This window comes from Adiantum capillus-veneris, chromosome 7 (genome assembly GCF_014529385.1).
Source record: "Adiantum capillus-veneris isolate H3 chromosome 7, ASM1452938v2, whole genome shotgun sequence".
Classification (NCBI taxonomy): domain Eukaryota; kingdom Viridiplantae; phylum Streptophyta; class Polypodiopsida; order Polypodiales; family Pteridaceae; genus Adiantum; species Adiantum capillus-veneris.
This window is the reverse complement of record NC_140937.1, coordinates 91,213,853-91,358,031: the sequence shown is the minus strand read 5'-3', so window position 1 is coordinate 91,358,031 and position 144,179 is coordinate 91,213,853. Positions and strand designations below refer to the sequence as shown.

The 144,179-nt window shown below is 43.9% G+C and overlaps 3 protein-coding genes across 12 annotated transcripts; 1 reads left to right on the top strand and 2 right to left on the bottom strand.

Annotated features, from left to right (window-relative positions):
• Positions 1 to 31,467: 31,467 nt before the first annotated feature.
• LOC147454214 (uncharacterized) lies at positions 31,468 to 122,778 on the bottom strand. Of its 10 annotated transcripts, none has more exons than XM_086516210.1 (6): positions 120,799 to 122,560; positions 120,461 to 120,719; positions 120,132 to 120,254; positions 90,551 to 90,613; positions 90,249 to 90,373; positions 31,468 to 31,876 (listed from the first exon to the last, which is right to left on the bottom strand). In XM_086516210.1, the coding sequence occupies exons 2-6, from the start codon at positions 120,500 to 120,502 to the stop codon at positions 31,708 to 31,710; spliced, it is 522 nt and encodes a 173-aa protein (XP_086372336.1). In that variant the 5' UTR covers positions 120,503 to 120,719; positions 120,799 to 122,560; the 3' UTR covers positions 31,468 to 31,707. The 10 variants fall into 10 exon arrangements, 7 of the variants coding, with proteins under 7 accessions (XP_086372336.1, XP_086372337.1, XP_086372340.1 ...); XM_086516211.1 differs by having other exon boundaries at positions 120,610 to 120,719; XR_015188605.1 differs by adding an exon at positions 32,033 to 32,196 and having other exon boundaries at positions 31,739 to 31,876; positions 120,461 to 122,583.
• Positions 46,627 to 47,706, bottom strand: LOC147454215 (uncharacterized). The gene has a single exon (XM_086516208.1). It carries the CDS (start codon positions 47,522 to 47,524, stop codon positions 46,931 to 46,933), a length of 594 nt encoding a protein of 197 aa, XP_086372334.1. The 5' UTR covers positions 47,525 to 47,706; the 3' UTR covers positions 46,627 to 46,930.
• LOC147454213 (uncharacterized) lies at positions 122,606 to 142,740 on the top strand. The gene is made up of 4 exons (XM_086516216.1): positions 122,606 to 122,706; positions 125,694 to 125,847; positions 133,444 to 133,513; positions 142,517 to 142,740. Exons 2-4 carry the CDS (start codon positions 125,710 to 125,712, stop codon positions 142,642 to 142,644), a joined length of 336 nt encoding a protein of 111 aa, XP_086372342.1. The 5' UTR covers positions 122,606 to 122,706; positions 125,694 to 125,709; the 3' UTR covers positions 142,645 to 142,740.
• Positions 142,741 to 144,179: the final 1,439 nt, after the last annotated feature.

Sequence of the window (144,179 nt, the reverse complement as noted above, 5' to 3'; positions counted from 1 at the left end):
AATCCCCTTTTTCAATGTCATCCCTTTTACCAAGGATACGACAAACCATTCTAAAATCAGCAAGAAAATCATCAACATCTTCTTCTAGATTTCCAAAGAAGATTGGGATATCATCAAAGGTATAGCGTGTCATAGTCTCTCAATGCTAGAACCACACAAAGATTAGTTCCAAACAATAATTTTCTCTCATGCCATCAACTAACTACACAAAGTTTTGAAAGGTCTTTCAACATGAATTCTAGATTCTTATGTGAAAATGTTTTTTTCCTTTTTTATGTTATGCTAATCCAAACCATATTCTAGATCAATTTTTGTTGCATTGAAATTAAACTCAGTCATACAAGTTTTCATGATTCATATAATCTTCTTGATTATGCTAAAATTCAAGCATTCATGCAATACAACAACAATAAGCACAAAGTCAGTCCTCCGTGGGGGCACCAATTTGAGGCGGTCCGGGGCAGCAACAAGAAGAGCGGCCTCTAAACACCCTTCGAGGCTCCCGTGCTGCTCAATTGGAGCTGGGGCAAGCATAATCAGAGACAACAACAACCCACAGCCAGAAACCAAACAAGAAAAGGGGCACCACCTAGTTGTAGATGCGAACTAGGACGCACGTGATATCTCCTTGTACTCAAACGCACAAAGAGAGGGGAATGCAAGATAGCCACACACACCAAACACAAACATTCACCACATCAGAGAGAGGTAAAGAGCACAAATCAACTTGAGCAACTCAGTATTAGACTTAAAGACTAGATGCACACAAAGCTTGATGAGAAATAGGGAGACAACACAAAACTTGACCTTGTTGCCAATACACAAATTGTCTTAGGGTCACGGGAGCCCTCTCACCGAGCACCCTCTTACAATTGACCTTTTAGGCAAACAATTCAACAAGCCCTCAAACCACCAAGCATGAAATGGCACAACAAACTTCAAGGACAAAATACCTTCAACCACCTCATGAGCCAACTTATCAAGTCAATTTGGAGAGAAGAGTCGTAGTTGCAGCATACAATTGCACCCAAAACTATAAATCTTATTTATGCACGAGAGTAGGCTACAAGTGTGGTGAAGAGTATGGCATACACTCCACTCCTCTAGATGGCATAAATAACTTCAAGCTTCTCCATGCACCTATGTGTAATGATGGAATAGAGCACTCACGATGCACACACTCTACACAACTAGGCTTGAAGAGTGGTGTGTTTATGTGTTGAGAATGGTGTGGTGTAGTGTGATCATGTGATAATTTACAAGGGAGAGAAGGGCTCTATTTAGAGGTTTTAGAAGCCCCGATTAGGATTAGGCCTAATCAAGTTTATTTGAAGAAATAAAAGATTATGTATATTTTTTTATTTTTTTTTAATGAGGGTGGCTCTTCTCTTGTCCTTTGAGTCACATGGATGTGGGCTCAAGGGAAGAGAATTATTGAGGATGAAAGGAGAGAGGATTGAGTGAATAATTTGGGAGTGCCTACTCTAGTAGAGGGTGCATTTTACAATAAGGTTAGTGGTTAGTAGTTAGTAATTATCATTACAAAATATTTACAAAATCATTCACCAAATGGTGAGATATATGATGAGAAAAGTTAGAGAAGGGATGAGCTTGTAAAGAGAGGTTGAAGCTTTGGAGAAGTTGACATTCACCTCTTTACAGCACCGGAAGAAGAAGCAATCAGCATGGCGAAGTAGCGCGTGTCGATGCAGCTATGTTATCTTCAAACCTTGAAAAATTCATGATAAAAGCCTTAATTTGCAGAGGTTATCCTTGGATTTTTAGTGATTTTTTGAAGTTCTTTACAAAGCTGAAGAGAATATGGTAATATGGACATATATGTAGAGAGAAAGGGGGACACATAGGGTGTAGAAATGGAGGATGAAGGCTATGGAGATGTGAGAGATGTGGCAATGGTGAAGAGGGTGAATTAGGACATGGGAGTTGTAGGTTTGGGAGTGGGAGGGAGAGGGAGGAGTGTGTGTGAAAGGGAAAAATGATAAAGTGGAAGAGGGAGTGTGGCTGCATAGCATGGGCAAACTGGGGTCCACAAATAAAATCCTAGCTCACAGCTCGTAGCTCAAAAAAATATGAAAAAATTTGAGGTAAAATTTCAGTTCACGAGCTACAACTTTTGTTTGTATCACCTTTTCAAATTCGGGGAGCATGTGATCTTTAAAAATTCAGCAAAACCGACTATTTTTTCCACTGCACAAGGTCCTTGTGAGGTCCTTCTTTGGATGATTCTTTTGAATACCTCCAAGAGTGAGCTCCCCATGGTGCATGCATGCATTCCACATACCCTTGACCTTATTTGGTAGGTCTATAATTGAAGATATTGTTGAGATCATGATATAAGTGAATAGTACAACTAAGAAAATCAAATATTGAGGGGTCTAAAAAATATATATACATGTCAAATATAGATAATATAGGTGGAAAAAATATAAAGGGGTCAAAATAAATATCTCTCATTATAAGTCTACCATAAAAAGATGAATATTTTTGGTGGTCTAATTTATGAGAGTAATAGAGAATAGATGTAGGAAGGAAAAAATCACAATAGTGAAAAAATATACACATAAATAAAACTAGTTTTTTTGGATTTTTATTGGGATGGAGTTACAGCAAAAATAAGAGAAGCTTGCATGAAATTATTTTTATATGGAATAAAGAGTATGCAAAATGGTAAGAAAAAATATGGTAATGGTGAGTCAATGTACATAGCATAAATAATACACCATAGGTAGAAATATTTAAATAAATACCAAAATAATGATAAAAAATCCTTTTATTTAGGCCCTATATACAATGAAATAGTTACACACAAATGGGCCATAATATATTTTATTTTATTTAGTTTTTTGGCTCAACTTGTTGGAATTAGGGTTGCAGAGAAACACACACAGCTTGGAGAAGACGAAGGAAGCTCAAGGCACACAATAGAGAGTGTATTACTTAGTGTGGAATGAAAAGATAGATAGCCCTAGAGTGATGGGCGTATATACAATGCACGGGTGAAAAAACCTCCTAAAGAGGGAAAAAATGCCCCGGCAGTCCTAGTGTGTTCACACACATCACTACCACATGTATATGGTAACAAATCCCCCCTGGAGTGATGCGGTGAACGAGAGCTGGCACATGAGTAAAGGGAAGTGCCATGCCCAGAGGACAGGATCAGTCCACAAAGGGGAGTAAGCCCAAAGATTTGTGGAAAGCTTCAAGCTTCTCACGAGACAATGCCTTTGTGAAAAGATCTGCAAGGTTGTCCTGTGTTGGCACATAAACCAAGCTGATCTCTCCTGCTGAGAGCCTCTCCCTGACATAGTGGTAATGCACCTCAATGTGCTTTGTGCGAGCATGAAAAACTGGGTTCCTCGCAACTGCCAATGCGCTCTGACTGTCAGTGTAGATAGTGTTGGCAGTGTCCTGTCCAACACCCAAATCAGCCATAAGGCGTCTGAGCCATACACACTCAACCGTAGCTGTGAAGATTGCCCTGTAGTCAGCCTCACAACTCGAAGTGGCCACAGTAGGTTGCTTCTTGCTCAACCATGATATACATGAACTGCCAAGCATGAAACAAAAACCACTTGTGGATACTCGCGTGTCAAAACAACCAGCCCAATCTGAGTCCGAAAAAGCATGTAAGTCTGGCGGCAATGATCCCCCCTTGGGATAAAACAAGCCAAGATGTAAAGTGCCACTAAGGTAGCGGAAAATCCTCTTGAAAGCCTGCCAATGCTTAGACCCTGGGCTATGCATAAATCTTCTGACCTGTGAGACTGCAAACTGAATATCTGGCCTCGTGTTGTATACATAAATGAGGCAGTCAACAGCAGTTTGGTAAAGAGTGACATCAGCAGGATCACCAGCATCATGTAGACTCAACTTCAAACCTGTTTCCATGGGAGTGGCAATAGGTTTGCAATCCTCAAGTCCAAACTTACATAGCAATGTCTCTATGTAACTTTTCTGACACAGGGCAATACCACCATCACACTGCTTAAACTGTATACCCAAATAATGATGCAACAGCCCCAAATATTTCATCTTGAAAGTAGCATTCAAATCAGCCTTAAATTCAGCAATATGTCTCTCATTTGGTCCAGTGATCAGCAAATCATCAACATAAAGAACCACGATGAGAAATACATCACCCTCACGCTTTACATACAATGTGCTTTGTGTTGGACTGTTACAAAAGCCTTGTTTGACCAAATGAGTGTCAGCTTTCTCATACCAAGCACGAGGAGATTGCTTCAACCCATACAAAGCCTTGTTACATTTGCACACTTTGTCCTCTTGTCCTTTTATGACAAAACCGCGAGGCTGCGTTACATAAACTTCCTCAAATATGTCACCATTCAAGAAAGCAGTAACAATGTCTGATTGATGTACATCCCAACCAAAATGAGCTGCCAATGCACATAGAAAACGCACAGTAGTCATACGACAAGTGGGAGCAAAAGTCTCTTCATAATCTATGCCTTTTTGCTGTACATAACCCTTTGCAACAAGTCGAGCCTTATGGTGATCGATCTCACCATCCGGCTTGTGTTTTAACTTGTAAACCCACTTTGTACCAATGGCCTTTTTGCCAGGAGGCAAATCACATAAAGTCCATGTGTCATTTTCTATAAGTGCATCATATTCTGATTGCATGGCAGCCATCCAATTTTCTGAATTCTGTGCTTCATCAAAAGACAGAGGCTCCTCAACATCATGTAAACTAGACACAGCCAAAGCATAACAATCTGATGCATAAGATGCATGGCGAGAGCCTGAACGAGTACGACTAGACAAAGGTGCATCCAATTTACTGTCATGGAAAGTGTGCACCAGCCATTTTGGCATACCTCTAGCCTGCTCATTTTCAGCCCTTTCCTCATCAAGTACATCATGTACATCTGCATCAGTAATAGACTGATCTAAAACATTTTCAGAAACCCCCATAGGCTGTACATTTGCCTCATTGGAACTTACATTCGTATTTCCACCACTGAAAAGAGGCAACAAAGTGTCATAAATGTCCTGTGAGCTTACATTACTGTCTCTAGTACATGACAGGAAGGGCTGAACAGAATCTTCCAAAAACACTACATCCCGAGAAACCAGAATACGTTTTGTTTGCAGATGATACAACGTGTAACCTTGGCTTTCGGCACTATAACCAACAAAAATACATTTGACAGCCTTATCATCCAATTTTCTGCGCTGCACTTGTGGCACCAAAGCATATGCCAAACAGCCAAAAACACGCATGTGCTCAATAGAAGGCTTTCTATCATGCCATGCTTCATATGGAGCAATAGATTGCAAAGCTTTCATAGGACACCTGTTAAGTCCATAAGTGGCACACATGATGGCCTCAAGCCAAAAAGAATGCGGTAAAGCTTGACTTTTGACCATACATCGTGCCATTTCCGTCAGTGACCTGTTTTTCCTCTCAGCAACACCATTTTGCTAAGGCGTATAAGGCACTGTACATTGGTGTTTTATCCCACGACTAGCCAGAAATGCATCAAATTCATGAGACATATACTCTCCCCCTCGATCGGAACGGAGGGTGCCCATAGTACATTTCGAGACATTTTCAGCCATAGCCAGAAATTGTTTGAAGCACATAAAAACTTCGGACTTCGCTTTAAGCGGAAATACCCATGCACGCCTGGAGTAATCATCAATGAAAGTCACGAAGTACAGGTAATTGCCCAAGGACGGAGTTTGCATGGGCCCACAAACATCACTATGCACAAGCTGCAACCTGCATGTGGCCCGAACTGAACCATCCTTTGGAAATTTAGAACGCTGCATCTTACCCAAAATATAGCCTTCACAAACATGTTTGATAGGTGCTTCAAGAGGTGGCAAAGAAGCAACCATATCAGATTTCTGCAAACGCAGCAAACTGGCAAAATTCAGATGACCAAAACGTGCATGCCAAAGTTTTGCATCTGAAATAGCCCTTGAATCTGCAACAACATTTGCAAAATTTTGTCCACACTTGTCATACAAAGTGAGCTTATACAGCCCACGGCACAAAAGCCCAGATGCAACAATTTCATCACCAAAACTGAGATCATGAACTGTACATCTGTCATCCACAAATTTGACTACAAGTCCAAGTCTAGCAAGTGCGGATACAGACAAGAGATTCTTCTTGATCCCAGGTACATAAAGTGCATCAACAAGTGTGAAGGAACTGCCATTAGCAGCAGTGAGCACAATCTTTCCAACTCCCTGAACTGGATAAGAGGCGTTGTTGGCACAAGTGACTGAATTCCCATGAGGGACAGACTCGAGAGAGGTAAACAATTCACGATGTGAGGTAATGTGCTTTGTAGCACCACTGTCAAAATACCACACATGTGAATCTGCAGCAACTGACAAGCATGCATCATGGACAGCAGGATTGTAAGTGCACTCTGTGCTAAAAGCCCATTCTGCATCAACATCAGCAACACAGTCTCCTTTCACAGAAGACTCAACAATGGCTGCATTTGTAGTGGAACCAGCATTTGCAGTGGAACCACCCTCTTTCTTCTTAGCCTCTTTGGCCTTCAACTTAGGACACGACTTGATCAAGTGATCATTGGCTTTACAATAGTGGCAACGCATCTTCTTTTTGCCCTTATCACCAGAATTGCCAGACGAAGTATTGCTAGCAGAAGTATTAGGAACATAATTTTTGCCACTCGCAGCAGAACCATAAGAAGTGGCTGCATTACTGTTACCACCCTTTCTTTGAGAAGCAATAATGGCCTGTTCAACTGCACGCTGCCTAGTCCTGTTTTTTCTAGAAAGTGACTCTTGCAACAGCAATGTGCATAATGCATCAAACTTGACAACTTCAGGATTTCCTTGGGTCATCAGTCTCCATGTACTAGCAAATGTCTGGTAGGAATCTGGTAAGGCATCAAGAACCGTCTGCACAAGGGAACTGTCTAAAATGACTTCACCTGCAGAAATAAGCTGCTCATTGATATCCTTGACACTAGCAAGGAAAGTGTCCATATCATCTTCCTCCTGCATAATCTTCGACTCCAGCTCTTTACGCAGCAAAGCAATTTTAGCCTCATTGCGGCTTGCATAAAGACCTGCTAGAATATCCCAAGCCTGTTTTGTAGATTTTGCAGAACGGATGTGAGGAACAATGGTGCGCTTCACAGACAACGCAATCAATGCATGAGCCTGCGCATCCTTAACATCCCAACGAGCTTGTTCTACCGTAGGCAAAACAACTCTAACAGATGCAATCCTTGCAGCAAGACCTGCAACATCCTCAACATCGCCTACATCCTCAGAACCAGGACGTACATCAATGCCCTGCACAATGTTCCAGACACCCTTTGACACAAGAACATGTTGCATCATATAAGCCCACATAGGGTAGTTGTCCCCATCCAACCTATCCTCAGCAGCAAACATCTTGAACACATCTGTGTTGTTGTTGTCAGCCATGGTAAATGCTACACCTGATGTGAAAACTGCCCGAAAGTAGGAGAAACGGAGCGGGAACAACCTGTGCTATATAGCACAAACCGTAGAAGACTGTAAGGCACCTGTTATGCAGAAAATGGCACTGACAGAAATTCTGCACAAAATGACGAAATAGCGTGTGCAGTACTGCTTGTAGTGGAAACGGAGGCCGAAATGAGCCCAAATCAAAATTCTGAGCAGACTAAGCTCTTTGAGCTCACCCAAAATATTTGTCGACTTGCGAACACTCGCCAAAGCTCACTGAAATCGGAGAAAGTGAGCAGGCGTGTGCTGGAGCAGCTGGCGACTAACCACGGGAGGACGTGACCTGCTCTGATACCAATTGTTGGAATTAGGGTTGCAGAGAAACACACATAGCTTGGAGAAGACGAAGGAAGCTCAAGGCACACAATAGAGAGTGTATTACTTAGTGTGCAATGGAAAGATAGATAGCCCTAGAGTGATGGGCGTATATACAATGCACGGGGGAAAAAACCTCCTAAAGAGGGAAAAAATGCCCCGGCGGTCGTAGTGTGTTCACACACATCACTACCACATGTATATGGTTACACAACTAGCCCATTGACTAGCTAATTGAGGGTTTTTAAGAAAATATGGAGAAAGTCCCTTAACTCACACACGCCTATGTACAGTGAAATGGTAGGGATAACCAAAATGTTTGAGTGATTTGATAGGGTGAGGTAGCTTACTATGGCAATTATGGAAAGCCGAAAAACGGCTATCAGTAGTAAATCTAATTAAAGATCTACCAATGACTCTACGTTTTCACTTGGGAGTATTGCTATCACTTGGAGAAGTAAGAACCTTACCCATAGTCGCTTCATTGAGGACAAAGACACAATATATTGGTGTTGCAATGGCAACATGTGAGGTAACATGGCTGCAATTACTTCTTGGAGACTTTGGAGTACAGGTACAAAGACTGGTTGTCATCAACCTTAGAAACATATAATTGTCACAAAATCCAATGTTGCGTGCGAGGACAAAGTACATTGAGTTGTGCACTACCACTTCATCAGGGAGGGTCGATAGGGTCTTGGCAAGCGACATAGACCTTGTGTATGTGAGGATGGATGAGCAGGTTGTAGATATCTTCATGAAGGTCCTTGAGTAGAGAAGCCGTGACAGTTTCAAGCAATGCTTGGAGTATGAGAGATGGCGTTGAGCTTGAGGGGGAGTTTTGAGATCTCAAGCTCAGCACATACTTCTCTTGGATGATTGTCACTGAAATTGATCATCACTGGCATGTGGTAGCGAATATGAGGATCTTTGTGAGTGATACGATAGCTGGGTTTACCTACTAGAGTGTTGGATACTTATCCTACTAGCTCACTCACTCACACTTCCACACTAGACCCTTGTGTACTTTAGTTTGTATTTCCCTTATGTTTTTTATACCTTTCTTCTCTTGTTGAGAGAAGAAGAAGAAGAATCACGTTTCAGCCTCCATCTTTGTGTAAGCTCGCATGGTGTGTGTGTGTGTGTGTGTGTGTGTGTGTGTGTGCGCGCGCGCGCGCACGCACACGCACTTACAAGAGCTCAAGTTGTTTCCTTCTCTATCTCTTTACGTTGACATCATGATGGATCTCTTTGGGAACATCCTATAATCTCTCAAATCTGCAATTGTATTGGGATCTAGCGCGGTTTCCATGTAGTCCTTCCCGCTAACCAACATGCCTTGTCTTTCCATTTTATTTCTTTTGTTTCCTCATCTCTATTGTTGGTTCAACTTCCCTTGCCATTTTTGTCTCTTTGCTAGTAGGATGCTTTTCATGCACTGAGATTAGTGAGAATCTTACCATAATATCCTCTAGGATCAGCTTCAGCTTTACCTTGTCGTGTCCACTGGATTGCACTAACTCTCCAAGAGGGTTAAGTTGGGGGTTAACTTGGTCTCTAGATTTTTCATCTTTTTCATCTTCACCAAGTTTGTTGGAGGATTTTCTTTCTATACGTTCTATCTTAGCCTTCTTACTCTCTCTCCCTTTGTTAGTAGCTTGTCCAGCTCTCCGTTTCATTCTTATTTCTCTTCATGCTTTGTACTATTCATATTGTTGGGCTTCTTTCTAATTTTTCTTTCTCTCATCCCCTGTTGAAAAAACTTGATGAGTCTTTTTATTACTTTCCCCCTTGTGCCTCTAGCTTTAGTTATCACTGTAAAAGCTCTTTCTAAGATGTTCACATGCAAGGGCATGGGTGAGTAGTCCTTGTCTTCTTCATTGTCTCTCCTTTGGATTCTATCTTTGTTTTCTCTTTTCTATGTGAGGTGGTTATAGGTGGTTCATCTTCATCCGTTTTGGTAGCCTCTGAATATTTTTCCTCTATCATCTTTTGGCACGCTTGCCCAAGAATCCTAAGGCATGGTATACTAGTCTTGTGAGCACCTCTCCACCACCAGTGTATGGACTCTTCTTCCACCTTTTGTCTGATGTTGCACTTGTGAGTAGATGGTGTACGTACTTCACAAACTCATCGTTATCTCTAAAGCCTTGCTTGAATGTTGTTGTGAATGTAGATGTTAGTTCTATAGTGTTACTACCCTGATACATCAATGTCAGTCTATTTACTTTTGTTTGTAACTAAGGATGGAACCTTTGAACCTTAAGGGTGTTTTTACACCAATGGTTGATGTTTTAACTGGGTTAGTTTTAGGTGAACAGTTTACTTCTTGCCGATATCTTGCAGTTGGGCAATGAGTCTTTTCTGTTATGCAGTCGTACTGTTCTTGGTATTGCTTGTAAGTGGTTGTGTGGATGATGATTATGCAGTAATACAGTACCTTCTCTTTGTTTCCATGATGTTATTCAATACTCTAGTATGCAATAGATTGATGTAGTTATGCAGTATTATTGTGTACCTGTATTGAAATACTGTTAGGGATGTAGCCCTTAACACTTTGGCGATCCTGTTGGCTTTGGCCATGGTGCTGAAGAGGAACGAACTGGGCAAAGGAGAGACTTTGGGGTCGTTTGCAAGTTCTTGATTGTTGAACTTACTGTTTAGATTCCTACTCGTTTTTTGTTGTGGTGCAAAAAAGACAGAACCTAGAAGAAAAATGTGTTCAGGGTTCTGTTCATTTTCAAGTTTTTGTTAATTTTCAGATCCCTGACACCATGCAGATAGCAGTTTGAAATCTACAATTTGCTGTTTACAGTCTGCAATTTTAGGCAATGTGCAATCTGCAGTTTCCATTTTGCAGTTTGCAGTTCAACAGTTTACATATTGCAGATTATAGCATTCCAGTTTGTTGAATACAATTTCAGTCTTTCAGTTTACAGAATGTAGTTTTAGGTATTTCAGTTTGTAATGCAGTTTAAGCAGTTTCAGGGTTTAAAGACTTGTGCTCTTCCTACTCCTTGATGTTCTTGTAAAGGTCTAGGAACCGATCTCAAGGGTGATCCATACCTTTGTTGTGGTTGTGGGGGCACTTATGGAGCAAATTTTGTTGCTCTTGTGTCATATTATAGAAGCAATCAATGGTGTCTTGATTGCTCTTATTCTCTATTGCACACCATTTTATAGTTGAGGACGTTATCCTAACTCAAGTTGGGATTGCTTTACTCCTAGATTTACATGTTCAAATTCAGATGGTGTGTATATAGGAGTGTGTTGTAGTGGTTTGAAAAGATTTATCCTTCTTGCTACTACATCAACAAGAGCATCTGCATCTAGCTGATTCACACTAGAAGTACTAGCGTCACTATGAGAGCTTCTTAGCCTCATTAAAGCATCTTTCTTTACATCACATTCATACATCTTGCAATATCCTCAACTTCTATGGGTTTTTAATACATTGTTCCAGGGTTCTAGAATGCTTTATATAGATGCCCTTCTTTAGGTTTTTGGTTGTCAATCCCTGTAAAAGAATGGACATTGACCTCTTTTGCTTAGTTAGCTCATCATCCGGACATCTATCAATATATAATGTACTGTAACATCTCAAATGTTCTCACTCACTTGTTGTTTTAGGTCATTTATTATAGAAACAATGTTGTGCTCAATCGATGCCTCTCTTTGTGAATTCTTCAAATGAATTCTGTCAGAAGGTCATCAATGTCCTTGAAGTGAACCATCATAAGTGGTTGAAACCACAAAAGAGATGTATCTTCCATGGTTAAGCCAAATCCCTCAAACTGAGTATGGAAATATGTCACTTCCTCAACTTGTAAGACATTTCTAACGTTATTGACATGCTTGTATGGATCTTTTGAACATGACCCAAAGAAAGGCTTTTTCACCCATTTTTGTATTTGAGAGGGTCTTACCTTTCTAGCCAATTTAGATACATATCTCTCTATTAAAGGAGGTACATCATGCGTGATTTCATACCAGGATAGTATGGGTCTTTTGGTCCTGTAGGGACCCCATAAGCAACTCTTATCATTTTTGTTCTAGATACGTCTCACCTACACAAGTTGTATGCTGTCGTGCTGTGACACGTACATAGTGGGAACGCATGCTACAAGAGTTATCTTGTAACTTTTAGATACATAGTTATATTTTCTATAATGTACATATGCATATTTAAGTATAATAATATGCTTTCTATCTCATCCTATTATTTATCTCAAGGGTAACCTATTCTTACTTTACCATCAAAAAATACTATGGAAAAAGCGTCAATAGCTCCGCCTCTTTAACTTGGGGCAAAAAGCATTGATTCTTTATTTCTACTATCTCATTATCATCTCATACCCTAGCTAGATCCTATATCTAGGGTAAACTCCAATATATATATATATATATATATATATATATATATTCTATGTATTTTTCTTATATTTCTTTTTAAATAGCTACTAGGAGGGAATCAAATCCTAGTGGGACACTAGGTGGCATGATTTCAAAGATACACTTATTTTAATGCATTATTGCAAGCATGATTACAAAACTTTGTCAATGAGCAATGTCATGCTTTCATATGGCATGAGATGTCCTTTGGAATCAAATGAAAATCTAGGCTAAGGGGACCAAAGGAAGACTTTTGCTGTAAAAAATGGACCCTATTTTGATAAATTTTTTACACAAGGTTCCAATCCGAATTGGAAAATGATTTTAAAATGAAAATCGTAGCTAATGAGCTGACGTTTCTGCCCATATTTTTACTTTTTTATTTGGAGCCATGGTTGAGGAGATATGATCAAAATACTCGACCCCAATCTGCCCACATCATGCAGGGACAGCTCATTTCCAACTTTTCCAGTTTCTATTCACACTGACTCCTCTCTTCTTGTGTAAACCCTTGGGGGTTCCCTTCACCTATAAAAGGAGACCTCTTCTTCCTTGAAAATAAACTCAAGCATTCAAGCCATTGATGAGAGGAATTCATGAGGGAGTGAGTAGTAATGCCAAATTGTACTCAGTCATTAACATAATCCTAAGCCTACACTTTCTCCTAGAAGAAGACTAGCCATCCTTGCAACAAGCTAACCTTGGAAGATCAACTCTAATCAAATAAGGTCTTGCACTTGGTGTCTCAATCAAAGTGGAATTCTCCACTCTTCTTCTCTCTCCATCAATAATGGTGCCGAAGGGTTGTCAAGTAAGATGTGTTCTACATTGATGTTTTCTTGATTTCTTGTTGTTTTCTTTTTCATCTCTAATCCAACATATATATATATCTAATCTCATCTCCTTAACCAAACCTATCTCTCTCACTTTTAGTAATTCATCCTCTCTACAAATTCTAGGTTCTCTTTGCTACAGGTACATCTCTCCCCGCAGTATCCTTATTGCCTACGGGCAAGAATAGGGCTTGGGAGGGAAACTTCTCATCTCTTCACTTCTCTCATATCTACTTTTCTCACATACTATCCTAGATGAATAACCCACATGATGATAATTTCTATCGCTTTCACTCTGTACGATCTATTAGAATTAACTTATGGATTAGCCGTAAAATACACTTTCAACAACGTATAGTGTTTATCTTTGTCCCAGAAAGGCTCAATGAAATACTTCTATCACCGGATCCCATCATACTACCTATTATTGACTATAACTTCTCTTTTGATGTGAGTGTGGTTATTTTATTATGAACCAAGAGGATTTGTACTCACAACTAATCCCCATCGCTAGACAAAACATATACATTATAGTAAGCACAAAGCTACAGTTCCAAAGAGCAATCCGTAGCTTATTTGGACAACAAAGATTAAATATCATTAACTCATCCATTAACCCTTTTATCCTACCCATGATACGACATGATCGTAATCTCGATGTTTTCATTTTTGTTTTGTTCTGACTATCTTTCATGAGTTCTCTCCATCACGTGTGTGTTTGTAAGGAAAAGTGAGCGGCTTCTTTGGCTACATTTCTTCTTTAGCTCTAGAAGCTATGTTATCTAAATCTTAGCTCTTTCTCATAACCCTCGAGCTTCCTCACAAACTCTCACAACAAGAGGCCCGGTGCCTTCCTGGCAAGACCGCCTACTTCTTGACAACACATTGAAGGATGAATCATCATGAGGTTTCTACTGATCTCAAAGCATTAGGATACTCTTAACATTCTAAAGTGTGATACTATTGGTCTTGGATTTAAAGCAACATATCTAGAGTAATAAAAGGGTCTCTCTCAAAACCTATCTAGCTAAACAGCTTTCCATGTCTCCTTGTGAGAGAAGACATTAGATGTATTGTTTTTTTTTTTAAGGACAACCCGAACTTCTTTGTGTGCTTTGAACCTACATTTAAACTTGTAGGAAATTGCTACTCTGAGTTTGGCAAGACATGCAAATTTAGCACTCATACTTTACTAATTCTAGCATAGTTGAACGGAGTAGAAATCTTGTGATAATTGAAGCTCCTCATTTTTACACTAGTGTTTCTTGTCATTGTGTACATAAAGCATTTATATTAGGAGACATATCATGCCACATATTTTGATTAAAGCTACCACTTATGATAACAAAATGAATCAAGCCTTGATCCAAAATCACCCCTTTTTTTGGATAACTAGCACGTGTGTGTGTGTGTGTGTGTGTGTGTGTGTGTGTGTGTGTGTGTGTGTGTGTGTGTGTGTGTGTGTGTGTGTGTGTGTGTGTGTGTGTGTGTGTGTGTGTGTGTGTGTGTGTGTGAGAGAGAGAGAGAGAGAGAGAGCTACCACATATTTTGATTGAAGTTACCACTTGTGAGAAAAAAATGAAGCAAGCCTTGAGCCACAAGCACCCCTTTCTTTGGGTAAGCGGACTTTGTTTGTTTGTTTGTGTGTGTGTGTGTGTGTGTGTGTGTGTGTGTGTGTGTGTGTGTGTGTGTGTGTGAGAGAGAGAGAGAGAGAGAGAGAGAGAGAGAGAGAGAGAGAGAGTGATTTAACATATATAAGACATATCTTCCGTGTAGAAGAAAAAAAAAATTCCCTTCTTCCTTTCTCTGTGGAAAAACACAAAACAGTTAGAGCGCATGCACGAGATTAAAGAAGGAATGCTTTATGTTGCTAGAACCGCAACTCATAACCCCCTCCCCCCACCTCTCTCTCTCTCGCCCCCGTGGAGTCCACAGAGAGAGAGAGAGAGAGAGAGAGAGAGAGAGAGAGAGAGAGAGAGAGAGAGAGAGAGAGAGAGATAGAGAGAGAGAGTTACCGGTTCCCTCTCTCTCTCTCTCTCTCACACACACACACACACTTTTTGGGATTGTTCCTACGTTGTTAAACCTTTCTCTCTTTCTTTGTCTCTCTGCCCACAGAGAGAGAGAGAGAGAGAGAGAGAGAGAGAGAGCTCTCTCTCTCTCTGGGCAGAGAGACAAAGAAAGAGAGAAAGTTGTAGGAACAATCCCAAAAGGCGTGTGTGTGTGTGTGTGTGTGTGTGTGTGTGTGTGTGTGTGTGTGTGTGTGTGTGTGTGTGAGAGAGAGAGAGACAGAGAGACAGAGACAGAGAGAGGGAGAGAGAAGAAGACGAAGAAGAGTATTTTAGCATCGTAGGAAACTATCCCAAGAGACCTTAAAAAGCATATGTGTGTGTGTGTGTGTGTGTGTGTGTGTGTGTGTGTGTGTGTGTGTGTGTGTAGCTTTTTTAATTTTAATAAATAAACACCAAGGAACAAGACGTTCAAAAGACGACTGGCTATAGATGTCTAGGCAAAGATTAATACAGAAACAACTCAGTCTTTGATTATACAAATGAGTTTATACAAAGGTATTAAAACTATCTTAGTTGAATCATCAAGTGTTTTCAAAGTCGGAATGCAGCAAGCTAAACCTTTGTAAGTCAAGATAGAACTCTCACCTGCATCCATATAGTCAAGACAACAGATATGTTAGACTTGGCTACATATGGCAGGCTTCAAAGAACCTATCAGTTGTTATCCATGTCAAACTTAAAAATTATTAGACTAGCTATTGTCCTATACATTAAGGTAGATTATATCTCAAGGTTTTTCTGCATACAAAGTAATCCTACCATAATTGTTTCACATGTTACTAATAGTTCTTCTTTATAACAACCATTTACTGTGAGACACAATCGTCTATACCATATCATTCTAAGTATTTCTTTAGCTAAACATTGTACGAAAATAGCAAAAGCTTTTGTGATAGTTTTTTCCAAGCTCAGTGAGCAGCCTCGAAGTACAATTATCCAGTTTTAAGCCATATATGGCCCGAAGAAATCCAACCTATTTTGTGCTTGAAGCAAAATTTCAATATTTTATTTCTCTTAAACCATAGAGACCAAGTGAGCAGATCTGCCTAGATCATAATATATATATACTCTCAGAATTTTCAAGTAAAACTTCAACTACTCAGTGCAGCAAAACCAGGTAGTAAAGTATCACCAAAAAAACCCGAGTAAGCTAGTTGTAAAACAGTTTCGGGACTAAGCCAGACATCCAAAAAGGCCAACCAGTGATCAGCAGTCAAGGTGTAGGTAAATCAAAGTAAACAAGTACCCCCACCTTAGTATTGTACTTTTCTCAGTACTGTATTTCCCCACTCTTAAAATATGCCTCAAGGTTGCCCTTCAAGGCCAGAATCAACTAGGGTTATCATTCGATCAATTTTTAGGCCAGATATCAAGAACCTGAACTCACTGAGTCATCCAATAATTTTGCAACAGGTTATGCATATTTACCAATACTATACTACATTCCATACAGAGTTCCCTTGAAACTAAAGAAAAAGCTGAACCATCTGCTCAGAGAAGTATCGGATAAAGCCAAATAAGTATCAGCCACAGCCATAGTAACACTATACCCATCTCGGTTAGAATCTTAGTTTATGCCAAATCTCAAGTAGTAAAGCATAAAGAACCAGAATATGTATGTATATAAAAGGTTTTTGTGACAGTACCATCACCAAGAACTAGATGTAGTGTATATATGAGCCAGGCATCCACGCAACAAGCAAAAGGTCAGTTTTATTGTAAGTCAAAGAAAACAGTAAAGTATCAAAACCAGAATATATTTTATGGTAGCATAATCACTTGATGTAGTGGAATAAGTATGTAAAAAACCAGATCTAAGCCAGATATACAAGCAACAGGTGAAGGTTAGATGTTTTGTAATCATCATTACTCCAGATACCATAAAGGATCCCCTTTCTAAGACGTAACAGCCAATGTTAGAGAAGTATTTAGCCAGACCTAGAGCCAAAGCCATCCATAAAGCAGGCTACTTCTAGCTATTCCTAGATACAACCATTGTATGTGTATGAATATGTTTATCAAAACTAGATCAAATTCAGACATCCAAGCAACAAGGTCAGATTCTTTGTAAGTTAAGAAAAGCCTCCCCTATACCATAATAGCATACCACATTTAGGTAGTAAAAGTATCAAAAAAACCAGATCATTGTCGATCAGAATTTCCCTTGGAATCAAAGTAACAGTTGAACTATCAGCCCAGAACCAAAAACTGATAAGTAACATCCCTATTCAGAATACTATCCATTCCTTACCCTAATGATTAGCACCCCCACAATCATCACGTGATTTGGCACTCAACCATGTTTATAAGACTAGTATTTGGCCAATTTTTAAAAAGTTAAACCTGTAAAGAGTCAAAGGAATATGCCATGGAAACCTTATGAGATACATCACATCATCCTTTATATAGTCAAAGTTATTTTAGAAGCATCATCAAATATTAGATCCATTTTTTAAGACAGTTTTTCTAGTACACCTCTTAGACAAAGGTAGTGAGCATGATTCCTCCTTAATTTTTAATAAAAATTACACCCCAAGTACAGCAACAGTTTATCAATGCCAACAAAAGTCAATGTCAATACAGCAAAATCCCGTTTAGTTCTGCATCCAAAAGGGTCACAAAAAACCTTTGTACAAAAACCAGAATGTTTACATATATTCCATGGCAGCATCACCACCAAGCTTTCAACCTTATACTCACCATTAGTATAAAAAACCAGAACAGTATCCATATGTATGCCAGATTTGATGCCATTTTTTAGTACAGTAGCAAAAAACTAAGTGTGTATGCAGTCAGTACCAGGCAAGAAGCAAAAACCAAATTCTTTTGCTAACGAAAAATCCAAATGAACAATTCTTTCAATAATCTTAATGTCAAGAAAAAAACATGTTATAATCACCCAACAGAGCAAGGGTTTAATTTAAGCATTGAGATCAAAAATATATATAAAACCTGTGAGCAGACGCAGTCCTAAGGTTTTCTCCAAAGTGCCAGGGGAGACCAAGTCTAAGTGAAGGGAAGATCCCCTCCCCTTATATAGTGGAAGAGGTAGGGAAAATCTCCAAAAGTACTCAGTTGTGGAGGTGCTAAGCAGCCCAGCATCGATCTTTCGGCAAATTGGAGGAGGATACATTCTTGGTTGGTGAAGTTTTCATACTATTATGCCAACCATTGCAGGAAGAATATTGTTGTATATTGATCTTCCTTTGACGAAGCCATGTTGGTGGGGGGTGATCACCATATCCAAGATCGGAGACACCCTTAGGAAATAACTTTAGTAATGATCTTATAAGCCATTGACAACATTGCTATTGGCTTGGGAACAATATACTTGCTTAGATCTAGGCTTGACAAAACCTCTTTTAACGCTAGGGTCTAGCACTCCCTCTAATAGGGCTTTCTTTGGCAAGTGAGTAATGGGTTTTTTCAGGTCATCCCAAAACTCTTTGAAGACCTCTCGTGTCATTCCATCCCATCCTGGCAACTTCTCGTTGCCTAAGGATTGTAAGGCAAGTGAACATTTGTCTTGCATGATGATTTTTTCCAAGAGGTTCGCTTATGTGGCTACTATATCTTGATTAACATTGCTAAGGAGTGAGGCTCTCACTTCTTTGATCTCTTTTGGGTGAACTTTCAATTTTCCTATCATGTGACGTAAATGACCCAACATCAATAATGCCATTTCATCTCGGCCGTGCACTTCATTCCTTGCATTGTTTGTGATTTTTGTGATGATACCCCATCTCTTTTTGGTTCTAAGGGCCCTAAAGAAGTGACATTGATTGGAAGACTCGGGCTTATTAAGGTAGATCTCCCTAAACAATAATCTTGCCTTTTTGCTTAGAGCTATTGTACAACAAGATTTTATTTTTACTTTGAGCCACCTCTTGTGTTCTACCTCTGTGGTTGTGCCTTCTTGTTTTTTGATACTTAGCACCTCCACTTCTTTTTTATATTTTGGGAACTTGACATCACGAGCCTTGTTCATCCTTGGCCTTGTTGAATTTATCAGTGCCTGAAGACTTTGAGCCAGAGTGTCCCTTGGATTATCCACATCCATGTCTTTTTTGAGCTTGGTAGTTGCTACTTTGACCAAGCTTATAAATAGTGGAAAGTTGATATGCAAGCTTTCCTTAAATTGAACTAAAGGAATGCTTCTCATTTCCCATCCATGGGTAATCATACATGATGAATTAGCTATACAACCAAGAGGTAGTTCATTTAGTATCCATGTACCTTTAGAGATAAGAGAATCATACTTCGCTTCCGTTGCCTCTTGCCATTGATGAAGAGATAGCTTCACTGTAAGTAATGGAATCTTCAGAAGCATAGAAAACATTATCAATGTCTATGTCCTTAAGGATCAAACTATGAGATAACTTACATAACAACATCACATTAATGTTGTTTGCTATGATGCCTGTGCCAAAGCTCAACCATATTTGTTTTCACCCAAATGAATGAAACCACTAAGAGAGGGAGAGTTTTGATTTAGGCATACTATATGTATATAGTGCTTATCCGCATTTCACATTGTAGACGACGGGACAACCGCCAATTAAGGGAATAGACGGGTGGTTGGGCTGGTAATTCCCAAGGTCAGTTATTGCAGTTACTGACATAATGGACAGTCGATCAAGAGGCCCAGTCCAACAGCTATAAATAGGGCTCACTATTCATTTTGTGGGATCTCTTCTTGACTAGTCATTTTGGCAGACTCTTCACTACCACTGTTTAGTGTCTTGGAACTCTTCATACTCTTGTACTTTGTAATTCTAATCATTAATCCCAGAGCAGGCTTAGCTCACATGGTTGTACTTTGTCTATACTAATCTGAATATATTCCAGTTCTAGTGTTTAGTCTCAATTTCTAGTTAAGTCTATATTTCAATTCCAATCTTTGCATTTCATTCCAGTCTTGTCTGATTTAATGTCTGAAGTCATAACTTAATCTAAACTAACTCTAACTGACCAAGCTAGAATAGCTATCATAAGGTTGTACTTTGTCTATACTAATCTGAATATATTCCAGTTCAAGTGTTTAGTCTCAATTTCCAGTTAAGTCTATATTTCAATTCCAATCTTTGCATTTCATTCCAGTCTTGTCTAATCTGATGTCTGAAGTCATAACTTAATCTAAACTAACTCTAAGTGACCAACCTAGAATAGCTATCATAAGTGTTCAACTCATTCCACACATATTTCATTTACTTACACTTATCATATTTTATTTAAGCTAGGTCTTTGCTGTGTACAAAGTGAACAACCCATTTCATGTATGTTACACTACCACATTTTATTGCGACATTGTTTTGCAAGCATGCAACTGCATTATCTTTATAGCTATGCCACCCAAAAGTATCCAATTTAGAACTTTATTACCAAAAAACACTCCTCAAATCTCCTTAAGAAACCACAACACCACAATTGCCAAAGAACCATAGCTAGAAGAGGGAAAACCTATAAAGCACGAATTTATAGCACCTACCAATGCATCTCACAACAACGTTGTCCCCTTCAACAACTAAACATAAGAAAGCTGCAAAGTCATCATGGCTCGATCAACTCCTGCCTACAGCATTACCAAATCTTCTTGCATAAAATATGTCACCACAAGGTGTCGTAGAGACCATAGGATAGAGAATAGTCGGACTTTGATGAGAAAAAATACTATTGGGACACTAATAGACTTGATAATTTCCTTGAAATAGAACTAATGACAATGTTGATGGTGATTCCAATTGACTCCACACAAATGTACTTGCAAATTTGGCGCCAACAAAAAAGCAACCCTAACAAAACTAGCCAAAGTGAGTGTAAGACAAGATCACAAACTGACACGAAGGGGAGAAAGGGAGACCCACCGACTTTAAACAACACATATATGGGGGCACATTTGTAACTCGCTAGCTTATGGTTTACAATCCACGAAGCTTGCCAACACCAAAATTTGAACCATGTCAAAGAAAATACAATAGAAGTAAAGTTTATGGAAATGACTTTTTTGTGTGCATTTCATACCTCAAATAATTCACCATAAATATGAAACCATTCTGCATATTTGGCATATTTGAATCTTAGTCCTTGTGTTCTTGAAAATCAAGTACATAGACACAAATATTTGACAAAAGCAGAGATGCTCCAAAGTAAAAAGCTTATGATCCCTTGTTTTTGTTTTGGGCAATTATCAAAGGGATAGATTATATTAAGCCAACAACAATTGTACATACCACCTCATGCAATCAACTACCATGAGGGACATAAGCGAACACTACGAATTTGAGTTCAATAGAGTGATAAACCCTAACCCAATACATTCAAAATAAAAAAATTGACCAACCCATGCATGAAGGGCAGACATGACCAAAAAGGGAAACAGATCCAACTAGAGGAGTAAACGAGAGAACGTGCCAAGGAACCAGGTCCTACAATGAGCAAGACTGCCCGAGGCAGCGCCTCTCGGCAAAAGCGGCGCCAAGACCTACACGGATGAAGCAAGTTGAGTGAGGACCCGGAGCCAATCCACCGAAGCCGTGGGAGCCGATCAACTTGCCACCGGGGATGATCACCTCCCAGAAGACACAAGCTTTCGAATCTGGACCACCAAGATCTTTTTTTTGGGGGGGGGGGGGGGGGGGGGGGGGGGGGCGCGGGGCCCACTTCCGTAAGAGGAATGGGTTATGCCGCCAGTAGGGGTGCCCCCCTCCCCGGACACCTTGGACAAAAATCGGCTATGCCCTCCGCCTACCCGTTGGGCATGCACTCTGTTGCGACAACATCCCGGAGCCTCCCTACCTTAAGGTAAGCGTGCCAATACTATGGCACCAAACTTGATGTGCAACGCGTTTTCACCTCAGAAGGACTTTTGGGATTTTGCCTGTATTGCTTGCTTCGCTTTGTTGGAGTCATTGCTAGGAAAAACATGTGTGTCATATGCTGGCCTTTCCTAGCGCGAAATTAGCAAAAAAAAAGTGATGGTGCACATGAGTGCCAATGATAGAGTGGTTTTGGTCCCATTTCACAGGTGATGAAAATTTTCTTGTATGCCAATAGGCGGACTCAGCACTTGCTCGCATGTCATAGTATTGAGATATACATTGCGTAGAATTGGGAGTTGCTATCCTTGCTTAATAAGGTTATATGAGGGGGCAATTTGTGTGTGTGTGTTGGGGGGGGGGGGGGGGGAGATGGATTAATCGTCCGCGGAGGTCAGATATGAGCTATGGGACCAAAACAGAACAGTACAACAATTTCTTCTAGGTGAGAGCATGGAATACATACCAGTTAAGGTTTGAGGGACCATTGGTAGGGAAAAACCAAAAGGAAAATAGAAAAACCTAAGGGGGCTCAAGTGATGGGGAAGCCAATCTGGGAGTCCGAAACTCTTGGATGATCGCTTTACCACTTCAATAGACAACCCATTTACCATGTTTATGTGCTTCATGCATCTTCTTGAGCTCGCTTGCTTTATTCTTGAGTTGATTTGTGGTTAGTTCCTCAGCGATCCAGAGATTTTTTCCCTTGAGAAGTCGAGATTGTTGAAGCAGCTTCATCCGCTCTTCTTTGTCCTTGAAAGTGAGGATGCAATGCTCAAGTGGCACACGCCTATGTGTGTCGTTGATCCAAGAGACTGCTTCGGACTTGATGTGGATAGGTTGGAGAAGGTCATTGAGCTTGGTTATTGTTTCCTCGAGGGTGTCCTCATCGGTGCACCACGGGGAGTGAAGCCCCCCAAGAGATTCTTGTAGCCAACATTCTTGTAAAACCGCATATAACTTGGTATCAATCTTCTTGTGTGTTGCGTCACGGGATTCCTTTTGAGCCGCCATGACATTTTTGGTGATGTTGGCTTCGACTTCATGAGCCTTTGCAAGCAAAACTTGGCTCTCTTCCTGCGCGTCTTCAAGCTTGAGTAAATGTTGTTTGAACCGCTCATTTTCCCCGATGCGTTCCTAGATCTAAGCTTCAAGGGTTGTGATCCTTGCTTCTTGGCGGGCAATGGGGTCCTTCCTTGGCGCCGCTACCACCGCAAGAAAACTCTTACGCGAGAAGGGGGTGCTAAAGGAAGCCATCGATGCTGCAAATCCGGCTTGCAGAGGCTGCTCCTAGTGGACCAAAGCGGTGCACATTTGATAGAGTGGTTTTGGTCCCATTTCACAGGCAACGAAAATTTTCTTGTATGGCAATAGGCCGACTCAGCACTTGCTCGCATGTCATAGTATTGAGATATACATTGCGTAGAATTGGGAGCTGCTATCCTTGCTTAATAAGGTTATATGAGGGGACAACTTGTGTGTGTGTGTGTGTGTGTGACGGGGGAGGAGATAGATAGATTGAGTCTGCGGAGGTCAAATATGACCTATGAGACGAAAACAGAACAGTACAACAATTTAATGTGGATGAGAGCATGGAATACATATCAATTAAGGTCTGAGGGACCATCGGTAGGGAAAAACCAAAAGGAAAATAGAAAAACCTAAGGGGGGGTAAGGTGATGGGGAAGCCAATCTGGGAGTCTGAAACTCTTGGATGGCCGCTTTACCACCTCGATAGACTGTCCATTTACCTTGTTTACATGCTTCATGCATCTTCTTGAGCTCGCTTGCTTTATTCTTGAGTTGATTTGTGGTTAGTTCCTCAACGATCCAGAGCTTTTTTCCCTTGAGAAGTCAAAATTGTTGAAGCAGTTTCATTCGCTCTTCTTTGTCCTTGAAAGTGAGATGCAATGCTCAGGTGCCACACGCCTATGTGTGTCGTTGATTCAATAGACTGCTTCGGGCTTGATGTGGATAGGTTGGAGAATGTCATTGAGCTTGGTTATTGTTTCCTCGAGGGTGTCCTCGTCGGTGCACCATGGTGCAGTGAAGCCCCCCAATTCTGACCTTGAGGCCAAGAGATTCTTGTAGCCGGCATTCTTGTAAAACCGCATATATCTTGGTATCAATCTTCTTGTGTGTTGCATCACGGGATTCCTTTTGAGCCGCCATGACATTTTTGGTGATGGAGGCTTCGACTTCGTGAGCCTTTGCAAACAAAACTTAGCTCTCTTCCTGCGCGTCTTCAAGCTTGAGTAAACGTTGTTTGAGCTGCTCATTTTCCCCGATGAGTTCCTGGATCTGAGCTTCAAGGGCTGCGATCCTTGCTTCTTGGCGGGCAATGGGATCGTTCCTAGGCACCGCTGCCACTGCAAGAAAACTCTTACACAAGACGGGGGTGCTAAAGGAAGCCATCGATGCTGCAAATCCAGCTTGAAGAGGCTGCTCCTATTGGACCAAAGCGGTGCTTGAGTTGAATGTTTCTGCTCGAAACTCTGTCCAACAGAGTGGTGAGATCGAGGGCTTGTGTTAAGCCCTATAAATGCTTATTAATTAGCAAACATGCTCTCTGTTGAGGCGGCCAAACTGTTCTGTAAAGCTCTATAGTCAAAGTGTTTGACGTGCTTTGTACAAGCTCCACAGTTGCTCCACAGTCGAAGTGCTCTGTAGAGCTGTGCGGCCAGTGTGTGTTGAACTGAGGCGAGGTGTGTCGCAGGCTGTTGAACCGAGGCGAGGTGTGTGTGTTGCAAGCTGTCGGCTTGAGGCAAAGTGTGTGTGCCGCAGGCTGTCGAACTGAGGCAAGGGGGGTAGGGCTAAGGTCCTAACGCCCTCCCAAGGGGTGCCCTCGCCCACACACACACACACACACACACACACACACAGAGGAGGGCAAAAGGTTGGAGAGGGGTTTAATAATAAATTTAGAGAGGTTAAGGTTACACATGAAGGGAAGAAAGGGAGGGTATGTTTAGAAGGGGTTTCTTTGAGGAGGGTGGTGGTCGATCCGAGTAAGAGATGTAGTTACAATAGGCTTGAAGGAGGGGGTGGGGTATCCTTGTACTCTATGTCTGTGAAAGAATTTAGAGCGAAGGGCTAAGGAGCCCATAAGATCCCTCTTGTTTTGCTCATGGGACATTGGCAACTTCAAGAGGCACTTACAAGTATGGCACATGGAGAAAACATCCATGGATTTAGTCCCCAGAGAGGGGGGGTTTGTAGATATAATCTCGGGGACAGCCCATGCAAAATCTTTCTCGCACTAATTTCTGGTTACTATCTACAATTCGAAGAGAAGCGGGACGTAGACTGTAGTTTTTGTCTTCGTGCATGACCCCCAATCCACAATGCCGACGTAGACGCCCTTCTAGCCAAAATAGAGCATCATATTGCGAAAGTGGAGATCATTGTGGGGACAATCATGCGCATGCACAAACTTTAGGGTTTGGAGCAGAGCATTGATAATCTACAAAGTGTTATTTTGGAACAACTCTATTGTCCCCGTCGGTGCCTACGTAATCGCGAATGGTAGGTTGGCTGACATTTCTGTTGTAGTCTTTTATCCATTGCTCTACATGGTCGTCGTTCCAATATCGTAAAATGAGCATCGGACGCTCCATGTTACAAACCATGGCAAGTAGATAGATAATTCGGCAATGGGCGATATCCAAAATTGTTGCTTCATCTTTAATTTGCTTATCCACAGTGGGTCTATGCAAGTGCACTTTGAAAATTTTCGCAGCGTATAGTGGATCTTTGAAGGCAGGATGGGTAACACCCACATGCTTCATGTGTGCCCATCTTCCCTCTCCCAATTGCCGAGCATATATATTGAAGATGGCGGTATCTGATGGAAGGTGTAAAACAAGGGGGGAGCCGACAGAGATCTAAAGCGATAGCGGTTGAAACAGCAGGCTCTGTCCTAGCGATGACTCCTAAATCCTCAACAACATTGGAAGAGTTGGCTTTCACTCTTGCACGCTTTGCTGATATTTCAAGCTTCTTTGCTCTTAAACTCTGAATACAACTGTTGCACAAGTTGTATGCAAGTATCTATACTCAGCAAGAAAGTACTATTAGGATTTTTTAGCTCTTGAAAGGTCTTCGCGATTTGCTCAATAGTCTGCTTGATTGTGTTCGATAATGAACCTGATATCATGAGTGATATGTCAAAAGCAGCAGGTGCAAACACGATGGACAATCCTCAACATTAGAGACCGTATGACCTCTCTTCTAACAATGATCACACCTTTGTCATGGTTGAATATTCTGGATCAGAGTTTTCTACCACCATTCCTTCACATCTTCTAATTTTGCCTAAAGATCTTTATATGAACAAGCATAATGTCTTTGAAATGATCGCCACTTAGTGTATTTTACTTAACAAGGGTACTTTGAATGACATATGGAGTGACAATACTTGCATTTCCAAAATGGTTTAGTTAAAAAATTAACCCATCTCTAAAGAAAATCTTCATTTTGCACTATACTCTGAGTTGTTCTCAAAGAGCTAGTTGACTCACAACTCTTGTCAGCTACTATGGTTTGATGTCTTTTGGATTGACTCATATCATACCCATAATATGTGTCGGTATTAGAGACTTGATTGTGAATTGTAGCAAGTCTCCTGGAAGTCCTCCCATGTTGCCCTATGAGACTCGTTATGATTGACTCAAACTCTAGAGACCAACTCATTCTATAATACTCACTCAAATGAGTGGGAGGAGATATATATATAAAACCAAAAAGAATGGCCAACTCTCCATGCTCCAATCGAGCCATGGACAACACATTAGACAAATGAAACATAAGCTTGAGCCAGGACAACACAAGACAAATGAAACATAAGTTTGCAATATGAGTCCATAGATACGGGCTTTTTATAGGGAAGCTCAAAACCCATACAAAGCATACCTTAAGGTAACCATAGCCATCCCATCTATAGTAGCTGACATTACATCAATCAACCATTACAAGGACCATGAGTGCTACCACCCTGGGTGGACAGCCAGCCCAACCGAAAGTGTTCAATACACCACCAATAGAAGAAACATCTACAAACAGAGAAACTAGAACCAACGAGCACATGTACCTTCCCAGATCCAAGCCAAGGACTTTCATGGACCCCATCAAAACACATTCGAAACAAGAGAAGGAATGCGGTGCCAGTGCCACCATAGACTCCCTGTCACTACAACATGTGCCCCCAACCTCCACATTCCCAAGCTCGAACAGTGAAGTAAAACAACAGCCAGGTCGTGGCGAGCAGGAAGCTCTTCAAAGAGAAGAGGGGGCCACCACCCAACACCGCAACAAGAAATAAAGAGGAAGTCGAACCCTGCACGAACAGGCCCAAATTGGCAGGTGCCTGCCTCCTGGAGCAACCTCTAGATCTTCTAAACAACAAATCCTCGCCTTGAAGGACTCGATGCACCACCATCAACATCACCCCAGACAATCCTTGTGCTCCCATCCCCTAAACGACCCGCTCGTAACACTCGTCAACCTGGGAGTAGAGAGATGCATACTTCATGCCCTCTTCATCTTAGTGTGACACACCCATTACCTTTGTGCTTCGTATTTCATACATACACCATTGTCAGTAGATGACTTGTGGCCTGCTTGTGGTTGTGCTATGAGTTTCACACACTTCATTAGGGACTAGATTGATCAAAACTATCAATCAACATTAGAACATCGTCCACGACTTGTGATGAGAGTACCTCACACAAGCTAGGTTGTTCACATGTACACTCTTCTGGCCCTTTAGGTGTAGTTTCTATCACTCTACATTCCTCCCTGCCCACATAACAAGGCCAATTCTTGCGTTGAGAGTATCTCACACCCCTGGCATGTTCACCTCTCTCTCTCTCTCTCTCTCTCTCTCTCTCTCTCTCTCTCTCTCTCTCAATTGAGGTTATGGGCATGGAAAGGGTTGTGGAGTACATGATAAAGATGCGTCAAAACCCCTCACATCGACTTCCTACAATTGCATGGGAAGCAAGCAAAAAAGTTCAAAAGACGCATAAAAGCAAGATCTTGAGCACGGGATGGATGCAAGACATAAAGAAGTGGTTTGGGAGATGGGATGCATTACACTTGCTACATGATGCTTCAATTGACTCTCAAGTGAATGAAGCTTTTCTACAACGCCAATGTGTTACGGCTTGGGAGAAATCTGGTGGGTCACGCTTCATACATTACACCACCTATATTGCCCCCAACTACAAAACCATGTTTTTCGCTGAGAGGAAACCGTACTCACACTTACATGCTTGAGCCTATTCTCTTGTCCGCGATACGCACTATCGCAGCAATTCGGCTTAGCTCCCATTTCCTTCGATGCGAGATAGGGCGTTGGGGCAATGGAGAAGAGTCAAATCGATTGTGCACATTATGCTCACTGCAAGTTCGAGAGTGTGAGTACCACACACTACTAGAGTGCTCAGCTTTTGATCACATCCGAACTTGCTTCTCTCACATTTTCAGCCATAACTTAGACCTACACACTTTCCTCTCCCAGCCAAAGTGTGGGCTCTCCATTGCGACTCTCATCACTACAATTTTGGAGCATCGAGAGTCACTCATCAGCCATACACATACTACATCACATGTAACTTTGGTCCCATAGGTCATATTTGACCTCCGAGGACGATAATAAAATCTATCTCTATCTCTCTCTCTCTCTCTCTCTCTCTCTCCCCCCTTTTGTCCGTCTTTAGACTTTTAGTCATCATTTGCATAGTGTCTATGATTTGCAGTCACGTCATAGTGTTTGCGGTTTGCAATAATTCATAGTGTTTATGGTTTGCACTCATGGTATAGTGTTTGTAGTTTGCATTCATATCATAATGTTTATGGTTTGCAATTATATCTACAGATATGGAAGACACTAAGCTAGTGAAACATCAACAAAAGTTCGTCTCTAAGGTCATAGTAAGACACTTTCATTATATGTCTGATACTGAGCTTCGCCGCCCGCTGTCTAAACCCTGTCACTCCATAGCATTTTCACCAGTTTATAGAGACTATAACCAAGCCTGTATTTGAGCAGTTCCATATATATAATTCCAAATCGTCATGTGAGTCATTGATCGATTCTCATTTTGAGCAGCACGGTCAGCATGATCCAAAGAATTTTCATCAACAGTTGTGAATGGTGAAGATGAATATTCCACAACTAGATGAGGCTTGCCTACCTTTGTCTGTTATCATGGCTGGTCTTACCTTGGGAAGGAATACATTACCAGTAAGGGATTGGACTGGTCTCTAATTCAGTTTCAACCCAGTAAATCTGACATCAACCTGGAATTTACGATCCAAGGAAGTATGATGTATCTGAAGGAATTATCTGAAGGTGCACCAGTTCCATGGGTGAGGGTAATTCTTGAAAAGATGGAGACACTCATTACAGAGAAGGTGATTATGTTCCATAAGGAAGGGGATGTACTCGCCACGAAGGAAGTGAAAAGGTACAATACCAATGCAACAAGGAAGACTATTGTGATCAGGGGCTACTGGAAGAGACTCAACTATCTGAGGATAGATGCCTGGATATAGAAACTTTAAAGGTCCAACACGTGGACCAATATCGGGATCTGGTAAAATACTACCAAGTTCAAATGTATTCGATCACAGATCAGCAGGGAGCAGTAATAGAAGGACAGTTAAGGTGTGTAAGGGAATTGATCTAGACGTTATTAGGACAAATGAATCCAAACATCAAAGAGCTCCACAAGACCATGACTGGAATATGAACCACTAGACTCCTGATAAGCAGAATCTTTCAGTTTCAAATTGGGTAAACTTAGACAATGGTATGAACTAGTTTTACGACATGGATTTAGATTCAAGCAAGGCGTCATATGGCAGACAAGTGGAACTAATGGTCGTGGAGTTCCAACAACAAAAACCAATAGACTATTTGGGTAGGATTTCAGTTCAAACAATAGTGGGGTTTGAAACACGTAATGATCACTGGCAAGATATAAATGACCAAATCATTAAAAGAATCTCGTTAGTAATGATTATAAGGACCGACCACTGCATGAACGACACGTCAAGAGGTGGTGTGCATAAACTCGAGGTAGGAAAGGAGTAGAGCAAGTGCATATAATTATGAGAAGAGTGCACGATCCTTTACCCTCACAGACTTGCGTGACTCGCTCCCTGGCCTGGAAGCTGCTGTGCCTTCATCTGTGGCAACAACCTCAACACATCAACCTTCATCTTTGCTCACACCTCCATCAAATGTGGTGGTTGTTTTACCAGAAACCCCGAGGTGATATTGCTTCGATTCTCCAACATCAACAAGTGAGTACTCTCTTTTCACACAAGATTGTTCGCAAGACTCGTGTATGGACATACGGAAACAAAAAAATTCACAAAAGATACAAGAAGCCATATATGAGCTAAATGCAACACAAGCACTTTTGAGCACAGTGGCAGAAACTTCATGCTCGGTGCTACATCATAAGATTCATAAGTACGTTTGCCAATAGAATGAACAACACCTTATCAAACTCTGGAATTTAGAAGTGGTGGTGGAAGCCACAAAGATACCCTTTGATGCAGAAATCATCCAACAAGTGGTGGATACCTTCAATTCAGACAAGGGGACTACTGAAATTCATGGCAAGATAATAGAAGTGACAGCATGAGAGTTATCCCATGTGTTACATTTGCGATTCGCTTCTCAATGCACGCCGGAGCTGATGACAGCTACAACACGCTAGGGTTCGGCATTAGAAGACTCTTTTCCCTTATTCTCATCCTTGGAGTTTCCTTCAGTGTTTATATATGAATTTACTTTTTTTAAGTCATTAGAAAATATATTTTCTTTTGAAGCCATAATTTCTACCATCAATACGATAAAGTAAGCCCATGCCAATAGAAATTAGCTATTTACATTCAAAAATTGACAAAGGACTTCCATTCCCACTTTAGTAGCCATACCATACCAATACCAAGATATTTGTCTAATCTGATTAATAGCACTTGAATGCATTACCTAGCAAAAGTACATCTAAATCTCCCACTTCTTGTCATTTGTTGGTGAAGAAGATTGTAAGACTTGCCCACAGGATCAATCAAAAAATATCCTCTCAAAACTTATGGAGCATCTTCGTGCTTGAAAACCAACCACCAGGTCAAATATGTGAACATACACTAATTCAATATCCCTCTGCAGGATCTCTTGTATGTGAATAGTGTACCCCATTGTGCTTTGGTTCTTGCATTAAATCCCAAGGGATCCATTAGTACAAATAAGGGGACGTCACCTACGTGCACCAAGGAACCCTAAATTATGGGATCATGCTTTGTAAAATGCACCTTCCTTCCCTCATATGACCCTCATCCCTTACACTCACATGTTACCGTATGACAACCCTTAGTGAGTCCCATGGACATTAAACACGTGGTTTCTTTAAACTATATGTTGTTTGTTTCAATATAATGTGATAAGCTTCCAAGACAAACCCCATCCCCCCTTCTGCCCAGGCCTTGAAATTTGAAGGTAATCAATTGGGCATTTACTTAAAAATTCCGGTAAGTACCTTAGATTGTGGCATAATTCCTGCTTATCTCATTAGTTTGACCTTGAAAATCAAGGCCAGAAAAATGAATTATTGTTTATAAAAGAAGTAAAGAAGAGGAAAAAAGTTGCTCAAGGCCCTCTTCAAAGGCAACTAAATTAATTGGCAAATGATTGCCCAATTAATGATTGTTGAATCACATTTGAACAGATTGCAACAATCACGAGAGCCTACGTAGCTCTCCCGTTTCTAAAGCATAGCGTCCATGTTGTGATAAGACCAGGGCATCATACTGGATATCCTCTTGTGAATAATCAAAATGTGGTGCTTTAACTATTGTTTGCAATATCTGTAAAGGATCACCATGACTCACCAACAGCACTGCTAATCTGTGAGGCAATCAAAAGCAAGCTCTCGCTCTCTCTCTCTCTCTCTCTCTCTCTCTCTCTCTCTCTCTCTCTCTCTCTCACACACACACACACACACACGAACAATACCATGTGTTCACAACATCAAACAATAACACTAACAAATGAAACCCTCACCAGCTTAATCTTTCTCGTGTCACTTATCGAGACCTTCTCGCTATCGTTCACGGCTGGATTGAGAGACGTGATTTATTCATCTAAACCAATATTTTGACATGGTTGTGCACCCCTTCTGTGTGATATGAGGCCTATGAGCATTGTAATATGGGCTACAAAAGCACCTGCATTAGAAGCCTTTAACACAAATTTAACCACCCAAAAATCAGCCACCCAAGCATATGTAAGGGAGTTTTTCACCACAAAGCACCCAGAGTTTTGCAATTGCAATCGCTGACTTTTGAAAACTGATTTTTTTTTAGCTACCATTTACTGCTTTTTGAGCATGCACTATGTTGGGCTGCTTCTGCTGTTTTTCAGCTGCCCTGATACCTTGTGGCCATGCCAGGTCCAGACCTATCGCCGATGACATTCTTAGAGAATACTAACATCAAGCTTCAGTAAAAGATGGGAATCTTTTACTCCTACCTCCTCCCTCAAGCTTACAATGCAGATTCAGATCCTTCACATATTGCAAGTGCAAGGAAGCTTCTCCATTCCTTTCTACGGGAAGAGTCAACAGGAGTGGTCGATGGATAGCATTACAAGTTGCATTAAGACTCACTCTTGAAGTTCTCCCATTATCTGAGTGACGTGGGGGTGGCCTTTCGCAAGATTCTGTCGGTCAGTCCTTGATGGCTCTGGTTTGAATATTTGAGAATTTGCATGATTGTAAACGGCACTGCACTTCCTTTAATGTATTCAAAAATTCCATTTATGATAATTCTGGCCAAAAGACGGAGGCAATGCGAGTTGCTAGAGGATCTTGGCTATGGTTAGACAGCTCGACTGTCACTAAATTATTGCGGTCTCGAGGTCGATCAGATACAGTTTACTCCCCATGCATGCCACCGACAAAGACCACATAGTTTGCAGCTGCAAAAGCCTCCATCTTCTCTGGTTCCCATGAGAAATGCCTCGAGGGGTCAAGGCATGCAATGATCCTACCACTTTTCGCACTTTTTGGTGGTACCACTTGGAGGGAAAAATGCAAGGAAGAGCCGCAGATTTTGAAATCATTGTGAAGGTATATATTGTGTGCCAATCTTTGAGAGATGTAGGTTATAATCAGAAGGAGACGGGTAGTGGGCCTCGCATGAGAAGCCGCCGTCTCGTCACTCAAGTAATGCGACAGCATGCTTTTCCTCCTCAAACACTTTTGAATCGGCACCTACTCCCCTTTATCCTATCACTGTCCTCCTCTCTGCATGCATGCTTCTCAGAACAAACTGTCCCGAGGGCTCTCTTATGAGATATAGTGAGTTTTTTTGAGGTTTTCTTCTCATGGAAGCTTTGCGTTACGAGGGTTTTGAGCAACGTAACCACGAAACGTGTTTCAGCAGGCCTGAAACGTGAAACAGGTGAAACGGCCGAAACGTTTCACCTGCAAGGTAAAACGCCCGGAGTGAAACGCCTAAAAAGAAAAATTCCCTATAGAGAATTTGGCCATTATTTATTTATTATGTATATGCTATTTCAAGGTTAACATAGCATGTGTCTCTACTCCCTACACTGTGAACACCTATTTTGTCTATACATAACTCTATATATACACAAAATTGGCATTTCGGTCACATGTTTCAGTGAGGCTTTAGCCTAGGGTGAAACGTTTTGGGTCTGATTCGTTTCGCAGTTACCCTGGTTTTGAGTGATTTTGTTCCAAGAACTTATATATGAAGGCGTGTTTAAACTTTTGGTTGTACATAGGTGAGAGACTTTGTTTGGGCTTTTGAGTGGAAGGAGCATAATATCACATCCCTTTTTGACCGTACACCTTCTTTTCATTGAGGTGGTTGGAGGTGTTGTAGAGGCCAGCCCCCCAATCCCTCACATCAATTGGTGCCCCCACAAGGAGGGGAAATTCTAGGATTTGATCAACAGGTTGGCAACTACTTGAAGAGACCTATGGCTGGAGAAGGATATGAAGCTTTCAATGGAGAAAAAGGTGAAGATGTTGACAAGCTTATATGTAGGATCAACTTGAAAGCACTCAAAAGCAATAGGAATGACGATGCTTTCAAGGTAAGACTCGGGAGCTTATTTCTAGACGGAGAAGCACATGTATGGTTTGAAGACACTTCAAGAAGATCAAAAACCCATCAAAAACCCAATTGGATTTTTTTATGTCAGGTTTTGAGGGAGAATTTTGAGCAAGAAGACAATCTTGAAGATCTATGGAAGGAACTGAGAAGGCTACATCAAAGAGAAGATGAGGGTGTCAATGTACACATAAGCAGATTTGAGGCATGTTGACAAAGGATTTTGAGAATTTTGGAAGGAAGTCAAGTTTTACTGAACATTTTGAAGGAGGGATTCAGTTTATTCTACACAAACATAAGGGATAAAGTGGAGCTTAAGGATCCATGTACCTACGAAGAAGCTGTGAGATTTGCAAGAGCAATGAAGGAAGAAAGTGAGGAAGCAAGAGATTGTAACCATGTAGAAAGAGATCATCATGCGGAAGTTGCAAGGCTGGCAAGATCTAGATAGACGACAAGAGACTCTTCATCAAGAGATACAAACATTGACAGAGTAAAATGGTAACCTTGATTTGGCTATGCAAGCTATCTAAAACGATGTTGTAAGGGGATGTCAATAACGATCCTGAACTATGTCACAATTGTGGGGAGAGAGCGCATATATAATCTCATTGTCCTCAACCAAGGAGAAAGCCAGGAGGCTGTATCCTACATAGCCATAGGGAACACAAGGAATAGGGGCCCACAACAGAAGAACACGCGCTCCCAAATGAGGAACCCGTTTCCCATGTTTCCTTTTTTAGAGAACGATCCATGTTTTTGCTGTCACAAGGGAACCCATTTGGGAACGCGTTCCGTACCTACCAAGACATCTTCTCTTGTGAAAGCAGAAATAAGGAACTAGTTCTCATTGTTATTTTTGTTTGGATTTAGTGGGGCAATACTCTTTTTTCATTCACACACACCCACCATCACCTACTCTCTCTAGATACACACAAGTTCCTTGCAAAGAGTGTTATTCCTTGTTTAGATATTTATATAATGGAAATCATAAGGCTCTATACTGGTTAGCAAGCTCAACCAAGCCCATCCCTTTAGTTTTTGCTCCCGTTCCTAGTTCCCTATTCTTGCCCATTCCTCGTTTCCCCACCCTTATGCCTCGTTCCCCATTCCATGCGGCTATGGTATCCTACCATACAAAGGCAACTAAGTAATGAGGGTAACGTCAATGCAAATGTGCCACCACTCCAAGGCAGTGCAAGCACAACAATAGGGATAGAATCAAGCTCAAGCACCACCATAGTTTGTTGTAGGGATTTTGGACACTATTTATGAGGATGATTGATATGATGACGGTCATGTCTGAACTACAGCTCAAAGATCAGCAATGAAGATGCTTTAAAGGAGGTAAACTCAAAGACAAAGTTAAGAAAAGAGATGAATAAAGGTAAAGCACCCATGGAAGAAGCTAAGACCAGTAATCACGCAAAGCGAAGGCCAGGCGGGGGGGGGGGGGGGGGGGGGGGGGGGAGGGTGGGAGAGATTCAATTATTGTCCATGGAGGTGAAAATATGACCTATGGGACCAAAAGCAAAACATTACAACAGTTGCTTTGAGTTGAGAGTGTGGGATATATATCACTTAAGGACTAAGTCCATAGGGGAATAAAGAAGAGGAAAAGTGTTAGGTGCAGCCGAATGAATGTTTGCGCTTTGCTCAAAATGAGTGCTCCGAATTGTGCTCAAGGTTCCTTTTGTTCTTATGGAAGGTAGAGCCTTCCGTTCTTAATGAGAGAATGCTATGATCACAAACAAAGTGAATGGACAATGTGCGTGCAAGTGTATGAGACTGAGAGATAGAGAGGGAAGAGAGATAGACACCAGAGACGTTGTAAAACGCTCCTCCGAAGGCCCCACTCTCGTCGGCGAGAGTGGTCTACTTATGATTGCACAATTTGGTACAATGGTGATGCATGAGACTGATGCAAGTCTAGACTATGTTGATGACGACGACGAGGATGACGAGGCCGACACTAGGGCTGAAATCTACAATCTTTCTATTGCTATCCAAAAACGCTATGGGCTGAACTCTGCGACTAGTCCAAAAACGCTGATTTTGGGGGTTGTTTAAGTGGGTCTTTGTCGCTGAAAATCTGCAAGTTTAGGGCTGAAAACTGAGGTTCTTAAAGGCTGAATCTGATGGTCTATCTGGGCTGAATCTGCTACTCTTTCTACTGCTGAAAATCTGCAAACTCTGGGATCTTTTCAAAACGCTAGGGCTACATATCTGCTACATACCAAAAACGCTAGCTGTTGGTGCTCTTCAAAAACGCTAGGCATGGGGAAAAACGCCAGGCATGAGAGGATCTTGCGGTGAAGATCTGATGCAAAAACGCCAAGGGACTGGGGCTTGCTGGCGATGGTGCAGCTGTTGAATACGCTAGGGCAAGGGCTGATGAAGGAAACGTTAGGGGAAAAGTTCTTCTTGCTTGGAGGAAATCCACCAAGAGGTCTTGTTGGAGAAGTTGCCTGCTGAGCTTGGCTCCTGTTGCCTCTTCTGCCAAAAAGTGCTAGCTTTGGTTTGCTTATATACAAACTTAGCAAAATTGCCCTACCTACTTTCGAACAAAAGTCACTTAAAAATAATAAGTGAAAAATGCCAAAAATAGGTAAAATAGGCTAAATGCACTGGAAAATTCCCCTGACTGATTCTGATGGGAATGCTTATGATCATGTTGTGTGCAACCAGAGGATATGCATCTACACTAAGTGACTGGGCATGCACGGTCTGCGAACAGACTCACAAAAGTGCCAGATCACTTCTAATCTAGACTGAATGGACTGACTGAACCCTGATCATGTTGTAGCTTTTTTTTTTTCAACAAAGATCCTTTCATTAGTTATGAGAAAAAACTGCCCAAAGGGCTACAATGGACATCCTCCTATGTGTAGGAGTCTACAAATAGAGATAGCAGCAAGGGAGACTCTCCCTTGGTGCAAATGTGAAGCTGAGCGGATACAAGAAGGGCTACATCATACAATAGAGGGGGGGAAAAAGCCATACAGGTGGCCTATAGTGCCAATGGGGGTGTCCAGCACGCAAAGTGTAGAAAGGGCCCCTACTCCAGGTAGAATGAAAGGCCTGCCGGCGCAGAATCGCGCGCTCAAAATCGCCCTGTATGCGATCATACTGACCGCATAGGGTATGGATAATCTCCTGCCAAATAGCTCGAACTGTCTCTGCTGGGGGCTCCTGACGTCCCTCGAAAGCTCTGAAGCACCTAGCTCTCCAGATGAACCATAAGGTAAGACTGCTCAGCAGCTCCCAGCATAAATCTCTCTCCTGTGTCCATGCGGCTGTCGTGAAGTCAGGTGGAGGGAACCTGCGAGGCTGTCCCCGCGTGAAATGGATGGCCTGGCTAGTGGGCTCAGGACAGGCCCCGTGGTGGTGGACCAAGCTGCTGCTCCCCAGGTGTATACCCCCTCCGGTGAGAGAGAGGACATGATGCGAAGAATCCTCAGCTAGATCTGTTGTGCTTGTGGACAGTCCCACAAGCAATGTCGCTGTGTCTCTAGCTGATATCCGCAGCCGCTGCAAGCCTGTGGCAAACCACTGTAGATCAGCCAACTGCCCACTGCAGAGCCCCTGTGTGCAACTAGCCACTGAAATGTAGATATCCTGTGAGCCTGACGACTAGCCCAAAGGCGGGTCCAAAAATCTGCTAGGAACTCATGCATCAACCCCTGCAATCGCCAGTGCTCAGCAGCTGCTGGGATAGCTAAACGCCTCGCTGTCAAGATGTGCCGGCCTAATTTGACCGTGTACTGGAAAAAAGAGTGTCCAGGGGTATCCGTCTCATAAGGATCATGCCATATCCACTCCCCCGGGTCCCACTGAAGACGCGCTAAGGGCCGAGCTCCATAACCGAGATGCGCCAGTCTGTGTCAATCTCTGCAGGGTCCGGTTCAATGTGCCACTTCCGCGAAGCAGCTGCCACGATCCGAACGCGCTGGAAAATACAATCAGCAACCAGAGGGGACTCCTCCATCACCCTATATAGTCTGCCCTCTGTCTGGACCTCAAAGTAGAGGCATCTACCATCCTCTGTGCATGCTCTAACTACAATCAAGATCTCATGGTGCGTGAATGCTCTCATCCAACGCAATGCCGCTGGTGCAAAAGGCGTATACCACTCCTCCGTGAGCGCAGCCTGTATATCATCTCTCATAGTCTGTCGTCCTCTAACTAGGCTCAGCTGCTGAAGCTGTAGCTCCTCTGGTAAACTACTGAAGGCCTGCCACTCACCAAAATTGCGTGTTGGGCCAGCTGCTAGGGTGCCCCATGCCAATCGGGGGCGCGTGCCCAACATATACCCATGCCCTGTGCGAACTGCAGGACTCCATATCAAGGGCTGTCTCGCCCTCTCCTCGTCGCATGAGGGTGGGCGCTGAGATAAGCCAGGGCGGAGGAACTCCCAAGCTCGAAGAATGCTCAATGCAAAACGGTCCTCCCAGCCTCTGCTCAAGCATGTCCTCCTCATCTCTGTGAAAATCCACCTGATCTCTGGGGCCCAAGTGCCGCCTGCTAGGGGAGCTCAAGCCTGAAGCCTCTGAAAAAGCAACTCCTTCCACGGCTCAGAGCCCGGAAGGACTCCTCATACAATAAGCTTCCCCAGCAGCGCTCTGCTCTGATCCACTGGATCTATGATACCTAACCCTCCCTTGGCCAGGGGAAGGGTAATAACTGTCCAAGCTACCTTCGCCCGGGCTGGTTGTCCATCGCGCCCAGACCAAAGAAAGTTCTTGATCATCCGCTGGACCTGGCTGATACAAGAACTAGAAAAAATCCAACAAGAAGTGATATACTACATAGTCGCCAGTAGAACCTGGTTTGCCACCACCACCCGCCATGCTAGAGAGAGCCGAGCGGTGCTCCAACAGAGTAGCTTCCTCCGAATGCTCAGAAGAAGAGGGGCAATTTGCTGCTCGGGTGACAAATCCAGGCCGACCTGACATCCCAAATATCGCACCGCAGTGCCAAGGGGGATCCATCTGAAGCCGGGGTTTGGGCTCCACGCTGGAGTGGGGGAGCTACTGATCCAAAAGGCCACTGTCTTGTGCCAATTGATCAGCGCCCCTGAAGCCACACAAAAATCCTGCAACGACTGCTCTGTCCGCTGTAGATTGGCCTCATGGCCATGCAGATATAACCCAGTGTCATCAGCAAACTCAGAATCCAGCAAATCCTCTCCCCCAACTGGGAGCTGAATAGCTAGCAACCCAACCTCCTCAGCCCTCAGATACATGCTCAATGCCTCTGCGAAGAATAGGAAGAGGAAAGGAGCAAAAGGGCATCCCTGTCGTACTAAACGAGTCAACTCAAAAATAGGACCACGGCCTCCTTCCATCAAAACCTGACTCCGTGCTGTAGAGTAGAGGGGTGAGACCCCCCGAATCCAACTAGCCTCAAAGCCCATGCCAAGCATAGTCCCCTCCAAGAAATCCCAATCAACCCGATCATATGCCTTCTCAAAATCAAGAAGGAGAACAACCAAGTCCTCTCCCAGCAAACGAGCAAGTGCGGTGGCCTCCCAAAAAGTAAAGATGTTTGTCAAGGATGTTGCGCTCCTTGACAAATCCCGTCTGTGTAGCATGAATCAAATCCCCAAGGAAGGGCTGGATCCTCAAACTCAAGGCCTTAGCTAAGACCTTGTATACTGTGTTGAGGATCGTAATAGGCCTCCACTGCCGAATGTCAGCTGTCACTCCTTTCCCCTTGGGGATAAGAAAAATCAAGCCCTCTGAAAATCTCTGAGGCATAGTCCCAATATCCAAAATGTGTTGGAAGCCCCTTCGAAGCCCGGGCCCCAATATCTCCAAGTACAGCAGAAAGAAAGCAGGAGATAGCCCATCCTCCCCAGGGCAGCTATGCCGAGGGAGGGCCCTTAGGGCATCCGCGAGCTCCAAGTCAGAAAGTGGCTCAGCCAAGGCAGCCCTCATGCGATCTGTGACCCTCCTCTGCACATGAGCCCACACTGTCTGCCTGCATGTCTCCCGTGCCTCCGTGGGCGGCTCTGCTGAGAGCAACTCCCTGTAAAAGTCTGTAGCAATAGCTCGGATCTCATCAGGCTCTGTCGCGACCGAACCATCCTGGCGTCTAAGCTGGCGCACCCCTGCTCTGGCATGTCTAGGGCCTGTGATAGCAAAAAACTCTCATGTCACTCTATCTCCTAATTGAGTCCACTGAGAGGCATGTCTGTGAAAATAGAACTCATGCCGAGCCTCCTCAATCTCGATGACCTCCCGTCGGGCCTGACTCAACTGTGTCTCCACCCACTCACAGGAGGGCTGCTGCTCCTGAAGCCGCTGTAATGAGGCCAGGCTGCGTCTGAGACGGCGCTCGCGCTCTCGCGTCTCCTCAAGCCGTGCCAAAGCAATCTCATGCATAAAAGAGCTGAGTGCAGTAATCCCATGGGCGCACTGCTCAGTTGCATCCAAATCCATACTCTGGCTCTCCTGCCATATACGCTCAATGTCCTCAGCAAGGCTAGCATCAGAGACAATCCTGTCCGGGATCCTCAGCTGGAGACTGGGCTCCTGAGGCTGCTCCTCTCAGGCCAGAATGACTGGCGCGTGATCTGAGAAAGAGGTACCGGCCAAGATCCCAACAGCTCCCCCCCGAGCCCCAAAGTGATCAGATACATAGAACCTATATACCTTCATAAGTTCAGAATAGTCTGAGCTCACGAATTATAAGAGGGAATAAAGCACGCATAAAACTATAAAAGCAAGGGACACAAGAAAAGAAAAGAAAAACAAAAACAAACAAAGTAAATCACTTTGTTTGCTACGAAACAAAACTAGATAAAACAAAACATTATTAACTTAAAAATGTTTTTAAAAAAGGCATGTGTAAAATAAGTTGACGCAACGTATTTGACTTAAAACAAGTACTCAACTTTAAGCAAAAAAAGGATGAGACATCTTGAAAACTTAATCCTAGAAATCAAACTTCACACAACAACTTCCCCTTTAGAGCTCTTTCCGCTCTAAACTGCTCCACCAGTCTTTCCATTCTTGCCGCTTTCTGACTTTTGGTTTGCTTGGGAGCAACCTTCTTCTTTGCTTTCTTCATAAACGGCTCATCCACATCCTCTTCAGGTTCTGAAACTATTTCTAGTTTCGTGCGTGCTCTTGTGGACGCCCTCTTGGATACTTCAGGCTGTTCTTCCTCCTCATCGGCTTCTCTAAGCCACTCATTCTGGGAGGGAACCTTTGGCCATTGATCTCTAGCTCCAATAGCTTCATAAGCTATTCTTGTCAGAACTTCAGCTCCTCCTATATACTTTGGCTTCTCGTTGTGCATGGCAATTACTTGCTCGTGGATGTGTTGAGCGTAATTCACCTCTTTTGGCATATTGCTCTTCAATGCCCATGTGATGGTAGTTGCAATGGCATGGGGTGGTGTCGTATACTTTTGCGGTCTTTTACTGCAAATATGGAGAAACTGGTTGTACAGTCGGCAAAGGGTTGCCGCTCTTTGGTATGCCATATCTCCATAGGTTGCATTCTGTTTCTTGGACCCATAAACCTCTATAGCCTCCCTTCTTTCCCTGACAGAGCTCCCTTTGTTGTGCAGCTTCAATGCATCTGCAATGAGCTGTGGAGTGATCTATACCTCTACTTTCTCTCCATCTATTGCTGTCAATGTGGCTTTCCCATCCTTCTGAATGGAGGTTGCCAACTCATACACTCTTCTTGTATCTACACCTGATGGATTTACTAGAACAAAGACGAGAAAATCTAAATAGTTGAGAGCAAATGACACCGTACTTAGCTAAAAGAGAAATGTTCGAAGAAATGTGAGGCATACGGATGATTTTTAGATTGGCATATTCTGGTTCAAGGCGCTTATCATAAATATCTACTTCTAATCCCAAGGGAGTCTAGAAAATCTTAAGGTCTAAAAAGGCACAACAATCACTATTTGTAGTACAGTTAAGTTCACAAAACTCCTTGGGATAAATTCCTCCGCCTAAAGAACTCGAATTCAAGTACATAAAATCTTGAAAAGAAGGAACGTCAGGGACAAAAAGATCATCTACAAAGCGTCTTACATTGCATAACTTGTGCAAAAATATTGGGCAAGTGTTAGCAAGGACAAGACGCTCCATAAAATCAACTCATAAGTAAAAAGATAGAAATTAGCAAGACAAACAGCACAATTGGTACCCATAGGGATACCAATTGTTTGCTTGAAAAGAGAGTCGCCGATGGTTATATATAAATTGTCCAAAAGAAAATCTAACCAAGATATGATGTAAATGTCATCTACAATCCTGGTGAATCTCTTTCTTCCTTTGTTTACATCTACATTCTTAGTTTTCAGCCATAAGAAGTCAAAGTTCAAGGCTGACTTTTCTACTAGCAATGCCTTGTACCTATCCTTCTCAAGCTTGTACGCAAAAACTTTTGAAATAAGAGACTTGACTCTAAATCTAAGATCCTCCAAATTTAGCTTCGTGTATAGCGTTGTAAAGTCAAAAGTTTGGAGACATAAAGGAGAAGATTTCTCCTTGAGGCTTCTTGAAGAGTTCAAAAACTTTAAAACAGGAATCACACCTACTGAATCATTTAAAATCCAACTTGAATCGGTAGGTACGTCTGCTTCCTTTAGCATGTTTATCCACAATTCATTTACGCTAGGTAAAATGGCTTTGAAACAATAACTAAGCCATTTGGAAACCTCGGTCAAAGAGGTGTTACAAGAAGCAGCTATAAATCTAGGCTTTATAGGGTTCTTGTGGAACTTCCAAACGGTATATAAAAAAGGTAATTTAGGCTGGCACTTGAAACCAAAAGACTTACAAAATTCTTGATGTTTCAAGATAACCTCTTGTATAGAAAGATCACAATCATTGTAAGTCTGAGAGTTTACCTCACCTAACAAGCATTCTAAATAGAACTTTTTGCACGTAACAACAAATTTATTAGAGCACTTATCTACATAAGAGATTACAAAATCGCGATGAAATTTCCTAAGAGCATCACGATCAGAAGAAGATAAGCTATTCCTTCCTGAAGAAACGTTCCAAGAGCAAGATGCTGATTTCAAAGAAGCTTTCTTGAGGATTACAGACTTCCAATGGGTAAAAATACCTTGAACTCCTAAAGACTCCTCAAACTTTACTACAAAACTAAAAATTCATTTTTCTATGGCTTTGAGAAGGCAAGAGTCGTTCGAGGAAGGGAGCCTATATTTAGTACCTCTTGAGAAAAGGTCTTTCAAGGAATCCAAAGGAAGGATAGAACAATCGGCAGTAACTACATTACCCAAAGCTCCATTTACGTAAGAAGAAAAGGCAGTTTTACTACAAGGGCAATCAATACTTGAGATTGCTAGCCTCTCTTGCTTTTTAAGGTTACGTCCTATGTCACTATAGTTGAAAGCTTTTTGTCCTAAAGTTTTCACATATTTGAAAGCTACGACAGGATGGTTCCATACCTTTCTCACACAAGGAGGGAGAGCATCCAAAGCTTCTTGAGATCTCAAAATAGAGCTTAATCCAATCTTGTCTAAGTCACGGGAGGTAAAGATAGTTATCAGCAAATCTTTCTTTCCAACCAAGGGATTTTTCAGACTAGGACATTTGGACTTCAGAAATTTGCTTAACAGTACTCGAAGTTGAGTACTATGAGACTCTCTTAGCTCCAAATCTTCCTAAGAGTAATTCTCAAGGGTATACAACAGCTTAAATAGGATCCTTATATTATACCTTTCAAATAATTTATAAGAAAAGAACCCAATTCCATGGCTCTAGATAGGTAAATCAATCTTCGTTTGAAATCTCTATAAGCAAAAATTCTATGGTTAGAAGGGTCATCACTCTCAATTCTAGAGATTGTAGCCCTAGGGAGACCTTGTACTCTACTAGAAATAGTGTTGTGCAAGACAACTGGATTGATTTCAGGGATAGGTGGATCGAAACGAGAACCTTTACGAATCCAAGTTCTTTTAAACTGACTTGAAGGGAGAACTAACTCGGGTTTGGAATGCCTTCGCCAAAGCATAGGTTTCTTATGGTAAATTGTCTTATTTTTACGTAAAGAAGACTTTCCTTCCAAGTTGAAACCTTTAGGGAAAAAAGTATGCAAAGTTCTCATCCAAAACAACTCTCGAGGCCACGCTGATTTATAGAACTCTTTAGAGTTTCTAAAATTACCTTCTATGTACTCAATGGAAAAACAACGGAAAAACTCAAACCCATGTTTTGCTATTGCTGCATACAAGGGTTTCACACTTTCACATACGGTGCTCTTACTTTGAACTTTTCTCGCTTCTCTTACATGTTCCTGAAAACGGACAAAAGCTGTTCGAAAGGTTTGGCCAACATACATCATAGAACTATCGTGAATATTATAAATAACATAAATAACTTGAGAGGTATGAACCGGACTTAGAGGACGATCTACCGCAAGATGTTTTTTTCTTAAACGCCTCAAACGATTGAAGGCTTTTATAGAAGAACTTGTGTAATGAGTACTAACATGCAAATTCTTCAAATTATACTTAGCTAAAAACTTAAATCTTTCTTGATACAAATTATGACTACTTCTCGCTACTGAAAAGAAAAAAGGATCAAAAAGACATACCTGAGAGTCCTCAACATTGCTGGTTGAAGCTTAAGAAGAAGAAGTAAAAGTGTTTTTCATTTTTGTAGTAAGGTCAGTGTTTCAGATCAACGCCCGCCTCAAGGCTAAAGATCCTAAGGCTAGATTGGTGCTAGCCACACCCCTCATTTGTATAGCAGGGCTGCTGCCAAGCAGTGAGGTCCTTAAATAAGGCTGCTTGCTACACTCAAAAGATCATTGACAATAGCGTGCAATCGAGTGCCCGTGATCCCTTGCTAGAATAACTACTCAACCTCTCCTCTCACAAGAAATATTTCATGAAACCACACAAGAAACCCTTGATCCAAGGGACCCAAATTAAGATGTTATTTTTATTTTTTAAGAGTTTTAAGAGAAAAACATTATTTATTAAAAACATGCAATCTACAAAGTTAGAATAATAACTTTCTCACTACAACAACCAAAAACACACACACACACACACAATCAAAAGCAAAAACCAACAAATAGATAAATCAAAACAAATTAAAAAATAAAAGACATAACACTTAAACAAACCAAAATCAAGACGACAAGGAGCTCTACACAATAAATCACAATACAACCAAAATTACAAAAAGACCCATTACTTATAAAAAAGGTTTATTTAAACCAAGGAATAAAAGTAATACACACATAAAATCACATCGACACACACATGAGTATAAGATTGGTGGCTGTTGGGGTATGCACACCCTCCCAATATATCTTCATGAAGCTCAAGAGCTGGTCACCACTCGGACGAAAATCAAAAAGATTTGCATGTCCGCTAGATGACTGAAAAATATACCTTCATAAGTTCAGAATAGTCTGAACTCACGAATTATAAGAGGGAATAAAGCACTCATAAAACTATAAAAGCAAGGGACACAAGAAAAGAAAAGAAAAACAAAAACAAACAAAGTAAATCACTTTGTTTGCTACGAAACAAAACTAGATAAAACAAAACATTATTAACTTAAAAATGTTTTTAAAAAAGGCATGTGTAAAATAAGTTGACGCAACGTATTTGACTTAAAACAAGTACTCAACTTTAAGCAAAAAAAGGATGAGACATCTTGAAAACTTGATCCTAGAAATCAAACTTCACACAACAACTTCTAACGAAACACATTCTTAAGTCCTCAGGTAAGCTAAATACCAAATTGAAAAATGAATACTACTACAAACCTACGAAGAGCAAAGAACCAAACTTGACAATATGTGATCTCAACTTCGCTGCTTGTCCAAACAGGAAGAATAAGATTATCACCTTTATCATGCATAGCTTGGACAACAGCTATGACATCCCTACTCACGTCGTCAATGCCCAAGAGTAGGTGCAGGTGTATATAGAGGTCATTCATGCTTTGAACGTACTCTACAAAACCAACGAGCTGAGTTTCTATCACCCTCCGGAGGTGATGGGCATACTCAGCCATGATAAAGGCTAGCATTTGTCAAGCTATATTAAAAATACTAGAAGCGCTAAAGATCAAAACAACAACATAAGGTGTTATTAAGTCAAACAATAAGTGGGCTTTTTAGCTCTCCACTTCTATTGAATTTACTACTGATTATCTTGAACATTCCAAAGGAAGAAACATTAAAAATAAACTTACTACGATGCAAAAATGAACGAACGTTTTTCATGATTCTTTTGAATGAGTATCCTTTTTCAACTAGTAAAGAAATAAGATGGCAAGATTGAGCAACAAAAGTAGATTTACTAGAACAAAGACGAGAAAATCTAAATAGTTGAGAGCAAATGACACAGTACTTAGCTAAAAGAGAAATGTTCGAAGAAATGTGAGGCATACGGATGATTTTTAGATTGGCATATTCTGGTTCAAGGCGCTTATCATAAATATCTACTTCTAATCCCAAGGGAGTCTGGAAAATCTTAAGGTCTAAAAAGGCACAACAATCACTATTTGTGGTACAGTTAAGTTCACAAAACTCCTTGGGATAAATTCCTCCGCCTAAAGAACTCGAATTCAAGTACATAAAATCTTGAAAAGAAGGAACGTCAGGGACAAAAAGATCATCTACAAAGCGTCTTACATGCATAACTTGTGCAAAAATATTGGGGAAGTGTTAGCAAGGACAAGACGCTCCATAAAATCAAACTCATAAGTAAAAAGATAGAAATTAGCAACATAGAACCGATCAATGCATGAAAGATTAGTTCCTCCCTGCCGGCGATCCGACCGAGAGAAAATCAAGCTGCCCTAAGAGCTCAAAAAAGCCTCATGCTGCCATACATCCGTGATCCTCAGAGTCATGCATAACTGCTCCCAGGCTGCCAGTTCTGCCCCATGTACTGCCACATGACTCCCTCCCACCCTATCCGAGGGGTCCTCAAGCATGTTGAAGTCACCTCCAACACACCAATGATCAACATCAGGCAATGCATCCGTAATCTGAGTCCCAAACTCATCCCTGGCACTAGCATGGTTCGGTGCATAAACATTGAGCACCCCTACGTGCTCACTGTGTACCCTCAAAGTGACATACTCCGCCTGACCAGGCACTATAATCCTCCTATCCACAATAGCCTGCTGCCAAGACTCTGCAATAGATATACATACACCACCTTGCCCTCCCATGGGGCCAAAGCCTGCCGACCAAAAAGTATCCCACTTGCCCGATAAAATCGAGTCAAATCTATGAACCCTGCTCTCACTCAGATGGTGCTCCTGTAGCATCAAGATGTCAATACTGCCTCCTACCAAGAATCTCTGTAGCTCCTGACGAAGCCGACCTCTGTAACGCATAAACTGCGAGCCGTCAAGGCCCTGCACATTCCATGAGATAACCCTCATGGATGACTGCTAGAAGTAGATGCTGACTCGGCCATACGGCGAGCTTTCGCCTCCGGCTTGGAAGAGGAGTAATCCCCGTCCGACCGACTGCGAATCTGCCTGTCCTGTGCTCCACAAGCACTGCGAATAACCACCCAGTGTCTATGGCCCATGGCCACTGCCTCTGTCTCGGAGAGCATATCCTCATAAATACATACGTACCTAGGATCTCGTGCGAGGTTTGCCACTATACGAACAACTAAGTGACGAACCCCTGCAGAGTCCACACTCCCTGTGACAAAGAACTGTGCTAAATCCCACAAATGATCCAGCATAGTAGTGACCTCCAAATCACCAACATGCTAAGAAAACTCCACTGCTTGGCTGTGTAGAGTCTCAGTGGCACTGTCTAGAGTCCACTCCCTATCACTGGATCCACATAGCGGGAAAGAGAAGGCCATTGATGAGTCAAGAGCCTCCTCTCCCCGTGCCTGCACAATCACCACATTAACTCTGATAGGTGCTGGCTCGTGCGGGCCCTCGACTCCAAATAGACGTGAAAAGGAGTGGTCGAAGGCGGCACATCTCTAACGCATGTCGAAGCCGACCAACCGACTGCGGATGGAGGTGAGGCAAGAAGCCCGAATCGGTATGGACGCCTTCTCCGGTGCACGGCGAGAATAACAAAGGTTACCCCCCAGTGATCGTCTCATTGAAGGCGAATGCCAAAAGGGGGGCGGAGGCGGGGGCGGGTGATGGCGAAGGGGGGGAAGGAGAGGATGGAGGCGGCGGAGGCGAAGGCGGCGGTGGGGGAGGCGAAGCGGGGGTCGAAGCAAGCGGCGTGGAAGAGGGTGGAGGAGGAGGGGAAAGAGGAGAGACGGAAGGTGGGGCTGACATCTCCTGATCCTCTATTGGAGCGATGAGCTCCTGCTGAAGGGGATCAAAGCGGTTCCTCACGGGAACCCAATGCGGCTGATCCGGAGCTGGCTGCTAAGTCTGTCTGGGGGCACAGGCTGCTGAGGCTGCCTCCCTCTGCGACGGCCCTGCCCAGGCTGCCACTCAAAACCCGCGGCGGGATCTCCAGCAGCCGACGGCTGTGCTAGCTGAGGGTCTGCTGAGGTACCAGCAGCCTGCTGTGGCTAAGGTGCTGCTGATGGCCCAGCTGACGTCTGCTGCTGCGGCTGAGGTAGAGGTCTCCTGCGAGGGAAAACTTTGGCCAAATGGCCAACCTACTGACATATAAAGCACTGATTCGGGAGCCCCGAATACTCAACCCTCTAATCAATCTATCCCCCACCTACCAAAGGCAACTGTACAGCCTTTGGCAGAGAGGCAATGTCTGGGACCAATACCCTGACTGAGGGAAGCCCCGCAGCTCTGGCTACCACTGAAGCTGCCGTCGGACCACTCTTGAGAACCGATCCCACCAGTGAATCAATCCTAGACAGAAGAGGAAGATACTCCCGCCTGAGGCCAGGGAAACACACAGTGACGTGAAAGAGACGGACGCCTCTCTCTGCGGCAGCTGCTGGGTCAAAACCATGCTCCCAGTGACTGAAGAAAGCCCGAACCCCCATGATATCCAGAGGGCTCATAGCTAGAACCTGGGCGACGCTCTGCCCAGACTCGAACTCTATCTGATAACGTCCGCGGCCCAGGAGCTACACATCCAAAATCTTGCCCACATCAGCAAGAAGGCGGACCTGCAAAAGATTTCGAATCTCCCTATGACTGGGGCGGGTGCCAACAATCCGGCAGATGGTGGAGTGGGCCTGAAGCCGCTCCACCTCTGCTGCGAGGCTCGCTTCCTCTTCTAGCGAAAGAGAAAGCCTGATGGGGGTCTGCTCGGGGACGGTCGAGGGGGCTGCATCCGAGTCCCTCTGAGGCGGGGTGGGAGGAGAATCCATCAGAGTCCGAAACTGGGGCGAAGTCGGTGGCGAGGCGAGGAGGCCGAAGGGGAAAAGTAAGTAAAATTCCTTTGAGGCGGGGAAAAAACGAGTAAAATTCCTTTGATGCCGACAAAAACACCCTCGGAACCTAAGGCTTGAGGAAAAAAAAAAACCTTTCAGGCAAAAGCTCAAGCGCAACAAAGGGCTACCCAAAGCTAAAATAAAATCCGAAATGGCGAGGGGAGAACGAGGGGAGGTGGAGGACGGGCGAGAAGAGAAAATCGACGGGCGAGGGCGAGGGCGAAATGGCAGGTGAGGGGGGCGAGTGGCGAGGGTGAGGGCGAGGGGCGAGGGGCGAGGGAAGGCTGAGGGCTGACGGCGAGGACGAGGGCGAGGGGGGGAGCAGGTGGCGAGGGAGATACGCACGAACACAGAGAGTGGGGGGGGGGGGGCGCGGGCTTCAGCGAGCAAGGTAGATATTTTTGACAACCGATCATGTTGTAGCTTCTCCACGAACACATAGGATTAGATGTGTCACGTGACATCCCCTCCTTTTCAAAGTGAGGTATTGGTACCGAACTGTATGGCGTCGAGGGAGATCGCCAACAGCATCCGAAATCCGGGAAGGGACTCTTTGCCGGCCCACTCTGATGTGTGGGTCAAGCGGTACTTGAACTTCATAAAGGTCTGCAACGCTTGCTTCTTTGGGCCGCACCGAAAGCGACACAAAGTCTTTTGTGGCTCCTTCGATGCTTCAACTTCGTCGAGAGTCATGCTTCTTTCTTCTTCAAGAATCTACATGGCTGAAAATTCATGAAACCACTTCCAACACAAAACCATGAACATACCTATTCTATGTAAAGTGAGTGGAAAAAATCTTGTCTTCCTCAAAGACTGTGCATACAATGTAGATGAACAAATAGACGAAGTTCCAAACCGTTCACCACATACACGCAAACAATGAGATCGAATCTTTCTCTTATGATCTAGAGCAATCAACCGTGGCAATTCACAACGAAAATGCCCATGATTAGTGCTCATACTTTCATGTGCTCTGTCTACAAATGTGTCATGCCAAGGAAGAGACATGGAATGTGACTTCCTTGAATGCATACTTTTCAGCTTTTCATGAAAAATCTGCATACATTCGTGGTCATTCATGAGTGAAACGTGCTCAACGTACAATATAACATGCCTAGTAAAAGGGATCACATAAAGACGTTGACTAAAATACAGGAAACGATCAAGAATGGAACACTCGAACAATGCGTGCGTATCAATCATGCGAACACATAATACTTCCTGTGAGGGGTCTTTGGACCTAGGCTCGAGAGCCAAGATCGCTTCTTCCTGAATGATCGAATCGTCCTGTGGGGGTTCTTTGGACCTCAACTCGCAAGCCAAGATCGGTTCTTCGTGATTGATCGAATCTACAACGAGGTTAGCTTTGCTAGAAAAAGCATCCACTAACACATCATCCTTGTGAACAATCACATCATCTTCATGCAACCCGTCATGCTTGTGAGAAATCACATCTTGATCATGCAAACCATCATGCTCATCATTATCATCCAAATCATCTTGCTCATCATTATCATTCAAATCATTATGCAAATCATTGACATTCAAATCATCATCATGCAAATCATTATCATTCAAATCATGTGTGTCATGCTTGGGAGAAGAAGAGACTGAGAGAGTCTCTGTCTCCTGAATCTATTGCATCTGTGCCGGCACTGGAGAAAAGCATGCAAGAGTCCCAAGAACTCTTGCATGTGTCGCTCGCGCTGTTCTTGTCTTGCCTTTCTTTCTGCTTTGTCTTCTACGTTTCTGCGTTTCATTTCTGCCATTCTTTCTGCATTTCTTGCTTCGCATTCTAAATTCCTTTCCATAAACATCAGCTCCAACTCCTCCATAGGAGTTAGTGCAATTCTTGGCGTAGATGGGGAAGGGTCAGAAAAACCTCCGGGTGGGGAAAATTCTTCTTCGCCTCTCTCATGCTCATCATCTCTAAGCGAAGTATCCATTCCACTTCAAACGCTGACCATTCTGAAGTCGTGGGTTCTTGTGCGTTCTTAAGTTCACGAGGAACTTGGGTTCTTGCGGGTCTTGGGTTCTTGAGGGTCTTGAGGTTCTTGAGGTTTTCTTTCGCTTGCAATCTGTGTTTGAGAAGGATCTTCTCTTCACCCGAGTTCTACTCTTTTCCGCGGGCGCACCCCTTGGCGGCCTTGCGCTCACACCAAGGTTGCTTTTTCCCACCTCACATCGATTCACGGTCCGCTCTCAATGAATGAAAAGAGACACAAGGGGAGGCTGGGCAAGCCCTTCTTTCTTGGGATTCTTGTCACTCTTCAAAAACACGATTAGGAATCGACACGCCCAAGCAAACTTGGTTTCGTGCGACCGCAACAAGCAAAAAACATTCTTGTGATTCTTGTGGTTCTTACCTTGAGTGATACAGAACACTGTCAAAGCTCTGATACCAATGTTAGGTGCAGCGGAATGAATGTTTGCGCTTTGCTCAAAATGAGTGCTCCGAACTATGCTCAAGGTTCCTTTTGTTCTTATGGAAGGTAGAGCCTTCCGTTCTTAATGAGAGAATGCTATGATCACATACAAAGTGAATGGACACTGTGCGTGCAAGTGTATGAGACTGAGAGATAGAAATGAAAATGAAATGAAATGATATATTAACGTCTTCAAAAGGCCAAAATGACCTATGAGACCATCAGATACAAGGTGGTGAATCTAACACAATGTCTGAAATACAAGTACAAAAGGTATTGAATGTAAAAATGAAAACTGAAAATGAAGTGTGAAATGTGAAATGTGAAATGTGAAATGTAGAGTAGTCCCTCAATGACACTCTGGGTGTCGTGCTAGAATGCCTCTGATCATCTGCTGGAATCTCCGTCGATGGAGTGTGCTCCTGTGCTTCGGTCGTGGTCGTCTCGATCTCCCGAGCTCAGTCGCCCTGTTAATGAGAGTGCCTCTGGTATGAATGTGGGTACAACCCTATGCTGGTGGTTGGTCTCCTGGCTCCCTTGATCCAAAAAAGTCTGTGATCTGTCTCTGTGACTGTCGTACACCATGTCTCCTCAGCAGACTATCTCTATGTCGGTGTAGCTCAAGTAGATATAAGCCAAGGCATCTCTGATCCTGATACCTCATGACTCTATCTAGGGGTCCAAAACCCTCCCTGAATAAGCAATGGAAGCGCCCTCGTTCTCATAATACACAGTGCAGTGGCATATGTAGTGTAGCTCTGCTGTCTCTGGCTCTCTATCACATAGTTGGCATATCCTATCCTAGACTCCGGTGGTATCCCTCTGAATCTACTCGTTTCAATCTCAAGCTATTGTGAGGATGTGCGAATCTGACCAATAGCACATCGCACATCGCAGACCATGAAACAAATGAGTGTCCATGTAGCTCGGACGAATCAAAAACCCATCTCCCGAGAGTTGGAGAAGATGCTCTTTGTAGAAAGCCATCTTCGTGCCCAACCCCTGCATCGGCTCTACCCATGTCCTCCTGGTGTCCAATTGTATAAGATCTAGACGAATTAGTCTAGTGATCTCCGTCTGTGTGACTGGCAGGGAGGGTGCATCCAGGGAATACTGAAAAGGAGGCAATCTATCCATGTTGAAACCATGCCTCTGAAACCATGAGGTCATCTGCGCATACCAACATGATGCGTCTCCCTGCATCGCTAACTGTCTGGAGCACTCAAGAGCCAATCTAGTATATCTGCCTCTATGTGTATCCCATAGATTGTGCATAAAGGACACTGACCTTGTAAGAGCCTCAATCTCTATAGCAGGGGCGGCTACCTCCGCTCGAATAATCGCATGTGGTACGGAGGCCTTGGCTCTAATCATCCGGGATATCATAACTACCAAGGGTCTCTCCATGCTCCTCCAACTGTCATGATTCACAGATGGTCCCCAAACCTGGACCCCATAAAGCATAGCTGAAGCAACCAAAGTATCAAAGAGCCATAGCTTTGTTCGTGGTTCTTGAAACTCAATCTACGAACACATCCTCTCTAGTCCTCCCAATGCCGCATAGGCTCTGGACAGTCTAGTTTCTGCTGCTCTCCTCAGAGTAAACCTCGGTCCTGTGAATACCACCCCCAGGTATCTGTGTACTCCACAGTTTCCTGACCATATACTAGTGTAGGTGCCGATCTCTTGACCCACTATGGTGTGGTGTTAAACACCATAACATTGGTTTTACCAAGGTTCACAGACAATCCACTATCCTCTACAAAGCTGTGCAATGCATCCAACTGTCTCTGCATACCCTCTGGTGACTCTGATATCAGCACAATATCATCAGCATATAATAATAAAGGGATCCATGTCCCTGCTAGTTGAGCGCCTCTGTCACCCTCTTTGTCAATGTAGTCAGAGACCTCATCTACATACATACCAAAAAGTGTAGGGGACAGAGGACACCCCTGTTTCACTCCAATAGTGGAATGAACAATGTCAGAAATCCCCTCAAGAGTGCGTACCTGGCCAGTCACTAAGCCGTATAAAGCCATGATCCCCCATATGATCTCTGTGGGTACTCCCAGCTTCAGTAGCCTACGCATCAATCTGGCCCTCGGCACTGTGTCAAATGCTTTGCAGAAGTCCACAAAGCAACAATACATCCGTCTTCCATGTGCCCGACCCTCCTCAATAATGGCTCTAAGTGTAAGAATATGGTCTAAAGTGGAGAAACCCCTCCTGAATCCAGCCTGCCCTGCTGCTCGTATGCCCTCATTTTCCGCCCATTTACTCAGTTGTTGTTCAAGAATGGATGCATACAACCGTGCCAATGTGTGCCCTATCATAATAGTACGGTAGTTCCCTGGCACCGTGGGGTCCCCTGCCTTGAAGAGAGGTACAATAGTAGCTAATCTCCAAGACTCGGATAGTCCTTCACACATGACACGGTTAAACAACCGCGCAAGAACCTCTGACAGTAAATCTCTAGCATGTATCAAGTGCTCTGCCACCAAACCCTCATGATCATATGCTCTCCTAGTTCTCATCCTGTCAATGGCGTTCTTCACCATCTCAGTGGTAAAGAAAGTACTAGTGGTTGGACATGGCTCTAGAGGGTCTGGTAATGGTGGTTGCCCAGGTATTGTATATAATGATGCTGCATACTGACCCCAAATCTCGGGAGAAGTAATCACTGGAGGAGGTGAGTGTTCATGGAAGAGACGCCAGGCCTCACCTGAATCTCGACTCAAAAAGAGCTGATACAGATCACGTTCCACCTGAGCTAAAAAGGCCCGCTTCTTCCGTCGCACTAAACATCGAAGAGCAATCCGAGACTGTCTATATTTAATGACTCCAAGTATAAGCTTGCTCTGAATCTGAACTCTCATCTCTCTGCACTCCTCATCATACCAACTATTCTGAGGCATGTTCCCAAAACGTCTTCTCTGATCTGGTTGAGTGTGTGGGTATGCCTCTGCTGCTGCCCCATGCAAGATCTCCGTCAATAGAGTGGTGATCTCCTCCACGGTATATACAGGCTCGGCTGCCCACATCCGGCTGTAAATCTCCTCCACATAGACTGAGTTCGTCTCTGGTGTAAAAGTATACCGTGTGTGTGCAATCTTCCGTGGTGTCTGAAAGGCGCTATACTAGAAAGAGACTGAAAAAGTCAGGAGAGCATGGTCCACTGCTACTCCAACAAGTCTAGGTCCCACACTGAGATCCTGAATACTAGAAATGAAACTCGGTGAAGTCATGACATAGTCCACTGTACTGGCCCCATGTCTGTGTGGAAAGCATGTGAATCCCCCAAACGAAGGAAAAATCTCTAGACCATTACGTATGGCCAAACCATGCGTAGTCGTCATCTCCATGAGATATCTCCCATACTCAGTGTGCTCTCTGTACTGTGAGTGTCTGTCAAGCCCCATCTCCGATATATCCATCTCTCTAAGCATCTCCTCCGAGGTATCATAAAATACCGTTTGGGAGTTGGCCGTCTTGGCATTAAAGTCTCCCAAGAGGATGATATCTCCATCTCTAGAAAACTCCCATATGTCATCATCAAGTATAGAGAAAGGGGATTGCCCTCTAGGTGAGGTATAGACTGATGTGCTAGGGGGAAAGTAGCACATAGCAATGTATAAGAATCTGCCCGTCTCAGCTCTCAATCTCACCCACATGTATCTCGCCTAGTCATCTCTCCGGACAATCTGTAATAGCGGCTGCAACTCCTCCCTGAATAAGATTGCTACCCCTCCTGAACCTCGACTCCCATGCTGGGGGATCTAGTGTCTAGCCGGCAAGCTGTCTCCCATGAATAACCGGTCACACTTGGCATCAACTGTCCAGATTTCTGATGTGTCTCTGAGTAAAAGACAATGTCTCTATCTCTAAAGCTATCCTCAAAGGCACCCACATCCAACCTATATGATCCATTACAATTCCATGCCGCCATCTCGAGTGTGGTCCATATGTCTCGCACCGTCATGTTGTGCGTCTTTCCAAAACCACTACTTTCCCTCCTCTATAAAAGGCAATTTTTCCCTTCTCCCTTGCTGCTTTGATCTCAGGCATCAACTCTTGCATATGTGCTATTTGTGCTAAAGTAAGGTCATCCCCCAAAAATATCCAAGTTTTCTTAAGTGCTTGTCTCTTCTTCAGAAATTCCTTCCTTGTTTCCAAAGTCGGGAAACGCAAAATAAGTGCTCTCTCTTTGACGTTTCCATTCTCATCCACTCCCTTCTTTCCTACTCTCCACGCACCTGTGTGCATAGGTTCCGGGATGCCCATTCGCTGCAAGAGTTCCTTCACTTCTTCTTCTACATTTTCGGTGTCTTTGATACCAGTAATACGCACATGGAGGGCTCTATTCCTCCTCTTCTGTTCCTCCTCAATAGTCATATTGATGATGGTAGAAGTCTGTGCGGCATCTAGCATCCGGGCCTTCCCTTTCTTTGCACCTTCAATCCATTTTTCTGCTTCATCAACCTTCTTCTTTGTTTTAAAAAGGCGCTCCGCCCATGAGGAAGCCTCTTTCGAGTTTTGTTCCTCCCTTCGCACAGAGTTTTCACCTGCTCCTTAATTTCTTCGAGCTCCTTTAGCATCGAGGGTTGATTTCCCCTCTCCACTTTGGGCATAGATTTGCAAGCTGCAAGTTCCCCTTTAAGCTCTTCAATCACTGCATCCTTTTCCTTCATGCACTTTTCCATAGTGGTTTTCCAAGATTCAAAGCTTGCAATTGCCTCATCCAACTTTTTCTGCATAATACATTCCATTACATTCACTTCTGCCTGCATTAGAGCCTGTATCTCCCCTTTCACAGATAGATACATCTCATCATGCTTACCAAGCATCACTTTATCCAATTCTTTCCTCATATCTGCATACATAGAATTCTTATAACTCTCTTCGTTTGCGTACATCTCTTTCCTGATGTCATCTCTCATAAAGCTGAGCTCTGATTTAATCATCACTTGAACCCTCTCCATCATTAAATCATCTTGGACTCTGGCGGTTTTACATGCCCGAGAGAGCTCGGCGAGAGTAAACTATCTATGTTTCTCCGCTTGAATGTCGCTTTAATTTTTTGTGGGGTGGTGGAACCACTTGCATCACCATCCTCGACTGGTTGGTCCATCCGAGAGAAAAGAACAGAGCGAGCATTGAGTCAAGACCCTCACGAGTTGCCACTGGTGTTGATGTGACAGAGCAATGTAAGTTGCTGCAGTCTCGCCTTGCAGAGGTCTCACCCTCGCCCTTGTTGGCCTCACCCTCGTCACCAAGTCCTCGCTTCGCCCTGGCTGCCCTCGTCCTCGCCCTCGCCCTCGCCCTCGCCCTGGGTGGCTCGCCCTCGCCCTAGCCCTGGCTGCTCTTCTCGCCCTGGCCCTGGCTGCTTGCCCTCCCCTTGGCTGCTCACCCTCGCTAGACGACCTGCTACCGCCACCTGCTCGACCTGCTCGCCCTCGCCAGACGACCTCGTCTAGGCTGCTTGCCTTCTCCCTCATCTAGGCTTGCTCGTCCTCGTCTAGGCTGCTGCTCACGCTCGTCTCCCAAGAAAGAGAGTTGCTCGCCCTCACCCTCATCTAGGCTGCTGCTCGCCTTCGCCCTCGTCTAGGGGGAGAGAGATACGACACCAAAGACGTTGTAAAACCCTCCTCCGAAGGCCCCACTCTCGTCGGCGAGAGTGGTCTACTTATGATTGCACAATCTGGTACAATGGTGATGCATGAGACTGATGTAGGTCTAGACTATGTTGACGACGACGAGGAGGATGACGAGGCTGACACTAGGGCTGAAATCTGAAATCTTTCTACTGCTGTCCAAAAACGCTATGGGCTGAAATCTGCGACTAGTCCAAAAACGCTGATTTTGAGGGCTGTTTCTGTGGGTCTTTGTCGCTGAAAATCTGCAGGTTTAGGACTGAAAACTGAGGTTCTTAAAGGCTGAATCTGATGATCTATCCGGGCTGAATTTGATACTCTTTCTACTGTTGAAAATCTGCAAACTCTGGGATCTCTTCAAAACGCTAGGGCTGCATATCTGCTACAGACCAAAAACGCTAGCTGTTGGTGCTCTTCAGAAACGCTAGGCATGGGGAAAAACGCCAGGCATGAGAGGATCTTGCGGTGAAGATCTGATGCAAAAACGCCAAGGGGCTGGGGCTTACTGGCGATGGTGCAGTTGTTGAAAACGCTAGGGCAAGGGCTGATGAAGGAAACGCTAGGGGAAAAGTTCTTCTTGCTTGGAGGAAAACCACCAAGGGGTCTTGTTGAAGAAGTTGCCTACTGAGCTTGGCTCCTATTGCCTCTTCTGCCAGAAAGTGCTAGCTTTGGTTTGCTTATATACAAACTTAGCAAAATTGCCCTACGTACTTTCCAACAAAAGTCACTTAAAAATAATAAGTGAAAAATGCCAAAAATAGGTAAAATAGGCTAAATGCACTGGAAAATTTCCCTGACTGATTCTGATGGAATCCGATGGGAATGCTTATGATCATGCTGTGTGCAACCAGAGGATATGCATCTACACTAAGTGACTGGGCATGCACGATCTGCGAACACACTCACAAAGGTGCCCGATCACTTCTAATCTAGACTGACTGGACTGACTGAACTCTAATCATGTTGTAGCTTGTCTACGGACACATAGGGTTAGATGTGTCACGTGACAAAAAGAAAAGGAAAGAGGCTGGGGGGGGGGGGGGGGGGGGGGGGGGGTTGGGGAAAAAATTCTTGAATGATGGCTTTACAAAGTCGATAGACCACCCATTTGCCTTCTTTACAAGCGTCGTGCATCTTCTTGAGCTCACTGGCTTTAGCCATTTGGGAAAATATGAAGCCCAAAAGGGCCCTTTAGGGTCAAAGATGCCTTTGGAATATACTCTCTACACCAATGAGAATGGACGTGTGGCTACGGTCCCACCAGTTTTCGCTTTTTTTTTTGAATGGCCATAACTTGAGCGTTTTAACTTAAAATTTGTCGGGACAATAGTGCATTTGGATCACATTGTCGAGCTCTTTCCATAAATATGTTACATGATATAGTTTTGAGATACATAGATATGGGCTATCCATGCCCCCCCTTTCATGTCCTATTGCTGATTGAAATCTTATTGGTTGCTTTTACAAGGCCCTTTTGGGGTTCATATTTTTCCTAATGGCCTCGAGTTTATTCATGGTCAATTCTTCAATGATCCAAAGATTTCTTCCCTTGAGAAGGCGGGATTGGCGTAATAGCTTCGTCCCCTCCTCTTTGTCCTTGAATGTGAGGATACAATGCTTGGGTGGAACATGTCTATGTGTGTCATTTATCCAGGACATGGTTTTGGGCTTGATGTGAATGGGTTGAAGAATGTCGTTAAGCTTGGTAATTGTGTCTTCGAGTCTCCTCGTCGGTGCACCATGGTGTGTGGAGCCCCCTGATTCTCACTTTGAGACCTAGATATTCTTGTATCCGGCATTCTTGTAAGGCCGCGTGTATCTTGGTGTCAATCTTCTTATGTGTCGCCTTGTGGACTTCCTTCTAGATTGTCTTGACTGTCTCTCTAAGAGAGGCTTCGACTTCGTGTGTTTTTGCAAGCGGAGCTTGGCTCTCTACTTCTTGCGTGTCCTTGAGCTTGCACAAGCATTTCTTGAGTGTTTATTCTCCCTAATGAGCTCTTGAATCTGAGCCTCCATAGTTGTGATCCTTGCATCTTGGCAGGCAAGGGGGTCCTTCCTTGGTGTAGCTGCCATCGCAAGGGAAGACATTATCTCTGTCAAGAATAATATTATGCCCACTTGAGAACTCTCCGGTAACTCAAGTTTATATGCTACGTTCCCAATCTTCTTAAGGACTTTCAAGAGACCACAAGATCTAAGAGAGTTTGTCATACTTTCCCATTTTCATGGTTCTGACTTCATAGGAACTTTTAGGAATATATAGTCACCTTCTACAAAGGTAACTTTTCTTCGTCCTTTATTTGCATACGTCTTAGTACAATCCTGTGCACTACAAATGCTTTACTTTGTTACCTTCCGCATATCATTCATATCTTCAAGAAAGTCCTTGACAGATTGAATAGTCCTCCTCCTCTAGGCCTACAACCATAGGAGATCTCAGCTAAAAACCATACGTCAACATGAATGGTGTAAATCCACTTGCTGTGTGTTTGGAATGTTATAAGCAAATTTCAGAATGGGTTAGTACTCTTCCCAATTAGATTGCTTCTTACTTACATAAGAACGCAACATGTCCTCTAGGATTTGGCTAACTCTTTCGGTTTGACCATCAAACTGCGGGGTGATCCGCCGTACTCATACTCAGAGTAGTATCTAGCTTTTAGAAGACTTCTCTCCAAAATGACTATTGAACTTCCTATCCCTATCAAACACCATATCTGCGGGCATGCCATATAGCTTGTAGAGATGTTCAATAAAGAGTTTTGCCAACTTCGGCATTTTAACCGTTATCTTCGTGGTAGTAAACTTTGTTACTACCACTCACACTGAGTCATTACCTCGCCTAGTCTTCGGTAAACCGGTAATGCTTTCCCATTTCCCTTGAGGAATCTCCAAAGGACGGAGTAGTCCCTAAACCTTGAGACGCTCATGTTTATTGACCTAGCACTTATTGCATTGCAACACATAAGCCTCAACCTTCTTATATAAACTAAGCCAATAAAATTGTCTTTTAACTAGTGCATAGGTCTTTTGAATCCCGAGATGACTTGCACCTGGACTATCGTGAATTTCTTTAACAATGCGGACCCAAAACTCACCAATAGTTGGTACGCACGTCGCACTCTCTACCTGTTATGTCCCGCTTACAGCTTGTAGAGATGTTCAATAAAGAGTTTTGCCAGCTTTGGCATTCTAACCGTTATCTTCGTGGTAGTAAACTTTGTTACTACCACTCACACTGAGTCATTACCTCGCCTAGTCTTCGGTAAGCCGGTAATGCTTTCCCATTTCCCTTGAGGAATCTCCAAAGGATGGAGTAGTCCCTAAACCTTGAGACGCTCATGTTTATTGACCTAGCACTTCCTACATTGCAGCACATAAGTCTCAACGTCCTTATATAAACTAAGCCAATAAAATTGTCTTTTAACTAGTGCACAGGTCTTTTGAATCCCAAGATGACCTGCACCTGGACTATCGTGACTTTCTTTAACAATGCGGGCCCGAAACACACCAATAGTTGGTATGCACGTCGCACTCTCTACCTGTTATGTCCCGCTCACAGGAGAGGGGATCTAGCCCAAATGCCGTCAGGATGGGCATCCAGTGTCCGGGCGGACGTAGTGTGAACACGGCCAGTGTGGCCGGCCATTATTATAAAAGGGAGGCCAAGGCCTCATTTACAGTTATTGACCCCCACTGGCAGAGTGCCAGTGGTTAGCCCGCGAGGCTAGGAGTGTGAGAGGTCACCTCGAGGAGGTGAGGCTGGGTGGTATGGAACGCTCGGTCTTATAGGTGCACGCCTACGTCCTCGGACGTTGGCCCTAGCACGAGGGAGCTGCCGGATGGTGGCTATGGTCGGGTGGTTTGTCCGACGTGTATCTGTAGGCGGTCCGTGTGGCCAGGAGATCCATCCTCCTCGTCCGTTTCATGGTATCAGAGCCGGCTTGGCTGCACGAGAGACTGTGTGCACACCTACGGATAGGTTCGAGTCAAATAGTCTTTGTTTCATGCAGTTTTCAAAGAAATGGTTATTCAATTAATCATTTTTCTTCTCTTGAGCATGTTTGCAGGTGAATTTAACAGACTGCTCGCTGATTTTTGATAAAATTCAGCGATTTAAAAGGGGAAAGTGCTAAAAATCAGAGGATTTTTTATTGAATTTACTGGTTTTCGATGAAAATCAGTGTATTTACCCTTAATTTGCTGGTTTTGTATTAAAATTCAGCATATTGTAACTCTTTCAATCTCTCTGTAAGTTCTTTGTGCGAAGCATAGAGAGAGAGAGAGAGAGAGAGAGAGAGAGAGAGAGAGAGAGAGAGAGAGAGAGAGACCTCTTTCTATAGCATGGCTTTCTCAACAGGTACCCTTCTCTCTGTAGCGTGGATTTTTTCTGCAGGGAAGGAGTGACTACCAAGTTGCTGGCATGGAATTCACTTGCAACGCTGGCTCGTATCTGGCGCCCCTTGTGCCTGCTGGCCACGGGCAACCACACGCCAGGCCGTTTCCTTCGTGAAATCTCCACGTGGCAACTTCAACGCATCCTTTTTTTTTTCCAACGCTGGACTCTTTTCTACGCTGCCCTCTCCAATTTATTAAGTCACTTTTATTTTAAGTGAGCCTTTTAATTTAAAATGGGCCAGGACACTTAAGTTTTAAAAAAAAAAACAAGTCTGAAACCTGTGTTTTATTAAAAGCTCACTTACAGAAACTCATAAGTTGCAAGAAACTCACTTTTGGGCTCTGTTGCTTCTCTCCCACCACTCCTCTATCTCACCTGCTCGCCCTCTTGCGCTCCGGCCATCACCTGCTCGCGTTCAGACGCTCACGCCGACGCGTAGAGCTCTTCAAACTTCAACTTTTCGCGACCGAAAAGTGCAGAAAAGGCCCGGTTTCGCGTGAATTTTCCAGTTTTTCACGCACTTCGCCATGGATTCCTCTAGCTCCGATGTGCAGCGTGACGACGCACCAGGTAACATCCAAATTCCATTCACGCATGCTCTCTACACATGGATTACAAGCACTTTCCAGAGTTTCGACCAGCGTGTTACTGCTTTGGAAAACGCGAATGTTCAGACGAACCTTCGCTTGGCCTCTCTCGAAGGGGTCGTACGGGGGCTCAGTTCCCGACTTTCCACTCTAGAAAATATGGCTCAGTCGACGACTGCGCGTATTTCCGAGGGGGAAACCCATCTCCAACAATTGCGGATGCAGATTGCTGGTTTTGGGCGTTCGCAGGGTGGTCCGACTGCCACAATTCCGTACAAAACTAAAAATTTCTCAGGTGAAGAGAAGAAGTGTACGGAATTGGCTGTAAATAACTAGCTGCACCAGTGGACCACATACTTTGATCTCCATGAGGAGCATGATGAACGGAGGATTCAGACGATTCCTCTCTATCTGCGCAGTAAGGCGCTTACCTGGTGGTGTGACATGACAGAGAAGCCTACGACGTGGACTGACTTTTGTGTGAGATTCAAGAGGTATTTCGCCAAAATGGACCCTTTGAAAGCCTATGCCAAACTGCAGAGTCTTTCGATGAAAACTCTGTCTTTTGATGAGTATACGACGGCTTTCAAAGAGGCGCTCACCTTCTGCAAGGTGGATTCTACGCACGTTGTGCACATGTATCTGCTGGGATTGCATGAGGACTACCGTTGGGCCTTAATTAAGGATAGGATGCAGTGGCAAAGGCCAAGACGTTCCATTTGATAAATGGAGTGAATTATGAGAAGAAAAGAATTGCAGATCATCAATCCGGTGAGGGTGCTTCGAGGAAGTGACCGCGATTCCAGCGTAAGTCCAAATCACCGCCGAGATCTTCTCAGATAAAGAAGAAAGCTAGAAATGCTTCAGTTGCTGATGCAGTGAAGAAGGGAGCTTGCTTCGGATGTGGCCAGACTGGTCACCAAATCAAGGATTGCCCCAAGAAAAAGAAGACACAGAAACTTCAAGTCGTCCTTCGGTTCAGATTCACGAGATCTCAGGTAACTATGATGTTGTTCAAGTTGAAATCCATCATTTAGCGCACAGTTCATGCACTAATTGTGCTTTTAACACCAAAGTGTTTGATAAGCACGATCGTCTCCGTTTCCCGGGGAAGATCAATGGTCACGACATGACCGTACTCCTTGATAATGGAAGCTCACACAATTTTGTGGATGCAAAATTGGTGCAGAAATTGAGCCTGCGAACACGGGACAGTGACCATGAGTATCGCGTGAAGATGGCTCGTGGCGTGGATACGGATGTATGGAATCGGATGGTTCCATACTTGCCGCTCAAGCTGGCTGATTACAAAGAGAACCTGGATTTCCACATCATGCGCATGGACAGAACAGATGCTATTTTAGGAATTCCATGGTTTTATGATAAGCAAGACTCATTGTATATAGACTATGTACATCACTCTCTTGTTTTTGTTAAGCAGAACATGCCTCATGTATCTGTGTCGCTTTGTAATCAGAAGTCTGTAAATAATGGTTTTGCAATACCAGTTGTTACTGCTTTGGAAATGTATCAAGAAATAAAGTCTTCTGATGTTTACTTTTATCAATGTGTACCATCTGCTTGGTTTGATTCATTAGTGCTTGGTACTTCTGTCACTGAATTTTGTAAAAATGTTTCATGTTCTTCTGCTAAACTTGGGGATTCTGACAAATCCAACCTTATCCGAGAAATCATGACTGATTTCAAGGATGTTTTTCCTGATAATCTACCTCCTGGCTTGTCGCATTCGAGAGGAGTAGATCATGGCATTGAGTTGGTGGCTGGTAGTCAGCCCTTCTCAAAGCAACCCTATCGGTTTAGTAAAACCGAGGAGGACGAAATTCAGCGACAGCTGAAGGATTATCTCGACAGGGGTTTTGTTCGGCCTAGCAAATCCCCATGGGGAGCGCCAGTGCTACTTTCTCGAAAGAAGGATAACACTATGTGCTTCTGCGTGGATTACAAGGGGTTGAATAAGCTCACTATCAAGAATAAGTATCCGCTCCGGTGCATGGACAATCTGATAGATCGGCTCCATGGAGCGTTGTATTTTACAAAGATAGACTTGCGATCAGGCTATCATCAGATACGGATCAAACTGGAAGATATCCCTAAGACAGGCTTCCATACACGTTATGGTCACTACGAGTTTTTGGTCTTGCCTTTTGGTTTGACCAATGCTCCGGCTACGTTTCAACAGATGATGAATGATCTGCTGAGACCATTTTTAGGCAGCTTCGTTGTTGTATTTCTCGATGATATCTTGATCTATAGCCGAAGTTTGCCTGAGCACCTAGCGCATATACGCGCTGTTCTTGAAGTACTGAGAACTGAGAAGCTTTACGCTAAGGCTTCTAAGTGTGAATTTTTTAAGAAAGAGCTTCTGTACTTGGGTCACATCATTACTCGCGATGGAATTCGCGTCGACCCTGAAAAGTTGGATAAAGTGCGAAATTGGCCCATTCTGAAGAATGTAAGCCAAGTAAAGTCCTTTTTAGGCTTTACTGGATTCTTTCGCAAGTTCATCAAGGATTACTCTAAAGTTGCTGCTCCGCTTACGCAACTTTTAAAAGGAGAGGTGAAAGGGCCGAAGACTTCGGGTCCTCGTCGTAAAGGTAATCCCCCTGTTGTCTGGAATGAGCGTCTCAACGAGAGCTTTCGGACACTAAAGCACTTGGTGACTAGTGCGCCAATATTGCACATTGTGGATCCTAGCAAACCGTTTGCGGTTGAAACGGATGCTAGTGATTATGCTATTGATGCGGCATTATATCAGGATGGACGTCCTGTTGCGTTTGAAAGTAAGAAACTTCCTGACGCTGAGATGCGTTATCCAACGTATGAGAAAGAGCTTTACGCCGTAATCCACGCCCTGAGGAAATGGCGGCACTACTTGTATGGCTCTACGTTTGTTGCATGGACAGATCATCATTCCTTGCGCTATATCTGTGATCAGGGTGATCTCAAAGGCCGGAAGGCTAGATGGGTTGAGCTTATGCAAGAATTTGACTTTGAGATCCGTTATAGAAAAGGATCCAGCAATCGAGTTGCCGATGCACTCAGCAGGATTCCTGAGGTCAATGCCTTGTCTATGGCTGAAATCTCGACGGATTTCTATCCCTCTCCGAGGGCTATGTCGTTCCGATGGCCACTTTGGCAAGATATGAAACGAGGTCGAAGCGGGGCATGACTCGCATACAAGCTTGGGTGGTCCGGAGACCCAAGTGAGTCGTGCTGGAGAGACGAGACAACGACAATATTCCATTAGAGGTGTACTATTGTTCAAAAATGGTAAAGTCTACGTACCGGAAATCGATGAGATTCGACAAAGGATTTTGTGCGAATGCCACGATGTTCCTAGCGATGGGCACCCAGGCATCCAGAGAACTTTGGCTTTGGTCAAGCGATATTTCTATTGGCCAAGAATGCGCTGTTACATAGAGAGCTATGTGAAGAGATGCGCTCAGTGTCAGGTCAATAATGCAGAGCGCCTTAGGAAAGCTGGCCTGCTACATCCATTGGAAATCCCAGATGCCAAGTGGCAGAGTATTTCCATGGACTTCATCGTTGGTTTGCCAAATACTAGTCGGGGCAATGAGGCAATGACGCTATTTGGGTTCTGGTCGATAGACTCACAAAAATGGTGAAGTTTATACCAACGAAGTCAACAGTAAAAAGCCATGAGTTGGCGGTTTTATTTGTCGATCAGCTTTATAAGCTGTATGGTCTCCCAGAAGATATCGTCAGTGATCGTAATACAAGTTCACTAGCCGATTTTGGCGAGATGTCTTTGCTCACCTTCAGACGAAGTTGAGTATGTCGTCTTCTGACCATCCTGAGTCAGACGGACAAACTGAGAGGATGAATCAGACGTTAGAGGACATGTTGAGAGCCTATGTCTCTCATAGGCAGTCTGACTGGGAAAGATATCTTCCACAGGTAGAGTTTGCCTATAATAGTAGCAAACATTCTGCTACTGGATTTAGCCCATTCATGCTGATGTATGGATTCGAGCCTAAATCCCCGATTGCTATTGGCTTAGAGAAAGTCAAGGAAAGCCAAGCTCGTGATTTCTTGTATGACATGCAGGAAATGCTCGAATTGGCTAAGGATAGTATAAGAACGGCTCGTGATCGAGTCACTACTTATGCTAATCAAAAGAGGTCTCCAAGGACTCTAGATGTGGGACAATGGGTTTATCTGAAGATACCCAAGGATTCCAAGACTATGCGAACAGGAAAGCATTATAAGCTTTCAGCTAGATATTGTGGTCCGTTCCTGATCACAAAGAAAATTGGCCAAGTTGCCTACAAACTGGCTCTTCCTTCGGATGTTAGTGTACATTCAGTGTTTCATGTCAGCCGCCTTAAAGTGAAATTGGGCGAAGCTGATGTTGTCGTGCCTATCGAGGAAAATGTATGGCAAGATATGCAAACTGAGTATATTCCTCGAGAACCACAAGCAGTTTTAGATCATCGTACTCGTCATTCACGTCAAAAGGATTATGACGAGTACTTAATTAAATGGAAGGGTCAATCTGAAAAATTTGCTACTTGGGAACCTGTTAGAGCTTTGAAGGCTCAGTATCCCCACTTCATTGATGAGGACATCAATGGTTCTTAAGGGGGAAAGTATGTTATGTCTCGCTCACAGGAGAGGGGATCTAGCCCAGATGCCGTCGGGATGGGCGTCCAGTGTCCGGGCGGACGTAGTGTGAACACGGCCAGTGTGGCCCGCCATTATTATAAAAGGGAGGCCAAGGCCTCATTTACAGTTATCGACCCCCACTGGAAGAGTGCCAGTGGTTAGCCCGCGAGGCTAGGAGTGCGCGAGGTCACCTCGAGGAGGTGAGGCCGGGTGGTATGGAACGCTCGGTCTTATAGGGGCACGCCTACATCCTCGGACGCTGGCCCCAGCACGGGGGAGCTACCGGATGGTGGCTATGGTCGGGTGGTTTGTCCGACGTGTATCTGTAGGTGGTCCATGTGGCCGGGAGATCCATCCTCCTCGTCCGTTTCACTACCCTTGTAGAGTAAGTACCCGTCGTCAATGAAGTAGTTACCATATTTTCCCCCCCACGAAGTTTATCACCTCCCTTTAAAGCCGTAGCTGTCAAAGGTGATGAAGGGTCTACGTCAAAGCTCTCTGCCTCCAAATAATACCCGGAAGTTTTGGTTAGTCTCTCCGGACTAACTCTCGCTTCCCTACCCATCGCACCTACAATCAATCTCTGGACTATCACTACGTGCCGACGAGGAAGGTGGTCGTGTCTGTGAGATAATGCAATCATGTACAGCGCGCCAAACCTCTGTAAAAGATGAATCATGCTCACATAAGCTATCCAAGAACCCATTCTTGAAGACTGTGAAGACTAATTCATTAATTTGCGGCATCCGCCACTACATTATGTTTACCTCTCTAGTAACGTATCTGAAGGTCAAACTCCTGTAGCATCTCCGCCCACCGAACTTTTCTCCTTTCAAATCATTTTGACTTGAAAGCCATTTTAGACTTTCATGATCCGTCCCAACCTCAAAAGCGGCACCATATAAATAGTGCCTCCACTTTTGAAGTACATATACTATCGCTAGTAACTCTCACTCATAGGCCGAATAGTTACGTTGGGACAAAATCTAACTTTTTACTCCCAAATGCAATCGAGCGTCCCCTTTGCATAAGTACGGCCCCAAGGGCCTCATTACTTGCATCTGTCTCCAAGACAAACGTCTCATTTTGATCAACCATAGTCAATATAGGTGCGGCTGCTATAGCCACCTTAAGCTTTTCAAAACTCTTCTGTTGGGCTTCCCCCCAACTTATACTTGACTTTTTGACCTCAATTGGTCCGTCAACGAGACTGGGATCTTCACGTAGTCCTTCACATATTGTTGGTAGAACCCTGACGTACCAAGAAAAATTTGCAATTCCTTGAAATTTCTTGGCGCTGCAACTTAAGAATAGCTCTCACTTTCTCAGGTTCCATAAGCGTTCCCTTTGCAGATATTATGTGACCAAGATAATGAATCTCGGTTTCAAAGAAATCACATTTGCTTTTCTTTGCAAATTCCTTCGCAAATTGTTTATATTTTCTCAATAACTCAAACACTAGACGTAAATGTTATAAGTAATCTTTTTGAGATTTATTATAGATTATAGATCATCTAGGAAAACTACTACAGATTTTCCTAAATACGACGAGAACTATTGTCCATTAGCGTCATAAATGTCGCTGGTTCTTTGTTTAGTCCAAATGGCATATAACCAAGAACTCAAAATGTCCAAAACGGGTCTTGAATGCTATCTTCGCAACATCTTCTAGCCTAATTCTGATTTGATGTATCCACATCTCACATCTATCTTTGAGAAAAACTTTGATCCAAAGAGTTGATCAAACAACTCATCCATATGGGGCATCAAATACTTGTTCTAAACTGTTATTTGATTAAGAACACTATAATCTATGCACATCCGCATAGATCCGTCCTTCTTTACCAAAAGAATAGGCGATGCCCACAGACTAGTGTGACAAGCTCATGACATGGCAATTGATGTCACAAGACGGGCACCACGTGCCAACAGAAAAGAACAGACTCAATAGAATTTTAGCACTACAATAACAACTGAACTGAGAGAGAGAGAGAGACAACACGCGACACGGAGTGGCAGAATTCCACCCCAGAGAGTATTGCCCCAAACCTTGGCGCCTCTTTCGGTATTTCTTTATATTGCATCAACACAGCACAAGCCGGTACTCCAGACTCTGCACCTTCTCCAAGAAGCATGCCAGAGAATGAGCCCTAGCCTCATATTTAAAGGCCCTTGACCTAAAAAGCAATTACAATGAAAAGCCTTCAAAACTCAAAAGCTTCTCGTCCAAAAGCAATGGCCAAAAGCTGTCAGCATAAATCACGGAATTCCGTACAACATTCAGCGCAAAACGCAGAAATCTGTACAACCTACCACGTCATCATGTCAACGCAATTTTTGAAAATCTGCCACGTCATCAGTTTGTGCAAGTCTTTTGTGTGTGTGTGTGAGAGTCCAGCTTTATTTGAATCCTTTATGTCACTTGGGGCCCCATCGGACAGGGTCCCCATAAGTTGGTAGGACTTCTTCTTCTGTTACTTATTCTTCTTAGGGTTAGGCCCCTCAGCCGACATCTGCAAATTGGCTCCCTTCTTCAAGGCTTTAACACGTCAGCAGTTTGTGACATCTCCCCTTCTTGAAAGAGAGTAATCATCCGTGATTACAGCATATCTGCAAAACAACTCAAGTTAGCTCAAAAAATTTCGCGGGTCATTCCGAGAGACATTCCGAGGGACAATAGTTTGCTCTTTTTGTTAAGGAGTTAGCTTCTCCTCTCGTCCAGATCTGAACTCTTGATATTCCGACGTAGTAAAATTAGCCATCACACCCAGACCGTACTGATCTTCCACGGGTGTCTTGATGCACTAAAAATACATACCAAGGCAATGTCATCCAATTAGGAATATTCAGTGGTTGGCACATCACAATGCAGCACAAATGCTCACATATGCATGTTACAAGACATAGAAACATAAAGCCGCCAATAAACACTCCTCCCGCATAACCTAACAAGGTCCGGGCCGGGAGATATTCAACGACTCCTTCATCACTCCTCCCGCATAACCTAAAAGGTCTGGGCCGGGAGATATAGAGTCCTTTTACAACCAAAAGCCCCCCAGACTGCAGCCTCCGTCGTTTGGAGGTGCTGAGAGTAACCACTGCTCAGACTTCTTAATACTCCTCCCGCATAACCATCTAGGTCTAGGCCGGGAGTCACAACAACACTTTTCAATCATCATTTCTCACTACTCCACCCGGGAGTAAAATCACCAATCATTGAAACTTGTATTAAAACCAGAGTCAAACATTTCAAGTCGGCACCAAGACAGGTTCAAAATGGATACCATCCATTTCAAACAAATTTCAAACAAGATCACCAAACAAGTTCCCAAACAGAAGTCAAACTTAAAAAGCAATCTCAACATCAATCGAGCTTGAAAAGTCGGTTGACTTTCCATCCTGGAACCTGCACCAAAAATTAGGGTTAGGTTCATTCCATAAAGTCATAGCCGAGCACAGCATGCTCCATCAGCTCTTGGACAAACAGTGTTTCTTTGGCGGCGATGGTAGTCCCAAGATAGCAATCGCACTGGACCTCCAAGGTCATCTGTTCGTGAAGATACATCTAAAGGGGGATGTCGAGAAATTTCAAGTTATAATCTACTAGGGTTTCCATGGCAAGCATTTCAAGATACCCCACTCTGCCAAAAGTTGCACTTCGAATTAAAATGTCAGAAACCATATAACTTCGAGCAAAAAATTTCTTGAAAGCTTGCCAAGTCCTTGGAGTGTGCGGCTTGGTAGCTATAGACATCAATATCTGCAAGGCACAATGACTCGAAACAAATCTTGGATCCTTCTCTTGCAAGTGATCTTAATGGCCTATGCCCTGTAAGACATGAGCAATGAGGACAAGAGCGCGCCCAATGCGCGATTAAGTAAGGGTGGGAGTGGCTAATAGCTCCGGGATCGGAGCACGAACCCACCTCAAATAAAATCCAAGAGTCTCTGGTTTTCTCTGTCCGCTCTTTTGTGGGATCGGTATGCTTTTAGAAAAGCACACGCCTGATGCTCTGATACCACTGTCACAAGACGGACACCACATGCCAATAGAAAACAACAGACTGAACAGACTTTAAGCACTTCAATAACAACTAACTGAGAGAGAGAGAGAGAGACGACCCACGACACGGAGTGGCAGAATTCCACCCCGGAGAGTATTTCCCCAAACCTTGGCGCCTCTTTCGGTATTTCTTTATATTGCATCAACACACTACAAGCCGGTACTCCAGACTCTGCACCTTCTCCAGGAAGCATACCAGAGAATGAGCCCTAGCCTCATGTTTAAAGGCCCTTGGCCTAAAAAGCAATTACAGTGAAAAGCCTTCAAAACTCAAAAGCTTCTCGTTCAAAAGCAATGTCAAAAAGCTGTCAGCATAAATCACGGAATCCCGTACAGCATTCAGCACAAAACGCAGAAATCCGTACAACCTGCCACGTCATCATGCCAGCGCAATTTTTGAAAATCTGCCACGTCATCAATTTGCGCAAGTCTTTTGTGTGTGTGTGAAGAGTCCAGCTTTATTTGAATCCTTTATATCACTTGGGGCCCCATCGGACGGGGTCCCCATAAGTTGGTAGAACGACTTCTTCTGTTACTTATTCTTCTTAGGGTTTAGGCCCCTCGGCCGACATCTGCAAATTGGCTCCCTTCTTCGGGGCTTTGACACGTCAGCAGTTTGTGACAATTGATGACGTTGCAAACCGTACGAAACTCCCGTGATTTGCGCTGACCTACTGACGTGGCTACAGTACGGATTTTTCGCAAAACGCATTCACTTGTTGATGCGTGCCACTACTGTACGGAATTTCGCTTTTTGCGCTGCTGCTGACACGTGGCACACTGTATCGATTCTCCGCTTCTCCCGCTGGCTGCTTTTGGAGATTTGAGCGCTAGCTTTAGGAGCATATGCTTTTCGATATAATAGTCGTGGGGCATTTGCTTTTGGGCATCCCTTGTACTCTTTATAAGTGCTCTCTGGGCTAGTCTTCAGGGCATCTGGACGCATAGCTTGAAGAGTTGGTCCTATCAAGAATTGTACCAACTTGAAGTAATAATAAAGAAATACCGAGAAGGAATTCACAACAATACCATCGAGCTTGTTGCTGCCTACGATACCTCTCCCCCCTACAGCTCGCGCTATCCCAACCCCCACCCGCGTGCGGCCCCATGCCCTTGCACCCACACGCCCTCGCTGCCTCAGCCCACCCCCTCACTCCCCGGATTTCGTTCTCTTGTAGACCTCCACTTGCTTGTAGGCTGTTTTCTTTCAACCTCCTGGTAATTGCCTCGACGCCAACGCCCTCTTCTTTACAGGAGCAGACACAGAATGGTAGCCTCTGCTCCACCTCAAAGGGACACTGTCACAAACTCCTGACGTGTCACAGCCTAAAGAATGGCACTTCCTGGAGAAGGTGCAAACTCTACAGTACCGGCTTTTACTTTGATGATGCAATAAAGAAATACCGAAAGGGGTGCCAAGGTTTGGGGCCAATACTCTCTGGGGTGGAATTTCGCCACTCCGTGTCGCGTGTCGTCTCTCTCTTTCAGTTCAATTGTTATTGAAGTGCTAAAGGTCTGTTCAGTCTACTCTTTTCTATTGGCACGTGGTGCCCAGTCTTGTCACAGTGGTATCAGAGCATCAGGCGTGTGCTTTTTGAAAAGCATACGGGTCCTACGAAAGAGCAGACAGAGCTTTTGGAATTTTATTTTGAGTTTGAGGCTTTCCACTGTACTTGCTTTTTAGGCCAAGGGCCTTTAAATATGAGGTGAGGGCTCATTCTCTGGCATGCTTCCAGGAGAAGGTGCAGAGTCTAGCGTACCAGCTTGTAATTTGATGATGCAATATAAAGAAATACCGAAAGGGGCGCCAAGGTTTGGGGCCAATACTCTCTAGGGTGGAATTTCGCCACTCCGTGTCGCGTCTCGTCTCTCTCTTTCAGTTCAGTTGTTATTGAAGTGCTAAAAGTCTCTTGAGTCTGCTCTTTTCTATTGGCACGTGGTGCCCAGCCTCGTAACAGTGGTGTATCAGAGCATCAGGAGTGTGCTTTTCGGAAAGCATACCGGTCCTACGAAAGAGCAGACAGAGCTTTTGGAATTTTATTTTGAGTTTGAAGGCTTTTCACTGTAATTGCATTCTAGGCCAAGGGCCTTTAAATATGAGGTGAGGGCTCATTCTCTGGGCATGCTTCCTCGAGAAGGTGTAGTCTAAAGTACAGGCTTGTACTTTGATGATGCAATATAAAGAAATACCGAAAGGGGCGCCAAGGTTTGGAGCCATTCCGTGTCACGTGTCGTCTGTCTCTTTCAGTTCAGTTGTTATTGAAGTGCTAAAAGTTTGTTCAGTCTGTTGTTTTCTATTGGCACGTGGTGCCTAGTCTTGTCACAGTGGTATCAGAGCATCAGGCGTGTGATTTTCTGAAAGCATACCGGTCCTACGAAAGAGGAGACAGAGCTTTTGGAATTTTATTTTCAGTTTGAAGGCTTTTCACTGTAATTGCTTTTTAGGCCAAGGGCTTTTAAATATGAGGTGAGGGCTCATTCTCTGGCATACTTCCTGGAGAAGGTGCAGAGTCTAGAGTATCGGCTTGTACTTTGATGATGCAATATAATGAAATACCGAAAGGGGCGCCAAGGTTTGGGGCCAATAATCTCTGGGGTGGAATTTCGCCACTCCGTGTCGCGTGTCGTGTGACACTTCAGTTGTTATTGAAGTGCTAAAAGTCTGTTTAGTCTGCTTTTTTCTATTGGCACGTGGTGCCCAGTCTTGGCATGTGGTGCCCAGTCTTGTGACAATGATATCAGAGCATCAGGCATGTGCTTTTCTGAAAGAATACTGGTCCTACAGAAAAGCAGACAGAGGGTTTGGAATTTTCTTTTGAGTTTGAAGTCTTTTCACTGTAATTGCTTTTTAGGCCAAGGGCCTTTAAATATGAGGTGAGGGCTCATTCTCTAGCATGCTTCCTGGAGAAGGTGCAGAGTCTAGAGTACCGGCTTGTACTTTGATGATGCAATATAAAGAAATACCGCAAGGGGCGCCAAGGTTTGGGGCCCATACTCTCTGTGGTGGAATTTGGCCACTCCAGAGTCGCGTGTCGTCTCTCTCTTTCAGTTCAGTTGTTATTAAAGTGCTAAAAGTCTGTTCAGTCTTCTATTATCTATTGGCACATGGAGCCTAGTCTTGTGACAGTGGTATGAGAGCGTCAGGGGTGTGCTTTTCTGAAAGCATACCGGTCCTACAAAAGAGCAAAAAGAGCTTTTAGAATTTTATTTTCAGTTTAAACGCTTTTCATTGTAATTGCTTTTTAGGCCAAGGGCCTTTAAATGTAAGGTGAGGGCTCATTCTTTGCTATGCCTCCTGGAGAAGGTTCAGAGTCTAGAGTACCGGCTTGTACTTTGATGATGCAATATAAAGAAATACCAAAAGGGGCGTCAAGGTTTGGGGCCAATACTCTCGGGTGGAATTTCACCACTCCTTGTCACGTGTCGTCTCTCTCTTTCAATTCAGTTGTTATTGAAGTGCTAAAAGTCTGTTCAGTCTGCTCTTTTCTATTGGCACGTGCTGCCCGGTCTTGTGACGATGATATCAGAGCATCAGGCGTGTGCTTTTCTGAAATCATACCGGTCCTACAAAAGAGCAGACAGAGCTTTTGCAATTTTATTTTGAGTTTGAAGGCTTTTCACTGTAATTGCGTTTTAGGCAAAGGGCCTTTAAATATGAGGTGAGGGCTCATTCTTTGGCATGCTTCCTCAAAAAGGTGCACAGTCTAGCGTACCGGCTTGTACTTTGATCATGCAATATAATGAAATACCGCAAGGGGCGCCAAGGATTGGGGCCAATACTCTCTGGGGTAGCATTTGACCACTCCGTGTCGCGTGCCGCCTCTCTCTTTCAGTTAAGTTGTTATTGAAGTGCTAAAAGTCTCTTCAGTATGCTCTTTTCTATTGGCACGTGTTGCCCAGTCTTGTAACAGTGGTATCAGAGCATCAAGCGTGTGCTTTTCGGAAAGCATACTAGTCCTATGAAAGAGCAAACAGAGCTTTTGGAATTTTATTTTCAGTTTGAGGGCTTTTCACTGTGATTGCTTTTTACGCCAGGGGCCTTTAAATATAAGGTGAGGGCTCATTCTTTGGCATTCTTCCTGGAGAAGGTGCAGAGTTTAGAGTACCAGCTTGTACTTTGATGATGCAATACATAGAAATACCAAAACGAGCGCCAAGGTTTCGGGCCAATACTCTCTGGGTGGAATTTCGCCACTCCGTGTCGCATGTCGTCTCTCTCTTTCAGTTCAGTTGTTATTGAAGTGCTAAAAGTCTGTTCAGTCTGCTCTTTTCCATTGGCACGTGGTGCCCAGTCTTGTGACAGTGGTATCAGAGCATCAGGCGTGTGCTTTTGTGAAAGCATATCGGTCCTACCAAAGAGGAGACAGAGCTATTGGAATTTTATTTTGAGTTTGAAGGCTTTTCACTGTAATTTCTTTTTAGGCCAAGGGCATTTAAATATGAGGTGAGGGCTCATTCTCAGGTATGCCTCCTCGAGAAAGTGCAAAGTCTAGAGTAACGGCTTGTACTTTGATGATGCAATATAAAGAAATACGCAAAGGGGCTTCAAGGTTTGGGGCCAATACTCTCTGGGGTGGAATTTCGCCACTCCGTGTCGCTTGTCGTCTCTCTCTTTCAGTTCAGTTGTTATTGAAGTGCTAAAAGTGTTTTCAGACTGCTCTTTTCTATTGGCACGTGCTGCCCGGTCTTGTAACAGTGGTATCACAGCGTCAGGCGTGTGCTTTTCTGAAATCATACCGGTCCTACAAAAGAGCAGACAGAGCTTTTGCAATTTTATTTTGAGTTTGAAGGCTTTTCACTATAATTGCTTTTTACACCAAGGGCCTTTAAATATGAGGTGATGGCTCATTCTCTAGCATGCTTCCTGGAGCACGTGCTGCCCGGTCTTGTAACAATGGTATCACAGCATCAGGCGTGTGATTTTCTGAAATCATACCGGTCCTACAAAAGAGCAGACAGAGCTTTTGGAATTTTATTTTGAGTTTGAAGGCTTTTCACTGTAATTGCGTTCTAGGCAAAGGGCCTTTAAATATGAGGTGAGGGCTCATTCTCTAGCATGCTTCCTGGAGAAGGTGCACAGTCTAGAGTACCGGCTTGCACTTTGATGATGCAATATAAAGAAATACCGCAAGGGGCGCCAAGGTTTGGGGCCAATACTCTCTGGGGTAGCATTTGACCACTCCGTGTCGCGTGCCGCCTCTCTCTTTCAATTTAGTTGTTATTGAAGTGCTAAAAGTCTCTTCAGTCTACTCTTTTCTATTGGCACGTGGTGCCCAGTCTTGTAACAGTGAAATCAGAGCATCAGGCGTGTGCTTTTCTGAAAGCATACTGGTCCTACACAAGAGCATACTGGTGTGTGCTTTTCTGAAAGCCTACTCGTCCTTCTTTGGCATTCTTCCTGGAGAAGGTGCAGAGTTTAGAGTACCGGATTGTACTTTGATGATGCAATATAAAGAAATACCGAAAGGGGCGCCAAGGTTTCGGGCCAATCCTCTCTGGGTGGAATTTCGCCACTCCGTGTCGCGTGTCGTCTCTCTCTTTCAGTTCAGTTGTTATTGAAGTGCTAAAAGTCTGTTCAGTCTGCTCTTTTCTATTGGCACGTGGTGCCCAGTGTTGTGACAGTGGTATCAGAGCATCAGGCGTGTGCTTTTGTGAAAGCATATCGGTCCTACCAAAGAGCAATAGAGCTTTTGGAATTTTATTTTGGGTTTGAAGGCTTTTCACTGTAATTGCTTTTTAGGCCAAGGGCATTTAAATATGAGGTGAGGGCTCATTCTCTCGTATGCCTCCTGGAGAAAGTGTAGAGTCTAGAGTAACGGCTTGTACTTTGATGATGCAATATAAAGAAATACGGAAAGGGGCGTCAAGGTTTGGGGCCAATACTCTCTGGGATGGAATTTCGCCACTCCGTGTCGCGTGTCGTCTCTCTCTTTCAGTTCAGTTGTTATTGAAGTGCTAAAAGTGTTTTCAGACTGCTCTTTTCTATTGGCACGTGCTGCCCGGTCTTGTAACAGTGGTATCACAGCGTCAGGCGTGTGCTTTTCTGAAATCATACCGGTCCTACAAAAGAGCAGACAGAGCTTTTGCAATTTTATTTTGAGTTTGAAGGCTTTTCACTATAATTGCTTTTTACACCAAGGGCCTTTAAATATGAGGTGATGGCTCATTCTCTAGCATGCTTCCTGGAGAAGGTACAAAGTCTAGCGTACCGGCTTGTACTTTGATGATGCAATATAAAGAAATACCGAAAGGGGCGCCAAGGTTTGGGGCCAATACTCTCTAAGGTGGTATTTCGCCACTCCGTGTCGCGTGTCGTCTCTCTCTTTCAGTTCAGTTGTTATTGAAGTGCTAAAAGTCTATTCAGTCTGTTGTTTTCTATTGGCACGTGGTGCCCCGTCTTGTGACAGTGAAATCAGAGCATCAGACGTGCGCTTTTCTGAAAGCATACTGGTCCTACACAAGAGCACACAGAGCTTTTGGAATTTTATTCTTAGTTGAAGGCTTTTAATTGTAATTGCTTTTTAGGCAAAGGGCCTTTAAATATGAGGTGGGGGCTCATTCTCTGGCATGCTTCCTCGAGAAGGTGCAGAGTCTAGAGTACCGGATTTTACTTTGATGATGCAATATAAAGAAATACCGAAAGGGGCGCAAAGGTTTGGGGCCAATACTCTCTGGGGTGGAATTTCGCCACTCCGTGTCGCGTGTCGTCTCTCTCTTTCAGTTCAGTTGTTATTGAAGTGCTAAAAGTCTGTTCAGTCTGCTCGTTTCTATTGGCACGTGGTGCCAAGTCTTGTGACAATGGTATCAGAGCATCAGGCGTGTGCTTTTCTGAAAGTATACCGGTCCTACATAAGAGCAACAGAGCTTTTGGAATTTTATTTTCGGTTTGAAGGCCAAGGGCCTTTAAATATGAGGTGAGGGCTCATTCTCTGGCATGCTTCCTGGAGAAGGTGCAGAGTCTAGAGTACCGGCTTGTACTTTGATAATGCAATATAAAGAAATACCGAAACGGGCGCCAAGGTTTGGAGATAACACTCTCTTGGGTGGAATTTCGCCACTCCGTGTCGCGTGTCGTCTATCTCTTTCAATTCAATTGTTATTAAGGTGCTAAAAGTCTCTTCAATCTGCTCTTTTCTATTGCCACGTGGTGCCCAGTCTTGTCACAGTGATATCAGAGCATCAGGCGTGTCCTTTTCTGAAAGCATACCGGTCCTACGAAATAGGAGACAGAGCTTTTGGAATTTTAGTTTGAGTTTGAAGGCTGTTTACTGTAATTGCTTTTTAGGCCAAGGGCCTATAAGTATGAGGTGAGGGCTCATTCTCTGGCATACTTCCTAGAGAAGGTGCAGAGTCTAGAGTACCGGCTTGTACTTTGATGATGCAATCTAAAGAAACACCGAAAGGGGCGCCAAGGTTTGGGGCAACTACTCTCTGGGGTCGAATTACGCCACTCCAGTTGTTATTGAAGTGCTAAAAGTCTGTTCACTCCAGTTGTTATTGAAGTGTCGTCTCTCTCTTTCACTTCAGTTGTTATTGAAGTGCTAAAAGTCTGTTCAATCTGCTCTTTTCTATTGGCACGTGGTGCCCAATCTTGTGACAATGATATCAAAGCATCAGGCATGTTCTTTTCCGAAAGCATACTGGTCCTACAAAAAAGCAGACAGAGCGTTTGGAATTTTAATTTGAGTTTGAAGTCTTTTCACTGTAATTGCTTTTTAGGCCAAGGGCCTTTAAATATGAGGTGAGGGCTCATTCTCTGGCATGCTTTCTGGAGAAGGTGCAAAGTCTAGAGTACCGGCTTGTACTTTGATGATGCAATACAAAGAAATACCAAAAGGGGCGCCAAGGTTTGGGGCCAATACTCTCTGGGGTGGAATTTCGCCACTTTTCAGTTGAATCGTTATTGAAGTGTTAAAAGTCTGTTCAGTCTGCTCTTTTCTATTGGCACGTGGTGCCCGTCTTGTGACAGTGGTATCAGAGTATCAGACGTGTGCTTTTCTGAAAGCATACCGGTCCTACAAAAGAGCAGAAAGAGCTTTTGGAATTTTAGTTTGAGTTTGAAGGATGTTCACTGTAATTGCTTTTTAGGCCAAGGGCCTTTAAGTATGAGGTGAGGGCTCATTCTCTGGCATACTTCCTGGAGAAGGTGCAGAGTCTAGAGTACCATCTTGTACTTTGATGATGCAATCTAAAGAAACACCAAAAGGGGCGCTAAGGTTTGGAGCAACTGCTCTCCGGGGTGGAATTACGCCACTCCGTGTCGTGTGTCGTCTCTCTCTTTCAGTTCAGTTGTTATTGAAGTGCTAAAAGTCTGTTCAGTCTGCTCCTTTCTATTGGCACGTGGTGCCCAGTCTTGTGACAATGATATCAGAGCATCAGGCGTGTGCTTTTCTGAAAGCATACCGGTGAGGGCTCATTCTCTGGCATGCTTCCTCGAGAAGGTGCAGAGTCTACAGTACCGGCTTGTACTTTGATCATGCAATATAATGAAATACCGCAAGGGGAGGCAAGGTTTGGGGCCAATACTCTCTGGGGTGGAATTTGACCACTCCGTGTCACGTGCCGTGTCTCTCTTTCAATTTAGTTGTTATTGAAGTGCTAAAAGTATGTTCAGTCTGCTCTTTTCTATTGGCACGTGGTGCCCAGTCCTGTCACAGTGGTATCAGAGCATCCGGCGTGTGCTTTTCTAAAAGCATACCGGTCCTAGGAAAGAGAAGACAGAGCTTTTGGAATTTCATTTTCAGTTTGAAGGCTTTTCACTGTAATTGCTTTTTAGGCCAAGGGCCTTTAAATATGAGGTGAGGGCTCATTCTCTAACAAGCTTCCTGGAGAAGGTGCACAGTCTAGAGTAACGGCTTGTACTTTGATGATGCAATATAAAGAAATACAGAAAGGGGCGCCAAGGTTTGAGGCAAATACTCTCTGGGGTGGAATTTCGCGACTCCGTGTCGCGTGTCGTCTCTCTTTCCTTTCAGTTGTTATTGAAGTGCTAAAAGTCTGTTCACTCTGCCCTTTTCTATTGGCATGTGGTGTCGAGTCTTGTGACAGTGGTATCAGAGCATTAGGCGTATGCTTTTCTGAAAGCATACCGGTTCTACGAAAGAGCAGACGGAGCTTTTGAAATTTTATTTTGAGTTTGAAGGCTTTTCACTGTAATTGCTTTTTTGGCCAAGGGCTCTAAATATGAGATGAGGTCTCATTCTTTGGCATGCTTCAAGAAAAAGGTGCAGAGTCCAGAGTACAGGCCTGTACTTCGATGATCAATATAAAGAAATACCGAAAGGGGCGCCAAGGCTTGACGCAAATACTCTCTGTGGTGGAATTTTGCAACGCCGTGTCGTCTCTCTTTTTTCACTTCAGTCGTTATTGAAGTGCTAAAATTCTGTTCAGTCTGCTCTTTTCTATTGGCACGTGGTGCCCGTCTTGTGACAGTGGTATCAGAGCATCAGGCGTGTGCTTTTCTGAAAGCATACCGGTCCTACAAAAGAGCAGACAGAGCTTTTGCAATTTTAGTTTGAGTTTGAAGTCTGTTCATTGTAATTGCTTTTTAGGCCAAGGGTCTTTAAGTATGAGGTGAGGGCTCATTCTCTGGCATGCTTCTTGGAGAAGGTGCAGAGTCTAGAGTACCGGCTTGTACTTTCATGATGCAATCTAAAGAAACACCGAAAGAGGCGCCAAGGTTTGGGATGAATTCTCTCTGGGGTGGAATTTCGCCACTCGGTGTCGCGTGTCGTCTCTCTCTTTCAGTTCAGTTGTTATTGAAGTGCTAAAAGTCTGTTCAGTCTGCTCTTTTCTATTGGCACGTGGTGCCCAGTCCTGTCACAGTGGTATCAGAGCATCAGGCGTGTGCTTTTCTAAAAGCATACCGGTCCTAGGAAAGAGGAGACAGAGCTTTTGGAATTTCAGTTTCAGTTTGAAGGTTTTTCACTGTAATTGCTTTTTAGGCCAAGGGCCTTTAAATATGACGTGAGGGCTCATTCTCTAACAAGCTTCCTGGAGAAGGTGCACAGTCTAGAGTAACGGCTTGTACTTTGATGATCCAATATAAAGAAATACAGAAAGGGGCGCCAAGATTTGAGGCAAATACTCTCTGGGGTGAAATTTCGCCACTCCGTGTCGCTTCAGTTGTTATTGAAGTGCTAAAAGTCTGTTCACTCTCTTTTTCTATTGGCACGTGGTGTCGAGTCTTGTGACACTGGTATCAGAGCATTAGGCGTGTGCTTTTCTGAAAGCATACCGGTCCTACGAAAGAGCAGACACAGCATTGGAATTTTATTTTGAGTTTGAAGGCTTTTCACTCTAATTGCTTTATAGGCCAAGGGCCTTTAAATATGAGATGAGGACTCATTCTCTGGCATGCTTCCTGGAGAAGGTGCAGAGTCTAGAATACAGGCTTGTACTTTGATGATCAATATAAAGAAATACCGAAAGGGGCGCCAAGGTTTGGGGCCAATACTCTCTGGGGTGGAATTTCGCCACTCTGTGTCGTCTCTCTTTTTTCAGTTCAGTCGTTAATGAAGTGCTAAAAGTCTATTCAGTCTGCTCTTTTCTATTGGCACGTGGTGTCGAGTCTTGTGCCAGTGGTATCAGAGCATCAGGCGTGTGCTTTTCTGAAAGCATACCGGTCCTACAAAAGAGCAGACAGAGCTTTTGGAATTTTACTTTGAGTTTGAAGGCTGTTTACTGTAATTGCTTTTTACGCCAAGGGCCTTTAAGTATGAGGTGAGGGCTCGTTCTCTGGCATGCTTCCTGGAGAAGGTGCAAAGTCTAGAGTACCGGCTTGTACTTTGATCATGCAATCTAAAGAAACACCGAAAGGGGTGCCATGGATTGGGACCAATACTCTCTGGGGTGGAATTTCGCCACTCCGTGTCGCGTGTCGTCTGTCTCTTGCAATTGAGATGTTATTGAAGTCCTAAAAGTCTGTTCAGTCTGCTCTTTTCTATTGGCACATGGTGCCCGTCTTGTGACAGTGCTATCAGAGCATCAGGCCTGTGCTTTTCTGAAAGCATACGGGTCCTACAAAAAAGCAGACAGAGCTTTTGGAATTTTATTTTGAGTTTCAAGGCTTTTCACTGTAATTGCGTTTTAGGCCAAGGGCCTTTAAATATGAGGTGAGGGCTCATTCTCTGGCATGCTTCCTCGAGAAGGTGCAGAGTCTAGAGTACCGGCTTGTACTTTGATGATGCAAGATAATGAAATACCGCAAGGGACGGCAAGGTTAGGGGCCAATACTCTCTGGGCTAAAATTTGACCACTCCGTGTCGCGTGCCGTCTCTCTCTTTCAGTTTAGTTGTTATTGAAGTGCTAAAAGTCTCTTGAGTTTGCTCTTTTCTATTGGCACGTGGTGCCCAGTCTTGTAAGAGTGGTATCAGAGCATTAGGGGAGTGCTTTTCGGAAAGCATATTGGTCCTACGAAAGAGCAAACAGAGCTTTTCGAATTTTATTTTCAGTTTGAAGGCTTTTCACTGTAATTGCTTTTAAGGCCAAGGGCCTGTAAATATGAGGTGAGGGCTCATTCTTTGGCATGCTTCCTGGAGAAGGTGAAGAGTCTAGAGTACCTGCTTCTACTTTGATGATGCAATACAAAGAAATACCAAAAGGGGCGCCAAGGTTTGCAGCCAATACTCTCTGGGTGGAATTTCGCCACTCCGTGTCGCGTGTCGTCTCTCTCTTTCAATTCAATTGTTATTGAAGTGCTAAAAGTCTGCTCAGTCTGCTCTTTTCTATTGGCATGTGGTGCCCAGTCTTCTGACAATGATATCAGAGCATCAGGCGTGTGCTTTTCTGAAAGCATACCGGTGAGGGCTCATTCTCTGGCATGCTTCCTTGAGAAGGTGCAGAGTCTACAGTACCGGCTTGTACTTTGATCATGCAATATAATGAAATACCGCAAGGGGCACCAAGGTTTGGGGCCAATACTCTCTGGGGTGAAATTTGACCACTCCGTGTCACGTGCCTTCTCTCTCTTTCAATTTAGTTGTTATTGAAGTGATAAAGTCTGTTCAGTCTACTCTTTTCTATTGGCACGAGGTGCCCAGCCCTGTCACAGTGGTATCAGAGCATCCGGCGTGTGCTTTTCTAAAAGCATACCGGTCCTAGGAAAGAGAAGACAGAGCTTTTGGAATTTCATTTTCAGTTTGAAGGCTTTTCACTGTAATTGCTTTTTAGGCCAAGGGCCTTTAAATATGAGGTGAGGGCTCATTCTCTAACAAGCTTCCTGGAGAAGGTGCACAGTCTAAAGTAACGGCTTGTACTTTCATGATGCAATATAAAGAAATACAGAAAGGGGCGCCAAGGTTTGAGGCAAATACTCTCTTGGGTGGAATTTCGCCACTCCATGTCGCGTGTCGTCTCTCTCTTTCACTTCAGTTGTTATTGAAGTGCTAAAAGTCTGTTCACTCTGCCCTTTTCTATTGGCTCGTGGTGTCGAGTCTTGTGACAGTGGTATCAGAGCATTAGGCATGTGCTTTTTTGAAAGCATACCGGTCCTACGAAAGAGCAGACAGAGCTTTTGGAATTTTATTTTGAGTTTGAAGGCTTTTCACTGTAATTGCTTTTTAGGCCAAGGGCCTTTAAATATGAGATGAGGACTCATTCTCTGGCATGCTTCCAGGAAAAGGTGCAGAGTCCAGAGTACAGGCTTGTACTTTGATGATCAATATAAAGAAATACCGAAAGGGGCGCCAAGTCTTGGCGCCAATACTCTCTGGGGTGGAATTTCGTCACTCCGTGTCGTCTCTCTTTTTTTAGTTCAGTCGTTATTGAAGTGCTAAAAGTCTGTTCAGTCTACTCTTTTCTATTGGCACGTGGTGCCCTTCTTGTGACAGTGGTATCAGAGCATCAGGCGTGTGCTTTTCTGAAAGCATACCGGTCCTACAAAAGAGCAGACAGAGCTTTTGGAATATTAGTTTGAGTTTGAAGGCTGTTCATTGTAATTGCTTTTTAGGCCAAGGGTCTTTAAGTATGAGGTGAGGGCTCATTCTCTGGCATGCTTCTTGGAGAAGGTGCAGAGTCTAGAGTACCGTCTTGTACTTTGATGATGCAATCTATAGAAACACCGAAAGAGGCGCCAAGGTTCGGGGCCAATACTCTCTAGGCTGGAATTTCCACACTCGGTGTCGCGTGTCGTCTCTCTCTTTATGTTCAGTTGTTATTGAAGTGCTAAAAGTCTGTTCAGCCTGCTCTTTTCTATTGGCACGTGGTGCCCGGTTTTGTGACAATGGTATCAGAGCATCAGGCGTGTGCTTTTCTGAAATCGTACCGGTCCTACAACAGAGCAGATAGAGCTTTTGGAATTTTATTTTCAGGTTGAAGGCTTTTCACTGTAATTGCTTTTTCGGCCAAGGGCCTTTAAAGATGAGGTGAGGGCTCATTCTCTAACAAGCTTCCTGGAGAAGGTGCACAGTCTAGAGTTACGGCTTGTACTTTGATGATGCAATATAAAGAAATACAGAAAGGGGCGCCAAGGTTTGAGGCAAATGCTCTCTGGGGTGGAATTTCGCCACTCCGTGTCGCGTGTCGTCTCTCTCTTTCACTTCAATTGTTATTGAAGTGCTAAAAGTCTGTTCACTCTGCCCTTTTCTATTGGCACGCGGTGTCGAGTCTTTTGACACTGGTATCAGAGCATTAGGCATGTGCTTTTCTGAAAGCATACCGATACTACGAAAGAGCAGACACAGCTTTTGGAATTTTATTTTGAGTTTGAAGGCTTTTCACTGTAATTCCTTTACAGGCCAAGGACCTTTAAATATGAGATGAGGACTCATTCTCTGGCATGCTTCCTGGAGAAGGTGCAGAGTCTAGAATACAGGCTTGTACTTTGATGATCAATATAAAGAAATACCGAAAGGGGCGCCAAGGTTTGGGGCCAATACTCTCTGGGATGGAATTTCGCCACTCACTGTCGTCTCTCTTTTTTCAGTTCAGTCGTTATTGAAGTGCTAAAAGTCTGTTCCGTCTGCTCTTTTCTATTGGCACGTGGTGTCGAGTCTTGTGACAGTGGTATCAAAGCATCAGGCGTGTGCTTTTCTGAAAGCATACCGGTCCTACAAAAGAGCAGACACAGCTTTTGGAATTTTAGTTTGAGTTTGAAGGCTGTTTACTGTAATGGCTTTTTAGGCCAAGGGCCTTTAAGTATGAGGTGAGGGCTCATTCTCTGGCATGCTTCCTGGAGAAGGTGCACAGTCTAGAGTACCGGCTTGTACTTTGATCATGCAATCTAAAGAAACACCGAAAGGGGCGCCTAGCATTGAGGCCAATACTCTCTGGGGTGGAATTTCGCCACTCCGTGTCGTGTGTCGTCTGTCTCTTTCAATTGAGATGTTATTGAAGTCCTAAAAGTCTGTTCAGTCTGCTCTTTTCTATTGGCACGTGGTGCCCGTCTTGTGACAGTGCTATCAGAGCATCAGGTGTGTGCTTTTCTGAAAGCATACCGGTCCCACAAAAAAGCAAGCTGAGCTTTTGGAATTTTATTTTGAGTTTGAAGGCTTTTCACTGTAATTGCGTTTAAGGCCAAGGGCCTTTAAATATGAGGTGAGGGCTCATTCTCTGGCATGCTTCCTGGAGAAGGTGCACAGTCTAGAGTACCGACTTGTACTTTGATGATGCAATATAAAGAAATACCGCAAGGGGCGCCAAGGTTTGGGGCCAATACTCTCTGGGGTAGCATTTGACCACTCTGTGTCGCGTGCCGCCTCTATCTTTCAGTTTAGTTGGTATTGAAGTGCTAAAAGTCTCTTCACTCTGCTCTTTTCTATTGGCACGTGGTGCCCAGTCTTGTAACAGTGAAATCAGAGCATCAGGCGTGTGCTTTTCTGAAAGCATACTGGTCCTACACAAGACCACACAGAGCTTTTGGAATTTTATTTTCAGTTTGAAGGCTTTTCACTGTAATTGCTTCTTAGGCAAAGGGCCTTTAAATATGAGGTGGGGGCTCATTCTTTGGCATTCTTCCTGGAGAAGGTGCAGAGTTTAGAGTACCGGATTGTACTTTGATAAAGCAATATAAAGAAATACCGAAAGGGGCACCAAGGTTTCGGGCCAATAGTCTCTGGGTGGCATTTCGCACTCTGTGTCGCGTGTCGTCTCTCTCTTTCAGTTCAGTTGTTATTGAAGTGCTAAAAGTCTATTCAGTCTGCTCTTTTCTATTGGCACGTGGTGCCTAGTCTTGTGACAATGATATCAGAGCATCAGGCGTATGCTTTTCTGAAAGCATACCGGTCCTACGAAAGAACAGACAGAGCTTTCGGAATTTTATTTTCAGTTAGAAGGCTTTTCACTGTAATTGCTTTTTAGGCCAAGGGCCTTTAAATATGAGGTGAGGGCTCATTCTCTGGTATGCCTCCTAGAGAAGGTGCAGAGTCTAGAGTAACGGCTTGTACTTTGATGATGCAATATAAAGAAATATAGAAAGGGGCGTCAAGGTTTGGGGCCAATACTCTCTGGGGTGGAATTTCGCCACTCCGTGTCGCGTGTAGTCTCTCTATTCCAATTCAGTTGTTATTGAAGTGCTAAAAGTCTCTTCAATCTGCCCTTTTCTATTGGCACGTGGTGCCTGGTCTTGTAACAGTGGTATCAGAGCATCAAGCGTGTGCTTTTCTGAAATCATACCGGTCCTACAGAAGAGCAGACCGAGCTTTTGGAATTTTATTTTGAGTTTGAAGGCTTTTCACTGTAATTGCTTTTTAGACCAAGGGCCTTTAAATATGCGGTGAGGGCTCATTCTCTGGCATGCTTCCTGGAGAAGGAGCAAAGTCTAGAGTACCAGCTTGTACTTTGATGATGAAATCTACAGAAACATCGAAAGGGGCGCAAGGTTTGGGGCCAATACTCTTTAGGGTGGAATTTCGCCACTCCGTGTCCCAAGTCGTCTCTCTCTTTCAGTTCTGTTGTTATTGAAGTGCTAAAATTCTATTCAGTCTGCTCTTTTCTTTTGGCACATGGTGCCCAGTCTTATCACAGTGGTATCAGAGCATCAGGCGTGTGCTTTTCTAAAAGTATACCGGTCCTACGAAAGAGGAGACACAGCTTTTGGAATTTTATTTTCAGTTTGAAGGCTTTTCACTGTAATTGCTTTTTAGGCCAAGGGCCTTTAAATATCAGATGAGGGCTCATTCTATGGCATGCGTCCTGGAGAAGGTGCAAAGTCTGGAGTACCGGCTTGTACTTTGATGATGCAATTTAAAGAAATACCAAAAGGGGCGCCAAGGTTTGGGGCCAATACTCTCAGGGTGTAATTTCGCCCTTCCGTGTCGCGTGTCATCTCTCTCTTTGAGTTCTGTTGTTATTGAAGTGCTAAAAGTCTGTTCAATCTACTCTTTTCTATTGGCACGTAGTGCCCGTCTTGTGACAGTGGTATCAGAGCATTAGGCGTGTGCTTTTCTAAAAGCATACCGGTCCTACGAGAGAGAAGACAAAGCTTTTGGAATTTCATTTTCAGTTTGAAGGCTTTTCACTGTAATTGCTTATTAGGCCAAGGGCCTTTAAATATGAGGTGAGGGCTCATTCTCTGGCATACGTCTTGGAGAAGGTGCAGAGTCTAGAATACCGGCTTGTACTTTGATGATGCAATATAAAGAAATACCGAAAGGGGTGCCAAGGTTTGGGGCCAAACTCTCTGGGGTGGAATTTCGCCACCCCGTGTCGCGTGTCGTCTCTCTCTTTCAATTCAGTTGTTATTGAAGTGCTAAAAGTTTGTTCAGTCTCCTCTTTTCTATTGGCACGTGGTGCCCTTCTTGTGACAGTGGTATCACAGCATCAGACGTGTGCTTTTCTAAAAGCATACCCGTCCTACGAAAGAGCAGACAGAGCTTTTGGAATTTTTCTTTGACTTTGGAGGCTTTTCATTGTAATTGCTTTTTAGGCAAAGCGCCTTTAAATATGAGGTGAGGGCTCATTCTCTGGCATGCTTCTTGGAGAAGGTGCAGAGTCTAGAGTACCGGCTTGTACTTTGATGATGCAATATAAAGAAATACCGAAAGGGGCATCAAGGTTTGGGGCCAATACTCTCTGGGGTGGAATTCACGAGTCCGTCTCGCGTGTCGTCTCTTTTTCAGTTTAGTCGTTATTGAAGTGCTTAAAGTCTGTTCAGTCTGCGCTTTTCTATTGGCACGTGATGCCCACTCTTGTGACAGTGGTATCAGAGCATCAGGCGTGTGATTTTCTGAAAGCATACCGGTCCTACGAAAGAGCAGATAGAGCCTTTGGAATTTTATTTTGAGTTTGAAGGCTATTGACTGTAATTGCTTTTTAGGCCAAGGGCCTTTAAATATGAGGTGAGGGCTCATTCTTTGGCATGCTTCCTAGAGAAGGTGCAGAGTCTAGAGTACGTGCTTGTACTTTGATAATGCAATATAAAAGAAATACCGAAAGGGGCGCCAAGGTTTTGGGCCAATACTCTCTGGGGTGGAATTTCACCACTACGTGTCGCGTGTTGTCTCTCTCTTTCAGTTCAGTTGTTATTGAAGTGCTAAAAGTCTGTTCAATCTGCTCTTTTCTATTGGCACGTGGTGCCCAGTCTTGTAACGGTGGTATCAGAGCATCAGGCGTGTGCTTTTCTGGAAGCATACCGGTCCTACCAAAGAGGAGATAGAGCTTTTGGAATTTTATTTCAGTCTGAAGGCTTTTCATTGTAATTGCTTTATAGGCCAAGGGCCTTTAAATATGAGGTGAGGGCTCATTCTTTGGAATGCTTCCTGGAGAAGGTGCAGAGTCTAGAGTACCGGCTTGTACTATGATGATGCAATATAAAGAAATACCGAAAGGGGCGCCAAGGTTTGGGGCCAATACTCTCTGGGGTGGAATTTCGCCACTCCGTGTCGCGTGTCGTCTCTCTCTTTCAGTTCAGTTGTTATTGAAGTGCTAAAAGTCTGTTCAGCCTGCTCTTTCTATTGGCACGTGGTGCACAGTCTTGTAACAGTGGTATCTGAGCATCAGGCGTGTGCTTTTCTGAAAGCATACCGACCGGTCCTACCAAAGAGGAGATAGAGCTTTTGGAATTTTATTTTGAATTTGAAGGCTTTTCACTGTAATTGCTTTTTAGGCCAAGGGCCTTTAAATATGAGGTGAGGGCTCATTCTCTAGCATGCTTCTTGGAGAAGGTGCAGAGTCTAGAGTACTGGCGATGTCATCTCTGCTAGTAGGATACGAGAATGAAGGCACTAGACGAACCACTCTTCTAGTACTGTGTCGAATGCTTTGCAGGAGAGAGAGAGAGAGAGAGAGAGAGAGAGAGAGAGAGAGAGAGAGAGAGAGAGCCATAAATACTGCTCAACACTGGGCCACATAAGGGAGCGGACTCTGGCACAACTGCTCACACTGATGTCACACGAGGGCACCCCTCCCTCACTCTTTATATTAGAGGTAGGGAGCTGTGCGACCCCTCCAAGTGCCTTCCACAACACAGCAATGAAGGACCGGGGGTATTAAAAGATACCACTAAACTTAAAATAGGCATTCATGGATACTGGCCAATAGTGACCTGGACCAGGTGAAGGACCAGGGGTATTAAAAGATACCACTAAGCCCAAAGTAGGCATTCGTGGATAATGGACAATGGTGGCCTGGACCGGACACCTCAATCCACCAGGCTTGAGAGGGCTTTGGCCAGAGAAAAAGGTGGGGGCTTCAGAGAGGTCACAGTTCAGGCAAGCCTCTGATGAAGGCTACCTCAGAGTCGGTAGTAGCAAGCTTGTATTTCAAGATCACGGCAGATGCCCTTCGCCTCTTGATTGTCTTTTTAGTAAATCCTTCCTATACCTCATGGGGATGTTCCATTTAAAGGCAATATGCAACCAAGATATAGCTCCATTTATAGATAAATGGATTCTGAATAACAATTGTAAGGCCTCAAGCTATTTTTGTTTACATACTGGAAAGCTCAGAATCTTCTCTCCTTTTTGAATACAGAATAAATTCAAGGGCCATACTTCTAACTCAAAACCATACTTGACTAATTACGTGGAGCGATGAAATAGAAAGCTTCTGCAAGTACTTTACCCTTGGCATTCTATTTGTATCTGCTGGATTACTCTAGTTAGCAGCACAGCAACATCTGCCACGCTTTCCCCACCAATAGGTCCAACCAAAGAATTGTGCTCATCCAATGCCAATATCTCAGGATACTGAAATCACCAGTGTTATGTGTTAAGAAGTAAAAAGGACAGATGCAGGATGCTAATGTTGGCCCAGTAATAAATCAAATGTTGGAAAATAGTCAAAAGTAAGTGCAATTGGAACTCTAGACCCAAAGAGAAACAAATAAGCCAAACCATATTTTCTCAAAGCAATTAAAAATTTACATGCTCATGAGATTTCAGCTCTAAAGCAGGTCCAAAGTATCTCTCCCGTAGATGCTCTACGCACTGCAGTGAGACAAATCAAAAAAACATATGATACATGAAGCCATACCCAGAAGATATCCAGTACACATGCTATTGAGAGCAAGAATCTTTAGTCCCAACTTGATTTACCTTTTGATGCTCACTAGTGATCTGCTTGAGCTGACTAGCACGAAAGTTAAGCCACTAGTTACGCACAATACATGCCAGATTACCAGCCTCATATTCTATCCAAACCAGAAACCTTCTGATATTGGTCTAAAGCAAGCCCAAAATACTTACACAAGTCTCTAATTAAACTGTTAAAATAATTGCAAGTTGTATATGTAAACTACATTGGTGCTAGCTACTACAAAGAAGAGAACAAATGTTTAAATCCCAAGATCGCTCTCTTTCTCGCAAGCGGAGCACTCGCTGCTGCTGCCCGCACACACCCCGCCGGGGCCCCCGTGCTACTCTCCCTTCTTCTCCATTGGAGGAGCTCGTGAGCCCTTATCCACCTCGCAACCCTCATCCTTCGCTTTCTTCCCGTCCTTGTTCGTCGTCACAGCAGCAGACACAGATGGAGGATTCTGCTTTGCACAAAGGGACTCAATTGAAGCCCCTCACACGAGTCCGCAGAACCAACCATCCGACTTGCTCTTCCGCCGACAGAGCAAGCGAGCTTAGAGGCAGAGGTGGCACGCCTTCAGGCCACCTCTGTTATCTGCAAGATAATCGACACCCGACCTAGCAGAGGAGAGGTGGGAAAGATCATTGACATTCAGCTTCTCGGGCGCGATTACTATCGGATTGAGTTTGATACCTCCGAGATGGCGTCCAAGGTCATTGCGATGAGCCCCCTGGCCATCCAAGCAACCAGAGCTTGTTTTCAACACTGGCGCCATGGCTTCAATCCGCCGGCTACAGATGCTCTTGTCGAGGAGGCAGACCTGTTAGGTTTGAGGGCTATGGCGAGTGATGGCATGCAGACATGGTGAGCAGAGAAGGTAACGAGAGAGAGAGAGAGAGAGAGAGAGAGAGAGAGAGAGAGAGAGAGAGAGAGAAGACTCGACACTCAAAAAAATTAACGCTCTACATTGCTATTAAAAACTCTTTACATATATATGAATTTTGAGTGATATCGACGACTCTTTTAATCATGCAATCTCCACTGGCTTCTGCATGTATTAAGAGGTGTTCCTATTGGGCATGTGACTCAACAAACCCCCCCCCCCCCCCCCCCCCCCCAAGCCCAAACCACTTGACAATGGACTCGAGACACAGACCATGGTAGAGTTCAATCACTTGAAGCTATGAGTAGAAGTCTCCCCTTGACAATAACATAGGTGTGTGTGTGCACTTCCCTCAAACAACTATCAGTGTGAGACACCAGAACTCAGAACCAAACATAAAAGGGTAGTCTTACCACTGATGTGTGGCAGTGTCTATAACCTGTACATTTTATTGACAAATGACTGACATAAAAGGAAACAGAAAACAGAATGAAAACTATAGGACATCACTATCTACGACAAGCATTGGTGCTTCACCATCTTCATCACTTTCAACCATGTTGATCTGTCGTTTATTCTTCTTAAAACATTTATCCGAAGGATGATTGGTCTTTCCACAGTGGATGCAAGGATTTTTGCTGAAAAAATCCTTGGTTTGATGATTGTTGCGGCCACATATCGCACAAGGTCTAGTGCTAGTAGTAGGCTTGGTTGAAGTTGCAGCCCTGGTTGAATTTGCAGTCGAAGTGCAACCACGAGCTACATATGCAGTAGGTACGAAAGAATTAATACGTGGTACTCGTTTCTCTTCTTCCTACAAGCGGATCCTTCTCCTTTAAAATAGTTACAATTTGACGAAATTCTGCAGGTAGGCTATTAAGAAAAACAGCTATAAGATCTTCATCAGGGACAAGAGCTTCAACATAAATCAGCTGAGTGCGGATGCTTTTCAATCTGTTAGCTAAAGCTACAATATTCTCGTCATCACGCATAGAAAGAGAATACAACTCCATTTTAAGGCTCATTTTGGAGTATTTGGCTTTAGGACCAAACACTTTCTCTAGTTCCATCCAAGCAATGTTGGCAGATTGCATGTCATCCAGATAATGAATAAAATCATCTTCAAGAGATGTCAGAATAGTACCTAATGCTTGCTCGTCCTTGCGTTGTTGCTTGACAAATAGTGCTCTGGTAACTGCAACGGATGTGCCTGCTTCGTCTGTTGATAGAGGCTTGACCACGCTCCAAAGGTTTTTCCGCATCGGATATCCTTTCACTTTAATTTGCCAAGTGTGGAAACCGGACCCATTAAACTTGTCGATTTTAAACACCATAATTCAATCTTAAAAATTTGATGAGATGGAGATTCCTGTTGAGGATTATACCTGCATGCAAAGTATAGTTGGGGTAACACTTCACCAGTCAGCACTGTTAGGCTGTACCTTGAAAAACTTTGTGTGTAGCTTATCGTCACTAAGGGAATTTCTTGTTGATGGACATTTTCAACGGCTACCGTTGATAATAAAATTTGTATTGCCTGGCAGTGTGTTTGGATGATGTGTAAATGATGGCCTTAGTGGATAATCACACTATGTGTGAACCCTAGCTTCAATAGGATATGTTTTAATGGGTAGATTTTAAAAAAAAATTGAAAAATAACGAGTCTGCAGACAGCATTGCTTGGGAGGCTTGTCGAAACAATCGCTAACCTTGGGCTCACCATGCAATCTTGCACAGGCAGTGTATTGAGGAGCTGCAAAAACTCACGCGCTACAGGTGGTTGTATTGTGACAGGTTCTAGGCCGACAGTCGCTAGGTCGCCAACTTGTTGCCCTCCCAAGCTTACGGATCACCACCGCGCCATCAGAAGCGAAGCCTTAGCCGCCTTGTGGGCTAACGGAGCCGCCGGTTTAATGCTGACATCGTCTTCACCTCCTTGGCTCTTACCGTCGGCGCTGAGGCGCCAAAACCATGCAAGCAACGCTGCTGCAAGTGCTGCCGACCAACAATCTGTAAGGAACGACGCCTGGGCACTCTAATACTAGTGTTAGGTTTGAGGGCTATGGTGGATGATGGCGTGCAAACATGGTGAGCACAGAAGGTAACGAGAGAGAAAGAGAGACAGAAATGAAATGAAATGAAATGTTATATTAACGTCTTCAAAAGGCCAAAGTGACCTATGAGACCAGAAAGTTACAATGTGGTGGATCTGATACAAAGTGAGAATAACAAGATGACAAAATGACAGAATGACAAAATGACAAAATAAAGTACTATGGAATCCTAAACTTCTAGGTGTGAACTAAGTAGCTAAACAGTTAGCTGGGATAGCTAGATCACAGGAGATCCAGCATCGGTCGCTGGCGGATCTCATCAATCTCCTCCATGGTTAGTAGTCTGACCAAGCGTCGTGCATGTCGAGCCAAAATGATCCGAATCCTCTGATGCGGCCTCCGTCGATGCTGTGTAGTCCTCCGCAGTCGTGGGCGTCTCGATCTCCCCAGCTCAATCGCTCAATCGATCAATATGCCTCTGGTGTAAAGCGACGAGCTCTACTATGGTAGTAACTTCTCCAGGTGTCTAGTGGCAGCTCTAAAGAAGTCTGTGATCTGTCTCTGAGACTGGCTAGCCTCTCCTCTCATCAGACTCTCTCTGTGTCTGCGCAGCTCGAGCAAAAACAAACCCAAGCATCTCTGATCCTCGTACCGCATGACTCTAGAGAATGGTCCAAAGCCCTCTCTGAACAAGCAATGGAAGCGGCCTCGTATCTCGTAGTAGATGGGGCAGTGGCATGTGTAGTGCAACTCTATCTCAGGCTCGATGTCACACAGGGGGCATGTCCTGGCCTCTGCTGGTACTCCGTTGTATCTCCCAATCTCGATCCGCAGCTGGTGTGAAGATGTGCGTATCTGGCCAATAGCACATCGTATCCCATGAGACAAGTGGGTGTCCATGTATCTGGGCCTCGTCACAAAACCATCCTCCGTAAGCTGGAGGAGATGCTCTCTGTAAAAAGCCATCTTCGTGCCTGGCTCCTGTGCTGGCTGTATCCATGTCCTCTTAGTGTCTAGCTGAGTCAAGTCCTAGCGAATGAGCCTGGTGATCTCGGACTGTGTAAGAGTCAGAGAGGGCGCATGGGTTCAGCATAGACAGATTGCCTCCCTTCCAGTACTCACTGGAGAAGACTCGACACTTGGAAAAATTAACGCTCTACATTGCTATTAAAAACTCTTTACATATATATGAATTTTGAGTGATATCGACCACTCTTTTAATCATGCAATCTCCACTGGCTTCTGCATGTACTAAGAGGTGTTCCTATTGGGCTTGTGACTCAACAAGACCTGCCCATTTTGGTATGTTTTCCTGCCAAAGGAAAGAGTACCTCCTACTACTCTCAAGGATAGGTTCCGAGATTGGGACCGTATTGGAGACACCGCGCACGGCAGCTTCTATTGTTGCCAAGGCATGAGGTATACCTTCGTTAGTGTTCTGGTTCGAGACACCCACCCCTTGCCGAAGGTCGTTTTACTACCTCGGGTGATGGTGGTTGGCTCCATCAGAACACGGAGTATTCGGCTCCCAAATCGGTGCTTCATTTGTAGACCGATGGGTCATCTTGCGAAGGCCTGTACACGGAGGAGGCCCCGATCTGCAACACACACCCAGCCTACTAAGGTTGGCCAAAATCAGTAGGCAGACGCAGGGAGTACAGACGGGTACCTCCTCTGAGACCGGTGCCCACGCAGAGGAGGGCTGGCAACAGGTTCATGGTCGACGTCACCAGTGACCACCATGCCTGTTTGGCGCCCTTGGTGGTCGGCCTGCAATAGGCTAGCAGTAGTGGGTTCCCACATGGAACAGTTTCGACCCTCTACAACAGGATAGAGCCGGCGGATACCCCTTCCACCTCAGCTTCACCACCAACAGCCCCTCCACCTACCAACCCCACCCCTCTGCCGCCACCTCCTCCACCCGCCTCCACCCCCTCTGCCTCTTCCATCCCTCCCGGTAGTCCCCCCGCTCCGCCGTCTGCTTCCCTCCCATACCTCATCGCCGGCACACAGGACACGTCCTTTAGCAGCTTAGAGGTCTCTTGGCAATGCATTTGCCACAAGCCACTTGGCGCGAGAGAAGCAGTCTTACCTGCACACGCCATTGTTGGTACACGTGTCGCCTTTTGCGGCAATCCCCCATGGGCTGACCAGTTTTGACATCTGTCGCAGTTGAGACTTCTTCAACTCCGACTTTATACGACTCCTCGACGACTCTCCTCTCGACCTTGAGGCAACTTGCTTCAGAGTCCATGTACTATTTCTAGCAGCTAGAGGGGCAGAAGCCCTGGACACAGAGGTTGGTTTCTCCTTCCCACTATGTGGCAGGGATCAAATTGAATGGACTATGGATACAGTGTTGGACTGGCTTCAAGTTCAAGCTCTCGAGTTCTCTCACCACATGGGAGACTTGGGGGTGACAGATTTGATACAGACTCTGTGATCGTTGGCCAAGTTCTCTGTGACACCTGCTACACTTTTTGGCAGACACGCAGAGTGCACCCTGCTATGTACTATTTCTAGCAGCTAGAGGGGCAGAAGCCCTGGACACAGAGGTTAGTTTCTCCTTCCCACTGTGTGGCAGGGATCAAATTGAATGGACTATGGATACAGTGTTGGACTGGCTTCAAGTTCAAGCTCTCGAGTTCTCTCACCACATGGGAGACTTGGGGGTGACAGATTTGATACAGACTCTGTGATCGTTGGCCAAGTTCTCTGTGACACCTGCTACACTTTTTGGCAGACACGCAGAGTGCACCCTGCTATGTATATGTTCATGAGGACTCCTGGACAGAGGATATAGCTCTATGGATTGCACGTCCAGCTTGGGCATGGGTCCAACACACACTCCAGACACAACTTTCTCGAGGTCGCTCGGATGCGGATTACTCCCCAACCAAGCTTGCCTTGAAGATTACGGATTGGTTGCCATGGCAGCATCAGCCTTCTCTCACTTACCTCATGAGGATAGTCTCGTGGAATGTGCAAGGGTTAGGTGGATCTCAGTTTCTCTGCTAGAGAGGTCAGACTTAGACAAGAGCTTCAGAGATGCCTTGTGGGTGGAGCAATTGATATGCTTATGCTCCAGGAGCATCACTTGTGTGAGAGCCGCATCAGGCGCTATGGACAGATCTTGCGTGGTCGCTATGAGACCATTTGGTTAGCTACTTTTGGGCCTGGTGGCATTCAAGGAGGTCTACGTATGACTATTGCGGATTCATGGCAGCATGCCATTGCGGGCAAAGGCAACACTGTGCCAGGCAAGGCCTAGTGGGTCACTATGCAAACACATGGCTGCCTTGTGGATTTCTTTTCCAACTTATGAGGTCCCGTCCGATGGGGCCCAGGGGACACTAGGAAAAGCAAAAGTCCAACGAATTATTGACATGGCACAACGTACAGGGCGAGCTGCTTACGTGGCACAGCGTAGGGATTTCCGCAATCTGCGCCGCACATCGCGCTGGCAGCTTGGGTGCAAAGCTTTTAGGAACCATTTTCTTTTAGAACCTGAATCTTTTCATGTACTGCTTCTAGGCCAGAGACCTTCATAAGAATTGCCAGGGCCTCTTTTCCTCAGAGTGGCTTGGGAGCACTGAGCAGAGAGACAGACATTCTACTTTGCCAAGCATTAATATAAAAGAAATACCGAAAGGGATGCCAGACTTTGGGCCCTGTGACCAATCTCTCTAGGCACCGAACTACGCAGGGCCATGTTGTTTCTCAATTGTGTTAAGTTATTTTCAGTTTCTCTCACGTGTGTTGTGGCCTATTCTTGACTTGGGGTGTCCAAGTCTGTTATAGTGATATCAAAGCTCAGTCAATTTTCCTTCTACGGAGAATCGAATCCTACGAATCCCGCAAGGAGCAAACTATTGCACCTAACCATTCAGGTTTCGGTGAAAACACAGAAGATTCAAACGGACAACGGCCAACTTCTGTCGACTCGGAAGGAGAGTACGGGCCACCTCTGCCCACGGAGTATGAATGAATGGAGATGCAACGCCAACAACAGGTTGATGCTTGTGTTCAGCAGATGCACCAATATTCAAAAGATCCTCAATATGCAAAAATTTTAACCAAGCACCCAATCGACAAAATGCATTCTTGATGGCATACAGCCATCAATTCACCTTTGAAGCCAGCTTTGAAGAAAACACCCACTCTGAGGGTGTATTTGGAGGATGAATTTGACGAAGCAGTGGAAAGGCAAGTTAGTCGACTCCTAAAGACCAAGAAGCAGCCGAGGAGACAGAGTCGAAGAGCAGACTATCCTGGCTACTTGGGTCGGAAGTCTACTTTTGCAAATGCATGAAAAACAAAGAAGCATGTATGCTTTGAGGGTGTTTCCAATTCATCTTGTCACAAAAATACGGAAACGTAAACTGACTTTTAATTGTACTTCAAGTACTCAAGGAAATTAGAGAGAGAGAGAGAGAGAGAGAGAGAGAGAGCTTGACACTTCATTGGGGACCAGAAGATGGGTTGGTCCTCCCCCATAAAGAGAATCTTTACAAGCACAAGAACGGGGCAATAGCCCGTCCTCTATTCTTTCTTTTCTGCTTCTGACTGAGAGTGTGCGAAAGATACTCTCTGAATATTGAGAGGATTTTCCCTCTGCTATGAGATTTTGGGAAGCTCTCGAAAACGAGAGTCTATCTTCCACAAAACTCAACGGAAGCTCTCGAAAAATGAGAGTCTACCTTCCGCTAACTAAGTCTCTTTATGCATAATTATTCCAGCAACAAAACCAAGGGAGAAACACACAAAATTCACGCACACATGCTTGCTGTAATTTTCTGCACATAACCTGAAAATGTTACCTGAGCACCTTCCAAAGCCGAAATAGAGACCTTTTCCGCGATGGAATTGCACGGAACTTTGTGTACACGTAGTGTAGGTAAAGAAGAACTAGATTCTATATGTATTTTGCTGAAATTCACCCTAAAGGAGGTGATTAAGGGCTGAAAACAGAGATTTTACAGCCACCACACTCTACGAAGAGAGTGCCTATTGCAACTTCTCGCAATGAAACTTCACCAATAGCTGGCTATGGCTATGAGAACCCTTGTTCTAGACAATGGGAGCACGAGGCCACCACATATGTCGCAAGGGGCTGCTCTCAAGCTTCCATGGAGGGCTCCAATGCGTAGAGCATACTCACAATGGGGGGGGTAGGAGCACTGCCAACACTGAAAATGGGGGAGGGGGGGCTCCTAAATAGCCATCAGGGAGAGGGGGCGCTAGGAAGAGAGAGAGGGTGAGAGTGAGAGAGAGAGAGAGAGAGAGAGAGAGAGAGAGAGAGAGTTAGTTTGCATTGGTAAGTGTGCCACTTGGCACACTTACTTAATAACTTTAAAAACCCTTGAACTTTCACTTTTAAAAATCCCTAGGCTATTAATGAAATGTGCAAATTAACTCACAACTCTACACACAGATGCTACTAATGAAATTGTTAGCTGCTCCCCAACGCAATGCCGTACCGACACTGCTCTGGCATTACCTGTTCGCACTTGTCCGGTCAATTGGTCCGGCATAGACAATTTAAAAATACACTAACTAACTTATCCTAAGGCCGTAAAATGATTCAGGCCTTAGGGTTATTATTCTAAGGACCCCATCTCATTCCTGTGCTTGCACTAGCGCGCGTAATTTTCTGAGCCCTAGGGCTACTATATACCCCTTCATTGAAGACCCGATTTCCCAATCACTAAGGCTTCAGGGTATTTTCTGCTAGGGTCTCCTTGAGGTGCTCTGGCCCAAACTTGGGCGCACCTGAGGCCCCAAAAACTGCTAGATCTATTCTGATGTGCACACAGCTAATTAGATAATTCTTTTTCTCGTAAATAAATTAATTATTTACAAAGTCTGACATAGTTACATCTCTCTTGGTTCTAAACAATTGACCTCAACTGTAGAGCGTCAACATAACTGTGCAAGATGTCTGGATAGTCCTTAAGATCGGACTCAATCATCCACTTTACATCTAAAGGGGTGTAATTCTTGAACTTGACTAAATACTTTCGATGTAGGCTCCCCGGCTTGAGTTGTCTCTCCGAGTGGTGTATTATCTGTTCAGGTTGAAGGATTTCCTCAATCTCTTCGACTTCTGGAGGATCTTCTTGTATTGGTGCCACTGGAGGAGGTCCAACATATGGTCGGAGGAGAAGCATTATGGATACGCCAGTGAGAAGGCAAATCCAATCTGAAAGTCACGTCATTGACTTTATCTGTAATTTTGAAAGGGCAGTAAAATCTATGGGAAAGTTTGACAACTTTCCCTTTTCCGACCCGCTTTTTCAATCTAGCTTTCTCAAACCGAAGCAGGACATATTGTCCTTTTTCAAGATTGAGATTCCTTCTGTGCTTGTCTGCTTTTCTCTTCTGTTGCTCTTGAGTACGAAGAATCGCTTGCTTTACTTGTTGATGGGCAATATCAATATTGCGCACAAATTCATCTGCGGCGAAGATGTTTTCTTTAGTAACCATAATAGGAAGTAGGAGTGGCTTCCCATAAATAATTTCGAAGGGAGCTTTATTAGTTGAGGAATGTATGGTATTATTATACGCAAAATCAACTATTGGTAAGTACTGTTCCCATTCGGATTGTCGTTCCGAAACATAGCACTTGAGGAGATCTAAAACAGTGGCATTAGCGATTTCGCTTTGACCGTCTGTTTGAGGATGATAAGCTGATGAAAAATCAAGCTTAGTTCCCAAGTTTTCGAACAATGCCTGCCAAAATAGACTAGTCATGCGGGGATCTCTATCGCTGACAATAGTCTTTGGCAATCCATGGTGTTTAAAAATCTGAGCTAGAAATATTCTAGCCATGTGATCAGCTTTGATCGTCTTCTTTACTGGAAGGAAATGTGCTTGCTTACTGAATCTGTCTACTATAGTCCAGATTGCATCATTTCCATTCTTGGATCTATAAAGATCCGTAATAAAATCCATGGCAGTACTTTCCCATGGCGTGTTAGGCACAAGGAGTGGCTGAAACTTGCCATAAACTGTGTCTGTCATATTTTACTTTTTGGCAAACTAAACACTCACGTACATGTTTTTCAATGTCCGCATGCAGTGTTGGCCAAAAGAAATACTTCTCAAGGGCACTAGTGGTAGCAACAATTCCCCGATGCCCGACATAAGGAGAATTATGTGCTTCATCCATCACCTTCTGTCGTAAGGGCTGAGCTGTGCATATTGCTTGTTGACGATAGAGCGTATTATCCCTAATGGAATAAGGTGGCTTTGAGTGACCAGCTTGAAGATCTGCCCAAAAATTGTAGCGAAGTCTAGATCTTGAGGATACATCTCACTGAGAGATTCTAGTTCCTCATGATAAATTGTTGTTAATACATTGATCTTTGGACGCCTGGAGAGAGCATCTGCAACTGCATTCTTCGTTCCAGAAGTGTGTAAAATCTGAAAATGGAACATTGAAAGAAAGTTGGCCCATCTCATCTGCTTTTCTAATAACTTTCTCTGTGTGAGAAAGTAGACACAGAGAAAGTAGCGAAGACTTTGATCATCTGTCTTGATAATAAAATCAGCTCCTAACAAATAGTGTTTCCAAATGGAAAGAGCATGAATTACTACCATTAGCTCTTTCTCGTATATGGAAACATGCAAATCTACATCTTTAAGGCGCCGACTTTCGTAACCTATGGCGTGACCCTCTTGGTTCAAGACTGCTCCTACACAATCTCCAGAAGCATCGCAGTATACCTCGAAAGGTTTGCGAAGATCAGGGACGGTGCGAACAGGTCCGTGACTGAGTAGATACTTAAGCTTTTCAAAAGCTTGTTTTTGTCCAGACCCCCAATGGAATGGAATCCGCTTCTTTGTCAGGTCATGGAGGGGACCTGCTATAGCGACAAAGGCTCGAATGAAACGCCAATAATAAGAACAGAGGCCAAGGAAACTTCGTACATCATGTACTGTAGTTGGCGTAGGCCATTCTACAACTGCTTGAATCTTATCAGGGTCCATTCTCACCTACTTGTGAGCCCAAATACTGGATTTCTTTTAGAAAGAACTCACTCTTCTTAGCATTCACAAATAATTTGTGTTTTCGTAATTCTTCAAACACTAAGGTGAGATGCTTATAGTGTTCGTCTTCCGTCTCTGAGAAGATTAAGACGACATCAAAGAAAACGCCTGTGAAGCTTCTATATGAGTGAAAGATTCTATCCATCATTCGGTTGAATGTGGCTGGTGCATTAGTGAGTCCAAAAGGCATCACTAGAAATTCATACAACCGGAAGGTTGTTCTAAATGAAGTCTTATGCACATCCTGAGGAGCTATGCGGATTTGATGATAATCGCTCTTCAAGTCTATACGACTAAAGACACTTGCTCCTTGTAACTTGTCAAGAATGTCGTCAATCCGAGGAATTGGAAATCGATTCTTGATTGTGGTCTTGTTTAGAGATCTATAGTCTATGCACATGCGGAATGTGCCATCCTTTTTCTGTACTAGCAAGACAGGTGAACAATATGGAGAAGTCCTTATTAAGCCCTTCTCCAAAAGTTCGTTAACCTGCTTGAGAATTTCCTCTTGCTGCATTAGACTAACTCGATAAGGGGGCTGATTTGGAGGAGAACTTCCTGGGATCAAATCAATTGTATCATCCTCAGGTCGCGAAGGTGGGAGTTCATTTGGAAGTTCATCTGCAAAACAATCTTTATAACTTTCTAATAACTAAAGTCTTTTTTGCTCTAAAGAGGAAGAAAGTTGTGAAACAGACACATCTCTCTCTCTTGCAAAAATCAAGTACGCTGAAACACACTTTCTCATTACTTTCTTGATGGCAATGTGATTGGCGATAGGGATACGCCAATCACCTGTATCTGCAAGTACAAGATACTCCTTTCCTTTATGAGCAAAGGATAAGGTTTTCTGAACATAGTCAAGAATGGGATGCATCTTGTAGTGCAAAGGCATTCCCAAGATAACATTGCATCCTTCAAGTGAAGCTAGTAAGAAAGACTCTTGATCTTTGTAGTTGTCGACCTTTAGATTCAACTTCCCTATGATTGGAGTAGAGTTAGAGTTATGCCCTTTGAAAGCAGATTGTGCTTGAATAGAAATTCCAAAACGATTGGGCTGTGAGTTCAGGTCATCGGCTAGCTTCGTAGAGATGAAGTTGTCTGTACTGCCAGGGTCAAACAGAATAAGAGCCCGTTGGTTGTTGATGCTACCCCATGCTTTGAGAAGAGCTCTTTCTTTTCTATCCTTGGTTGTATTTTCCTGTACATCTGGGACTGCATTGGAAGAGGGTGGTTGCGGAGGTTTGGTAGGACAATCACCCTTCATATGACCAACTTGTCCACACTTGAAGCATCTTCCTTCACTAATGTAGGTTCGCAACTCAGCAGGAGAGAGATATCTCCCTTGCTTGGGCTGATTTGGCTTTGCTTCTGCTTCGGAGGCAGTTCTTTTCTTCTTTTGAGAAGAAGAAGTAGAGGTAGGCTGCTCATGGAGAGCCTTCTGCTTGGCATGGTAAGTGCTTTGCTCCATCTTCCTGGGAGTACCCTTGTCATGTATTCCATCAGCTATGCAGGCTGATTCCATAAGTATCTGCAAGTTACCCCGGGGATAAAGCTTCATAGCCTTTTGCAAGGCTTCATGCAATCCTGCTTCAAACTTGCGCATCTTTTCCGAATCGTCAATCTTCTTGAATGGAGTGACTTTCAAGAGAACGTCCCAAAACCTATCCACATAGCGTGGAACAATTTCGTTCTCCGACTGTGAAAGTCGATCCCATTCTTTCTTTACCTCTTCCTCATAGTCTGGAGGAAGGAACTGTGCGTAGAACTCCTTGAAAGCAGTCCAATCTTGGGGTTTGCGATCTTCCAGGATAAGGGTTAACCACCAACTGCTGGCGGTGCCTTTCAGGTACATACTGACATGGCGAAGCTTGGATCTTTCTTTAAAATTCCCTTCTGCAAATGCAACTTCAAATTGGCGGATGAAAGCCAAAGCTTTGTCATTATCACGCCGTCCATTGTAGGTGTCGAATTTCACATCTTTGTCTCCCGACTTGAATGTTTTCTGCCTGCGGTGCTTCTTCTTATGATGCTCCTTCTTTCTATGCTTAGACTCCTTGAGTACAGGAGTCCTTTCCCTTAAATGCACTTCTTGTTGCAACGGGTCGTCCAGAAACATGTCCTCTGGAGCGACGATGTCATCCAGATCCTTCATGAAAGAGAACTAAGGGGAATCCGAGGGATCCTGCTCTTGAACCTTTGGATTAAACCGCACATGACGTTCTGGAGGTTTCCTCTGCCTCTCGTGCATGTGGGAGGTTCCAATTAAAGGATCTTTCCTTGGTTCTGGCGCCTTTGGGTTCTGTGGGATTTCTCCCGACCCCATTGGCTCCTTGAGTACAGGAGTCCTTTCCCTTAAATGCACTTCTTGTTGCAACGGGTCGTCCAGAAACATGTCCTCTGGAGCGACGATGTCATCCAGATCCTTCATGAAAGAGAACTAAGGGGAATCCGAGGGATCCTGCTCTTGAACCTTTGGATTAAACCGCACATGACGTTCTGGAGGTTTCCTCTGCCTCTCGTGCATGTGGGAGGTTCCAATTAAAGGATCTTTCCTTGGTTCTGGCGCCTTTGGGTTCTGTGGGATTTCTCCCGACCCCATTGGCACTTTCTCCTTCCCTTTCTTAAGAGTATGGAGAATCTTTTGGACTTCTGGATGGGAGAGAGCTTTTTGCAACTCTACCACCTGCTGTTGAAGGAGAGAGAACTCTATCTCGCGTCCTCCCATTTCTGCTGTCTGCCAAGAGTCGTCAAAATCCCTTAAGGAAGAGAGAGATGGCCTTGCTCTGATACCACTGTCACAAAAATACGAAAGCGTAAACTGACTTTTAATTGTACGTCAAATACTCAAGGGAATTAGAGAGAGAGAGAGAGAGAGAGAGAGAGAGAGAGAGAGAGAGAGAGCTTGACACTTCATTGGGGACCAGAAGATGGGCTGGTCCCCCCCCATAAAGAGATTATCTTTAGTACTAAGGGAGAATCTTTACAAGCACAAGAACGGAGCAATAGCCCGTCATCTATTCTTTCTTTTCTGCTTCTAACTGAGAGTGTGCGAAAGATACTCTATGAATATTGAGAGGATTTTCCCTCTGCTATGAGATTTTGAGAAGCTCTCGAAAACGAGAGTCTATCTTCCACAAAACTCAACGGAAGCTCTCGAAAAATGAGAGTCTACCTTCCGCTAACTGAGTACCTTTATGCATAAGTATTCCTGCAACAAAAACAAGGGAGAAACACACAAAATGCACGCACACATGCTTGCTGTAATTTTCTGCACATAACCTGAAAATGTTACCTGAGCACCTTCCAAAGCCGAAATAGAGACCTTTTCCGCGATGGAATTGCACGAAACTTTGTGTACACGTAGTGTAGGTAAAGAAGAACTAGATTCTATATGTATTTTGCTGAAATTCACCCTAAAGGAGGTGATTAAGGGCTGAAAACAGAGATTTTACAGCCACCACTCTACGAAGAGAGTGCCAACTGCAACTTCTCGCGATGAAACTTCACCAAAAGCTGGCTATGGCTATGAGAACCCTTGTTCTAAACAATGGGAGCACGAGGCCACCACATATGTCCCAAGGGGCTGCTCTCAAGCTTCCATGGAGGGCTCCAATGCGTAGAGCATACTCACAATAGGGGGGGTAGGAGCACTGCCAACACTGAAAATGGGGGAGGGGGGGCTCCTAAATAGCCATCAGGGAGAGGGGGCGCTAGGAAGAGAGAGAGGGTGAGAGAGAGAGAGAGAGAGAATTAGTTTGCATTGGTAAGTGTGCCACTTGGCACACTTACTTAATAACTTTAAAAACCCTTCAACTTTCACTTTTAAAAATCCCTAAGCTATTAATGAAATGTGCAAATTAACTCACAACTGCACACACAGATGCTACTAATGAAATTGTTAGCTGCTCCCCAACGCAATGCCGTACCGACACTGCTCTGGCATTACCTGTTCGCACTTGTCCGGTCAATTGGTCCGGCATAGACAATTTAAAAATACACTAACTGACTTATCCTAAGGCCGTAAAATGATTGACGCCTTAGGGTTATTATTCTAAGAACCCCATCTCATTCCTATGCTTGCACTAGCGCGCGTAATTTTCTGAGCTTGAAATCTGAGGCTACTATCTACCCCTTCATTGAAGATCCGATTTCCCAATCACTAAGGCTTCAGGGTATTTTCTGCTAGGGTCTCCCTGAGGTGCTCTGGCCCAAACTTGGGCGCACCTGAGGCCCCAGAAACTGCTAGATCTATTCTAATGTGCACACAACTAATTAGATAATTCGTTTCTCGTAAATAAATTAATTATTTACAAAGTCTGACATAGTTACACATCCTCATCCTCTTCTCATAGTTCCGACAGTTCTTCCTCCTCTAACTCCAGTGATGAGGACAGAAAGAGCGTGAAAAGAAGAAAGATTCAAAGGCACAGCAAGAACAAGAAGAAGGCAAAGAAGAGCAGACCCCACCGAAGATCTCGGAAGTATTCTGACAGTTCGGATGAGGACTCATCTTCTACTAAGAGTTCGGACTCCGACGAGCAGACCAATATGATTTTCTCGACGACAAGGGCAAGAAGACAAAAGATTTCAAGGAGGGTGGCAGGCCCTAAAGTTTGATACTTTTTCGCGTTTTCGAGATACCCATAAGGCCCTCGCTTTCATCCAACGGTTCGACATAGCTTATTCTGGAGGGCATTATTCAGAGCACTCCACTGTCAAGAGGGCAGCATTTTATCTGAAGGGAAACGCCCAAACATGGTGGTCCACCTTACTGTTACGAAAGGAAGCACCAACGACGTGGCTACAGTTCAAGCGACTTTCCTTCTTCTTGGCTCACTCAGGAGTACAAACGTGATGTGATCACCAATTGGAATCATCTTCGCACGACCAAGGAAGATACTTTAGACATTTACTGCCAGAGATTTTGGGATACTTTTCTGCCAGCCTCTTCTTATAAAAAGATCAGCTTTAAGCAACAAATTGAGCGGTTTAGTTGTGGTCTACCTAAAGAGATACAGAATTACTCTTTGTTGCAAAAATCTGAGTCCATACAACTCATGAAGTTCGAAGCTTTTTAAGTTTGTGCTCACATTATCGGCGGTTCATTCGAAAGTTTGCAAAGATAGTTTCTCCATTGCATGTGTTGACTCAAAAAAGGGTTCCTTTTCCTTGGGGACCATCAGAGGTTGCAGCCTTTCAGACTCTCAAGGAAAAGATGACATCAGGTACAGTGTTGGCTTTGCCAGACCTGCAAAATCCCTTTGAGGTTTACTGTGATGCTCGTGGTCGCAGTTTCGGAGGAGTCTTGATACAAGAGGGCCATGTTATAGCTTATGAGAGTAGGATGTTCTCACGTACTGAATGGGTTGCACAGATTTATGAGAAAGAGTTGTTGGCAGTTATTCATGCTCTTACAGAGTGGCAACATTTTCTACTCGGAGCCGATTTTATTGTGTTCACCGATCATCAGAGTTTACGCTACTTCCTGTCTAAGAAGCAGCTTTCGAAAAAGCAAATGAGGTGGGCAAATATTCTGTCACAATTTCATTTCTAGATTGTCCATGTTCACGGACATGAAAAAATTTGGTGGCAGACGAGTTCATCATAAAAGCTTCGAGGATATGGTAGATCAGTATGCCACCGATCCTAATTTTGCTTACATCTTTAGCCAGTTACAGAATGGGGAGACAATTGCAGGGTATTCCATACGAGACGGCTACCTGATTCGGAAAACGATGTTGTGTGTTACACAACCTTTGAGGGAAAAGGTTTTGATTGAGTGCCCATTGTCCACCTTTTTTGGGCCACCGTGGCATAGATACCACCATGAAAGGTGTTGAGTGTTACTTTATTGGCCGAGGCTCAAAAATGATGTGGACAAGTTTGTTCGCAGTTGCTTAGTATGCCAAGTCAAGTTTGACAAGCATAAGGCATCAAGTCTCCTATAGCCTCTATCCATACCCTCCCGTCCCTGGGAAAGCATCACTATGGACTTTATTTTTTATCTTCCCAAGACTCGAAGTGGGCATGATGGTATTTGGACAGTCATCGACGGATTCAGTAAGCACGCTCACTTCATTCCGGTAAAGAAGACAGTTAAGCCCGATCATTTGGCGAAACTGTTTGTCTCACGGATCTTCCGATTACATGATATGCCCGAGTCCATTGTTTCGGATAGAGGTTCCCGATTCACTAGTTTGTTTTGGAGGGCAATCTGGGAGAACGTTGGCACGCGGCTGGGAATTCCCGAGATGAATCTGTTATATGTGCTCTCTCATGAGAGTAGTGTTTGAGTGCATGTTTGAAAGACAAAATGACTACAACATTTCGGCCTTGTTCTCCAGAGAGATGAGATGGGCATGATAGTAACAAGGTTTAGTCAATCAAGACAACTGCGAGAGATTAGTGACAGATCTAGATGTGATTGCTAAATACATTACCGTGGATCATGATTCTCGTTCGAGATCTCAACGAAGGTAGTAATGTGAATGTAATTTGAATGTTCAGTGACTATCATCTTTGTGCAAGTGCTGGATATGTGTTGTCTAGTGCGTCAGTACTTAGAGTCAATGTCTCCTGAACTAGTTTCTAGCTTCTGTCAGTTTTGTAGACCTAATCGAGGGCGATACAATTCTTGGGTCACAAAGTGATGACGTAGCATGTCCGTCCGGACAAACATAGAGAGACTGACAAGATATTATAAGTGTTCCAACTTATGGTGTCTTGTCCGATGGGGCCCAGGGGACACTAGGAAAATTAACAGTCCAATGAATTGCTGACGTAGCGTACGGATTTTCGCAATCTACGTCACAAATCGCGTTGGCAACTTGGGCGCAAAGCTTTTGGGGACCAGTTGCTTAGTTGCTTTTAGAACCTGAAGCTTTTCATGTACTGCTTTTGGCCAGAGGCCTTTGTAAGAATTGCCAAGGCCTCTCTTCCTCAAATTGGCTTAGGAGCACTGAGCAAAGGGAGAGGACCCTCGGACATTGTACTTTGCCAAGCATTAATATAAAAAGAAATACTAAAAGGGACGCCAGACTTTGGGGCCAATGTCTGAGCACGACACTACGTCGGGCCGTGTCTCTCAATTGTGTTAAGTTATTTCCAGTTTCTCTCACGTGTTGTGGCATATTCTTGACTTGGGGTGTGTCACAAACTGAAAACGTGGCATGACCACCCGCAGGCAGACTTGATGACGTGGCAGAGAACTGTACGGACAGGCTGGCAACAGTACGGATTTTCGAGTTTTGCGTTGACATACTGACGTGGCAGATTGTATGGATTTTCGCGTTTCACGTTGGTTGTTGACGTGGCAGGGCTGTACGAATTTCCGCAATTTGCACTGATGCTTTTTGACAGTTTTTCAAGACCAGTTGCTTTTGGAACAGTTTGCTTTTGAGTTTAACTGCTTTTGGGGCTCTGCTTTTGGGCATCCCTTGTAAGAATAAAAGAGCCCTGAGGGCCTCACTCTTCAGAGCATCTGGACGTAAAGTCTGAGAGCAAGGACCCTGCGGGAGTTGTACTTTGCTCAAAGATTAATATAAAAGAAATACCGAAAGGGACGCCAGTCTTTGGGGCCAATCTCTCTGGGCACGGAAATACGCCGGGCCGTGTCGGCCAAATTGAACTGTGATTTTAAAGTTGTGAAGTATCTTAAGTTCGTGCCGCGACGGATTCTAGACTTGGGGTGGCCAAGTTTGTTACAGGGTGTCCAAGTCTGTTACACTCGGCCATTTTTTTTCCAGTTGGTCATGTCATCACTTTGTGACACTCAGAATAAGGAACAGAAGTTCCTTGGAATAGGGTTTTGCCTTGAGAATAAGAAGCCGAGGCTTCTAAGTACCATCGAGCCTGATTCTAGAACGAACGTGGTAATACGTTCGATTCAAGTGCTTGTATAGACTTTCCCCCAGTAATAAAACAACTTTTACGAAGGGAACCAACCCATCTTTTGGTCCCCACTACTGCGTTGATCTTCTCACTCTTTCTCTCTATGTCTGTCTATATCAATTGGCTTTAGTATTCAGCGATAAATTCTGTATATCTTATATTGTTATGCCCTCCTGTTTGTGACAATGGTATCAAAGCATGGTCTCCTCTCTTTTCCTGTAAAGGAGGACGACTCTCGGAAGATACAGGAAGAAGGCATGACAAGCCAAGAGAGAAGCAAGCAAGCAGAACTTTAAGACCTACAATAAAAGCTCGCAAAGTTGGAAAAACTTCTCTCTGCACAGTGTCGACAAGACCTAGCATTCTCTGAGAAGGCAACAAGAGCATGATGCTCAAGAACCTAGTGAATCCGAGGAGCAGAATGCTCGAGATCCTTCAAAACCCAGAAGTGAGCCGAATTCTTCTGTTGTAATTCAAAAGATGTCTTAAAGAACTTTCCCTATCATCCTCAATTCCACCTTACTCGTCTTTCTAAATACCAATCAAAATCCAATACAGAACCATACCCAAGAAATCCCGTCATTTCGGAAAGGATATAAACAATGTCTCTAGACCTCAGAACGCTCCAGTCAAGTTTGATAATTATGACCGAATGGGAGATGTCTGTCACGGGGACGTGGCAATTGTTAACTATGTCACGAGGACGTGGCAACTGCTAACTTTAGTTGTTGGTTTCTTTCCAAGGGGTTTTGTTTTATTTTTGAGACCCTCTTCTTGAAGTAGCAAACGGTCGGACATTGTATGGCCAATGTGAACAGTAGTTTCACCCGCAGATGGGTAGTGGTCGGCACAGGAATTCATATGGTAAGAGGATGTCTAGGCTCAGAGCAAGATCATATAGGTCCCCCCGTCGCACTTAGCAAGTTGGTGGATACTAGGAAGTGAACTCAATAAAGGCCTAAAGTCAAGGTGTGACTGCCAACAAAAAGTATCCTACATTTGGGCCACATTGCACTTTTGGATGCGGTCCCGATGAGGATACATGGTCAGATGACCAGTGGGAGCCCAACGGAAGCATCTCCTAAAATTTAGGGAACTGCTATTTTGGGCCACGAAAATGTGTTCGCGTCATTTCCTCCGGTATGACTAGGAGAACATTTTACAACTCTGCCGCGAAGTCAACTGGGCGATCAGTTGGGATATTTTTAAGCGGCGAACCCAAAACGGGAAAATGCTTGTAAATGCGCCAAGTGTCACATTCCTCCAATGCAAGGAAGAGTTGGCGCTGATTTTATAGCTAGAAGGCTCATTTTTCAGCTTCTGTCACACAGGTTAAGAGCTACGGAGTGCTTCCTTTCCCCCTTATGTACAGTGCGGTGCAAGGAGTGATGCCCTGCACGCTACGCATTGCTCTTTCTCCCCCCAATGAGCAATATGTTATGCCCCACTAGTGGGCTTTTCATTTGACCAATGTACAACTATGTGGGTTCATGCGCGATTGCCGAGGCAAGAGCCTCTTGCACAGGTACTGGATTAGCTAGCGGCTAATCCCCCGCAGGTACAGGTGAATTTGGAGAGGTTTCACGCCATAAATCTTGTCCGATTCAAAGGGCAAGTAACCCTACAGGTGCAGGAGCTCGAGGTCTTGCTACAGATGCGACCGGCACGCGAAACGGAGCCCAAAACAGGGAATTACAGCCTGCTGTGTATTTTTGCAGGTTTAGGGTTTCGGCCCTAAACGGACCCTAATACCCCAGGAGGTTCAGGGACGCGAGGGGACCGCTGTACAGGTGAACTGGCGCATTTTCGGGGCAGAAAACAGAGAATTCAGCGTGCTGCAGATTCTCGCCAAGTTTTGCAAAGTGTTCGTATGCATCGGGAAAGTCACCTATTGCGTGGGGATACTGACTGTGAAGCGTCGTAGTACAGTTATGCTGCCGAAATCGGGCCAGAACAGGTGTTTCTTAGCCTAGATTGTGCGGGGCAGCTTGTAGGAGATCACACGTTTTATTCCCTCTGTTAAAGAATAAAGAAATACCGAAAGGGGCAGCAGTTTTGGGGCCTACAGGTTGTCGGCATCTGCTCGGAGCATTCTAGCTCCCGAGCCGTGTGTGTACTTAGGTGTTAATCCCCGTTACAAGTTACCTTTGCAAAGTGCTCTGTGTGTGTGTCTAAAGTAAAGAATTTCGGGTGAAAGCCAACGCCTACCGCCCCACGGGCCGGTTTCATGGTTCCATTGCCGGGATATCGATCACTTTTTCCTTAAAAGAGTGAGCCTGGATTGTTTTGGGTAAAGACACAGAGTGCAGGAACGCGGGATTACACTATGGCCGACAAGGGGAAGGGCATTATGGAAGAGGGTTCCTCTGCAAAGGACAGGCAGGAGATCCCTATGGTTTTCGAGATCGGCGAGAGCTCACAGCCACGTGAGTCTGTACCTCCTGTCAACGTCTCCAGTAGTACAGGGCTTTATGACAAGGCAACTTGAGGATGATGCGTTCAAGACTCAGTTAGTTGCCGCGGTGAATGTCTTTTCGCAGCTGGTGCAGAATCCAAGGTTTATGGAGTTCTTGCAAGCGCCACCAGTGCAACAGCAAAATAGGCAACCTACGCCGCGTACAGAGCTTGTTGATGCTCAAGCCTAGGTACTTCATGCGGCTCAGGAGGATAGGGAACACTCGCATGTTGCGGAGTCAGGGGCTCCAAAACAGGTTCCTCCTGTGCTTGAACAGGTGGCTAGAACGCCTATTCCACAGGTTATGCCAATTCAGCCCGCCACCTTTCAGAGCTGGCATGCTATCTTGAATGGACAGGGAACTGGATACCAGGCTATGCACTCAGTTTTTCCACCACCCATGGTACGTCCTGGGTATTTCGGGGGTGGATCAGTGTTCCAAAGTATGGCTGGTTATGCACCTGGAAGTCAGCCGTACATGCCAGGAACAGTGTTCGGGGGTATGCAAGGCATCATGCCAAACCCCATGTATGGTAGTATCGGCATGCAGCAAGGTTTCCATTGCAACCAGGGCCAGTTTGGGGTGCCACAGGGTCATTTTGGCATGGCTGGTTTTTCTGGACAGCAGCCAGATATCGCACCTCTGACGCAAAATGTGAATGGCCAAGATGTGCCGATCATGCCTCCTACAGTGCCCATGTTGCAAACCATCCCTTATGACAACTTGGGGGCACTAGAGAAGCCGAAGGCTTACAAAGAAGGTGGTGCAGTTGTAAAGTTCAGTACCTTCAGTGGTTTCGAGGATAAGACAAAGGCTCTTACCTTCCTCCAACAGTTTGACACAACTTATGCGGGAGGGAATTTTATAGAGGCCTCGAAAGTCAGGAAAGCTGCCACTTTCTTAAAGGACAATGAGCTTACATGGTGGACGACATTGTTAATGCAAGGACAGGCACCCGCCACTTGGGTTTACTTCAAGCAAATGTTTACATCTGCTTGGCTGTCAAACGAATTTGAAGCCGACGTCATGACAGATTGGCACCGGCTTACTTCAGCTTCGTGCAAGAGCTTGCTGGAGTACAATAGGGGGTTTTGTGAAGCGTTACTCTCAGTGACCTCCTACAGATTTGTGCCATTGACAGAGCAGATACAGAAGTACTGTTGTGGGTTGCCTAAAGGGCTTTGCTATTACTGTACAAAGAACAGAGTGGCTACCCTCACTCAGCTTATGGAAGTTGCGAACACTGGTCTTGCCTTTGAAAGGAGAGGACAGTGGATTTCCGAGCAACGACAAAGGAGGGCAGCAAAAGAAAAATTCAGCGAAGAAGCCCTTTGTGAAAACGGCTCCGGATGCGTCACAGGGGTCAGAAAAGGCCACCAAAGATAAGGATTCAGCAGGGACTTCTGGAGCGCAGGCAAAGAAACAGAAAAGGAAGCCTTTTGTGCGCAAGTCGCTCGAGGAAAAGAAGGTCCTAATGGCTGAGAACAAATGCTTTATATGCGTGCAGCCTGGTCACTTTTCTATCAATTGTCCACGAAGTAAAAGGCCAGCTGACTCAGAGGATAAAGAAGACTAGAAAGGCAAGAAGCCTAAACCCACGGCAGGTTTAGTGCCAGACATGGTGGGTGTGCTGCCAGTGAGTTATGCAGGGCATGGGGTAAAGTTAGGGATCAGACGGCACTCATCTTCTTTGATCCAGGTGCCAAAGCCAAATTTATCTCACCAAAGTTAGCTATGAAGCTGGGCATCAGAGCTGAAGAGATGGGGTACACAGCAGAGGCAGGGTTGGCATGTCCTGGCCACTCAGAGTGTGTTACTCCCATCATTGGAAAACTGCGCCTGCATGTTCAGTCGTATGTGGACACTGAAGAGTTTTACATCATGCCGCTGGAAGGTTGTGACGCCTTGTTGGGGATCCCGTGGATGTTTCGAGTGCATGGAGTCTTGGATGCCTACAACAAAAAGATCACTGTACAGCATAGGGGCAAAACTCACATCTTGGATGTAAAGCTTAGAGGAGAGTCGGTCCCTATAGTATCTGCTTCTGCTATCACTTCTGTAATAAAGAATCATCTTTCTATGTACTTGATTTTTGCACATGATGTCTCAGATAGTGATCAGTCAAATTTATCTGTGTTAGATAAAGAAAGGTCAGCATTTCTGCAAAAGTTTAGTGACTGTTTTTCTGATTCATTACCGTCGCAATTGCTGCCAGAGAGACCTGAGGACCATCGGATAGATTTGGTGCCAGGGTGTAGCCCACCAAATAGACCTCCCTACAGGGTTAGTGCGGCGCAGCAGAAAGAGATTATAGGCCAGGTTGAGGAGTTATTAGAGAAGGGGCTGATTCAGCCTAGTTCTTCACCCTTTTGCTCCCCAGTGCTCCTAGTGCAGAAGAAGGATGGCTCATGGCGCATGTGTATTGATTACCATGCGTGGAATAAGAATACCATCAACAATAGGTTTCCCATTCCTAGAATTGATGATATTCTCGATCGTTTAGAGGGTGCTGCAATTTTCAGCAGGATAGACCTTAAGAGTGGGTACCATCAGATTCGTATAAGGCCAGAGGATGTGCACAAGACTGCGTTTAGAACGACATTTGGTCTTTATGAGTTTCTAGTGATGCCAATTGGGCTAACAAATGCTCCTGCCACGTTCGACAGAATGATGGACCGGATTTTCCGCTCGCATCGACAGTTTGTTGAGACATTCTTCAATGACATGATAGTGTATTCGAAGAATGAAGAGGAGCATGGGCGTCACTTGACCATTTCGAAGAATGAAGAGGAGCATAGGCGTCACTTGACCATTGTGTTCGAAGAGATGCGCAGTCACAGGTTACTTGTCAATCCTAAGAAAAGTGAATTCTTCCTCAAAGAGATCCACTTTCTGGGCCCCATAGTCTCAAAGGATGGTGTTAGAATGGATCCCGCAAAGGTCGAAGCTATCAAGACATGGCCAGACTTGAAGACTGTGCACGATGTCAGAAGGTTCTTGGGATTGTGTTCCTACTATAGAAGGTTTATCAGAAATTTTGCAGAGATAGCATCGCCTCTTCACGCTTTGCAATTGAAAGAGGTCACTTTCAGATGGACCCAAAAAGAGATTTCAGCTTTTAGTCTCTTAAAGGAAAAGTTAACTTCAGATCCAATTATTGTTTTGCCAGATCTCAGGAAGTCATTTGTGGTCCAGTGTGACGCGTGTGGCAGTAGCATCGGAGCAGTGCTAATGCAAGATGGACGGGTAGTAGCTTATGAAAGCCGAATATTGCAAGGGCCAGAGAGGACTATGCAAGTCTATGAGAAAGAGCTCTTGGCCGTGATTCATGCGCTTTCTAGCTGGAAGCACTACCTCTTAGGTGTTGATTTTGTTGTTCAAACAGATCATCAGACCTTGCGATACTTCTTGACACAGTCAAAGTTATCCAAAAAGCATATGCGATGGGCAAACATTCTTTCCATGTTCCACTTCCAGATTATGCGATCTTTGAACAATTACAAGAGGGGCAACATCACAAGCACTACCTCCTCAAAGATGGTTTTATGATGATCCATGGCAGACTTTGTATCACTAGGCCACTGCGACATAAGGTCATGGAAGAGAGTCATGTCCCACCGTATGCAGGGCATCGTGGCATTGATGCAACAGTTAAAGCCGTAGAGACATTCTTCTATTGGCCTACCTTGAGGAGAGATGTGGATGCCTTTGTGCAAGCATGCATAGTTTGCCAAAAGGTCAAGTTTGACAGGCAAAAGGCACCAGGATTGTTACAACCACTGCCGATTCCGGATAAGCCATGGGAAAGCATTGCTATGGACTTTATCTTTGATCTTCCAAGGACGCCAACAAGGAATGATGGTATATGGACCATTATCTACAGGTTCAGCAAGCAGGCCCATTTTATCCCTATCAGGAAGAAGATAAAATCTGATCAGATGGCACGCTTGTTCATGTACAATGTGTTTAAGTACCATGGTATGCCACAATCAATTATCAGTGATCGTGATCCTCGCATGACCAGTTTGTTCTGGAGAGGATTGTTTGAGAACATGGGCACTACGCTCAAGTTCTCGTCTTCGTTTCATCCACAAACTGATGGACAGTCAGAAGAAGCTAATTCTACTGTCTTAGATCTGTTGAAATGCTATGTGTCAGATAAAAAGGGCAAGTGGGAACAGTATTTGCCTATGCTTGAGTATGCGTACAATAATATGGTGCATTCGTCTACTGGCAAAGCACCTTTTGAAATTGTTCAAGGCGGCAAAAAGTTCCTCCCATTTTGCATTACAAAGGACAAGATCTTTGAGGCAAATCGATATGTTGAGAACATGCATGAGATGTATAAGAAGATTAAAGTTGCCTTGGAGAAGACTCAGGCAAAGCAAAAAGAGGCTGCTGATCGTCACCGTCGTGAATTGTTGTTATCACCTGGTGATTGGGTTCTGTTAAGGTTCGAAAAGGCAAGGTTAAAGAAGATGAAGGGCAAGGAAAGGCTATTTCCTAAGCTCAGCATGCGTTACTATGGGCCTTTTCAAGTGCTTGACAAGATTAGCGATGTGGCTTACAGGCTAAAATTGCCTAATGCGTAGAAGATTCATAATGCGTTTCACGTGAGTCTTCTAAGACCCTTCGTGGGTGATGTGCCAGAAGATATGCCAGATGAGGATCAGCCAGAAGTTGAGGAACTTGATGAGATCCTGGTACCTGAGCAAGTTTTGGCACATAAAGACAGAAAAGTTAAAGGACAAGTTGCAAGACGCTATTTGGTGAAGTGCAAGAACTATCCGCCTATGGATGCAAAGTGGATGAAAGAGCATGAACTGTCAGAGTCACCAAATGTATTGCAGCTTTACCTTGAAGCCTTTGGGTTACAGCCTACTTATGCCCCAACCCAACGTGTGCAAAGGAGGGGTAATGATAGAGCTAGTACATCAAATGTACATATCAATTCAGTGTAATAGATAGAAATGACAAACGTATGAAGGCCTCATTAAGTCATTTGTATCTATATGTTATGACCTTTCTTGCGGATACATGCAATGATAAAAGAGTGTTAATAGCACAAGATCATCAGTGGCGTGTATTCATGGTATGCAATCGAGGACATTTGCGATTTCAAGAGGGGGGTATGTCACGGGGACGTGGCAACTGTTAACTATGTCAAGTGCTAACTTTAGTTGTTGGTTTCTTTCCAAGGGGTTTTGTTTTATTTTTGAGACCCTCGTCTTGAAGTAGCAAACAGTCGGACATTGTATGGCCAATGTGAACGGTAGTTTCACCCGCAGATGGGTAGTGGTCGGCACAGGAATTCGTATGGCAAGAGGATGTCTAGGCTCAGAGCAAGATCATATAGGTCCCCCCGTCGCACTTAGCAAGTTGGTGGATACTAGGAAGTGAACTCAATAAAGGCCTAAAGTCAAGGTGTGACTGCCAACAGAAAGTATCCTACATGCGCGATTGCCGAGGCAAGAGCCTCTTGCACAGGTATTGGATTAGCTAGCGGCTAATCCCCCGCAGGTACAGGTGAATTCGGAGAGGTTTCACGCCAGAAATCTTGTCCGATTCAAAGGGCAAGTAACCCTACAGGTGCAGGGGCTCGAGGTCTTGCTACAGATGAGACCAGCACGTGAAACAAAGCCCAAAACAGGGAATTACAGCCTGCTGTGTATTTTTGCAGGTTTAGGGTTTCGGCCCTAAACGGACCCTAATACCCCCAGGAGGTTCAGGGACGCGAGGGGACCGCTGTACAGGTGAACTGGCGCATTTTCGGGGCAGAAAACAGAGAATTCAACGTGCTGCAAATTCTCACCAGGTTTTGCAAAGTGTCCGTATGCGTCGAGAAAGTCACCTATTGCGTGGGGATACTGACTGTGAAGCGTCCTAGTGCAATTATGTTGCCGAAATCGGGCCAGAACAGGTGTTTCTTAGCCTAGATTGTGCGGGGCAGCTTGTAGGAGATCACAGGTTTTATTCCCTCTGTTAAAGAATAAAGAAATACCGAAAGGGGCGCCAATTTTGGGGCCTACATGTTGTTGGCGTCTGCTCGGAGCATTCTAGCTCCCGAGCCGTGTGTGTACTTAGGTGTTAATCCCCGTTACAGGTTACCTTTGCAAAGTGCTCTGTGTGTGTGTCTAAAGCAAAGAATTTCGGGCGAAAGCCAACGCCTACCGCCCCACGGGCCGGTTTCAATGTCCCGGGTAGCTTTCATTAGACAGTTTGAAGTTGCCTTTGTCGTTGGCAATTTCTTAGAAGATTTGAAGGTGAGGCATGTGATCAAAAACCTCAAGGGGACTGCGAGTATTTGGTGGTATACCAAAGCTCTGCAAGGAACTCAAGAAAAGACTTGGATTCAATTCAAAGCTGAGTTTTCTGGAAAACTTTTTTTTTCCTCTGCACTTTGAGGAGGGTAGCGGAGAAAATTGGGATCAGTTTTCCCAAAAGGAGCACAAGCGAGTCACGGATTATGTGAACAGCACATCTCGGCAAAGTCTCCAAAGAAGGAAGAGAATCAAGACAAACCAAAATCGTCAAAAGCGGCAAAGGAGCGATCAAAGAAAGAGAAAACCAAGGACAAAGAGGTATTATCAATTTGGCCATTTGAACATTGATGCTCTTCGTCGTGCTTTTCGTAACCAGTTGATTTAGGCTTACCACATGATGGGAATAAGCATGGGAAATGCATCACTTGCATTCATGGTAAGCAACATAGAGAGGCTATTCAAAAGCACTCTACAAGCCAAGCTACTGTAGCTTTGGAGATGGTGCACACCAACCTTTGTGGACCTATGCAGACTCCATCTTTGGGCATAGCTCTTTTACTTCATGTTGCTAGTGGATGATTTGAGCCGCTTTACTTGGGTATATTCTTTACAGAACAAGTCAAAGGCATTTGGTCTTTTCAAGAATTGGCATACACTCTATGCCTCTTTAATGTCGTCTCCAAGTTTTCAAGTGTAAAGTGTTTATCGGTTTTACAATTGTTAAGAAGTTTGTATCAGTTGATCTTTTTCGTTGGCACGTGATGCCGGCCAATTACAGTGGTATGAGAGATCAGTTGTTTGCTTTTCCACCAAGAAAACGAATCCTCCCTCCTCTACACATTACAACTGAAACAGTTATGGAGTCTGAAGAATACACAATTCCTCATCAATAAATTACAGGAGTTGGTTTCCAAACGCTTTTACCACATCTGCAGAAACTTCAACATTTTTTGAAGTACATAATTACTACTCATGCAACTGATTCCACCACCAATTCCACATGGCAGTTCTAGAGCTTCCACTAAGGATTCCAACATGCTGGAAATATCAAAAGGCTAGAATACCTCATGGAGTCTGAAGCTCGTCTGAAGACACAACGTTTCTCATCAATAAATTACAGAAGTTGGTCTCCAAGCGCTTTTACCACGTCTGCAAAATTTTCAACGTTTTCTGAAGTACATAGTTCCTAGAGTCATGTAACTGGTTCCACCGCCAAATCTATATGGCAGTTCTAGAGCGTCCACTAAGGATTCCAACATGCTGGAAATGTCAAAAGGCTAAAATACTTCATGATCTCCATCTTCCCATTGGTTGATCCTTTGCCGTCTTCCTAGGCACAGTGAGAGGTTTGCTTCTTATTGAGGAACTCCTACAATTTCTTTCAAGTCTTCCCTTGGAGCTCACTTGAATGCAAAAATTAGACGGACATACATTGTATAAGCTTGTTTCCAATTATAGGTAGCCCAAAAGTGAAACATGAGACATATGAAGTAAAGTTTCGTTGCAAGCCAAAGAAAACCAAAAAAGACAAAAAAACATTTGGAGACCAACCTTGGCTATTTATCTGATTTAAAATCCATGTTTCCTTCATGAACACTTTGTAGCTTCTCAAAATTGCCAAATTGTATGCCTATGTAGCTTGTTGAGAGAGTGTAAGATATGTGCTGTAAAAAGTGTGAGCATGACATCATCTACCAAGAAGCAATGTGATACATGATAGTGCATCGGGCCTGCTGATGAATAACACAATTACTAAATCGAGCACACCACACAAACAAGAAATAGACTTGAAAATACAAAGGAGCCTATGAGAGAAACAAAAAGAGCACCTTTATTTGAGATGGGTCAAGCTGTACAACTTCAGCCACCGCCTTTGCTGTATCTATTGTTCTACTAAAAGGTGAGCAATAGATCCGCACCTTATTTGTTCCTAGACCCATGGCTAAGGTGTCCTAAATCACATAAGTGATGACAATTAGAGCAAAGCAGCACCCTTTCATTCAGATATAACGCACAAAAACATGCAATGTAGCTCAATATAGCAAAAGCAGCAAAAGCAATCAACAAGGTGACAAAATAACTATTTACCAAAAAGTTTGACCTTCAAGATGTTAGAGAAAAGCAAGTTATGATCAATTTCATTCACTATGCCAATTACCAGAGAGTATCCCCAATAGATAGTCCAGATATGGACCAACATATACACCTCCTATCCTATAGAAGATGTGGGAAATTCTCCTCATCCTGTGGCATGAGCATGGCAAGAAAAGCATCATTTCTATCAGGACTATCAAGAGGAATACTAACAGTGGCATGCCATCAGGTTCCAGAGGAGATGGCAGTGGTCATGCTGCTGATGAAGAGGGGGCATCCAAAGAAGACGGCATTCCAGCTGTGAAATTCCTATGCCTATGTACCTGCATACTCCAAGGCACCTCAGTCCTCTGAGGAATCTTTTCTTCTTCGTGCAAAAAAATCCTTGTATTAGTTGATTACCTGAATAGTGGTCAGCATCAACCCCCACTGAGGGAATATGAACAAAGAGGGGAGACTCTCCCAAGATAGGCAAAAAGAATATATCAAAGGTTACATCATTAAAGGGGAGGACGGAAGAACCAAACAGGTAGCCCATACTGCCAAAAAAGACATTGCTCTGCTTCAAGCAAGGTCCTGGCCACTACAAACTAAAGAAAGGGTCGCACTTTTTCTCAGCCCTCTCATCTGAGTGTGTTGAATCAACTCAAGCCAGAAGGCGCCAATGGTCAGCATAGGTGGCTCGGGCCCTGTTTTCATTTACCTTCCTGGAGTACCAGAAGTTGAAGACTTTATGGAGCCTCGTATATCTCCTGAACATCTGCCAACTGTCTCTGCTCTTGGAGCACCAACCAATGAGTGCACCCAGCTGCCCTGTGTCCTGCTCTATCACAAACAAAGTGTGTCCTATGAAAAAAACCCTCTACCAAATGTTTCCTTCATAAACACACCCTTTGCCAAGTGTCTCCATGAATAGTGATGAGGAAGATGAATAAATAGGATCCTCACAAGAGAGAGGAGCGAAGGATAATTCTTAAGGGTAGCGGTTTGACCATCATAAAATGGTGTTTACCATCACCCAAAAGGTCTCCAAGATACCTTTCTATCTCTCGAAGATGGTAGGCAATCTAATTGTAACTCCAAGACCCTGGCACAGGCTAGAAAGGTCCATGCCCTATCTCAACTGTAAAGGGGAGATAGGGCCCCTCTGCTCGCTATGACGTCTCAAAATGAGCTCTGAAGTAACCCCTCCCCAAAGGGGAGACATTCACAATTCTGGGAGGTAATCCTTAATCAGCCTACCAGAACGCTTCTAGCCAACCACCTTGCAAACTAAACAGCAGTCTCAAAAGGATTCACTGACTCATGAACTGTACAAAGAGTGCCTGCTGAACATCTGATCTCAATGCTAAACTACCAGAGTCCATGATATGTAGGTAAAATAATGGCCAATATAAGCACGACGTTGCCCAATTTCTGGATGACCAAGGCAATCCAATGCACCATAAGCACCAATTATTTTATTCAGCAGCAACCGGGGTGTAAATACAAGTAGACACTCAATCCATGAGTCTCTCCTCTTTGCCCCAATTGCAATTATGGATTGTGGATGCAGCTACTGAATAGACATCCCTCATCACGAAGTACTGCTTGAGGCTGTCGATAAAAAGATTAGATCAGATAGTAACAGTGTAGCCTAGGCCATTCATCAGAGAGCAAGTAGTATTTAGTGTGCAACGTAAGCTGCCGACCAATGAATACAAACTTCCCTGCAGCAAGATGCAGCAAACCAAGCTGTAGCCAAAAGTACTCAATTTGCCACAAGGGCATGACAAGCTGTCGCCAGCCAAAAGTACCTAATTTTCCACAAGGGCATGATCTACAGCCGACAAATGTGACAATGACCAATGACACAGCATTGCAAAGCCAGCATGAGCTTCTGCTGAGAGGAAACATCAATCCCAATGTGGAAACCCAAACAGCGGCATGTTTGACCCGATCACAACCAGGAAAGGCCATCTGCTCACCCCCACTAGAGTCTCTCACATTCACCCTCTTAACTCCAATAGCAAAACCATGGGATTTTCTCCAATTGATAAGCGCACCACAAGCCACATAAAATATGAATAGAGTCTCTTGTGGTGCGCACATGCTGCGGCCACCCCAACCGTTCGGCGGTATGCTGGCCCACCTTTTTCCGGAGGTACCCTAAACGTTTGCCAACGTTGCCAACACAACGAGCACCCCCCCACCCCCCCCCCCCTTCCACGCGTTCGCGACGGCCACTGTTTCAAGAGAACATCACGAGGGCAGGTGTGCGTTTTTCCTGCGTTTCTGTTGCTTCTCAGATTTGCTTCTCAGCTTCGCAAGGTAAGTGCTATTCTCTCATACACACACACACACACACACACACACACACTTACATGGAAGTTGACAATACACTATGGTGTTCTCTCTCTCTCTCTCTCTCACACACACACACACACACACACTTACATAGAAGTACACGTGTTGTGTGTGTATTCTCTCATACACACACACACACACACACTTACATATAAGTTGACAATACACTATGGTGTTTACACACACACACACACACACTTACATAGAAGTACACATGTGTTGTTGTGTATTCTTAGCTTCTCAATCGGAAAACAAGCGAAGCAAAAGAAGAGCGAGAATCATGGATCATTGCAGAAGGAGGAAGAAGGAATTTCATTCTTTTTCTTCACACACACACACATGCATTACAGTCAGAAGCTGCATTGTTTTGTTTACACACATAGATTTACGTTATTCATTCAAAAGCTCACGTTCGTCAAAATGCAATTGCATGACAGCGCATTTATGTGGTTTGCCAATGAATGGTTTCGTGTGTACACGTATGGGACGTATGGGACTATTGTCGATTATGTCCGAAATTTTATGCATGTTTATCAATATTCGCAGTATGTCTTCGCCACATCTAGTCACGGCTGGCATGCGGAGAGCTAGGCGAGGGGAGGCTTGTGTGTCTGCTAGGCCCTCTTGGGCAATGCACTTACAGTCGGCGCCAATGGGAGATGAGTGTGAGCAGTATGTTCCTCTTTCCCAAGATGCCACGCCTTTTGAGCAGGTTTCTTACGTTGGCTTGATGGAGGAGGCTATGGTTACGCCTCCTTCAACTGGGAAAAAATGATCCAAGGTAGATATATCCTCACAAAGTCAGGCTCCAAGCGAGCAACCAGAGATCACAAATGCAAGGACTCAACCACCAATGCAGACACCACAAGAAGCAGACATAAGCACAAAAGGGTCGAAGCGTGCGAGGGCAACGGCAATTATATGGGACGACAAAAGCACGCATACTCTCTTGCGAGTCTATGAGGAGCAATGGTCACACATCAAGAAGGGTAATTTTCGCCCTAAGGATTGGGAAGATTTGGTCTTTGCTCTGAATCGAGAGATCTCAGGTAACTTCAATCCTGATCATGCAAGAAACCGAAACGACACAGTTACAAGAGAGAACTTTCAAAACAAAATTCTACTGGCAGTATCCCCAGCACCTGAATATTTTTTGACCAGTGCGATCCAAGGTAGATATATCCCCACAAAGCGTCGCACTGGTCAAAAAATATATCCCCACAAAACGGCTACAATCGGCGTTGAACGCTACGGCAAAGCTAGTGACGTGCAAATTGCAGCAGGTGAGGAAAGGGGCTTGTGGTGGACTCATCAAACTTTTCCATCGGAAATACTCACCGATGACGTGCATGTGAGAGCGTGCTCAAAGGAAGGAGTTGAACATGGCATGCCTTCCAGGTCTCCCCTTCTTCTCTCTTCCCTTAGAACAAGTTTTTAAACGGCTCATGTGAACTACAAGCTTTCTCTTAAAGAACCCTTTCTCCATCTATACTACTTTATTATTGGGCTTAAAAAATTCTCAAACAATGGACACTTGGACACGTCGCCATTCTGCTTGCCTTTGAACGTGTAGCACGCACCATGCATTTCTGCCAACTTCGTCGCTTCACGTGCGTACAACCGCGGCTTAGCCACTCAGAACGCAACTAAGTTTACCGACTCACGTGCGTGCATCCTCTGCATAGCCAGTCAAAGCGCAAAACCTCTCTGTGTGTGTGTGTGTGTGTGTGTGTGTGTGTGTGTGTGTGTGTGTGTGTGTGTGTGTGTGTGTGTGTGTGTGTGTGTGTGTGTGAGAGAGAGAGAGAGAACGCTATCCACAGTTTCGAGCCTTCATGTGTGTGTGTGTGTGTGTGTGTGTGTGTGTGTGTGTGTGTGTGTGTGTGTGTGTGTGAGAGAGAGAGAGAGAGAGAGAGAGAGAGAGAGCTATTCACAGCTTTATATGTGTGTCAGTGTGTGAGACAGAGCTCGTTGTCCACAGTTGTGGGCGTGTGTGTGTGTGTGTGTGAGTGAGAGAGAGAGATCTATCCACAGCTGTATCATGCACCTTTTGCCATTTCTTTTGCCAAGGTATTTCTCTCGACAGAGCTTCGAAGTTCGTGTGTGTGTGTGTGCGTGTGTGTGTGTGTGTGTGTGTGTGTGTGTGTGTGTGTGAGAGAGAGAGAGAGAGAGAGAGAGCTAATTGACTGCAATATTGAGGCTCTTACATTGGCCAATCCTACTCCCTATATGGGCCTTGCCATGCGTGCGTCTTCCTCAATTCTCATAGGCTCTTACAACCCACAAGAAGGAACACAATAGTACCCCACTATCTATAAAAATTCCATTCAAGAGTGATCTCTATGCAGTGATGGATTCAACTATTCTGGGTTTACGGTACTGTCCATGGGGTTCGGTTATTTACAATGCTTGATTATACTCATTACTGGCTTGCACCATGCTACACAATTTGTGGATTGTACTCACCATTGGTGTGTATGTGTGTGTGTGTGTGTGTGTGTGTGTGTGTGTGTGTGAGAGAGAGAGAGAGAGAGAGAGAGAGACTCCATTGTCGTGAGCATGCGTGTGTGTGTGTGTGTGTAAGAGAGAGAGAGAGAGAGAGAGAGAGAGCCTTGAGCATGATTTCTTTGAGAAGCTTCACGAGGGAGGTACTGGAATATTATATGGTTAGTGTTGTTTACTTTTGCTTCAATACAACTGCTGACGAAGCTTGACATGTTCAAATTTTTTTTTTAATACAAACATCACTCATAGTCTATTAGTTTGGAAAAATATTTTCACATGTTCAAGCTTTGCAAGAGACTACATTGTTTCCCTTGGGAGTGTGTGTGTGTGTGTGTGTGTGTGTGTGTGAGAGAGAGAGAGAGAGAGAGAGAGAGAGAGACTCTCTTGCTCAGGTTATTGTCCTTTGTCCATTATTAATTTGTCTTTTAATTATGAACTTACTTTGACAGAGTAGCTCCGTGTGCAATGAGCCCGATTCCAAACAACATTAACTCAATCTCATGGTGGTTGTGTGGAGCGAGAGCGAAAGCGAAGATGAATATAATCGCAAGCGGAGCAAAGGCGAGTGTCTTTGCAAGGCGGGATTCACTATCGGAGCACGAGGTGAGCGTAGAACGCTTCGATTTTATACTTATTGCAAACACAAGAATGTTGCTTGACATTTCCACCCTTTAATTCCATATTCATTGCTCAAAAAAAAAAGGCAAGGGGGGCTTTCATCGGTGTCGCGGGCAAGCCCACACTATAACATATGCACGGTATTATCGCTCACATTACCGCAAAAAAACAAACAAACTTGAAATATAAAAATTCCTGTATGCGGAAAACACTGCGGCAAAGTTTGCGGTAATGGTCTTGCGGTAACTTCCGCGGTAATGGATGTGGCAATATTTCCGAGAACATTACTGTTGGAATTAGGGTTGCAGAGAAACACACACAGCTTGGAGAAGACGAAGGAAGCTCAAGGCACACAATAGAGAGTGTGTTACTTAGTGTGCAATGGAAAGATAGATAGCCCTAGAGTGATGGGCGTATATACAATGCACGGGGGAAAAAACCTCCTAAAGAGGGAAAAAATGCCCCGGCGGTCCTAGTGTGTTCACACACATCACTACCACATGTATATGGTAACAAATCCCCCCTGGAGTGATGCGGTGAACGAGAGCTGGCACATGAGTAAAGGGAAGTGCCATGCCCTGAGGACAGGATCAGTCCACAAAGGGGAGTAAGCCCAAAGCTTTGCGGAAAGCTTCAAGCTTCTCACGAGACAATGCCTTTGTGAAAAGATCTGCAAGGTTGTCCTGTGTTGGCACATAAGCCAAGCTGATCTCTCCTGCTGAGAGCCTCTCCCTGACATAGTGGTAATGCACCTCAATGTGCTTTGTGCGAGCATGAAAAACTGGGTTCCTCGCAACTGCCAATGCGCTCTGACTGTCAGTGTAGATAGTGTTGGCAGTGTCCTGTCCAACACCCAAGTCAGCCATAAGGCGTCTGAGCCATACACACTCAACCGTAGCTATGAAGACTGCCCTGTACTCAGCCTCACAACTCGAAGTGGCTACAGTAGGTTGCTTCTTGCTCAACCATGATATACATGAACTGCCAAGCATGAAACAAAAACCACTTGTGGACACTCGCGTGTCAAAACAACCAGCCCAATCTGAGTCCGAAAAAGCATGTAAGTCTGGCGGCAATGATCCCCCCTTGGGATAAAACAAGCCAAGATGTAAAGTGCCACTAAGGTAGCGGAAAATCCTCTTGACAGCCTGCCAATGCTTAGACCCTGGGCTATGCATAAATCTGCTGACCTGCGAGACTGCAAACTGAATATCTGGCCTCGTGTTGCATACATAAATGAGGCAGCTAACAGCAGTTTGGTAAAGAGTGACATCAGCAGGATCGCCAGCATCATGTAGACTCAACTTCAAACCTGTTTCCATGGGAGTGGCAATAGGTTTGCAATCCTCAAGTCCAAACTTACATAGCAATGTCTCTATGTAACTTTTCTGACACAAGGCAATACCACCATCACACTGCTTAAACTGTATACCCAAGTAATGATGCAACAGCCCCAAATCTTTCATCTTGAAAGTAGCATTCAAATCAGCCTTAAATTCAGCAATATGTCTCTCATTTGGTCCAGTGATCAGCAAATCATCAACATAAAGAACCACAATGAGAAATACATCATCCTCACGCTTTACATACAATGTGCTTTCTGTTGGACTGTTACGAAAGCCTCGTTTAACCAAATGAGTGTCAGCTTTCTCATACCAAGCACGGGGAGATTGCTTCAACCCATACAAAGCCTTCTTACATTTGCACACTTTGTCCTCTTGTCCTTTTATGACAAAACCGCGAGGCTGCGTTACATAAACTTCCTCAAATATGTCACCATTCAAGAAAGCAGTAACAATGTCTGATTGATGTACATCCCAACCAAAATGAGCTGTCAATGCACATAGAAAACGCACAGTAGTCATACGACAAGTGGGAGCAAAAGTCTCTTCATAATCTATGCCTTTTTGTTGTGCATAACCCTTTGCAACAAGTCGAGCCTTATGGCGATCGATCTCACCATCCGGCTTGCGTTTCAACTTGTAAACCCACTTCGTACCAATGGCCTTTTTGCCAGGAGGCAAATCACATAAAGTCCATGTGTCATTCTCTATAAGTGCATCATATTCTGATTTCATGGCAGCAATCCAATTTTTTGAATTCTGTGCTTCATCAAAAGACAGAGGCTCCTCAACATCATGTAAACTAGACACAGCCAAAGCATAACAATCTGATGCATAAGATGCATGGCGAGAGCCTGAACGAGTACGACTAGATAAAGGTGCATCCAATTTACTGTCACGCAAAGTGTGCACCAGCCATTTTGGCATACCTCTAGCCTGCTCATTTTCAGCCCTTTCCTCATCAAGTACATCATGTACATCTGCATCAGTAATAGGCTGTTCTAAAACATTTTCAGAAACCCCCATAGGTTGTACATTTGCCTCATTGGAACTTACATTCGTATTTCCACCACTGAAAAGAGGCAACAAAGTGTCATAAATGTCCTGTGAGCTTACATTACTGTCTCTAGTACATGACAGCAAGGGTTGAACAGAATCTTCCACAAACACTACATCCCGTGAAACCAAAATACGTTTTGTTTGCGGATGATACAACCTGTAACCTTTGCTTTCAGCACTATAACCAACAAAAATACATTTGACAGCCTTATCATCCAATTTTCTGCGCTGCACTTGTGGCACCAAAGCATATGCCAAACAGCCAAAAACACGCATGTGCTCAATAGAAGGTTTTCTATCATGCCATGCTTCATATGGAGTAATAGACTGCAAAGCTTTCGTAGGACACCTGTTAAGTACATAAGTGGCACACATGATGGCTTCAAGCCAAAAAGAATGCGGCAAAGCTTGACTTTTGACCATGCATCGTGCCATTTCTGTTAGTGACCTGTTTTTCCTCTCAGCAACACCATTTTGCTGAGGTGTATAAGGCACTGTACATTGGTGTTTTATCCCACGACTAGCCAGAAATGCATTAAATTCATGAGACATATACTCCCCCCCTCGATCGGAACGGAGGGTGCCCATAGTACATTTTGAGATATTTTCAGCCATAGCCAAAAATTGTTTGAAGCACATAAAAAATTCGGACTTTGCTTTAAGCGAAAATACCCATGCATGCCTGGAGTAATCATCAATGAAAGTCACGAAGTACAGGTAATTGCCCAAGGACGGAGTTTGCATGGGCCCACAAACATCACTATGCACAAGCTGCAACCTGCATGTGGCCCTAACTGAACCATCCTTTGGAAACTTAGAACGCTGCATTTTACCCAGAATACAGCCTTCACAAACATGTTTGATAGGTGCTTCAAGAGGCGGCAAAGAAGCAACCATATCAGATTTCTGCAAACGCAGCAAACTGGCAAAATTCAGATGACCAAAACGTGCATGCCAAAGTTTTGCATCTGAAATAGCCCTTGAATCTGCAACAGCATTTGCAAAATTTTTTCCACACTTGTCATACAAAGTGAGCTTATACAGCCCACGGCACAAAAGCCCAGATGCAACAATTTCATCACCAAAACTGAGATCATGAACTGTACATCTGTCATCCACAAATTTGACTACAAGTCCAAGTCTAGCAAGTGCGGATACAGACAATAGATTCTTCTTGATCCCAGGTACATAAAGTGCATCAACAAGTGTGAAGGAACTGCCATTAGCAGCAGTGAGCACAATCTTTCCAACTCCCTGAACTGGATAAGAGGCGTTGTTGGCACAAGTGACTGAATTCCCATGAGGGACAGACTCGAGAGAGGTAAACAATTCACGATGTGAGGTAATGTGCTTTGTAGCACCACTGTCGAAATACCACACATGTGAATCTGCAGCAACTGACAAGCATGCATCATGGACAGCAGGATTGTAAGTGCACTCTGCGCTAAAAGCCCATTCTGCATCAACATCAGCATCACAATCTCCTTTCACAGAAGACTCAACAATGGCTGCATTTGTAGTGGAACCAGCATTTGCAGTGGAACCACCCTCTTTCTTCTTAGCCTCTTTGGCCTTCAACTTAGGACACGACTTGATCAAGTGATCATTGGCTTTACAATAATGGCAACGCATCTTCTTTTTGCCCTTATCACCAGAATTGCCAGACGAAGTGCTGCCAGCAGAAGCATTAGGAACAGAATTTTTGCCACTCGCAGCAGAACCATAAGAAGTGGCTGCATTACTGTTACCACCCTTTCTTTGAGAAGCAATAAAAGCCTGTTCAACTGCACGCTGCCTAGTCCTGTTTTTTCTAGAAAGTGACTCTTGCAACAGCAATGTGCATAATGCATCAAACTTGACAACTTCAGGATTTCCTTGGGTCATCAGTCTCCAAGTACTAGCAAAAGTCTGGTAGGAATCTGGTAAGGCATCAAGAACAGTATGCACAAGGGAACTGTCAGAAATGACTTCACCTGCAGAAATGAGTTGCTCATTGATATCCTTGACACTAGCAAGGAAAGTCTCCATATCATCTTCCTCATGCATAATCTTCGACTCTAGCTCTTTATGCAGCAAAGCAATTTTAGCCTCATTGCGGCTTGCATAAAGACCTGCTAGAATATCCCAAGCCTGTTTTGCAGATTTTGCTGAACGGATGTGAGGAATAATGGTGCGCTTCACAGACAACGCAATCAATGCATGAGCCTGCGCATCCTTAACATCCCAACGAGCTTGTTCTGCTATAGGCAAAACAACTCTAACAGCTGCAATCCTTGCAGCAAGACCTGCAACATCCTCAATATCGCCTACATCTTCAGAACCAGGACGTACATCAATGCCCTGCACAATGTTCCAGACACCTTTTGACACAAGAACGTGTTGCATCATATAAGCCCACATAGGGTAGTTGTCCCCATCCAACCTGTCCTCAGCAGCAAACATCTTGAACACATCTGTGTTGTTGTTGTCAGCCATGGTAAATGCTGCACCTGATGTGAAAACTGCCCGAAAATAGGAGAAATGGAGCGGGAACAACTTGTGCTATATAGCACAAACCGTAGAAGACTATAAGGCACCTGTTATGCAGAAAACGGCACTGACAGAAAATCTGCACAAAATGACAAAATAACCTGTGCAGTACTGCCCGTAGTGGAAACGGAGGCCGAAATGAGCCCAAAATATTTGTCGACCTGCGAACGCTTGCCAAAGCTCACTGAAATCGGAGAAAGTGAGCAGGCGTGTGCTGGAGCAGCTGGCGACTAAGCCCGGGAGGACGTGACCTGCTCTGATACCAATTGTTGGAATTAGGGTTGCAGAGAAACACACACAGCTTGGAGAAGACGAAGGAAGCTCAAGGCACACAATAGAGAGTGTGTTACTTAGTGTGCAATGGAAAGATAGATAGCCCTAGAGTGATGGGCGTATATACAATGCACGGGGGAAAAAACCTCCTAAAGAGGGAAAAAATGCCCCGGCGGTCCTAGTGTGTTCACACACATCACTACCACATGTATATGGTAACAAATACCGCGCCTTTTGCCGCACAGATACCCACAAACATTACCGCGACAGAGTTATCGCGAGCATTACCGCGGCAGGATTTATTATAAAAAAACAGATGACCGTTTGGATTGTCCTTTACACGACCATCCAAAAGGTCATCTATTTTTTTATTTATTTTAGTTATTTTACAAAATTATTATTAATTACAACAAAATATCACAATTGGACAATACATTGAGCCAAAAAAAGATTGATAATTTCATTTACATAAGTGGAATTATAATTGGGGGAGGTATTGAGCCAAAAAATGATATGTATTGCATTTACATAAAGGGCAAAACAAGCCCGCATGTACAAAATAGAGTATGGTCATGTGGGATAGGGCAAACGGGGCCCGCGTATACAAAATAGAGGATGCTCATGGGGGAGTTGGCGGCATTTCACGTGGAACTCCTTGACTCTGCAAAACCATAAAAAAGAAACAATTAACACTTTGTTATTTAATATTTAATATAAAATCAACAATTTGATTATTTAGATAAGATTAAACTTACATGTTGCAGACTTTTGCACGCATTTTTAAACTCCTCTCAAGAGATCATTTGATTTTCAAACAACCAACACCAAGTTTGATACTCGGTATGGTTCTCTCTATATCTCTGCACATCTCTGGTCGGGCGACTCATGGTAATGTTATACTGACAAAAAAAAGCAACCAATTAATTAAATGAAAAACATTAGATTTTTTACAATAAAACTAATATTTTTACTTACATATTTGTCTTTCCAAGCCGTTTTTCCTCCCGAACCATAATACGTAGGAGTCTGATGGGATCTGGCCTCAACTTGACGCGTATACATCCTCGCACCCGTTGCTCTTTCATCCTCTTTCTCACCCATAGCGGTCTCCCACTCCACATCATAGACATTTCCTGGCCGATAGCTATGCTCTGGAGACTCCATTGTCTTCTTTGCCGCTCTCCTCACACTAGATTTTTTGTTCTTCAGAAATGTTTTGACATGCTCTTGCAACCATTGCCTTGAGAATTGTTGCCCCTCAGGGTTGGGGAAACGCATGTGCATGGTTGTTTCTATATATGTGAGGTTGTAGGGATCTTGCTGATCAAATTTGAGAAAACAATTGATATATGTGGAGTGGATTAATTGGTTGACGTGTGTGCGGAATCTCCTGCCCTGCGCTGTCCCGAGATCCACCACACCTCCTCTATGAACCTGGTAGTATAACCCGCGAGCATCTGGTGAAGGCATGTCATGGTCCTCATCTTCTGCTGGAGCAGGGAGCGATGACTATGGAGGAGAATCTGTAGTACTTCCCTCCCCCCCCCCCCCCCCCCCCCCCCAAAACAACAACTAGCTCCGCACCCTCGTCGAGATCGACTGGCGCTAGCGCGCGAGCTGCCCTGACGCTGACTGCCAGAAGAGCGCCGACGTGAATCTGGGGCAGAAGGTGGGATAGGTGATGGATAGGTGGACGCCCGTGGCGTCGGACCCTGTGGTGTCGCACCCAACGGCGTCGGACCCTAGGGCGTTGGACCGTGTGAAGGAAAAGTTGAACCTGGAGCTGTAGCTGAAAAACTCTGCAAGTATGGAGTGCCACCAGTCGGAGTAGAGACCTCTGATAATCCAAAAGCTGCTAGCTGTGCCGGTAAATAGCGTTGTGTAAGGGTCTGCTATGAACCTAACCACTCAGCCCGAAGACGTAATGCCCTCTCCACATCTGGATCGGTCACAGGTACGGCAGTGGACCCACCTAGAGCGTCCCGAAACCAGCCGAACCCTGATGATGACTGCTGAGGCGACGGCTGTGAATGATAGGCAGAGAGAGCGTCGGGATATGACATCCCGTCTGCCATGAAATCCTCAATGCTGCGAAAGCGTGGTGTGGAAGAAGAAGACATGGTCTGCATTTATTACGACAAAGATTAAACTAGGATATAAAATTTGAATATATGATTAAAAATTTACACATTGATTTTTTTCAAACATTGGATTTTTTAACATTGGATTCTCTATAGTATCCAATGTTAAAAGAATCCAATGTGGAAAGAATCCAATGTGTGTCTACAACCTATAAAAGAGTCTTACAAAGCCTTGAGTGCTAATAAGATATTAGTGTGTGTATTGACTAATAAGAGATTATTGTGTTTATGATTAGTGTGACCGATTGCGCGATCACTTGGACGGTTATTGGGGCCTAATACGTCACCTACGACTTAATCATGGAGGTATGTTTCTGTTTTTGTGTTGATTGTTGTTTAATTTAACATAATTAGTGTGTGTTTTAGTGTTGGCTTGTTTAATTGGCTTGTGCACACACTAATTAGTGTGTGTTAACATACACTAATTAGTGTGTGCATTGGCTTGTGTAATTGGCTTGTGCACACGCTAATTAGTGTGTTTTAACATACACTAATTAATGTGTGCATTGAATTGTGCACACACTAATTAGTGTGTGCACAAGCCAATGCACACACTAATTAGTGTGTGTTAACACACTAATTAGTGTGTGCATTGGCTTGTGTAATTGGCTTATGCACACACTAATTAGTGTGTTTTAACATACACTAATTAGTGTGTGCATTAGATTGTGCACACACTAATTAGTGTGTGCATTGGCTTGTGTAATTGGACTATGCATTGGCCAATTCCATTGGTCAATGCACACACTAATCACACACTAAATAGTGTGTGTATTGGCCAATCCAATTGGCTTGTACACACATTAATCACACACTAAATAATGTGTGTATTGGCCAATCCAATTGACCAATGCACACACTAATCCCAAACTAATGCACACACTAATTAGTGTGTGAATTGGCCAATCCCATTGACCAATGCACACACTAATCACACACTAATTAGTGTGTACATTGACCAATCACATTGGCCAATGCACACACTAATCACACACAAATTAGTGTGTGTTAATGAGCACTAATTAGTGTGTGAATTGGCCAATCCCATTGACCAATGCACACACTAATTAGTGTGTACATTGACCAATCACATTGGCCAATGCACACACAAATTAGTGTGTGTTAATGAGCACTAATTAGTGTGTGAATTGGCCAATCCCATTGACCAATGCACACACTAATCACACACTAATTAGTGTGTGCATTGACCAATCACATTGGCCAATGCACACACTAATAACACACTAATTAGTGTGTGCATTGACCAATCACATTGGCCAATGCACACACTAATAACACACTAATTAGTGTGTGCATTGACCAATCACATTGGCCAATGCACACACTAATTAGTGTGTGCATAGCCAATCCCATATTTAACATATTAGGTTATGCAAGTAATAAATTTAACAAATTTAACAAATCTAACAAGTTTAGATTTTGCAAGTACTAATAATTAACAAATTTAAGTTTTGGTGTGTCTTTACTTACACTAATTAGTGTGTGCATTAGAATAATGCACACACTAATTAGTGTGTGTAAAGAACACATGCACTAATTAGTGTGTAAAGAACGTACACGTGCACTAATTAGTGTGTGTGTATGCATGTGTGTGCATACGTGTGTATGAGTGTATGCGTATGTGTGTGTATGCATGTGTGTGCATGCGTGTGAAAAACTCAAAAAACATAACAACAGAACTTACATGGAATTGAAGCGCTTGTTGGGAGAGGGTAGGAGAGTGGAAGAGTAGAGATGGTGGAGAGTAGAAGAGTAGAGATGGAGGAAGAGCTCAAGGTTGTGAGATTCGCGCTCTCGGCTTCTGTGGAGAAGACGATGAAATTCGAATTTTAGGGCTTTGAACTTCGCGGGGCACGCGGGTGCCCTTATTTATTAAAAAAATTGAAATTTGATTTTCCGCTCCTATTACCGCGAGTATTACCACGTGGCTTACCGCAATCATTACCGCATCTATTACCGCGGCGCAAATTCAGGCCATATAAACAGATGGCCACGTTCTGACATTATTACTATTGATCCTCAAAATCTATTGGTACTATGTTTTTTATAAAATATATATAAAATGAAAGTATTCCTAGTACTTTGAAAATGACATTTTTACCTAAAAGTTTAATTTTTACTGTTTACTGATATTTTATTAACATTCTTTGGCAATTTGATTTTAATTAGTGTATGTAATTTATTAATGTAGGTTGCTTGGGATGATTTTGGCCCGTCCATTGAACCGGATAGATCACGGTGGTTGGCCGAGCGATTACCATGCCCATGCGTGCGATGCAAATGCGCCATTGCTCGACTTCGACGGATATACTTGAGCCATGTAGAAGATGGACTATGGGACGATCCTCGCAAGCGTGCACGGATGGAAACAAATGATCCGCGAATTGTAGGGGCTATTGACGTCACCCCTCATTGGCGTGTGGTTGGTGGAGGAGGAGAAAGGAGGGTGGAAGAGCGCATGCGCCAAGAATCCATTAGAGAGGGAGGAAGCACATCAAATCAGCCAAGTACTGCTGCTCCCTCTTATCCGAGTGACCACATGCCATCTCCTTACGTGGATGCAGAAGACGACCATTTGCATAGAATGGTTGAGGATCTCTTTGCACGAGAGGAGGAGCATGAACCAGAGTGTGCATGCGAAGAAGCTTCCGAGCGAACGAGGAGTGAGCTACTCGATTCGGCACACACCACACTATATGATAGATGCTCTTACTCCATTTTAAGGGCATCTCTCGAAGTCCTTAACCTTCAGCCGATGTTTGGATGGAGCAATGCTAGTGTCGACGCACTTTTGAGGTATGTATACAGATTGTGAAGGATGCTTGTGGAGTGCATAAATTAGCTTCTAATGTACTTTCTTCTTGTGATAGATTGCTAGGAAAGATGTTGCCAGCTGGCAATCACATGCCAGAGAACAGACGAAAAGCCCGCAAAGTGGTGACTGCATTAGGGATCGATTATGATCGCATTCATGCTTGCATGAACGATTGTGTGCACTTTCGTAATGAGCATGCCGATTGTGACACATGTCCATTGTGCGGGGAGCCTAGGTTCAAAGAAGGCATGCAGAGCAACAGAATTCCACGTAAAGTTTTGAGGCATTTTCCACTCATCCCTCGCATCCAACACATGTTTAGATCGAAGGGTACGAGCGAGCTTTTGAGTTGGCATGCAAAAAATCGCTCCACAGATGGTATTATGAGAGTGCCAGCTAACTCACCAGCATGGAAGCACATAGAGGACACATGGCCAGAGTTCGGGGATGAGCCTCGTCACTTCAGGATTGGGTTAGCTAGTGATGGAGTGAATCCATTTGGGCACCGCTCTACTTCATGGAGCACTTGGCCGGTGGTTGTTATAAACTACAATATTCCGCCTTGGGAGGCAACAAAAAAGGGAAACATTTTACTATCACTTCTCATTCCAGGAAAGCACAAGGTAAAAAACATGGATGTATATCTGCAGTCTCTTATTGATGAGCTTCAAGAACTATGGAGAGGCATAGATGTCATTAACATTTCACGGCCACCACGAGACCGCAAAGCCGTCATCAAGTGCATCCTCATGTGGACCATGCACGATTACCCAAGATTTGGAGAGGTATCTGGTAAGTATGCACATGTTAATTGTACTCTTTGCTTTAGGTTTATCGTCTCATGTGTAACGTTTGTTTACCTCTTGGCAGGATTGGCAACATCTGGACATAGTGCGTGTCCCACTTGTGGCCCTTCCCTTGTGACAGAGAGACCTCCTCTTCTTGGGAAGGTGATATATCCCAACAACCATCGCTTCCTACCTCCTTCACATCGTAGATATGCTCCCTCTATCAATGGAGTGCAGCAGTTCCATTGGAACATGGCTGATTGGGCAAAGCATTGGGAGGAGCATCATGGTACCTCACCGCCTCCCAATGAGTTGCCAAAGGGTATGTCGAGGTACTCAATCTTCTTGTCGCTCCCCTATTAGGCTTCGTTGAAAATTCAGCACTTATTGGACCCTATGCATGTATTCGAAAATGTTGGGCAAGCTATATGGGATCACATAATTGGCAAGAAGGATTCATTGGGTGCTAGGGAAGATTTAAGAGCCATTAGACGTCTCCCCCCTTCAGCCACGCCCCGCATGGGGGAGCGGGGAAAGATGATTCTCCCAAAAGCACCGTGGATAATGTCAAAGGCAGACCAAGAGCGGACAAAGTAAGTTATTAATCCATCAGCACTCCAACGGGATATATGCGGTCACTCAAAGGTGCTTTCACAAAAACCAAAAAGGGTGGCTCCACTCAATTGTATGGATTGAAATCCCATGATTGGCATAAAATCCTTCAGGTAAGAGTAGAACAGTTTGTGGTGTCTATGTGTCCTTATATATAGGTTGACATTCACTAAGATGTTTTATTGCTTGTAGTTTGTACTTCCCATAACTATTAGTGGTTATGGGGACACTAAGGTGAAGGCTACAATATTCAAAGTGGGTGAGATTGTGAGGTAATGGGTTTTTTTCAAGTACTATATCATGTTGTGCATGCATGAACTTTGGACTTTTTTTTCATCTACTATATAACGTTTGCCCTGTAGATTTGTGAGCTCCAAGGAGATAGAAGTAGAAGCCATATCAGTAGCCCATCAGCTAGCAGTAGAGGCAGTGTGTGCTATTAAGGATGCATTCCCACGTACAATCCTTGTTAGCCAAATACACGTATTGCTTCACCTTGTTGAGGAGATTGCCATTTGTGGGGTGGTTCACTCTAGATGGATGTTCTTCTTGGAGAGATTCTTGAAGACTTTAAAGGATTTTGTTAGATTGAGGTCACAACCGGAGGTATGCAAAATAAATACAATATAGATAGCATTTATACGCTATGGAGTTACTAATAAAAATATGTGGTTTTAATGTTTTCAGACGAGCATGGCAGAAGGTTGGGTGGTGCAAGAGGCATTTGTGTATGTCTCACAGTATCTCATCACAATGGATCCATCATTGCCTCGTCTGTGGAGTGAAGAAGAGGATCCTAGGAAGCACTCAACCATTCCCAGTGGAAAAGGCTCACTCTTGGTCATGGATAGAGAGTTTCATGCCATAGTCAACAACTACTCTTTACTCAATGCCACTATCATGACCAAATGGGTCAATATGTACTTGGAAGCCCGCGCAGCTAGAGAAAGGGATAGAGATGCATGGAAGAGGTCCCATGGAGGTAGACGTGCACCTCCTTTTCCTAAAGAGCTTGCAAAATATCCTGACTTGATTCAAGTAGAGTGGATCCATAATGCCATGACCAATGCCAAAGCACAAGGAGAACAAATAAGCCCTAAAGAATGGGAGTATGCGCGAGGATGCTTGCGCAAGGTGAGTGTGTATATGTTATGTATGCATGTATGCAAATCACTTAATGAAATGCGATGTAACCTCTTATGCATTGTGATTGTAGGGTCTCATTTTCAACTCCATTTGGTCCGAAGGCCGATATTTTCGCACCCGCAAGATAGATGAGCGTCGGACCACTAATGATTGTGGTGTGATGGGAAACTTTGACACAACAACAGATGAGGTCAGATATTGTGGTACTATAGAGAGAATAATCAAAGTGGATTTCAGATCTTTTCACAAATTCCTCTTTGAGTGTCGATGGTTTGTGGGTGAGGTCAAAAGACATGAAAATGGGCTCATTATGGTGGATTCCACCCAATTCCATAGGGGAAAAACTGACAACTTGGTGTATCCTAGTAGTTGCGAGCAGGTAATTTAGGCTATGTGCAATTAACTTAAATTAAAAATTTAAGTTATGTATATCAGCTTATTCTTAGTGTGTGACGTATAGGTCTTTTATGTGCCATGTATATATCAAAGAAGACTTTGGTATGTCATTCCAGTCACACCGCGGGGTAGATCTATCTTTGCAAAGACGGACATTGAGCCAGTAATTGATCCCATCATACCATCACCACAAGATGCAGAGGAAGATGTAGTAGAAGTTGAAGAAGGTCAGCCAAGCCTTGCAAATAGTCATCTTGAGGAGGAGAAAGAGGGAGAAAGCGATGATGATTCTACAGGAGGTGATGGAGAGGAGGAAGAATCTCTAAATTTGTTTATTGATTTGAATACTATGGGTCTAAATATGGATCCTAGTGCTTGTAGAGATCTTACACAAGATGAGAATTAATAAAACTCTCCATTCTTTCACTTGGTGTAGTATATGATTAATTTGCAAATGTTTCGTTATGTGCTTATGAATAGTATTTGTAATGGTTTTGTTGTGAGTTCAATGATTTATGTATAGAATTTTTAGAGTGAAAGAGAGATTAAGTGAAGTGAGCAAGCATTCTGGAGAGTGTAGGAGTTGTATTGGATTTAAATGGAAACCCGCGGGAGAGGGAGGGGGAAGGGGGTCCAGCCTGTCTTAGTGGTAATGTGAGCGGCAATAATCGCGGAAATTTACGCGGTAATATTTGAGGTAAAGTGCCGCTTCAGCATCAAAAGGATTCTCTCTCCTCATTTTGAATTCCTCTCTCTTGTTTTGCGGTAATGGCTCGCGGTAAACACCACGATCTCTCATAGTGCCAGGCAGTCGAAAACTGTATTTGGAAGTGAGGGCGGATGCGCTTTGCAAGCGACAGTCACTGTCGAGGCACAAGGTAAGTGCCAAACTCTTCAATTTCAAATTTGCTACAAAAAAGAAATGGCACTTGCCAATTTTAAGCTTTGATTTCGTATTAATTGCCAAAAAACAACATTTGCTTGCCAATTTCGTCCATTCGCTGTGTGATCCAACTTCTGCATTGTTTATCATCTAAAAAAACCTTTGAACACCATTTTCGATGCATGTTCGATCACAAAAAAGCATCACATAGAAAACCTATTTTTCGAATGATGCGTCGTTTTTCGAGAAATTGCATCGTTCTTCATAAAAATAACTCTGATTACCATTGACGGCTATTCTCCAACGCATGAGTTTTTAAAAGCCATATCCATGAGAAAAGAAAACGATCATAAAATAGATACCATGTGCACGTACTTAAAGGCATTGTTTGCTGTCCAATAAATGTTGCATGCATGTAACCAAACGAACATGCACCCACGGCCACAATCAAAATGTGATGATTGTATGTGCAAAAAGTACACGCCAGGAGCATAGAATTCACTGGGACACATATACTTCATGCGGTATATATGTGCACACACAACATGATCACAACACAGTGCACTACAAAGCACATTAAGCAAACATTGTGCCCGAGAGAGAGAGAGAGAGAGAGAGAGAGAGAGAGAGAGAGAGAGAGAGAAGAAGAAGAAGAAGAAGAAGAAGAAGAACATGAAGAGGATTTTAACGTCATAGGAAACTATTGCAAGAGACCTCAAATATCTATCCGAGGAGAGTAGAACTCAAGACCTGTTATTCAAGAGGGAAATGGCATAACCAATCTACCACACTTGGGTGATAGAAAGGTTATACCATTTTTCTCTTTTTATTAACACGCTCACACACGCATGAGAAGAAGAGGATTTAAACGTCATAGGAAACTATCCCAAGAGACCTCAAAGATCTATCCAACGAATGTTATTCAAGAGGGAAATGGCATAACCGATCTACCACACTTGGGTGATAGAAAGGTTATACCATTTTCTTTTTTTATTAACACGCTCACACACTCACACACACGAGAAGAAGAGGATTTAAACATCGTCTTGGAAACTATCCCAAGAGACCTCAAAGATCTACCCGACGAGAGAGAGAGAGAGAGACCAGGCCTGACAAAATTTCAATAGAGCACCACCCCAAAAACTATCCCAAGAGACCTCAAAGATCTATCCGACGAGAGAGAGAGAGAGAGAGAGAGAGAGAGAGAGAGAGAGAGAGAGATCAGGCCTGAAAAAATTTCAATAGAGCACCACCCCAACATGTCTCGGCGAATGCATGATTTTACTGACCCTAAAAGCATTCTACCTTCCAACAGAAACCCACATGACAAGTGCAAAACATATCATTGTCACACAGCAATGCATGTGCGCGCACATATACACTCCACACACAGAGACGGGGTTTAGGGTGACAAGCATGCCAAAATTTATCCCCGACTTGTGCTACTTAAGAGGAAACTCAAATGCTTTCTCATATAACCATGTCACAGCGCCTTGACCTCATTGCCTCATATAGGTTTCTCTAGAAAATGTATGTCTAGTGCCAAATACCTATACATCTCTCTATCCATTGTGGGCAACATGGCCGCCACTGAACCTGGCTGCCATGTTGTGCATGTGCACTATTGCTCACCCCTTAGAAGCAATTACGTACCATTTTTGGAGAGGGGATCCAGTCTAATACTTAGGGGGATGAAACTTTGGTAATCTATATACGACTCTTAGGTAGATAGAAAGGTTGTTCAAGTAGGAATTCAAATACATGCTTTGAAGCAACATTAGGAGGAAACCCTCATGGTGAGTTTTCAAGAGACCTAAGGAAAATAAGAAACTTTTCAATGGGTCATTAAATTTGAGCATGTTATTTACGTGTGAATTGGGAAAAACAACATTCCATCTCTTCATTGGGAATTGGAAGAATGAGTTGATTGCGAGGTTGAGCCATGAGAAACTACCAAAATATGGTCAATGACACTTGGATGTTACAAAGTTTGTTCATATTCCCTTCCATTCTTTATGCACATACTACCCTCGCACGAGTCGACATGCCATTCCCTCATTTGGGTTGTTTTGGGAAATGTTTGCATGAGAAAGGGGAGGTCTCTTGACACATCTTAACGTCAAGGACCTGGGAATCTTGCTGTCAATTGTAGATTTCATGGCTACCATTACTGAGGGCTCCCCCTCTTAGCCTAATATTTGAGGTTTTGGTTTAGATGACATTTGCATCAAAACAATGTGAAGTACTACCTTTGTGGGTTGAAAAATGTAAGGTCATTAAAATGAGTTTTCAAGTACTGCATCTGTGTTTGCGTGCCTAGGATATGGCACTCTTTGGTAAGATGAGCTTGAGGGTTGAGATGACGTACTCAGAAGCTCGATAGATTCCAATAAATCTTTTGTATTGTTTGAACCTCTTTGTAACAATTGTCTTTGGGTTTACGATAGAAACTTTCTTACTTCTGTAGATTTGGTATGCTTTCTACAGTCCCAAATAATTGGGTAGCGCCTTTCAAACCCCATGAGATTGTCATGACCATTGTAGACGACTTCAAACAAGGGTAGTGCATGTTATATTATTTTCAGTAAGTCTTTGGGTGCATTGATGTATATGTCTATGATTGAAGTTTGTCTCACGTTTGTAAGCAGCAAAGTTCCTCCTATGGAACGCTTTGCATTGGAAGTCATGGAGCATTCCATTGAACATTATGATGTGCATCCACAAGGCGTACATGGTGCAAACCTTGTGGAAGAATCAAATGAATGGTGGACCATAGAGTTTGTGGGATTTTATTTGCATGAAGGGTGGACAATGTATAATAGGTATAAGGAATTTGGCTATTGTTACAGTTATAATCTGCCACCAACTGCGAATCCACCAAGGCATCCTTTGTATGATAATGGTATGCCACTGCCTGTTTCATGTGTTCTCTAATAGTTTTGATATTTTGCATGGAATATACAATGTCAGTATGAATTAAATATTTTGTTGTTTGCAGGTCCATTGGCATCGCATTTGGAGTTATTTGTTTTCAAAAAAGACATTGAGAATGACAAAATTAGGCGTTGCTTTTTCTTTTAGATTTTTATATTTGTGTTAGAGATGCTTTCGTAAATTGTAACCATTACAAATGCTTTTTTATCTTACTTTGTATGCATAAATGAGTGAGCAAAACTAAAGTTTTGCCATAGATTTAAGAGCTTCAATGGCATTGATGGGACTACTTTCTGCTATGCACCACTATTTGGGTCACATACTTTAGTTGTGGCTCAATTATATGTGCACTTTTCATTGTCATAAGAAGTTGATGTTACATTACGAATGATTAAATGATTGAAGGAAATACGATAGATGATGGAAAACCATAAAACCACTCAAAAATATTCGTGATCTCATGAGCTTCACAATGAAGCACTCATACATAGATACTACTTGGATGTTACCTCAGGGGGGAGGGGGGATATTTACCAAGATTGTAGCATCTTCTTCATCGCGCGGGTCACATAGTAGTTTTCTACAACTGGGTACCCCCTACTTGATGGTGTGTGCTTGCAAGTCGCACCATTGTGTGAGATACTCTATGATGACCTAGATGCTTGCTAGGGACTCAAGTCAAAAATGGGCCCCGCCCTACGAGCACTAGCCATAATGGGGTGAATGCATGATTAAGTGGACCAAAAACCTTGTCCCAAACAAAGCTTATATAACTTTATATAGCTCCACTTTTGAAAACAAGATATTACTTAAACTGAGATTTTTAGTTAAATGCATGTGCAACCTCTCAACTAGTATTATATTCTCCCCAATTTGAAGCCTCAAAGACGAACCTTGTCGATATGTTCAACGAGTAAAAATTGGGCCACCTAATCATGCATCCACCCAATGTGGCCTTTGATTTGGTGTTTTAATTTCCTAGCAGGCTATGTATTGGTATAGCTATTGGTTTTACACATTTGTAGCCAAAAATGTGTTAATCAAAGTTTTGTTAGCACCTTGTAAAACCAAGGTCACCTCATAAGTGATGGGCATGGAATATTGAATCAATGTTGTTGTAGTACATGAGGCATACCAAATTGTGAATGAGTACATACATAGGCTTATGGAGATAGACCTGGGGAGCTCGTAGGTTTTGGTTTATTTGTCAAACGGCTTGGTCAACTTTTTGTAAATCAATTAATTATTATTGCATGATAGGATGCCCAGTTATTGATGTGAGTTGTGACTATTTCATTTCACATCAAGAGATTCCATATGCTAAAACTCTTTTTCCTTTTTAATACTTTATGTCAAATTGATATTCTTATAGAGTGA

Bases quoted from the DNA above. Each gene is read 5' to 3' on its own strand.
- LOC147454213 (XM_086516216.1), top strand. From the start codon at position 125,710: ATGAGCCCGATTCCAAACAACATTAACTCAATCTCATGGTGGTTGTGT. The intron at 125,848-133,443 runs GTGAGCGTAGAA...GTTTATGATTAG, and splicing joins ATTCACTATCGGAGCACGAG to TGTGACCGATTGCGCGATCA. The intron at 133,514-142,516 runs GTATGTTTCTGT...GTTTGTAAGCAG, and splicing joins CCTACGACTTAATCATGGAG to CAAAGTTCCTCCTATGGAAC.
- LOC147454214 (XM_086516209.1), bottom strand. From the start codon at position 120,502: ATGTTGGTCCATATCTGGACTATCTATTGGGGATACTCTCTG. The intron at 90,374-90,550 runs GTAAATTTTTAA...TGGTGATTTCAG, and splicing joins AGCTGAAATCTCATGAGCAT to TATCCTGAGATATTGGCATT. The intron at 31,877-90,248 runs GTAAAGTACTTG...ATTGCCTCACAG, and splicing joins ATACAAATAGAATGCCAAGG to ATTAGCAGTGCTGTTGGTGA.
- LOC147454215 (XM_086516208.1), bottom strand. From the start codon at position 47,524: ATGAGGGTTATCTCATGGAATGTGCAGGGCCTTGACGGCTCGCAGTTT.